The sequence below is a fragment of the Plectropomus leopardus genome, chromosome 18, assembly GCF_026936395.1.
Source record: "Plectropomus leopardus strain MGB_pleo_1.0 chromosome 18, ASM2693639v1, whole genome shotgun sequence".
NCBI classification, from domain to species: domain Eukaryota; kingdom Metazoa; phylum Chordata; class Actinopteri; order Perciformes; family Serranidae; genus Plectropomus; species Plectropomus leopardus.
Window position 1 is genome coordinate 8173701 of NC_142193.1, and position 119372 is coordinate 8293072.

General features: G+C 38.0%; 5 protein-coding genes across 8 annotated transcripts; 3 read left to right on the forward strand and 2 right to left on the reverse strand.

The window, feature by feature from the left end:
• The first annotated feature begins 523 nt into the window (after positions 1-523).
• Positions 524-11331, forward strand: LOC148186431 (uncharacterized). Of its 3 annotated transcripts, none has more exons than XM_088069456.1 (7): positions 524-628; positions 4109-4309; positions 5368-5456; positions 7511-7682; positions 8787-8910; positions 9006-9083; positions 10142-11331. In XM_088069456.1, exons 3-7 carry the CDS (start codon positions 5409-5411, stop codon positions 10503-10505), a joined length of 786 nt encoding a protein of 261 aa, XP_087925582.1. In that variant the 5' UTR covers positions 524-628; positions 4109-4309; positions 5368-5408; the 3' UTR covers positions 10506-11331. The 3 variants fall into 3 exon arrangements, with proteins under 3 accessions (XP_087925582.1, XP_087925581.1, XP_087925583.1); XM_088069455.1 differs by having other exon boundaries at positions 4109-4305; XM_088069457.1 differs by having other exon boundaries at positions 4109-4305; positions 7552-7682.
• A 1801-nt stretch (positions 11332-13132) lies between these two features.
• On the reverse strand, positions 13133-51026 carry radil2a (Ras association and DIL domains 2a). 2 transcript variants are annotated; one of them, XM_042504935.2, is made up of 16 exons: positions 50378-51026; positions 48826-49155; positions 47470-47705; positions 42530-42858; positions 38375-39067; positions 38140-38177; positions 36350-36519; positions 36145-36257; positions 32258-32477; positions 29814-29986; positions 25901-26045; positions 23807-23988; positions 23344-23722; positions 17960-18081; positions 16381-16520; positions 13133-16294 (listed from the first exon to the last, which is right to left on the reverse strand). In XM_042504935.2, the coding sequence occupies exons 1-16, from the start codon at positions 50503-50505 to the stop codon at positions 16192-16194; spliced, it is 3501 nt and encodes a 1166-aa protein (XP_042360869.2). In that variant the 5' UTR covers positions 50506-51026; the 3' UTR covers positions 13133-16191. The 2 variants fall into 2 exon arrangements, with proteins under 2 accessions (XP_042360869.2, XP_087947458.1); XM_088091332.1 differs by having other exon boundaries at positions 38357-39067.
• Positions 51027-57775: 6749 nt separating this feature from the next.
• On the forward strand, positions 57776-71417 carry grap2a (GRB2 related adaptor protein 2a). The gene is made up of 8 exons (XM_042504856.2): positions 57776-58040; positions 64596-64748; positions 64839-64930; positions 65531-65650; positions 67376-67565; positions 69295-69387; positions 70219-70335; positions 70734-71417. The coding sequence occupies exons 2-8, from the start codon at positions 64671-64673 to the stop codon at positions 70911-70913; spliced, it is 870 nt and encodes a 289-aa protein (XP_042360790.1). The 5' UTR covers positions 57776-58040; positions 64596-64670; the 3' UTR covers positions 70914-71417.
• A 156-nt stretch (positions 71418-71573) lies between these two features.
• sack1fa (scaffolding CK1 anchoring protein Fa) lies at positions 71574-91888 on the forward strand. The gene is made up of 5 exons (XM_042504855.2): positions 71574-73089; positions 80996-81163; positions 83594-83715; positions 87496-88286; positions 88845-91888. Exons 1-5 carry the CDS (start codon positions 72616-72618, stop codon positions 88892-88894), a joined length of 1605 nt encoding a protein of 534 aa, XP_042360789.2. The 5' UTR covers positions 71574-72615; the 3' UTR covers positions 88895-91888.
• A 132-nt stretch (positions 91889-92020) lies between these two features.
• LOC121956628 (cytohesin-4-like) lies at positions 92021-102619 on the reverse strand. Its single transcript, XM_042504945.2, has 13 exons — positions 102504-102619; positions 101574-101656; positions 101240-101304; positions 99796-99862; positions 98411-98529; positions 97179-97259; positions 96906-97018; positions 96383-96531; positions 95715-95826; positions 95513-95589; positions 95326-95397; positions 94925-95073; positions 92021-93529 (listed from the first exon to the last, which is right to left on the reverse strand). Exons 1-13 carry the CDS (start codon positions 102541-102543, stop codon positions 93451-93453), a joined length of 1206 nt encoding a protein of 401 aa, XP_042360879.2. The 5' UTR covers positions 102544-102619; the 3' UTR covers positions 92021-93450.
• Positions 102620-119372: the final 16753 nt, after the last annotated feature.

The following is a 119372-nucleotide window of genomic DNA, read 5'->3' on the forward strand; positions in this document are numbered from 1 at the left end:
ACTTCCTCCACAGAGTCATCAAATTTCTCAGTAAATAGAAGCAGGATGCATCAGTTACAGCTATCGTTCTTGTATATATATCATAATATATGATATTATATCAGTCACAGGGGAAATTTGAATGCAGAATGAGTAGTTTTACTTTTGATACTTTGAGTATGTTTGGCTGAAATAAACTTTTACATAAGGAGGATTTAGAATGAAGGACTTTTTTATTGTTTTGTTGTTATTGGTACTTCAGCGTACTGTAAAAAGAGCTAACAGATGTATGGCTGCATAACCTGATTCTAAATCAGCCTGTAATTACTAACAGTGGAATACAAGACATCAATCTTATTTAACTGTCACATGTAATCATAATATCACATCATTATTTTCACTGCAGAGTCGCAACTGCTTTGTTGCAGATGAGCTATAAAACAAAAAAGACGAACGAGCGCTGAATCTAATTGAAACATATCCTTCATTTGATTTCATTCGGTCGGCCTTCCCATAAATCACTGCAAGTGTATGTGAAGGTCCTGTTCCCATGGCAACTGGTCAACACAGTGAGTCAATGGGAAGGAAAAGAGAAACTTCTCAGAAGAGATTTAAAGAAGAAGAAATGGATGGAAGACCAGCATTAAATGTGAGTCACATTATATGCTGATATCTACTCACTGATATTGATTATTGATCATTAGCAGTGGTAGGGGGAGTATTTAGATTTTTTACTATAGTAAAAGAACTATTATGGGCTAAAAAAACAAACAAAAAATTAAGGTCTGCATTCAGTAAAATATCCAAAAGTATTTACATCAAAATATACTTAAAGTATCAAAGGCAAAAGTACTCAGTGTCTCATAGGCTTTAATTATTGATGCATTAATGTGTTCATCACTTGAATATTGCAGCTGTTAAAGGTAGAGCTAATTCTATTATTTTTTTTTCTACAGCTGGGTCATTGAATTATCTAAAATTATAAATAATAACTATAATTAAATAATAATCATGTTTGGTATTATTAAAATTAAAATTAATGCAGTAAAAAGTATAATATTTCCTTCTGAAATGTAGTGGAGTATATGTAGAAAGTAGTACAAAATTGAAAGACCTTGAGTAATGTATTATTATAATAATTATTATTATTTATTATTATTTATTACTTAATGTTACAATGAAGAGTTTTAGCATTTTTATGACAGTGTAAACAACAACCAGAAAAACTAAAATTTTATAACATAAATGTGGGTTTATGACACTAGATGATTTTATAATACATGCTATCGGGTTTTCTTACTTCTTGAATTTGACTTTTTTAAGTTGTAACTCAACATCTGGAGCAATCATTATTGACAGCAAGATCTTTATTTCAGTATTTTATTCAGAAAGGAACCGAGCCTTCCTCTCATCCTCTTTAGTTCTTGTTTTGACCCAGCAGAGGGCGCTGTAACCAAACACAATGTGCTCAACAACAGACGTTTCAATGCAACTCGAAGTTTTACTTGTTCATTTCCCTTTTTCTTAAGCAAAAGTTACTAGCAAAAGTTAAAAATCTTAATAATGTCAATATTACTATATTTAGGAAAATGTGCCTAAAGTATTATGAGTCAACATGGAATAATACTTAATAATACTTAATACTTTTAAGCACTGGGAAGGGAGTTGTGCTTTTTTCATTTTGGTTTAAGGGAGGGACAAGGCTGTCAAGCACCCATATTCTGTGGAGGTGTCATTTGTGAGGAAGATCTGCATTTTGCTTGAGAAACTAGCTGTTTTTTAGTTATAATTAACTACCTCTGTACTGTTCACTCATTGTATTAGTTCGATATCTACATTTAGTGTGAATATTAAAAAAAAAAAAAAAAATTACAGTGGGAGAGGCAGGGTTCCCAACCATTTTAACTAATGAATTTTCAATTTTTTTCCCATAATATTTTACCCCATTTCTATGACTTTATATAGGTAGCTAAAAATGAGTAGGCCTAATAAACAAGCTCTAAACAAACTGGTAGCGGCTGTTATCTTTACTTACAAGTTAAACATTCCTGCTGCATCTGTCAATAGACCAGACCTCACATACATATTCTCAAAATGTCAAAAGCCTCATTTTAAAGAATTAAAAGAAAAAAAAAACAAAAAAAAAACGCTTATCCAATCCATGGTCATGTAGCACAGAATTTAAATACAATGGATTTTGTGTGCTGTTCGACATGTTTTGGGAATTATTTGAGCAACATTTAAACAAAAGTCAAAATAATGCGTATTCAAAACTTTTAAAAAACTTGCTGTTAATTCCAAAGAATTTCAAGGCCAGAAAAACAATATTTCAAATGACATAATTTTTCCAGGAATTTCATGACCTGGGGAACCTTGAGGTAGGGTCATGCATTTTCCCCCAGTCACTCAGAGGTTCAAAAAAAAGTATTTTAGTATGGGAAGGGTATAGATTAAAAATAAATAAATGAATACATTTTAAAAAATGAAGTCACACCACGGCCACCTCCCTCCTCTGATAAAAAAACTTTAAATTAACTCACCTAAAAACAACAAAAACTCCCAAAAACATTTAACCTTTTTACTTTAAGAACATTTTGTTAAAGTGTGCTTGAACAATATGCGCTGAGTGTGCTTTTACTTATGTACAAGTTTATGTTAATACCTAACACTTCTTCTACCACAACTCATTGAGTTTGTTAAGAACATAACAAACTCCTGCATGAGTGACTGTCGGAAGCTGTTCCTAGATTTCATGTTGCATGAGTGCACACTTTGGCACTCGAAGTAAAAAAAAGTGTCCCTGACCCCCCGCTCTGTTCCCACATACCAGGAGCACACCTGTGGTTTGTGTGCGAACCCGAAATACACTTTGAAGTGATCTGCCTGTTGTAGAGGCATAAATATACATGAGGGGAGTTTTTTAAGAGCAAAGATAAAAGACACATTTTTTCTCAAAGGAAGTGTGTCGTGTTTTCTGTCAGAGACTTTTAAAAAGCTCTTTTTTCTGCACAGTTGACTGAGTTCATTCAGCTGTTTCAGAAGTTTCGTTCTGATCCTCAGAAGGATTTCAGCATGTTACAGAGCCTGGAAACACTTCAGGGCAAGTGTGGGCTATAAGTAAGTGTAAGTTTAGAACTGGAAAGTAGCAAAGTAAAGTTTTGGGAGACTACTAAAACATTTTTTTAAATGAAAACATTTCAACAACATTTCACTCTTTCACCCAGGTATATATTGCAGATAAACTTGTATAGTGTCAGTCTTGTTGGATAAAAACTTTGTATTCAGTGGGGCAGGTACACCAATTTTATACTAAAGTATAGTTTTGTGGTACTTGCACCTTATTGGAGAATTTACAGGAGTTACTATATACTTGGTACTAATTAGACAGGTTTAGTTACTGTGCAGTCACTTTTGCAAAACAGGAGACCAGGGGCCAGTTGCAGAAACCCCATACATGTTTCTAGGATTTTTAGGACATTTCTTGCATTTTGGGATGTTTCTGGGATTTTAGGACATTTATCAGATTTTAAGATCAGATTTTGGAAAATTTCTAGAATTTTAGGATGTTTCTTGGATTTTAGGAGGTTTCTAGGACTTTAGGACATTAGCAGCTTAGCTAGGACCTCTGTCTGACCTCCTCTATTTATACATAAAGTGCAAAAACAATCCTCAGTGTGAATCGCTTTATTTTTATTAGAATTTATTTATATTTATACTATTAGAATTTTAATTAGAATATAGTTGAGGGGCCAACTGGCACAATATCAAGGGCCTGCTGGCCATAAATTGAGTATCACTGCCCTGGATTATTCTACCCAAAAGGTATATAGGTTAAAACTACAAAAGTGCACTCACTGCTGAAAAATGCAGGTGCAAACTGTGTAAAACAGTTAAATGACTTAAAAAAAATGTTAATGCTTCCATGCTGCTGTATGAGAGTCTGAGTTTATACTGAAGAGCTGAAGGTTTCAGTTAAAGTGTAAATAATAACAGTTGAAATGGCGGTTACATAAACCATTGGGAAATGAAAGTGTAAACCCTAAAAGCCACTTCCATTTTTAATAAAACAGTATTTTGTATTGTGGTATCACTACCTTTACTTACTGAGTACATCTTTCTCGTCTGTCAGTGAATCAAACTCACCCAGACTCAGGCATCCAGACTGGCACTCCTCCAAGTCAGTCTTTCCTTGTACACCTTCGCATCCAGACGGGACTTCCTGTCTCTGTCTGAGGGAGGGGCTGGATCTCAAGACCCCCCCGGATCCCAGCAGCACTGGTACTGGGATATGCACTGGGACTGGGACTGAGGAAGACAGGAAGAGAAGTGGGTAAACTCACTCTCATTATTGTTTAACTGGTCACCACGACTTTGTTTCCTGCCTTCATTGTCTGAGAAGAGCAGGAAGGATGAGCAATCGCACAACCATCATGGCTATTCTGTCCTTATTTCTCACTCATTTGTCATTTGCTGTGATGAAGCATCTGTTGGGAATAAGCAGGGTCACTTAATCCCATGATAAAACAGGGTGCAGGCCGTAAATTTGTTTGTGGTCCATGTACAGTCAGTTATAGGTTAGAGTAGGTTTAGAAACAGAATACACACAACCTGATAACCAGACATTTACCTTAATCCAGTGATTCCCATGCAGGTCCTCTGCAGTTGCTCGGGGGTACATGTGGAGTCGCTCAATTTCCTGAGAGCTAATGGACAAACAGTTGAAATGGTCAGCCAAAAGAAATCAGCTTAATGCTGTGTGCAAACCTCCTAGCAGTTACCAGATGGCATGTCTAAAAACAGACTTGATTTTCAACCTTTCAACCGATTTAAAGAAAAACAAAAGGCACTAGAGATTCATTGCAAGATCACAATAACAGATTTGACCAATAACTGATCTACAGTTGGGGTATTCTTAACATTTTGTACAAAATAATCACCTTTCACGTTTCAGTGACATCACTGCAGGTCACAGAGTTTTTATGGAAATACTTCGGAGAGTTTTATGCAGTTTTACAACAGAGGTAACGGTTTACCAGAGCAGGGGGACAGGCATAAAATGTATATTTTAAATTCTTAACTTGCATATGATACAGAACATAGACACCCCATGCAATTAGTTTGATAACTGTAAGAGTAAACACAAAAGAAGAATATTTGCCAGTGAAGAAATTAACCTCACGTTCAGCTTTTAAGTGTTCTTAAATTCAGCTTGTGCAGCCCTTCAAAACCTTTGTTATTGATTATATAAAACTGATACTTTGACCTGCAGGTTCATGGAAAAACACAACTTCCAGTGATTCTGCCTCCAGCATAAACAAGTATTTCATCTGCTCCTCCGCAGTGATTACACAGAGTCTGACATCAACCTCATATCTACTGTAAACACAGGGCTGAGTGGTGCTTCCTTCCTTCTCCTGGTTTAGGACAACATGAAGAAGAAAAAGGCCCAAAAACTCACCAAAGCAGAGCACAAAAATGTGGGTATAAGTACGAAGTTGCAGTCAAAGTAACAGAGAAAGAGTATCTAATGTTTCTGGTTTGTTACGTTTAAATAAGGACTAGGTAGTGACCCTTAACACTTAAAATGATATTTTGAGTTTTTTGTGTTTATTCACTTTGTTATTAGGTTGGGTGAGAAGGTGATACCACTCTCATTCCTGCGTGGAAAATTTGAAGCGAGGAAGAGGTTAGCTTATCTTAGCACAAAGACTGGAAACAGAGCAAAACAACTGACCTGTTTTTTTTCTCATGAAATATCTTGACAACTATTGAATGTATTGTCATAAAATTTAGTACACACATTCATGTTGCCCTTAGGATGACCCCCCCCCCCCAACTTGTCAGGACTTTGCAAAACTAATGACATTTTTTATCAGGCTTTTGCGTTTGGTGCAATTCATGCTAACGCATATGGTAAATGCAGTAAACACGACAGGATACCAGCTCACCAGTAAGCGTCGACTCTGTGCATTATCCTTGAGTAATCAGCAAGATGGTCTCTAGTTATATTTGCAGGTTTATTTATGTGTTGTTTGGCTGATATAGAAAACAAATTTTATTTTGTTTTTTACTGCCCTTTTTTACGTGGAACTGTTCAAATTTTTGTTTATTAACATAAAGACAGATATTGACTCTGTATGTACTGTATGGATGATGCACAAAGATGAAGGTGGTTATTTGCATATGAAGAGTAGCTCATTTTCTAGAGAAAGCATGGAAGATGAGAAAACAAGCCTTTTATCAAGATAACCGGTAGATTTGTAAGAAAAAAATAAATTTTTACCGTACAATTCTCTCTTTTTTTGCTAGAAAATTGGTCATATGGCTATTATTTGTATTTTTTTTTATTTTGTACTTTTTTGTTGATACAAAACCAGAAGATGACACATGCTTTTTAATGTGATGGTGTCTTGTGATCCCATGTGGCGGATTAACTATCTATATTTATTTGTGTCTTCTTGTGAGTGTGGGCGAGGGGCTCTATGATAGAAGAATCAAGAGAAACCGAAAGCATCCGGGTGAATTACAACCCCGGAAATACTACTTGAACCGTAAATACTGTTTGAGAAAAGATGGTAAATCGCACAGGCTCGTCACTGAGGAGGCAGAGACGTGTTTCAAAATTAGACCAATTATTTTTATTCACAATAATGAAAATAAGCAAAGTAATAAAACAGGCAGGGACTGAGACTGCTGGAAAACATTAGAGAACGTTTGACAAAAATCTATTGCTCTACTTCTGGCTGCCTGAGGTAAGTGATGAGGGTTTTGGTGTCTCCCTGCATTGGTACGAGCGGTTCTTCTCCGGGATGCCTCACTGTTGGCTGAGTGAACATTAGCTGTACCTGACTGACTTGCTTGGTGTTGGCCCTCTGAGGGTGGCGCCGTCGCCGGTGAGTATTGGTGGCACCCCTGGACACTCAGTGTAGTCCGCCTCTCCACCGGTGGCCTCAGCTTATTTTCTTTGGATTACTTTCATTTGGACTGTGTTATTATAAATACACTATTTTAAGAATTCATGTTAAGGCCTTTCTTTTAAAACCAAAAAACATAACTGTAATAAAGACATAATTTTACACACTTTCAGAGTTCTGAGATTCTTCTCTAACGTTCTCTTTTCTTTCCAGCAGTCTCAGTCCCTCCCTGTTTTATTACTTTGCTTATTTTGATAACTGTGAACAAAAGCAGTCACGAGCTTGTGTGCTTTACCGTCTTTTCTCGAACAGTATTTAAGGTTCAAGTAGTATTTCCGAGGGTGTAATTCCCCCGGTGGTGTTGTTCGGTTTCTCTCGATTCTTCTATCACAGAGCCCCTCACCCACATTAGCATTTAGCTTAACTACTGCACGAAATCTTGACCCTAAATCTATTTACACTACTGACTACTTGATCAGATTTTGAAGGTATTATTGGATTTGTACTTCATGTAAACCTCATCCATAGAGTTTAATTAACTGTACAAAACACATAAAAATTTGCACCTTTACTGATACAAGTATGTGTATGCTATCACGTGATCTGTCATGGTAAAGGTTTCCACGGACAAAACTTCGTGGTCCTTTGGGTCCAGCAGGCCTGAGTTTGAGAGCTTTGTGTCTGAGATGACTCGATGGTTTTCGGACCGCCAGCTGCAGGTGGACAAGCTGTTCAGCCACAATGACGCAGATGGAAGTGGATCAGTTAACCTGAAGGATTTCTACCAGGGTAATCCATCCTTCATCCACAAGTTTCCTGATGCTCTTTTGGAAACAGTTAGACCTGTCGTATTTTTTGTGATTTCATATGTCAGTATCCACTGAGGCTGACACTGAAAACTTCACACCGTAGACTACAGTGTCTTTCCCAGCTCCTTTGAATGTCAGATCATCTTGAAGGAAAAAGAGATTAGAAAGCAATATGAGAGTCAGAATTAAATGCCAGTGTGGTTGTTCTGAAGTATTCGTGGAGGGCACTGTGAGTCATTTCCTTTTATCCCCCTCGCAGATAAGAGCAGCTGGCTCTGGGAAACAAACCCTGAACAATGTTCCTTTTGTCTGAGTAAGCAATACTTTAGTACTGAAGGGTGTTTGAGGAGCTCCAAGACCTGCAGGATAATAACTTTGAGGTACAGACTGGAATTATGGGAATGAACTCTTTTCAAAAAGGCAACAAAACCAACTGACTGATTCACCAACCAACAAAAACCACACAAGATTTTGACTTTGCGACATAAAAAGCCCAACTTATATACAACAGGCCAACATGAAATGAAATTCTCAGGCAATACTCAATCCTTTTTTGAAAGAACAATAAGTAATGACAACAAAAACATGATATCAAGTTGCCACATTAATAGCACAAACACACTGTGTACCATCAGATAAATGAATATTTTAGCATCCCCTTAAAATATGATGAATCTAAAATTTCTCACATCTCTAATTTTTCTAAATATTCAAAGTGGCTTAAAAATCTTCAAGAATACACCCACAGCTTTCATTCTCTGTGACTGACTTCTGAAATTAATGTCTTTGCAAAATGAGGAAACGTGTTTGGTTTTCTACATGTTCTGTTATTGAGAAAATGAAGCACGGACTAAAATTAATCTTGGTGTCAAATGATAGAATAGTTTACCCTTTTTTGCTCTTACATAAGTTACTTTTAAGAGTTTTTAGAGCATTCAGAGAAAAATCCTGACTTGCTCATCAACTCAAGGAATTTGACCACATCACCTGTTGACACATTTCATGAACAGTTTATGAAACCATTGGTATTGACATAAACTTTAAACATAAACATTATTATTGATCCATGTATTTCTGGCTGCAGGTCTCATAAACTTGAGCGTCCCTTGTCAGCAGTTTCAGCTCCGCATGCTGACTCAGCAGCTGAGGACGGACGACAACATGATCAATTATCGAGACCTGAGCACACAAGTGCAGAAGAAACTGAAGTAAATACTATTTCCTTTTTGTTTGAGAATTTTTTGTTTTTTTTGTTTTTTTTGTTTTACTAAAACCTACTTTTTTCTGTTTTGTTTTTTTTAAGACTGAATGAAGTTAAAGAGATCCACACGAAGATATCAAGATGTGATCATCAGCTCTCAAACCCTGAAGACGACAGAAGGTACCTCATGTACATTCCCCCACATGTGAAGATAGCTAACAATATTTACTTGAGTACAGTACTTAAGTACACAGGTTTACACGTCAACTCAACAGCTACATAAACAAAGTAGACCTCAGAATGACCTCCATGCAAGTGTTGCTGCCTTTTTTGACCTGTTGCTATAATTGTTGTGTGTGTGTGTGTATGTGTGTGTGTGTGTGTGTGTGTGTGTGTGTGTTTGTATGGGGGAGGGGACATAAACCACATTTCAGAGGCAAATGTAAAACTTTTTACTTCATTGCATTCATTTGTCAGCTTTAGTTACGGATTTAAATTATTAATACAAAATACAAACCAAAGTACTTGTACTCCCCACAGTGCCAGCAGGAGAAATACCACTGCGTGTATTCAGTGGGCTGCATACCGTGGTAATAGACCTGGAAGGTAGAAAGTTTTTTGCCATGTGCGAGCATTTCCATGGGACTGAAGTGGCACCATCTTTACATTTAGTATCATACATCTATGCTGAAAGGCACTCGGGAACATGCATATCGTCACATCCTTCGGGTTTTCTCTGATAATTCGGCCAACAAAGAAGTCACTCCATAGGGTGCAAGAGGCAACCAAGAAAGAAGGGAAAAGCCTCAGTTTTTAAGTTACGGAGCAACCTGTTCATCCACTGGCAACTAAAAACAGTTACTACTGATAAAAAGTTATACAGAACCTTTTGTTTTGAAAAACTACTACTTTCACAATTACTGCTTTCCACCGCATTGACTTATAGCCAGTCCATCCATGATTGTACTTCACTACATTTCAGAGGGAGATATTGTACTCCTCTTCCTTTACTTCATCACATTCATTTGAAATGTGAAGTGAACTCCAGACAGATATGAAACATGCCAGGTTTTTTAAAGCATGTCAGGTCATGCTCATTTGTGTTACCCATAATTACAGCAACTTTCTCATCGAGCCTCACGTGACTCTTATTGCAAAGCAAAATTGTAAATGCAACCCCCCCAAAAAAAACTTCATATAAAATGGAATCTGGTCTAAAATCAGGTTTTAACCAACAGGTTCATCCGTCTGAGTGTCAGACTGATCCCCTTTGATGCTGCTGCTGCTCATCCAGCAAACTTTGAGGTTGTTTTGTTGAGCAGCTGTAAAGTCTTCAGCCTCATCAGGATGATCCAGGACCGGATCGGGATCCAGACCTCCAGGCTGGAGGTTTTCCGGAGCAGAGTACCCACAGAGGAGGCTCGCCTGCCCCCAGAGAGTCTCCTGGAGGAGTGTGGCCTCAGAGGAGGGCCAAAGGAAACTCCTCCAGAGGACACTGTGTACTACGACTACACACTGCTGTTTCCAGACTGTCCCATCCTGAACTGTGACCACTACTTCAGATCAACGCCAGACTCTCTGAATAAACCCCTTGAAACCTGAGCAAATTTCCTTCAAAAACAAAGAAAGAAGACAATGATCAACCATAGAAGTATGACCCCAAAAATTAGAAAGAAATAAGTGTAGGAAAATTAGTTTTAAAATGAATAAATAAACAAATCAATGAAAGACATTAAAAGACCAAGCAAACAGGAAAATGACCTGGGAAAACCAAGTTGCTCATTACCCATGTTTTTGAAAGAAATTGCACCAATTTGCTCAGGGTTCAAAGTTCAAAATACTCTTGAAAGCCCAAGAAAAGTGATGTCACTCCAGGTTTCAAAGGGTTAATATACTTAACTTAAAAAAATACTCCATACTACGTGACTGTCTAGCTATACATGGTGCTCTTGTTGGTAAGTCCATCATTTTGGCACAGACTGAAATATCTCAACAAATATGTAATCAATTGCGTCAAAATGTTGTACAGACATTACACACAGTCATGTTTCCCTCAGTAATCCAGCACCATCATCAGGTTCAATTTATAGTGTGTCCAATATACAAGCACCTGCTAAACTAATAACTTTTTATTTTTTTTCTGGTAAGATTAATTGATTAGTTAATTCACAGTAGAATAAATAAGAGTTTAACCATGCCTTCTACATGTATTTAGGTTTGACATTATTTTTTGGGCAACTGAAATCAAAACTCCGCCTCCTAGAAACAACAATTATATGGTCCTAATGTGGTTTAGACAACAGGAGGACTGTGGATGAGGTTAGAGAATATGTGGTCACTGTGGATGTTTTCTATATTTAACCAAGTTTTATAGTTATATTAACCAATAGCGAAAAATAAAAAATACATATTTCCTCTTACCTTAAGTGTTCTAGATTGTTTTGGCGTGATCCGCTGAGTGTTGGAGATATCAGCCATAGAGATGTCTGCCCTCTTTGAATATCATGGAATTAGATGATACTCCTCATATATTGCATTGGAATTTAAAAAAACAAAACAAAAACAAAAACCAAAAAAACAAAAAACAAATCAGCAGCAGTGTCTCTTTCCAGAAATCCTGGCCCGGTAACTCAAGACATTGCACAGCCCTTGATGTGAGCAGAGTCTCCGCACAGATGTTTCCATTTAACTTGACTGATTGCTCCTCTGCTCAGGTGTGACAGTGGGAGGAGATATTTTGGATGGAGGTGGAGGAAGTACTCAGATCCTTTTCTTCAATAAAAGCACACAGTAAAATTACTCCACTTCAAGTAGAAGTCCCTCATTAATACCTGAGTAAAACTATACAAGTATTATCAAATGTACTTTATGTGTGAAAAGTAAAAGTACCCGTGCAGTAAAATGCCCCCTGTCAGTGTTTCACTATTTTATGTGATGTTTTTGGATTAATATTACTGCTGCATTCATTGGTATGTCTTATTTTACTGCTGTATATTTTTAAGGTTGTTCACCGTTCAACTGTTTTAATCAATGGCAATGCATCATATTCTATAAGATTATCATATAAGTGTCTGTGTCCTGCGAGAACCACGCGTCTCTAAAAAGTTTCCATGGTGTCAGAACAGGAAGGGGATGAAAAACTGTGATCTGAAAATGAAGTTCCATGAATTTGTACTTGAGTAAGTGAAAACAAGCTGCATGTGAGCCAAATGGCGTTTAACCCCTGAAAAGCTGAGCAAATTGGCCTGATAAGAAATAAAATCTGCAAGTAAATAGTAAAAAGTTACAAGAAAATTGCCTGAAAATTAGCACACAAAAAAAGAAAAAAAGAGAAGGAAATGGCTTGAAAAAGGTGCTAAAATGTTAATGTAATTAACTTTAAATATATAAACATATTTTTATACTTCACCATATTTCCAGTATTATTCTATTTGTCTCTTTTTAAAAAAAAAAAAAAAACTAATTTTCAGTTCATTTTCATGTCAGCTTTTTCTAATTTCTTGAAATTTGCAGAACATCTCTAGCCAAGCACCCATTTTAGCCATGCTTTCCAAAGAAATCAAACCAATTTTGCTCAGTTTGCAAAGGATTAAACGTTTATGAAAGGTGTCTTGACAAAACACAAGAATCTGATGTTGATCCAGGTTTCAAGGGGGTAAAAGCATTTGGAGAGAGCAGTAGATGAAGAAGCTAAGAAGGGAAGATGAAAAGAAATGATGTTACAAAACTGACGTGATGTCCTCTGTACGGATGCATAAATACGAGTGTAAGCATGTATAGTGAGCAGCAGTTCAGGCAGTGTGACCATAAACTCTTAAAGGAGGATGAATGTCAGAAAGCAGCGGGGGAGCCTCACACTCAGCACCTTGTTCACACTTTAATTACACTCTGGGATGTGTTCACATTTAAATTACAGTGTGCAACATGCTGAAAAACATTTAGACTGATATAAAGCGGTGCTTGAATCGAGGCCTCGGGGGGCCACAGAGGCTGGACTGTGCAGGAGCTGGAGTCAGTGGAAAGTGCTTGGCTAGTGGAAACCACAGAGCAGCTATAAACAGCGGCTGGTGGCGACCGCTAAAGCGTGCCGACACACCCAGCAGCTCTCTGCTGCTCCACCCAGCTTTCAGATTCCTGCTGCAGATGGAGTTCTCTGCTGTCTTTGTTAACAAACACACGCTACAGGAGAAGCTTTACGCATGAAGACAGAAGAACCACAACACATCCAGGAGTTTTTCAAAGTCAAAATAATATTTATTACATAGTTTCAAAAATACTGCGCAATATAAATATTACAAAATACTGTGAATAATACTGTGTCAATATACTCGAACTTTACTTAAAAACATTTGGGATTAAAACAGAGATGAGAGACTTGAGATGAGGGCCGTAGCAGTTTGTCGCTCTATGGTGTGTTTAAACACGCTGATGTTTTTCATGTGAAATGATCTCAGATCAGTAACTCAGGGCCCAAACCTCCAGCAGAAAGGCTTTAACCCTTTGACACCTGAGCAGATTGGTTTGATTTCTTTTTAAAAAACATGGGGAGAAGGCAACGCGCAACTTAGCAAGAAATTGTCTGAAAATTATCAGGAAAATACTAAAAAATGTTACAAGAAATTTACCTGAAAATAACCAAAAAAAGAAATGTTAAAAAAGAAAACAAGAAAAATTAACCCCAAAAAGTACTGACAATTATTTTAAAATATATTTGTATTTTTTTCCTGTAAAATAATTTGAAATCTAGAATTATAGTATACATAAATATAGATTTGTTGACATTTTTCTCTATTTTTTTAAATGATTTTCTTACCTCCCCCTCTTTCTGCTAAGTATGAGGTCACTTCCTTATCACTTTTTTTTAATCTCTAGAAATTTTTGGAACATTTCTTGCCACAAATTGGTCATTGCCTTTCCCCCAATATGCTGAGGTTTCAAAGGGTTAAACAGACTGTGAAAGGCGCCTAAACGCAGCAAAGGAAAACTGATGGTGATCCAGGTTTAAATGGTTAAAGGAAAAGTTCAACATTATTTGCCTTCTTTCAGACAGTTAGCTGAGAGGATTGACACCACTCTCATGTCCGTACTGTAAATGTGAAGCTACAACCAACAGCTGGTTAGCAGAGGGGAAACAGACGAAAGCCAGGCTAGCTGTTTCCCTCTGTTTCCAGTCTTTGTGCTAAGCTAAGCTAACCGGCTGCAGGAAGTAGCCTTTTTTTTTTTAAACATAAGAGTGGTATCAATCTCATGTAGCTTCAAATTAAAGAAGCGTTTTTCCCAACATGTTGAACTATTCTTTCAATTCAGTATAACTACTGTACATTTGTATGCGTTCAGATGTGAATGTCGCTCCACTGAAAGATCCCAAAACATGCAAACAACTGAAACAGAGGAAGTTGAACATTTTGACAGACATATTGTGTGTGTACATTTACTTTAGCTCTTGATCTTTTTTTATATGTAGAATTTTGTCTCCAAACAAACTTTGCTCTGAAATTTATGTGACCAAATATTTTTGGCGTCACTTTCCAGAGGATTTTATGAGGATGTTTGGAAGTCAAGGAGTTTGAACCCTAACTTTTGAGCAAACAGTTGCTTATTTAGACACCCAGCATTTACAGAACAATGGTAGATTTTCAGTCAAGTCTTGTTTCCACCTGATAAATGTAAGTCCAGATTGCTCCCTTTTAGCTCTGTTTTTGGTCTCCACCAACTCCTGAGGAAAACATCTGTCTCTTTAGGTGCTAAATGCTCCGCTATGTTCACCAGCTGGTCGCTAACTGTGTCTGACTGCTGTTTGCTGCTAAGCCTGTACTGCACAGTGAGTTTTTGTATATTTTTCACTAAAAATGACACTAGTAGAACGATAAAAGTTAACCAGAACAATAAAGACAGATGGACAGTTAATTAAAACTCACAATTAAGCTCAGTACAGCCGAAGGGAACTGCAGATTCTGTGCAGGTTCATCACTTCCAGTCATTTGAGCCATTGTTATGATAAGAAATATGGATTATGACCACTTTAAAGACGAACATGTAAACCTCCAATTTGTTTAAATGCATCAACAATTGCAGTTTAAAGATGATGACCCTGTCTTAAGATTCTTGCAAGTGAACCTGGAATTTTATCGTTACCCATCATTTGGCCTGCTGATTGTAACACATCAATACATTTCATGAACAGTCTTTAACACTGTATCAAGGTGGAGATTTTAAAGCAGAAAATGAAAATGACGAACTGTTAAAATGCAAAGAAAATGACAGTCTTACATCCAGCTTCAATTTAGTTCTTCCTAAAAAAAAGAAAAAAAATCTCCAAGTAAGGGACTGTACCTTTCCTTAAGCCTCCCTGAGTGGCTGGGGGAAAATGCAAGACCCTCCCTCCACCATAAAAAACACATTGAACAGTTTCTGGCTATGATAAATGGCGTGGTTTTAGAGATTTTTAAAGAAAACATGCCCTTATAACACACTTGTGGGTTTTGAAGATATTCAAAATAAAAACAAAATATTCAGTGTTGAATGTTGCTCCCCTAAGCCAAAAGAAAAAACCTCACTCCCTTTCCAGTGCTTAAAAAATGATCTGAAGTGCCTCCCCCGATTTGCATCACCTTTCATAAATAACGAACAGTTCCTAAACTGAGTTAATTCTGCTGGTTTTCTTGTTTTGGGATTTTTCTAGAAATGTGTTCAGAAAGACAGAATATTAACAAAGAGAGATGAACTGTCAACCTGACCCGATGACAGATCTTAAAGTTCTACGACTCCCTAACAAACGGGTAAAATTGAGTTTGTGCGATGTAAAATACGATGTTTCACATTTTTTGATATAGTCATACTTTCTAAATGAATTTCAGAATAATTCCAGTTGTTTCCAGATGTGAATCTTGATGCCTGCTGCAGCTTCATGAAGCTCCTCAGACAGAATACTGTGTACTCAGACATTCAAATGGAGGTTTCACAACAGCAAATTGCCACAGGCAGCTATTTTCCTCACCGCCAAACCCTCATGGTTTATGAGTGTGGAGTTGAGTTTGTTTATAGGCCAAAGAGAAGCTGTGACAGCAAAATGAGCTTTTATAAACTTGACCGTGCCCACAGTCTCGCGTCAGTCCTGCTGCTTTGGGATGATTGTCTCAATGCACACAAAACAGCTCTAATTTACAACAAGTCTGCCATTTCTGTCATCCTGTGAGAAATACTGACTTTGGATGCAGCAGGAAGGTTGAACTAAACATCCTCTCGTATTCCCAATTGCACTTGATTGTCCACACACACAGCTCTTCCTTCAGCATTTAGCCGCAGCCGAGGTCTTGCTGCTCGTCTTTGAGTCGATCTTGGCCACCAGCAGTCTGAGATTGTCTCCTGATGATCGGATCAGTTCTCGACCACTGCAATGAAAACACAAAGCTGTTGAGAAGCAGCGACAGCACAGGGAGATCAGACTAATATCTGCAGTGTGTACTTTAATACTTACATGTTGTACTCCATACCGACCACGCTGATGCCGTTAACAGCCAGGATGCGATCGCCCGTCCTCAGTTTCTGACACTGAGCAGCAGGAGAGTCGGGAACCACTGACTTTACATAAATGCCGCTCATTCTCAGCTGTGTTTTCTGTATGAACATAAAAAAGGAAAAGTCAAAGATTATTGACGGTGAACGACACAGTTAGAGTGACATACAGCAGCTCGAGTGTGTGCTAAAATATTCCTTTTTATTCAGGCTGCCAACATGACAGTCAGTTTAAGTTTCTTTTAGCGGCATCGTCAGGTCCAAAACTCTGTTTGTCCAATACTTTGGTTAATGAAAACTAATCCCATCAGCCTCAGCTGTTCTACCAACATGCCAACATGCTCAACTAAGAACATTGTAAACATTAGACCTGTTTATCATCAGCATGTTAGCATTGTTGTTATGAGCCTGTTAGCATGCTGATGTTAGCATTGAACAGCCTCATAGAACTCAAAGCAGAAACCAGACAGCAAAGTGGTGAATATAAAAATAATAATTATTAATATTTGTTTATAATTAAATGTCAGTGAGGTAATAACTGATCCTAATTTTAGCAAATATTTATAAATATTTTTTAGTTTTTAAAATACCAGTCAAGCTACTTTACTTTTAATTCACTTAATCACGCATTGCATTGAGAACACATCATGTAAACTGTGATTCAAGTTTACACACAGTATAATTAGTTTTGATCAAACTAATACAAGATATTTACAGTCTCAGGGTTGGTTTGACAATATCTAGTCTCATATCACAATATCGATATGTTTTCAGCATATTGCCCAACCCTAATAAAATGTATAAATTGCCATATTTTCTGACTGTTACTGTGTTAGAAAAAATCCATAAATAATATGTAGAGTGTTTAACAACAAAAATAATGCTCTTTAATAAACATGGAGGTGTTATAATTCTGTATTCATTAAGGCTGCAACTGACAAAAACAAGCAAACATTTGAGAAGCTGCAACCAGTGAAACTATTACATTTAAAACTAATGGATGATAAAAATGTTTTAGTTTGTTTAGTGTTGTTTTGTTGATCGACTAAATGTCTCAGCTCATGGGGAATTTAGAAAGCACAGATGTGTGTTCTCAGTGTGTAAAGCTGCACAGTGTGGTGTCATCCTGAAGCTGCTTTTTTATGATGAATAATGAGCTGTTAAAACATAATGTATCACTGCACCGTATCAGCTGTTGTCCATGAGGCTGGACTGCAAAACTCCCCTCAGTCAGTAAGAACATTTGGTGAGATTAGATTTGTAGTTTGAGTCTGTTGAGTAGAAATCCCTTCAGTTTACAGTCTGATCTCATTAGTCTTCATCAGATCTGAGCGGTTACACAAGGTTTTTCTGTGTCTGGATTAAAGTGTGTGTAAACATGAAGCCCCTGTGGCTGCTGATCTGAAACAATCCAAGTAAAAGCTGCTTCTTCAAATCCATTTTGCACTACTGGATCTGTAAAACGCTTGTTATTAAATCAACGTTATGAAGGAGAGAAGAGGAAGATGTGTGCTGAATAAAGAAGGAAGAAGTAATCATACCGTGCCATCCACAAGCGCCAAGCCGAGACCATGAGGTCCTCTGTGAATCTCCACCGTAAACACTTCCTCTCGGTCCTCTTCTCCTTCTACATTTTCTGTCTTCCTGTCAGCACATCCACTGTCTGAAAACACAAATACAGAAAAAACATGCTCATGTCAAAACAAAGTGTTGGTAGAAATACTCAAATACACAGACAGGTCCTGAGCGTTGCTGCTTGGACTGAATTGATACAGCGACTAAGTGCTTTCCAAAACTTCCAAACCTCATTAATGACTATTAAAATGAATCTCTGGCAAAAGTATTATAAGAAAACTCTTGTTCATCATATTTTTTAATCCCGTTTATGGGTGAAATTCAACTCCCTCGACAATCACTGCCAGGTTTGCTCCACCATTAGTGTCCAGACTAAAGTGACTTTATGACCCTTTAAAACCTGGATGGATCAGTTTTCCCGTGCAGCATTTAAGACACCTTTCACAAACTATTTGACTTAAAAATACTATTCAATGTACTGATACAGTTTATAAGATTACATCAGCACTCTAGCACCGCCATTGTTAACATTTAGCCGAAAGCCTCACAGAGCTGCGAGTCTAGCTGTCGACTCATGTACAAAGTTATTGTGCCAGTGGTGACGGATCAGCACACTAAACACAGCTTTTAACTGGGCTCAACACAACTTATGCTAAGAACAGCTCTGATGCACAACAGATTAAGTTTAAGCAGAACGATTTCTAAGCAGAAAAACTATGGATTGTCTTTCATTTTTTCCATAAGGGGATTTATATTCAGAAAGCCATTGACTAGTCATTTACACTTTTACCTTCACATAAATTATATATATTTAGTTAAACTTTTTACATCCTGATGGGAGGCCTGTGTATGAGCCCACCACGCAGAGCCATACCTTGGCCTCCAGTGTATCTACCTCTGTGGTTTTGGCTAACGGCTAATGTTATTTTGAAAGTTTGGTAATCCTTTAATCTGGCCCCAAGAATTACAGAGAGGTGGTGATGTCAGGAGAGAAAAGAGCAGTGGCCGATCCGTCATGGGAATTTACAGTTGGGTTGGTGCGTGGAATCTTAATCGGTGGTGGCATTGTTCGGGGCAGGTCCTGCGTGGGGGGCAGACAGGCTGCATGTTGGGAAAAGCTGTAGGGAGGGGAGGGGTGGTGGTGGTGGTAGAACAGGAGCTGCAGGGGTGGGAACAGGGTGGGCTTTTTTTTTGGGAAATGCTACTGTTGCCGAGTTGTTGTTGTGACAGGATGAAACAGATGAGGAGGGCAGGAAGTCCCTGTTACAGCACCGCAGCGTGCTAACCTCTCAGGCTAACAGGTCTGACTTCAGGCAGCTCAGCACATCATTAAGAGTTTAAACTATTTTTAATCATTCTGACTATCAAGGGACTGTTAATTATTTTCAACATATACATGTGTGCTAATAATTTTACTGATTATTGGTTGTTTAGTCTGTTTTTTAGTCTGATTATTGGTTGTTTATATCCATCACAGCTCCTGGTGGCATTAACAAATGCTTTTTTTCTGATTACTAGATTATCAAAACAAATACAGATTGATATTGGGTTGCTTAATCAACTAATAGAGTCACCTCTGTGTATAAGTATAAATAGTGCAGCTTGTATTAAACTATCAGATATGCAGCTAATTGAGATGGAGCCAGATGGCTTTGTTTCAGTGTAATCCTCAAACCCTTTAAACAAATTACTTTTACAAACTAACAGATAAAACATAATACAACAAGCAACCACTGAGAGTTAAGACGTCTGATTAGGATCAACAAATCCTTCAGCTTTAAAGCCTTTCACAGCCACAGTGGGAGGTCTGTGAGGGAGCGTATTACCACAGGTTGAACCTCCTAAATACAAACACAATCACATGTGATGAAAAGTGTTTCTGAAAGTCGGGTTCAGATCTGAGGAGAGCTACTGGACCAACTGGCCTTATTAAACACGAGCCTCTACTGAATCCACCACTCAAACAAATGGAAGCTTTTTTTTGTTTGTTTTGACTTGTTTTTGACTTGTCATTAAAAAACAGGGCAAGTTGTATTTATTTTTAATTTTAATTTTACCTCACCTTCTTTTACGACTGAATGACAGCAAAAAAAAAAAAAAGATCTATCATCGATCAATCTACGTAACTGAAGCGGACTTACTGTCAGATACTTTGCCATTTTTCCAACTGAATAACATTAAAAAAGTAACGGCCGCTACTTCTACAGAGTAACGACAACGCACGACAAAAAGTAACTATTATATTGTACTCAGTACATGGTTGGGAAAATAAGTTCCATTAAAGCAATACACACATTATTAGTGCATCAAGAATAGAATTCAATAAAATCTGTTCTGAAATGTGGCATTCTGCTTACTGAGTACTTCTACGTCTGGTACTTTAACAGGGAGTCTAAGGGTATGATATACTTAAATTGAAAAAAACAAAAACACTTTTAAGACCTTTTCAAGATACATTTTTATAAACATTGAAATTTAAGGCTGAGTTTTTGACAAACTATCTTTTTCCTATTCAAGCATTGCAGGTAAGTAATTGTTTCACAGAAGTACTTGTGTTCCTGCGTAGAAGTTTTGTAAATCTAGTATACTGTATAAAGTATATACTTTATGTTTTATATAAAGTATAAAGTAAAAATACATTATTAGGTTTGATGATAAAAGGTAAAAGATGTTTAGCATCAGAAATGTTGCCTTTCACACTAAAGACACTCATTGTTACATAAAGAAATTTAGAGATGGGTTTAAAAAATTGGCTAAAACGTTTGTGGCAATTAAACATCACAAATTAATGATGTATGCTTAACCTAATACTAATAAGTATAAAATTTGATTTAATTTAAGACATGCTAAGACCTTTTACACGACCTGCAGAAACCCTATTGAAGTATATTTTGAAGCTCACATTTTGTACTTTTACATCAGTAAAATTTAGAGTGCAGGAAACTTGTCCTTGTAAAATTATTTCTGCCTTGTTGCTTCTTTTACTTCAGTAAAAAGTCTACTTTAGATCACTTTTTCCACCATCATCCATGCGATAGAGGTCACATTTTACAATGTGTGACGTCACAAAATGTGGTGTCAAAGAGTCAAAAGCTGCAATTTTGAAACTTGAAGTGTTGATATATTTTCCACAGCTTTGTCTGAAATGCTGCAGTTTATTTTTAGTTAATGTCTCATTTTACAAAAAGTGAAGTAGGCGACTCACAGTAACTCCCTTTCACTCCTGCAGATGACCTCATGACAGAGGCGTCCAAAAACAATAGGGGTGGGAGAGGAAACACTCTTTCCTTTACAGAGCGAGCCCACCCTGCGCAGCCTTCCACTTGAAATTCCTGACCTCCAGAGTCAGTAAAAAGATGAAGGGAGGACTGAGAGGGTGCTCCACCTCTTTAATGTCGGGGGCTAGCTTTATGTGGACCTGCACAAATATGCAGCGGGTCCTCAAGGTCAGCTCACTAAATGCTGCCCTTAATAGATTCCGTCAGAGGAGGTGAGCGAGGTTTTAAGAGGTGACCTCATTCCAGACGTTAGTAACAAAGTTTGAAGCGAGGCGGCCGTATTCTCAGTGACAGAGCTGTGTGTCATCTGAATCAGAACCTGCTGTGTGTAAGTGAAGCCATCAATGGGCCTTTTGAGATGCTGTCGCTTTCTCATCACTTATGGTTTCCTCTTTGTTTCTCGGTTTCTTTGTACGCACACTCCGAACTCTCAATTATCATCCTCCGTTATCAGGTTTCACTTAATGTTTTTCAGCTGGCAGCCGTTTTAAAAGACCACTTTATATTATCTGGGAAGTCATCTTTTATTCAATATGTGTTTTCAATACTATACACAAGGGCTGCAACTAACAACTGTTTTCTGATGATTTTTAGCAATGTCGGTTTGTCTGTTGGCCCACTATTTTTAATGATCTCAACAACTACAGGCTTTTTTGGGCAGAACAGTTCTGGGGACTCTGTCAGAGGAACTGCCCACTGTGAAGCTCCCCCGAATATTTCATAACTTGAAGGGCTTTTATTCTGTTTGCACTGCCCACAGGAATGCTGAAGTGACGTACTGTTAGCCAGCCAACAGTTGGTACAGCACCGTCACTTTTGCTTCAGCGAGTCAAAATCACATTGTAGTTCCAGCCTGGACTTCACCATTGGTCCCTTTGTCTGTGTTTTCTTCATATTTTTTCATTATGAGCTGTTGTTTTGTATAGTCTGCTGTTTACAAGGCTAACACGTTTTTAAAAACTGTGGTTGGTGGTGTTGCATTGGCTGTGTTCGACTAATCAACATACACTTTTGACGTCATACCCAAGCGCCGTACACTTTCGTCACTCGTGCTTCTTCTTGTACACATCTACTTCTAGCTTTGCGGAAACATACAGGAAGTCGGGTTTTTAGAACTATGTACAAGTATCTCCAGTCTGAAAACACCTTATGTGTTCGATAGCCATTAAATTTTGTGCATTCATGATCCCCAGTTGATAAATAAATAACTTCAGTGGATCTCTTTATCCCCATCATCGTGGTTTTGAGTGAAATGCCTCTACTGGATGTTTCCTGGAGGATAAATTCTAATGACTTTGGCGATTAACTTGCTTTTCATCAGGTCAAAATTTTAATTTATCCTGATTTAATTTAACATTAAAGGGATCAAATATAGGTTTTATTACTCTTTTTTATTACAGACTTTAGTATGAATATATTTCTTCCCTCTAAGTTAAAGCACTTTGATCTTTGTTTTGCTAATTTCCCTGATGTATGTATAAACACAAATGTCAGCCCACTAATAGCTTTCTATTTCACCATTTAACCCTTTTTGTGCCAAGTAATATATTTTCTTTTCTATTTTCTCTCTTTGAATAATTATGTGATAATTATTACAATATACTAAATCTTTGTGGTATATTAGACAACAGGCGTTTTAACTTGTCACAGTAGGAAAAGTGCAGGTGAAGCATTCACAGTATCAGGGCCTACTCTAAGTGGAATACAACTATCATTAATTTTATTATCTGTAGCTGTGATGTTTACCACTGTGACATGCCAAAATGTCTGAAGTGAAAGAGGCCTATTAATGTAATATGTTTGGATAAACTGTTATTCTATCCCTATTTTCAATAGAGGCATGCTTTGTCCCCCACATAGAGGTATCACACTGTTATCTAGCTCTATTCTGATTGGTCCAGTCTGAGTACACCAACCACGTGAGTGATGGCTGTGTTTGGCATCTATATATCTTATAAAATATGTTTTGACATAAACTTGACAATCTGTGACAAAGATCTTTGATAAAGATAAATTTACTGGATACTACCAATAAAATGTGCAGATCTTTTGTCATCTGCGTGTGCAGTTACCTTTCTTCTGCTGGCGGGCACCCTCCTGCAGATCCGCCTCCAGCTCGTCCAGTTCCATACCCTGTGGGGTGTTGGGTGGCGTCAGCAGGCATGACGGGTCCAGCGCCAGGCTCTTGTGGTAGCCCATGTCGGCCTGTCCTGGGAGGGTGTTCTGCAGCTCCAGGCTCTTCAGCTTCTGGGTCAGGACTGCCTCACAGCTGCTCAGGTCACCGTGAGATCCTCGGGCCTGAGCCAGCTCCGCGGGGGATGTACAGCCCGGATCTGCTTCAGGGGAGGGGCAGGTAACCGGGTCGGACACCTCCTGTTGGGCAGGATCCTGGAAGACCCTGACGGAGGCTGAGGTTGTAGACTGTCTGTCTCTGGTCGTCCCGTTGAGAGCCTGAGGAACATAAAGTCAATCAATAACAGATGGAGAAACATTAAGGTGTCTCATTTCCTGCTCTGAGGTCAGAGAGCTTGTTACCTGTTCCTCCACATCGGGCTCGGCTTGGGTTTCACTGCGGGGGAGTCGGCGTATGAACTCCTGCAGATGACCGAGCTGTTCAAAAAGAGCGGGCTCCACGACAGGTTTACCCAGCTCCAGGTGAAACGAGCTGCTGGGCAGGATGAGCGGCGGGTGACTGTCGAAGCTCTCCAGGATGTTGGCTGCAGGAAGAAAAGAAAGGTCGTCCATCACAAATGACCCAAGCTTCAATTACAGATTTCTAATGAAATTGTATCCTGTTACTTTCAGGTAAAGCTGCTGTATTCAGGTTAACACCGAATTAAAAGCTGTAAATAAAGTAGAGGACTGATGCAACTGTTGCAGTCAGTGGTGTTTTTGACACAGCAGGGTGCAGTCGATGAGAGGATAAGGGGTGAAAACAGGTGAGAGCGAGGCGGCGACTGTTCTACTGAGAGAGGTGGATTTGAGAGGAAGCTGTGGACTGAAGCTGATTGGTGGAGACAGACAGACAGACCGGATTACTCTTAAGGAGTAAAAATGCGTGTGAGTGTCAGTGTCAAGGTCTACTTGAAATAATTATTTAGAATTATATTTGCATGCAATGCATCTTGACTAAAAAGTGACATGAAATAAAATCATCTTTGACAAAGATGCCCAAACTAACTGTATTCAGAAATACTATAAATAATATATTTTTTTCAGTTGTCAGTATTTATTGGTTCATTTTATTCCATTTGATGTTATTATATATTTTATTGTTTGTATATTTATTTTTAATATTTTATGCATGTGAAGATTTTTTTGCATAATACATTTTCTGTAAACACTCTGTACATAGTTGTAATATTATAATAATAATAATATTATAATATTATTATTATTATTAATAATAATAATAATATTATTGTTGTAATATTAACAGAGAATGTCACAATGTAAAAAAGACACAAGACTTGTGAACAAATGAACAGAGACTGTAACAAGTATTAGAAGTTTACAGAATGAAGGAGCACATTAGATTGGGATTGATTTTGCAGTAATAGTGTGCTTTGCTCAAAGCTTCTGAGCAGAGTTCAGCTCAGTTATTACTCGTGTTATTTACCATGAAGTTTTGTGCAGTGAAGCATGAATACAGGCAAGATTGGACATGCAGGCTTCACAATAGATGGTTTTGATTCCTGCTGAAAGTCTTGTTACTGCAGTTTACAGTAAACAAGGTAACACCTATGTTCTGTAGCTACCTTGGTACAGAAACTGAACTGATGACTAATCATTTATTTTCTATACTTATAGTAGTTATCATATTATTCAAACAAGTCCAGGTTTTGTCCTCAAGGAGAGACAGACTAATAAAAATTATTTTAAATATTGTTCCATCTGTGGATTATTTTAACAAATAAACAATCAGCCTTTTCCTCCATACTAAGTCAAAATCTCAGTTTACCAGAGCCCAAAGTCCCATCTTTAAATAGCCAGTTTTGTCCAGCAAAAAGTCAGGGACCTAAAGCTAGTAAATAAACAAAAAACTACACAAAAAAACATAAATAATAAAACATAAATCTCTTCATTTGAGAAGCTAGAACCAGCACAGTTTTAGTTGAAAAGTAACCAATACAAAGATGTGGTTATGAAGATATTTGGTAACTATGTTCTTTCTCTGAACTTATCGAATAAGTGGATGATCTACCGCTATTGACAATAACTGTGACGCTTAGAATATTAACACTGAGATTCATAGTACATAAAAACGTGTAAAATAATCCAGCAACTCTTAAATCATTTCAGTTTCTTTCTGTTCTCACTTTTTCTCCCTCTACCAACCCCATCCGGTTACCTTTTCATTATCCATTAAGTGTAAATGCTCTTTTTGTACTATTTTGCACAGTTTTAGAGAGTCTCTTTCCTCTTCTCAGGAGATGTGTATTTTGAGTATAATTCATTAGCTACAGAGACAAAAAGGATAATAAGCCAAGTGAAAGATGAATTTGACTGATAGCACTATTTTAAATTTCTCTATAGATATAACAATGATATCATTATTGTGGACTCTTCTGACCACAATAATAGTGTAGTGAAAATCTGACATCATACCAGCCTTAGTCTGTCACTCACCCGTCCTGACAGCGTCCTCTGCATCATCTGGTGACGGGGTCCACCCAGCAGGACAGGCTTTCCCAGAGTTGTACTCTCTCAGCATGTGGTGAAGCTGAGCGGCATTCAGGGCAGCAAACTCAGTCCTTAGAGAGGCCCAGGACGCCTGGACGCACATAAAACAAAAAAAACATGAAGTAAACTTATTCTAAAACCCTTCAACAGCTTAAAATGCAGGACTGTAAAAGTGATGCTTTAAACAACCAGCCACAAACGCTCTTTGTAGTCATTGTGAGAATGCCAGGGAGGGACAAACAAGCATTTTCCCATCAAGCTTGTTTCCAAATGAGGAAACAAAGTCATTGCTACTCTCTCATTTGTATGCAGAGTATTTTAAACCAATTATATGATCTAGTAAATGGTTTTTACCCTTGTGGTAACAAAGCTTCCTGGGAAAATATTTCAGGAATACTTCAACTTGTTTCATATCAAAGCAGCTTTTCTTCACAGCTCCATACTTGTGTTTACTCTCTCTCCCACTCTGATAAAAGGTGTGTGTTGTAATGAACACGTCAGTCTTGTTCTGTACAGCGTGAGAAAACTTAAACTTTTTATTATCTCTCAGCTCAGCCTCTCAGGTGTCTTATCATGAAATATAACACACAAGAAAGATAATATTTGATCTTTTAATGACACATGAAAGTAGCTCGCGGATAAGGAAGCAGGTGAGTCACCCGCCAGTGACGTTCATGTGATGATTACAAACATTACATAGTTCATTCAGTCTGTTTCTAGATGAATTGGTGGAAGTCGGCTTTTGCCCAGACATGCCGGGGCCACAACAGAAACCATAAGTTAAATGTTGTTGTGTCCCTGCCCTTCTCTTATAACACAGACGCCACACTGAGCTCATCAGAAGCTGAAGTTTAAATGCTGCTTATAAACTGCAGAAATGCAAAAATGTCTCTGTCTGTTATGTCTGAGATTTAATGTTTAGCAGCTAAAATAACTCCTCAGATGTTGTGTTCTCCATAACTGCTGGCAAATCAAGCAACGCCACATCCCTCTGGGGCAATTTACAACTGTGCCAGTGAGCCACTTCGGTTCTTAAAAGAGCAGAACTCCAGATGGAAAAATCAGTCGAGGGTGTGTGCTCTGTCGCAGCAGCCACAAAGTGACCTCATGCCAGGGTAGCAATACATAAAACCGCAAGCTTCCTAGAAACCGTCCAATCCCACGAGCAGACGAGACACAGCCTTCAACAGCTGTGGCCTGAGGGGGGGGCTCACGCTGCGTTGTGTCCCGGAGATGTTTCAGGCTGGTATTAAGACTGCGAGTCATACAGCAAAAACAGGTGTGTGAAACTAGGCCTCACGCTCCTTCAAATATAGAAGGAAGATCCCACTGACACAGAGCAGGCTTATTTTAAAATCTGTAGTAAGCTCAAATCTCTTAGCTTATCTTCTTGTCTCTTCTCCTCTCTTTTCATATTTGTTCGTATTTGTTATCTTATTGTGATTAACTGCAGAATTTCAATAGTTAGTTGCGATTAATTGCATTTTTTTAATCACGTGTTTTAAATTCCATTATTTTGCATTACAAAATAGTTATGAAGTCCATATTGACAAGGTAAAGCAATTCTTACCAGATTGTCTTGATTAGGAATCAAATGACAGCAAAAAAACTGAATGGGACTAACATAAAGTGGGAATGTCTGTAAAGGGGAGACTCATGGGTATCCATAGAACCCATTTTCATTGGGATATCTTGAAGTCAGAGGTCAAGGGACCCCTGTGAAACGACCATGCCATTTTTCCATTGCCAAAATTTAGCCCAACTTTCCAGTGATTAAAAAAAAAAAAAAACACACACTTTGCAAAAAATTAAAATAAACCACCAAATGGTATTAGAAGTTGGAGTAATCGTAAATTATTTTAAATTAACATATTGCAAATAATTAATGCAAACATTCCCTCCCTGAACTAACCTTTCAATATCTTAAAATTTCGTAACCCATAACTGCAATACTATTACTGCAGCCGAGTCTGCATTTAATTGTGTTTCAATGTCCACCTCACATAGGTTCAGCATTCATGGGTTTTTTTTCACTTGTGCAGTTTCGCAAGTGGGTCAGAAATCTCTGTGCCGTAACTCAATTCTACTTGCAAACTTTTACTTCTACTATACAAACTTTTTCATTTATTAGCTCTACATAGTTGTCCACGTCCTCTAATGCAGTGGTTCTCAGCCAGGGGTCCATGTGAGAGTTCCATGGGGTTCCCAGACATATTGTTTGTTTTCACCATTTATTCACGATAGAAGTCAGCACAATGTGATTAAGAGTCATAAGAGTGACTACTCTGATCATACATTTCACTTCCTCTGTGATTATCTCCTCAGCTGTCAATGACAATTACAGAATTCTGGTCTTACTAATATCTAACAACCACAATCATACTGGAGCAAGGTATGAAAATGTCCTAAGCTGCTGTCGCAGTAAAATCTCTATCTATCTCTAATCTCTAAAATCTCTTCTATCTGTGTGACAAAATCACAGTTTATATAGTTAGCTAAAAGTAAAGGATATGTGTTTGAAATGCTCTCAAAAGATTCAGGTTTCAGGTGACCCATTCACACTATTTATGGGGTGTGTCTCTGTATCTTGCCATGTCTGAGAAAGGGTGATTGCCCGAAACGTGACACGTGTGGAGGTATTTAATAAATCTTTTGGGAGAATATGCTAGTGAGCATTCTTTCCGTTTTTTAATGAGAAATATCACTGCATTTATCTTGTAAAATGGACATAGAATTACAGGCAAGCTTTGATCTAAAAGGAGCTAGAATTTTACTGTATACAGAATTGACGAGATGAATCGGACACTATATACAGTAAATATAAGCTGCGATTTCTATTTATAGCCTTTCTATTTAAAGCACACATGCCATCACAAACCTGTGAATCACAAAAAGGTTTGTACTTTTGAAAGTGTTCATAACCTTTTGTGTGACCTTTTGTTTCCTCATCAGTCATAACTGGCTCATTCTATGGGAGAGTTTCTCTTTATGTGTTTAATAACCAGCCAAGTAAGAGCTCAGCTTCCTTCTGTGGTACAAAGTGTAAACAAGATCTGAATGGGTAACTAGGAGAATGGTGTGCTTAAGGAGGGATTAAATGTTAAGTTGGCAGGCTACCACTGTGCAGCAAAGACTAAACACAAGTATAAAGTTGTTGTTGTAGTGATGACTGATACACTACAGTGTGTTATTCCTGAGCATACACTCAGACAAAGGGTATGAAATGTTTTTAATCTAATGTACTGCTGTGTTTTTGAACATGAAACAGCTACTTGTGCTCTTGGACAAATGTTTCCACTTAATAATTATACAAAGACTTTAAGATGATAATGTATTACATAAATACTCTGGCTAACAGGATTTCATGTCTATATGATTTTAATTGAGAAACGTGGTGTCCAAAATTTACTTGGCACCATGAAGTGATGAGTTTATCATTTTAGTGTATTTACTCTGCTCCTGCAGGTCATTTCCTCATATCTGATCATTTCCTCATATCTGATCAATGTGAACAGCGCTGTCTAAGAGTCTAAGTACAGAGCTGCTATAACCATTAACCATGGACTGTAAAATGACCATTAACCAATAACATGCTTTAACAGACTTTATGGGATCATAAGTAATATATATTACAATATATTGCAACAATATGAAGCTGTAGAAAGTGGGAGTTGTGCTGCAGTGCAAAAGTATAAGTGAAGCAATTTGCACCTATCACATAAACATATATAACTAATGTTTTACTAACACCCCCAAAGACAATGAAAACATTCATGCTGACACAAACATGACTCGACTCTCGAGGCTACACCCGCCAACTGTGAGACAAACAGGAAAGAAGAAATGGATGTCCCCTGACCTGCAGGATGGTTTCTTTGGGTGTGGCCAGCAGATTAACAGCAGCAGAAAGCCTCTGGAAGAACTCGTTGGCAAGGTCGCCCAGACCAATGCTCTGGATCCAGTCCATCAGCAGGTCCAGGTTGGCCCGGATCTGAACACCTCGGGACCACTGGTAGAACCCAGCAACAGATCCTGAAAAACAAATCAATCAAAATCAGACATGATATATGTGCAACATAGGGACACTGTTTTTACATTTAGCAGCTGTTAAGGCATGTAATAAATCTAAATGAACAAATAAATAAATAAATATAATAATAATAATAATAATAATAATAATTATTATTATTATTAGACGGGGGAGTGCTGATAGAGGAGGTCAGAGAGATACAGAGGAGTCTGGCTGTTTGAGGTGGTGAGTAGAATCTTTAAATGCCTGTGTGTCTCTTTGTATCATTCTGCCCCCCCCCCAAATTTTTTTTTTTTTTTTTCATGTCTTTGACAGCCAAAGCTCTCCAAGAGTTCTTTTTTTCCTCTGCAGCTGTTTTTTCACTTGAGAGGTGGATAAGTGTTGTGATGATTCATTCACAGCTGATCAGATCACATGGATAAGAGGAGCAGCTGTTTGTGAAGGAATTCAAACTTATACCCATTAGAAAGATGTTTCAGTTTCACTTCTAATGCATCTGACATTCTGCTACGCTGTCTCAGCCCCAAATGTGCTGTATATAACCCAACAGTATGCATTCCGAAAACACCCCTAATTAACAGTTAGGCTGCAAAAATCGATTTGGGGCGGTAGATGTCTTATTTGTGACAGCCAGCCACAAATAAATAAATGTTTGGAAAGGTAGGTAAGTAAGTATGTAACTGGCAAGTAAGCACGCAGCAGTGTTCTGTACATACTGAAGTTTGTTAAGGACAGCCTTTGTGGTGCTATAGAAGATATTGTTGCAGTAAACTGAATGTTACAAGTGTATGGATGAGTGACTCTGCAGCAGTAGGTGACACAGAGGGTCGGAGGTGGCCAGTGGATGAAGGAGGCTGTTTTGGTAATTTGGTTGACGTAGGGCAGGAAGGACTGGGTGGTGTCAAAAGTAACTCAGAGGTTGCAAACTTGGGTGGAGTGGGTGCACTGTCAAGTGAGAAATCCTGAGCAGGCTGGGTAAGGGAGTCTGGGCCAATGATTAAGATTTCTGACATATCTTAGTTGAGTTTTAGAAAACTCTATTACATCCATGTTGTAATGTCTGTTTGGCGGATGGCGAGGCTGGAGTGAGGGGCAGCAGTGACGGTCTTGGATGAGAGGTAGAGTTGAGTGTCATCTGTGTAGTAGCGAAACTGGAGCATGTAAAGGATGAAAAGAAGGGGGACAAGCACCAAACCCTGGGGGACACTGTGGGTAACAGGAACTAAGGACAATTTGCAGTTGTTGATAAAGATGATTGATGTCTGTCTGGGAGGTCGGACCGAAACCAGGAGAGGGCAGTTCCATTGAGGAATGGTTAATGGTGTCTGAACAGTGCTGATATCAAGAAGGATGTGGATGGTAATGAAAGCGGAGTCAGAGGATTACAGTATGTTGCTGGAGGTCAGGCAGTTTCAGTGCTATGTTTGAGCAGAAACCAGACTGAAAAGGCTCATAAAAGTTATTGAAGTCTTGGTGAGATTTTGAGGTGGTATTTTATAAAAATGTGTAAGAATATTGGTAAACAATATAGTCATATATAAATGCAGTCTAGAATTAAAGATGTCTTTATCAGGAAAGCCTGTTTGACAGTAATATATACTGTTTGACAGTAATATATACTAGGCACTTTGTGTTACTCTTTGTATGAAAAGTGCCATACAAATAAAGATTTGATTGATTGATTGATAGTGCAAATACATAATATACACCAACCTATATGTTAACAATATACACTAAGAATATATGTTAACACCATATATAAATGAAATTCACACTAAATCAACAGAGACATGTCTGATGTTGCAAAGAGTCTGCAGATATGCTAGCAGCTTTGGGAAGAGCTACCTACGCTAAATGAATAGCATGGGAACATGCTCACAATGACAGTCTTAACGTGATGATGTTCAGCTTGTACTAAACAGAAAAAGGCTGATGGAAATATCATTTGTTTATCAGCTTTTTGGTCATAAACCAAAGACAAATGGAAACCTTGACTTGATGATGGTGCTAGATGAAACATTAAGGGACCAATTAAGTTACTGCAGTTTATCATGAATGTCTGTACTTAATTTAATGACAGTTCATCCAATAACTGTTTTAAACAATTCATTTAAACCCACCAGGAAAAGTCAGTTGGAGTCAACCTCTGGGGAGCATACATTTTTGCATAAACTTTCATGGCAATCAACACAATTACTGTTTCAGTCTGAACCTAAGTGGTGGCTTAAACAAAAGTTAAAAAATGTTTCTTAATAAGTGAGCTGAAGTCTGACCTCTCTCCATGAGGGCATTGAACAGCGATGCGTTGATGAAGAAGAACAGATAGGCACACAGTTGTAAAGAGATGTCTGGATGGACCTGGAAAGCTGTGAGAAGCTTAAGCGCCTCCTTCAGCACCTCCAGGATGCCACTAAGTCCATCAGGCACTCGCAGCTGACCGCTCTCCGAGAACGGGTTCCCATCCAGCAAACCAGGCAGCGCTGAATACATACTCTGTGGAGGGAGGGAGGTGGTGACAGTTTATGTCTTTGCTGTAAAGACCAGCTGTATTTTGCTGTGCACGCTATCCAAAGTACTGGATAATCACTGCTAATGCACTGTGGGAGTTAAATGCTGATAAGGCTGATACTGAGTATCACTAAAGCACAAAAATGACAACATGTAAACACAACATTCCTTCTCCTACATATGATTTCTGATTATAAAAAGTACAGTGTAATAAAGTTAGTGGTAAATAATGTTCTTTTTTTGTCTTTTCTTGTTTAGTACAGAAGATAATGAGTCAAAGAGAGGGAGGTAATGTGCAGGAGGCATTGTGGGAGAGCTTGTTTCAAAATATGACAGGGCAGCTCAAGTAAAATAAAAACCCTATCCTACACTTACAATGCAATTTGAGTCATTTAAGACACTAAAAAATACTGTGAAACAAAGATTAAAATAAAGAAAACATATTTTAACATGATTGCTTTAACATTAACAAACCATTGCCATGTCAGTCTTAAGACAGACGTATATTTAAGAATGAACAAAAAAATATTGCTGAGAAGTTTGGCTTTTCCCCTTGCACTTTAAAATGCATCTTAGAAAGGGTAAAACATGAAGTTTCACTCAACCATATATAAATCATGAGGAACAAGTGAGTTCTACAAACACTGCAGAATCATCTTGCAAGCTGTTTTAGTGAACGCAACCTCATTGTCACTCCTCACACAGATCCAGCTCTTATCACTACTCCTGACACAGTTCTTCCATTGTTTAACATGGCATGACATCACCTGTTAGGTACACACACACACACATGCACACACACACACACACACACACACACACACACACACACACACACACACACACACACACACACACTCTCATTCACACACCATGACTAAGATAATGACCTCAGACTCTCTGAAAGAGGCCATAAAGAAAACAATAACCCTGCATGCCTGAGGCAACAGATCAGCTGAGAGTATACAGTAAGCCATTTAGAATTTATAAAGTGTTAATATTGTTTTAACACATCTGGATGCTTAAAAATGTTCTGTACATCTGTAAGGCCTAGTATATGAATGTGAACGCAATATTGCAATTAAAAAGGCGCATAAATATAGATTTATTTTTTCCCACTTCCTTTGTTTTTTCATCTACTCAGCACTCTCTCATGGTGTATCTAACAGCAGCATTATTGAACTTTGGCCTAATTTAATTCATGTTCTATTTTTAAATAGTTAAACTTAGCCAGAGCCAACAGAACAAGCGATGAAATTATGTCTGTAAATTACAAATGTTGAGTCAGATTTCACAGGAAATGAAAAGAAAGCCATTTTCCACCTCCCTTCCTTTCCTCCGCTGGGTGTTTCTCTGATGACAGTCTGTGTTCCTCTGCAGGGAACACATCCTCTTTTTCTAACCACCAGAAAAATAGCTACCACCATACACACACGCTTACAGTATAACACACTGAATAATTACTGTAAGAGACACATTGCAATACATGTTACTGCCAGTGATGTTGTTAGGCCTGGGCATCCAAGGCTTTAGTACCAAATGTTTGAAAAAATGCCCATGAATCTAAATATATGGGCCTAATTTACAAAAAAGTCCCCCACTTAATCTATCATTCTGTTCATATTTGTAGTTGAATAAATATACTTTGTGACATTCCAACACTATTAATATAAATGCAACATTTTTTTCAATTTTACTCAATATTTTTTAATGATCAGTTGTAAGTATTCTGTACTCAATGCTAATTACTAACAACTAGTAATATTTTTTCTCATCACAATTCATAATTAACTTGGAAAGTTTAAAAAAACTAGTTAGAGTCCATTAGAAAAGCATCAAAATCAAGAGCTTATTCATAAAAAAACAAATCCCTGTTAAGAATCCCTCTGACCCCTTCTCCCGAAGTTCAGGCTACGCCTCCAATGTCCTCAAATCCTAGAAATGCCCCTGATTACTGCTGTAAACAATGCTACAACAGCCCTGCATCAAAAATGACAAATAAACATGATAGCAAACTGAAAAACTGCCCCTTGAAAAGCCACATAAAAGAGGGTTTTTTTCAGACTAAAAGGCACAAACTGTACAGTAAAATGTCTCTTTTTTTCTGTACAGGCAGTTGAAATATGACTGAGTATTCAAAACATCGGCACAGACTGTTCCTGCTTCCTTCCCTCCCTTCCTCAAACAGTCACTGTGCAGGGTGGTGGTGTTTCTACAGACTCTGCTGCTGGGATGTCGACTTGATTCTGCATGAACCAGACAGCTTTTAATAAGCATCTTTAACATGGGAAAGTCACATAAATCTAGTATGGGAGTGTCTTGTTGGGCTGCATAACAGAGAGAGAGAGTTCACTGCTGACTGTCACAAAAACAAATCCAGACCCACACTAAGATGCATTTCCAGCCCATATGTAGTTTTAAGGCCTTGGAGTGGTATAAATTACATCAGTAACAAAAATCAACACAAGTTATAAGGTGGTGTACCCCAAGGCTCTGTCTAAGGCCTCATTTTATTGTCCTTAAATATGCTCCCAACTGGGTTTTAAGACAATTCTACATCCTTTATGATTGCTGAATTGATGACATGTGGCTATAATTCCCCTCAAAACCAAACAAAACACATAATTTTCTGTTTCTTTTAGTTGTTTTTAAGATGTCAAATTCTGGATGGTCGACAATTAGCTCCAACTGGATAAGAGTTGAGACAAATGTCCTTATGGTTGGCGAAGAAGATGTCTTCTCCTCTTCAAATCTTTGTACAAATGCTAGACATCTGGCTTGTCATTTTTGATTGTCTGTTTAGATCAATAGTTCAAACATGATGTTTTTTTTCAAGTTCTGACTGGTTTGGCACCAACCTACATCTTTGATCTTGGTCCATATTCTACATCCAGACCCCTCAGATCCTCTGTTTAGTTACTCCCCCCCATTATATGTTCCTAGTCAAAATACAAAGGGGATTGAGATGTTTCCATTGTGGAACAGTTTAGCTTTACTGACACATATTCCCTAATCTATCATCACTATTAAAACAGTGATAAAGGCCCACCTTTACACAATTTGTTTTGCAATTTGATTCCTGCTAATTATCCGTATGACAATAATATCATTTTTATTTTATCTGCTTCAATTATTTACCTATTGGCTTTTATTTTAATCATTTCAATTTCTCTGTAAAGCACTTTGGTCTGTTGTTTTTAAATTGTCTCTATATATAGATTTGACTTGATTTAACTTTAAGCAATTCATTAATGCAACCACAAGACGTCTGATGTTCATATAGTGGTTCTCATCGAATCAGGCACTCTCGTTTTGTTATTCAACAAACCAGTGAAACCTTTTGAGACAAGATTGTCTTTTTGTTTATATACCATTCTGTGGAAACGACACCTCACTCACTATCTCACAGGCCTTTCCTGACTGAGAGTGCCAGACAAAGTTGGTGTTTCCATTCTGTTATTGTGTTTTCTATCTGGAATATGGTCAATGAAAACAGAATGTGGTGTTTACACAGTCCAATATCCTGCTTCACATGTGACCGACACTCAGATTTAAGAGGTCAAAAAGGAAGTGAAAATGCTGATGTCACTATATGAGTGTGTGTACGTGCTATGTGTTAAAGAACCTTGTATATTAATGTGTGCCAGCCTACCTTTGTTAGATAGTAGACAGACTGCTGAAAGGTGAACATGATGACTTCTTCCAGGACTGTCATGGCTTCCTCACAGGCTGTCCGAGTGGAGGAAATCTCAGAGTCCAACAGACCTGACAACACACACATTTTAAAAAAACATAAAACAAACGTTAACAGCCGTGGCACATAATAATAATGCGTGCAATGATGTGTTGTTGCCCACCTCCGTCCTCCTGGTCCTGCCTCCAGGGCAGCAGCTGAGGGACTTCATGCTGGATGAAGTGCAGCAGCTCGATGGAGTTGGCCATCCACAGCACCAGAGGCTGCAGACCTGGTATCAGCTCCTCCATGCTGAGCAGCTGAAGATGCTCCTGCTGCCCATCACCGGAGCTCCTGATGTGAGAAACACAGAGATTAGTGTTGAACCAAGTCTAAAAAAGTTAAAGGTTTGTTATAAAAGCTGTGACTTCATTAACCTTCACCAAGTCTTAATTTTCTGTTTACTCCATCACATCCTTTTCTGTTATCCGATGCTGGTTATTGAACTGTTTTTCAGATCTGACAAAAATGATTTCAGGGATAGAGCATTTACCAATCAAGTTCCCCTTCTTTTGAATAAACTTCTGTGGCATCCGAAGGGCAGGCTTTGCAGAGAATTTCAAATCTGGACTTAAAGCCCACCCTTTTTTCTCCTGATTTTACTGGCTGGATCAACATTCATTAAATTCTACTTTGATAACTAGTTACTTTAGATCTTTTTTTTTAATAACATTCTTACCAGTATGTTTGGGATTGTCTATTTTTCTATTTTTACCTCATAATCACGTGTCAGACGTTATATTTTAACCTGTAAATTGTGTTAAAATGCATGATACATTTGGCAGAATAAAAAAGAAACGTTAATTAGAATGAAAATGTACAAGTTCTAGTGTCTGTAGTTGTTATCATACCTAGAAAAATTAAGGAAAAATACTCTGTGCATTCAATTTAAACACAATACCCCAAGGTCTTACTTGTAACATATTTGTTGTGACAACAAAATTTAGTAAGTCTGATGTCTGTATTAGTCAGAAGTATTTTCTCAGTTTCTTGTGCAAGGGACATAATGTCAACCTGCAATTGTTCAAATAGTGAAATAGCAAAGACACTAAGTTGAACATTTTTAGTTTCATCGAAAAACCCTCACAAAAGGGGACTCCACCTTCCTCCTGTCCCTGTTTTGGACTTCCTCTAATATTTCTGCAAATCAGCAAAAGTTTTATGTGCAGTCAAAAAGAGTTACAACACCTTTCCTTATAAAGCTATTGTTACTGTCATAGCTTTACATAACACTGATCAGCTAATTGACTGAAATTTCATTAACATCAATTCTGATGATCAGTTATTATTTAGCTCATTTATCAAGCAAAAGATAAAAAATAAAAATCAACCATTCTCTGTTTACAGCCTGTAAATGTGTCAACTTGCTGCCTATGTTTGTTTTATGTGATTGTAAACTGAATAACATCAGTTTTTTACTCTTTTTTGGTCAAAAAAAGAGATTTGATGGCTTTTTTTATTCTTTTTTTACTTGCAAGGTTGTAAAGGTACAATTACATTACACTCTAAGTCCGTTCAATATTCTTTCTGTCCCTCTTTTACATCTGGGTTTATTGAGTTTGTTAAACTTTGATAACTTGCTCACTTCTTCAGACATACAAGAGTTAGAGTTATCTGGTGACACATGATAAAGGAAACAAACACTGCGCTCATGAGAAAAACTCTCAGCTGCTTCTTTTTTCTTAGAGACAAGACTGTGGGAAATTCTCTCTTTGCACAACCTGCATTTAGAAAAACCTTCATTGTTTTCCGGAAGAGCAAATAGTTGTAAAATCAGACTTAACTCCTCTTTTATTCAGACAGTAAACCTTGAGGTGTCGTATATCATCACAGGCAGCAGCTGCTGCTCTTCTCTTGGTGGCACCTCATTGTCATGTAATTCTGGGGCAATCTGAATACACTTTGTCTACTCACGTTTCTGGCTGGATCGCTGCAAGTTCCTTTGTCTTCTCCTAAGAAGGAAAGAAAATATCAATTTCATCCATGCATCACCAGCAAACATCAACCCTCTTATGCGCATTAAATACAACCCTGATGGCACATTTGATTACTTTATATTCTTCGTCACACTCAGGGGAATATAGTGCTGAATACACACATTTGAGATTCTGTGGCACAAAAGCTCAATTACCTGACGACTGATCCTTACCCACATAACGAGCTGGATCTGACCGGCTATCCGGAGCAGCAGCTGTCTGAAGTGTGTCAGCTCAAACGTGGAGGCCGAGTGCTGAATGCAAAGGCTCAGCAGAAAGGCAGGCGTAAGCTTTGGCTCATTCCCACTGGGGTCCAACATATCCAAAACCTCCTGCAGGACCCTCTCCTCCTGTTCCAGCTCATAGATCACCAGAGCCTCCGTGCCCTCCAGGTCCCTCCAACGAGGAGGTAAAGGCTTCCTCTGAAACCTTTTTACGGTGACAGAGGAGCCACATGATAAACAGGAGGATGTTTTTGTGTCAGAGTTTGGACAGAGTGTGGTCATCCACGGAGGGGTCTGGAGGGACCCTGATGTGCTGGTGGGGTCCTTAAACATGAACAGGTAGTGTTTCCCCAAGCCCACCAAGTCCCCTGGATTCAGTTCGACCTCGTCTTTGAGGAGGAAACCATTTCTGGTAACGGGAGCACCGTGAAGGGGCTTCAACATTGTCAGTGTCTTTCTGTGTTCCCCCGTGGACGTTTGGATGTTAGAGTCCAGGCGTCTGACACAGCAGTGTTGAGGCAACACATCAGGAGCAAACAGGAGGATGTCGACCTTTAACCTCTCCTCATCTTCTCCGTTACTGTGCTCCCTGCAGCAGCCGAAGATGGTGGTGGTCCCACTCATCAGGTAGATGACAAAATCCTGCAAAGAAAAGTGCTTTGGTTAATTTAGTGTTGCAACTAACTTATTTGTTGGTCTCAAGTAATTATTGATTAATCCATTATCATCTTTTCTAATAAATGTAAGAAACTCGTAAAATGTCACACTGTCACAATGTTTTGTTTAGTCCAATCAGCTGTCAAGAACCCAAGGATATTCAGTTTACTATAATATAAGATGAAGAAAAGCATACAATTCTCACAACTGAGAAACTGGAAGTACTGCAGGTAATTTCCAACACTTGTGTTTTAAAAAAAAATCTTAAATCATTTGGTCTATAAAATGTTAGAATAACCAAATAAACATAGCCTCTTCACATTGCTTTTTTTGTCCAACCAACACTCAAATATCCAGAGATATTTATTTTTCTATAATATAAGAAAATAAAAAGCCACATATTCATATTAGAGAAGCTGGAATCATCAAATGTTGCTTGAAAAATGACTTAACCAATTAATATATTATCAAGATAATTGCTGATTTATTTTCTATTTACCCATCAGCTCTTTATGTAATACCAAACCTATTTTTCAGTGACATTCAACGCTTAGGATGTGACTGATTTTCTTGTGTAACTCTTTGGAAATGAACCAGCAGAGTGCATGTGAACAGCAGCATGATCAGCCTGCACTGGCAGCGTAACGGGAGACAGGAAAAGAACGGCTTATGAGTGAGACGTCGGTGATGTCCATGACCTTGGGGTCACCACATTAAGACTATTAGTCATGAGATGATACGGTATCATCTGTGCTGGTAACAGTCTGAGAGGATTGTGGCAACCAATGTGAAGGTAGAGCTACCAAACAGTCTTCATCATGCAAAAGGTTTTAAAAGTTTTATAGTTTTAAAAACAGACATTAACTGCTATTTGAGGAAAGTCCAGGTGTTTTAAATTCACTCAATGTGTCTAATGCTTATTATTGCTTTTACTGTTACACTCCAGGAAATATATCTTATCTATAATTATTTGAATGTGATTTTTTTGTTGTTGCAAAAAGACAATTTAAATACTCCAGTCTTTTAAATTCAAATTAAGGAGTTCTTAAAATTTGTATAGAATTTAGGGACATTGACATCTTTTATTCCCCTGTTAATCTGCAAATAAACAGTTTGCTATGGTGGCAACTCTGTGAGGCTGTACATAGGCAGTGATACTTTGAGCTAAATACTAATGAAAGCATGCTAACATGCTGATGTTTTTAATCAAATTTCATGACAATCCATTCAATAACCAATGAGTCTCTGCAAAAAGATGAAAAAAGTAGGCCAATCAACCAAATGACAGACAGCCACCTCTAGATACACACTGCTAGCATAGCTAAAAAAAGTTATAATTTTCTAGAATACAAGTACTATTAAGACAAATATAACCTGTTGTAACAGTGTGTTTGTTTAGAGCTGCAACAACTAATTGAATAAAAACGATTAGTTGATTATCTAAAAAGATTACCTTGGGCGGTGGAAATTTTTAACAGCCCCTTTTCACTATTTTAGGACACTTGATAGACAAAAATCAAGAAAATAATGGGCAGATTTATCGATAATAGAATAATCGTTTGATGCAGTCTCTACTGTGTTAAGTTTGTTGTGAGGACCCAGTTTAAATAAACTTTAAAGATCTAAATGACTACTTAAATGCTCTCAGTTCCTGTTATCTGTCCACTGATGTAACACAGACCCCCTGGTTCCTTTGCTTTTGGTTGACCTATTGTTGCTGAGTAAGATTAGTCCCACTGTCGCTCTTAGCCCGCCAAAGTGCTACCAGCATCCTGCACAGTCAGCAGATCTCCACTAGCGGGAATAAACAGCACTGCGAAAAAGAGCATTTTCCTGGGAAACGACTGGGGCTAATAACCACAGCCCTACTCTCTAGTTTACTGTGGAAAAATGAGCTGTGTAAACTCAGTGATTCAAGCTGCATCACAGGTCAACAGAGCCATGCTTTGGCTGTTATTTTTTTTTAAACTGTCAATTAAAAGTCTTGTATTGAGATATTTTTAGAAACAGATATTTGTTTTGGAGTTTTAGAGTTTTAGATCACGAAAATGCCCTCTAAGGTGTGGATTTTGTAAAACTGAAGTTACTTTGTATTCATACCAGTTTGTTTATGTTTGCTTATGACCTCATCGTCTGTTGTCGCTTGAGTCACATTTTGGTTTCACCATAGCTCTTTGCAACGTATAAGATACTAAATGAATAAGCAGCAAAAATGCAGAAGTGACCATTATTTTACTACTGTTTGACTTGTTGATACCTTAAAAGGATAATAGGCTGACCAGTCACTCAGAGTCTTCTTCTCTCTATCACCACATACGGCCTCAGTGAGCATTCGGAGTTGTTTTGCATTCTAATGTGAACAGAAATATTTTGATAACAGTTGGTTGGTCCACAAAACTTTCCCACCTTTTAATGGCCATAGTTTTCGCCCCGAAGGCTGAAATTTGGCGTGGATGTCGAGTTTTGTCTTCTAGAGGGTGTGTGTTTGTGTTCATACCAATTTGCTAAAGGGGATGGGGTTGCAGGTCTAAGACATGGAGTGGCCTATCACAAAAAGGCACACAACTTTCAAATAGATTTAGAGACTTGCCCAAAATTTTGTGGACAGATTGTTCACGAGCCCAAGGACAGCTGATGAGCTGCTCATGCCAATTGGCAAAATTAGGCAACGTGTATAATGCATGTGTGTATGTGCTTGCAGCTATTGTGATTCTTTTTTTAAATTGCAGTGGAAAAATATTTTCAAAAATACCCTTATATGAGTAGAGAGGGCCTAAAACCCTGATCGAGTACACTGGTATGTAAATTATAACACACACAGGTAATGCCTCCCTTGAGTTTGTTTATATCCTCTAAAAATAGCTGCTGTGTACTTTATCCCCCTCTACAGTGTGTCTTTAATCAGGGTTATCTCCTGGTTTTAAACCTCCTGACTGAGCAGGTTTTCTTCTGTATGGTGAACGATGTCCTTTCATTGGGACATGATGACAGACAGCTCGTCCTGTGTGGAGGTCACTTCTGTTCTATCTGAGACTCAAAACACCGCTGGAGCCAAATCCACAGTGTTTCCTTCCTCTCTGGCCTCTTATAACCACCTGACTCTCTGACTCCCGGATTTTCTCCTTGAGGTTCTTAAGCTAAGACGTTCAATCTAACACTCTCCTGTACTTTACACCCTGTTGTCTCTTCTAAGCTTGGGTTTGTCCTCCGCCTGCCAATACACACTGCCAGGAGACTCTGACCTTGTGAGGCGTTCAATGACCTTATTACACTGGCTGTTCGAATTAGGAGCCCTTTCTTCAAACTTTCTACTACACAACAACAATGTAATCTATAGATAGATCAGAGAAACTATCATTTAAACATGCTGGGTATCATCATATCAAAATTCATTAATCATTAGAGTTGTCCTCAAAGAGAGATGAAATAAAAGTCACTATCACTCACCTGTCTGTGACTGTAGCCCTGCAACAGGAGGAAGTATGGGAAGTCAAAGGGCGGGTGAATAGAGTACTGGGTGGTGTTGTCGTCACTGCTCTCCGTCTCCTCCTTCTCCATGCCGAGCCGCAGCACCTCCTTGTCAGCCTCAGCCTCAGGATCCTCTCTGAGCGCGTTCTGCTGAACCCGGCTGGCCTCTTTTCCCATCGCAGACAGATCCATCTCACTCAGACTTCTCCAGATCCCGAGTCCGTCCACATCCTCCCCGCTGCCGTCCACAAACAGCGAGGTCACTCTGGAGCGGCTCTTCTGCAGCTTACGAGCCTGAGCATTGATGCCTGGACCGACAAGAAAGCAAGTTAAAACTTAACCTGTTAAGATTTACAATATGAAAAACAAACTGTTGCACGTTCATGATGAAACAGTGCAAACCTGATATATGGAGAGGGTAGAAACATTTAGAAAAACATTTATAGCCAAAGATGTAAACAAAATATGCATTTTAATAGATTTCTGTGCATTCCCACTTTATTTCCAGTAGTCACCATCATCATTAGGTGTTGATATTACGTTGGACTCAGTTGTGACATCAGATGGCCAAAATTCTATCAATCAAGACAGCACCTAATGCCAATGTCAATTTGACAAAGAGTTTTTAGAATGGATGATGTTGTTTTTCTGTTGGTTTTACTTTGTACTTTGTTAAGTATTTAAAATCCACTATCTTCCATACATCTCATGCCAAAGTCATCTTGACATAGAATAACAACATTTAGTCATGAAGTATGAAGAACAAAACCCAATGTCTGTAAAACATCATAATGGTGACTTCCATAAGATGTGAAAATATAATGTTGTTTGACATTTAAAATATCATCAACCTGATTTACATTCCAACCAAAAATTGAGCATAGCGTTCTAGTGTCAAGCACTGCTACTGTTGATATCACCTGATATCATGCAAGCCTCATCAGCTGACGGCCAGCTGATTCACCTCTAAGCATCTGACTCGCTAACTCACTCGCGCCACCTTTTTTAAGCTGCTCTAGCCCGCCTGCTCCCTTCCCTCTGCATGCTGCTTTTGCGCCCTTCTCCTCCCCGCTTCCTCCTTGTGCTGTTCTGACTTGATCTATGACGTTGTGTCATTGACGCCTGCTCTGTGGGGGTTTTGTTCTTTTCTTTTATTTGCTGCTACATTGCTGCTCTCTCTTCCTCAGGAACATGTGCTGTTCCTATTTTACGTTTCCACGCAAGCACGTGGAAGGGCAAGCGGGTCCCCAGAACGGAGCCATACCGCCAAATACTAATAATTACAATAAGCTAAATCTAAAAGCTGCTAAGAAGTGTTTTTTCTTGACTAAGTGGTCCTGACTGAACTAAATGTCTCTCTGATGTAAAGGCTCTGACACACCAAGCTGATGGTCGGCTGTCGGTAAAATGTAGAGCCTTTGGTGAGCGTCTCTTGCCCTAACCGCTGTGGTATGTCCTGCATCGTTGGCCCTTGTAGACCCTTGTCTACCCTCATCAACTTTTTTCCCGCCAATTCAGCATGCTGAGGTGATGCGACTATCATTCACCAACAGAGGAGACAACCAGTACATGAAATCATTCTGACTGGCAGTTCAGCTCAGCGCACTAGAAGAGAAAAGGAAGCGAGGAAAGTAAACAAACTGCGAAAGTCAAGAGTGAGTGAGATTAAAACAAACTTGTTACATAAGGTAATGTTGTTTTTCTTTAGCCATTGAGCTCTTTAGCAGAAACATTTCCTGATGGTTTGTGTTGTTGTTCCCTGCCGTGCAGCAAATATGCTCTCTTCTTTTAACATGGATTGTGTTGTTAATGTGCTAACTGGCTAACTAGTGTCATGACAGTTTCCCTGTTTCCTTTTTTGAATGACGATTATAGACAAGCACAGTCTGTTGTTATGGAGGGTATTTCCTCTCACAGGTGCAGAATGTTTGTGCTGATTGGCCATCAATTTAGTGTTCATGTGCAATGTTCTGGCTGAGATACAGGGACATGAGGAGTCCAACATGTTACTGTTCTCATATAGAGGTGTGGTGCCACTGGGTTTATTAGTGCATATGTTTTTGTTTTTCTTTTACTTTTTTGCTTTACTGTCAATAGGTCACCATTCAAATTTTAACATATCAAGAAACACAAGATCAAAATTCAAATTTTGAATGTAAAGTTCATTTCTGTCATGACAGAAAAAACTGTGAAAACTGATTGGGGTATAACTTACATGTCAGAAATGTTTCCTCCAAGATCATAAAACATTTCTTTTTGAAGTCATTTATTATAATAAGTGTCATGTATTTAAAAAAGATGCATAGATATCCTTTCTTTGCCTATGCATCTAGGACAGTTTGAGGAATTATCTTTGGAGATCTTATTCATCCCTATGAGAGTAACATAAGATTTATGAATACATTTTAAATTAGCCTCTTGGATTTTGTTACCACTAAAAAAAAATGGACCATGTACCATCACCTAAAGCCATGCCTTGGCCATTTTCCCACAGTTTTAACTAGGAGATAAACAGAAGAGGAGCAAAGTGAAAACCTATTTAGCTAAACACATAACCAAAAAAATTATCAATGACCAAACCCCTCCCTGAAATCATTCTGGTCAATCAGACAGACTCCAACATAACACTTCACTGCACTGGCTCTGATTCAAATGCAGCATAATCAGAAGGAAAGAGAGGAAATGTGCCTGGAAAGTGAGATGGGACCACCTTTATCAGATAGCAGCAGCCGCTCTGTCGGCCTGACGTAACACAAACACTATTCAGCTCATTTGGAGCCATTAAGCACCGAGGAATGTCCACCGAGCCCCGGCTTCACACCCGGCAGCTCTGCAGCTCTTATCAGCTGTGGAAGTGGGTGTTTTCCACATTGTTCAGCACTAGTATGGCAGCACGGGCTCAGAGCCCAAAACACTTACACTGTAGAGGTAAAGGGCAGTTTCCCCAGGTCAGTGAGAAGAGAGGAGGGCAGTTCTAACGTGAGAACCATGAGCACCATGGTTTCACTGATAAAGACCAACAGTGATACTAGAACAGTTTTATGACATAACATGTACATTTTGCAAGAACAGAAATCTTCTGATGGTGGGAAACCATTTCAAACAGCATAAGGTATAATATGCTCATTTGCATGTTTTATGAGAGGAAGTTGTGAGGACTGACAGCACTCACATGTCTGTACAGTTAATATGAAGCTACAGCCAGCAGCCAGTTAGCTTAGCATACAGACAGAAGAGGTCAAAGCTCATGTATACCCCTTTTCCACCAAAATCAGCATGTGTACACCATTTTTTTTTAAACGTCAACCCGCTAAATATGTCTTCTCATTGCCAGTTCAGCAGAGATGTGTACATAGGTTTGCAGCAGACGAGTATGCCTTTCTGTGTGTGGATTTTTTTTTTGTGTGTGTAACATTTGGTGTCGCTGACAGGTGGGAAAACAGGTTAGTAAACAGAAAAGAGTGGTATCAGTGCCTATGAAAACTGGGTTACTTCTTTCTATATGTCTCTTACTTATTTAGTCTTTCTTTGAAACTCGGTTCAGGGTGTTGTATTTCCATCAATGCCAATCGGAGCTGGAGCCAATAAATACCTGTGACTACTGCAGAGGCATTTGAACTGGGTGTGAATGTAAATTTATACTTTTCCTATTACATTAAAAAGCTAGATGTTAGCATGTGTTAGTGTTTTATTGTGCAGTGGGGAGGGGGCTAAATTAACACTTTATATCTCAATATTTTGGCAAGAAATAGCTTGGTACATGTAAGGCCAAGTAAAACACTGACATTGTTGTTTTTATGCTTCTGTTTAAAAGCGTCAAATAATAATGATGTGTTAATTAGTGAGGTGCTGATAGGTGAATTTTGTTACCATTGGACAGAGCCAAGTTAGTTGTTTCCCCCAGTTTTCATTTTTAATACTATTAAGTGAGCTTATAATACTAAGCTCACTGGCTGCTGGCTATAGCTTCATATTTACCACACAGACATGAGACTGGTATCAATCCTCTTCTCTCACACTCAGCAAGAAAGCAATGTTCCTTTAAAATCATCAAATAAACTCAGACTTAATAAACATGAATTTAAGTTGTTTAGGATAAATTAGGGCTTTTGATACTCTATGTCATGTGTTCCACTACTAATAAATTAAATAATGTGTTTGAGGAAAACGAAACCTCATCAGCAGGTAAATCACAGCTATTTAAATACATAAGTAAACCTATAATCACTCTACCCCATGTTTAAATGTAAAATTAACTCTGAAAAGTATAAATTAACAAAGAAAAATATGCAACAGAAATTGGTTTACAAGTTTTTATCTTGATTTTTTTGAAGATGCAATCAGGAGGACTCTCCAACACATCAGTAGTACCAAAAATAACACTGAAGCCAGCATTTTGGACTGATGCTGAGAGAACCACAACAAACTTGTGCCAGAGTCAACAGGACTGCACAGTCCCCAGTGTGCAGGAAGTGAGCTCTGATAGGAAAAACAACACAGCGGTGAGTGGCCACTTTCTGTCAGCTCCAGGCTCAGTGGGAAGAGGTGCCTGCAGCCTCGATGTTTCACAGGGCCCTGATGGGTCCTTGCAATAAAACAAAGATAAGAGTGGGGCCGCACTGACCTCCTCTATCCCTCACTGCAGCTTTTGTTTCCTCCTGACCTCTCTCACATGCCTGCCATCTCCCCTGTTCTAGCTGGTGATAAGAGGGACAATGAAGGCTGTTAGCCTGCAATAAGAGACAAGGATAAAGGCTCCCCATGCCACCACTACACAGACTGAGTGATTGATTACCCAGGCGTACCGATGTTAGGGTCACTGAGTTGTAATGAAAATGGTTAGAGTAGGCACAATCTTTGGTCTCTGAGGAAGACAAGGGACACGCTAAAGTTATGAAGGTGTTAGCTGATGTGCATACCTGCTGTGACTGTGTCTCTGTCCTTTAAGCTTTGCTCTTCAACGCTCGCCCTCAGCTGGATCTCAAAGCGCCTGGAGAAGCCCTCCTTGGGTTTCCAAAGTGACTGCAGCATGAGGGGTTTCTCATTGTCCCCCACCACCCGAAAACACTCCCTCTTCCACTGGTTGTCTGTGCCCGTCTTGCCGATCACATCGCAGAGCACATAGTCATTGGCGTCTTCTTTCTCTAGGCAGTACCTGAACCATAAAGGAAGAATTTAGACAAGAGGACAACAGGGGGTGGTGGATGTTAAACCCTCTGGAACTAAGTTAAACAACTTATTTTAGGCCAGTTTAACAACTGACAATCTGGAGGTCAGAATTTACTGTTTTAACCACGCTAGCAAGCAGCTGATTCACCACTTTGATCCAGTTTGAAACTGATGACTGATGACATATGATAGACATTCATGTTCCCCTCAGGGTCAGTTGTAATAATTTGGTCATTGGTGCAAATATTAGCATGTTTGAATGCTGAACTAAGATGATAAACATGGTAAACATTATACCTGCTTGACGTCAGCATTTTGGCATGTTGGTGTTAGCATTTGGCTCAAATGCAGCTTCACGGAGCTGCTTGAATGGCTAATAGCTCTATAGCTTGATTATCTGATCAGTCGTTTAGTTAACAAAATGTAAGAAAAATTGTGAAAAGGGCCCATCACAGTTTCCAAGCATTCAATTGATGTCTTCAAAATGTCCAAAACCAGAAGAGATTCACTTTACAATAACATAACATGGAGGGAAAAAAAACAGCATATCCTCATATTTAAAGGTGGAATCAACAAATTTAGGTCACATTTTCTACAAAAATGGCTTATAAGATTACTATAATAACACTGCACCCCCATTTTTTTAACCACCACACCTCTGGTACTGTAAATATCTAATATAAAGCATCACAACAAAGTATCAAATCTTCTCAAAAATCCAGTTCTAAATACCTCTCATGCAAGAAACACTTTTTGCAGTTGCACATACATGTTTCATATCATATCTTAAACTTCAGTTAAAAAAGTTGTTTACATGGTTTCGAAGATTTGACAGGTAGTGAATCATATCATGTTTCACAGCTAGTGTTTCTCTGATTGATCCAGTCAATATCTGGACAGGTTAAATTGATCCTCAGAAGAGTTTTCAAGACTTAAATCTCCAAGTACAAAATTTCAAGTTTCAGATTCTATTTGTCACATACTGAACATACTGTATCTTTACATTATGTAGTGAAATACTTATTGCCCCCTTCAGTACTATGCTGAAGTAATAAATAAAAACACAAGACATACTGCAGAGAAAATACAATGATGGAATTCCCTACCTCTCTAAGGCCTCCTTCACCAGTTCCTTTGCACTGGACTGTATGGTGGCCAGCACACTTTTATAATTGGTCCCCTGACAGATGTCACTGCCAAAGATTTTCAGGATGCCGGGGACAGACATTTGACTGGACAGCTCTGCCGGGTCGTCTGCAGCCTGGAGGTCACCGGCCAGGCTCCCGCTGCCTAGTGCCTGTCCGCGGCGTCCACTGTTAGGGCTGTGGTTGAAAACAGTTGAAAGCCTGTTGTTGTGGCGGCGGATTTTACTCTTGGCCGGCTGCCTGACACCAACGCTCTCTGTGGATCGGACGGTGGTGTCCGAGTTGTTGGACCTGAGAAAAAAAAGGACTGTTAAGCAACTGTTAGGCCTAAATATACACAAGTAATCAGATATTCAGCATATGTACCTATCCAGACAGGTCAAACTCATTAACAGTGTGTGACTGTACACAGTGATTTATAGGAACAGAAAGAGCAGAAAGAGAATAAACATAGGTTAAAATACTCCTTTTATATAACTTTTCTGATGTGTATTTATTATACATATCATACACAAGGGGGACACTTTATCTGACCTCTCCAGTATTCAGCGTTAAATAAAATGTTTTTTAACACAATATGTAAGCAGATGATTGTTTAGTAATGTATTTGTCTATGACTATAACTCCCATAAGTGGATCTTGGTGTATAAACACAATATATGATAATAAAGTAAAATACAGAATAGAAACCATAATTTACTTTTGTGGGCAGAGGTGAAATACTTAAGTGTAAAAGTTAGAGTTGCAAAATGTAAGCACTTTCCTTAATTGATTAATCAGTAAAAGTAACAATCATTATTTGAAAAAACATAAAACTTAGCTAATTTTAAACAATACCAAATCTGTTTTATCTTCAGTCAAAGCTCACAGCAACATATTGCATATACTTTGACAGCAATTTGTAGTATTTCGATTAATCGATTAAATTTCACATGTTCGATTAAATTTTTAACGACAGTTTAATCAATCATCAATTAATTGTTATCATCCCAAGTAATAATACTCACAACAAAAAGTCCCGCATTTAAACCCTTCATTAAGGACAAACGTGTTAGCATCAAAATGTACTCATGTACCAAAAGATAAGTACTCATGATGTACAATGGCTCATTTCATGATGATACATCATATTCTGAACTACAATTAGTGAGGCATTAATGTGTTCATAATTTTAATGTTGCATCTGGTATAGATAGGGGTAATTTATGCTGATGGCCTTGATATCTTAATCTATAATAATTTAACACTATGTATTTGTTAATTCATATTTTGAAATAAACGTATTGGAATAGAAATTGGACTTCAGTACATGAATGAATGTAGTTTGTTAAGTTGACATACAGGGCGACTAACAGTGGTTATATAATATAAAGTGTCTTCATTTGATAATTACTGGCAAATACTATAACTTAATTAACACTTTTAGTTATTTGTTGTTGTCTGTGCTAGTGCTTAACATTACACATGCTAAATAAAGGGCTTAAAGTTCCCACTAATGTAATTAAGGACTTACTGGACAGATCCATTGCTGGGTTTCCTCCCCAGTTTGGCCAGTCGCCTCTTCGGAGAGCGGATGAGTAAACCCACTGGGAAGTTCAGGGCTTGTTTATTTACGTGGCTGCTTCTCTCCTCCGAAATCATTATTGTTGTCGATTCACGTAAACACAACAAAACTACTGGGACCGTTTAGATAAGCAGTAAATAGCATTCTTAGCCGCTAGCTAACGTTAGGTGATGAAAACTTATCCGGGACTAGAAACAACAATCCGCTTCCACCTTCCCCAAGAAAAGACGCTCCGAAAAATCAAAACAAGTCGTGGAAATACTCCAACATTGTCTCTGTATCCATAAAATAAAACTTGTGAAAAGCTACCTTGCTGTGAATGTTAGCTTGCCAACTTACATTCCCACACACGTTAAGAACCAAAAGAGCGCCAGTGGGTTCAAACTTCCCAAAAATCTGTTTTCCTGATGATAAAATCCAAACTCGTGAAATTTCAGCAACAGAAGAAAATAAGACATTTTTGCATCCTGTTTCTCCGTTTTTGACTTGAAGCTGTAGGAAAACAAGTCGAGAGACGGCTCCGGTCCATGGTAACAACCGTGAGATCCGTTAGTTGACGGTCAGGGAGTCTGGACCGGAGTGAATGAACGCAGGACCTGCTGCTGCGTGCTGGAGACACGAGCTACTACAGGTGACGTCACCGCAGCGTCATGCGCATGGTCCCTCGAGGGAGGCGGGACAAAAAACACATACACACACATCTATGACCAATAATAGATCCATGCCCAAGACTGGCCCACGCATTTAAGGAGTCCCACTCAGTTTCCTGGTTAAAATATTAGATTAAATGAAAGACTACAATAATGCTTCTACTCCACATCCTCTGAGAAGCAAATATTGTACTTTTTATCCACTATATTTATATAGTAGGGAGTAGGCTTATTAGATCTTTTACTCAAGTGAAAATAGCAATACACCCAAGTGTATGTACTCAATATACAGAATGGCCCATTTGAGAATAACGTTTTTGATATGATTGTATTGTAAATTAGGCATGTAACTCAGTTACTCTGTAGATTCAGATGTTTAATACAAAGTTTAAATCAACCATTAAATCGTGAGGCATTATTAAAAAAAATATGCCACCTAGCTTTATATAATTTAGCTTCACTTTACTAAGCAGCAACACCAATAAACACATGAATGCCTCAGTAGTAGAGTAATGTGGTACTATCATTCTGACATTGTTCATTCAGTATAATGAGTAATTTCACTTTTAGTACTTTAAGTTTATTTTGATGCAACAATTCTTTTACTCTGAATATGACCCTGTCTCCTATTACATAAGATTTTTCATGCAGATTTTATTCTGGGATTTCACTTTGACTTGCAAGTTGTTAGCAAACAGCTGCTTATTTACATCCAGTAGTTAGAGCAACAAGACCATGTATGCCTAAACTTTAGAGATTTTGGTACATTCTCATTGCTATTCCATAGACCACCACCACTGAAAGAAAAATTAATTCCTCTGGGTTTTTTTCAACATTCAGATGAAACATTCCTTAATATTTTCTTTGATTACAATGAAATAATAATTTAGAAAGTTATGAAACAATGGCAGAAATATAACAACATGTTGCATGAGTGATTCCTAGCTTAATTTATTTACTTCTCTGATTATTTTCCTGGGAAGTGATTTTTTAAATTTACATTTTTATCAAAAATGGAATGTATTGCAGGCACTTGGGATCACACAGATCATGGGGAAAATACAGTAACAAATGTTTTTAATGGTATTTAGTTTAGATGTTAATACACTGTATAGTATTCATGTACAAACAACCTTATGAAGTTGTTAACAATCCTGCAATAAGCAATAAACCCTGAAGCTTCAGTCCTCCAGCTGAGGCAAATTTGTGCATCAAGAGCTCTATCTAGTGGCAGTAAAGCTGAACTTTCACACAGCTGCAACACTTCATCTCATTACATTTTACCAGGAACATTGTTTTACTGCAGTGTATGATGCACACTAACTCCTGTGCAGCTATGTCAATTGCTGGCAGTTTTACTGACAGCTATTGTGTAAATAATGTCCTAAAATACAACACTGTGCATATGTCAGAGGTGGTAAGTAACAAAATACCCAAGGAAGAAGGAACACTTTATACATTTATTCTAATATTGCAAAAGGTACTTATTTTTTGCTCCAGATCATTTAATTATGTTGCACTTTTTAATTTAGCTATACTGACTCACTGACACAGTTTACTTTTTTTTTTTTTTTTACAATAAATATATTTAATAGAGCTCTATACAACATTCAAAGGATAAATATAGCTGTAAACCATTATTTCCTTTGTAAAGATATAAAGAAGTAATGAAAGCCTGAGCAGAAAACACTGACCCTGTGTGTGTTGTGTGTTGGCTGCGTGTGCATGTTAGTGCATGTGATACCCAGTGTGTGTATCCCATAGACTAGCTTATTGCTAACAATCTGCACTTTGCTTTAATGGTAGTTACAGCTGATATAGGGACAGCATTGTCACTATGGTCCCCCATCCAGCCCTTGTTTAACACCGTAAGCTCTGTAAGCACTGTTGTCACTGTTAACACTGTCAGCTGCTAGCCTCCAGCTTAGCCACCGCCATGTTGAGAGCCGCGTGCAGACAACTTCTGAATCTGCTTCTTGAATTTACCGTCATCTACTGTGTCCATTCCCATATCATAGCCTAGGAGTGGGGTTATGACAAACTACATAACCCAACACTTTTTGTGTTTCCTTTTCAAGATGGTGAGAGAGACGGAGGTATGACATGCAAAAAACTGTCCTTGACTAGAATCAAATTGGTGACATTGCAGTTATGTGGCATTCAATGTAACCATTTGACCACCAAAATGCTCCAAGTTTGAGTATTTTCTTACACAACTTACTCTTACATATCAGAATATATATGATACGCCACCACTTACACCTGCAGTACCTCTTTACCAATGCTCTCTCTTTCTCTCCTACACACACACACACACACACACACACACACACACTGAGCCTGTGTAGTTTTGTTGTGGTATTGAGTAAGAGGCTAAGAGGCGGATGTGTGTGATCTCCGCCTGCAGCTGCTGTGCACAGCGAGCGGTTTGGAGATGATGTAGATTCAGGTCAGACGCATCTTTTCTGCAAACGGCCTGTTTCTGACTCTGACTGCAACATGCTGGCTGCACTTCAGTATCCATCCATTCAGTCAGTCAGTCAGTTTTGTTCCTGTGCTGAATGTCTGTTTTTTTCCCCATGCACTGTATGGAGGATGTTCTCTCATGTTACACCCTTTTTTGAGAAATAAATAAATCTTACTCATTGAAGAAAAATAAAGAAAAACATACATGAGTAAAGGACAGAGGTGCATGGTGTCTTATTTAACTGAAGGACAGCACAAAAATCCACCGCATATATCAGAGCAGGTATTTTGGTGCGTTAATGAGATGAAAAGAACAATAGGACAACATATTGGACATACCTAAATACAGTTTATATCTATTATTCAGTAATGCTACACCATATTACTCAAATCAAATGATTAACTTCTAAAATTCATACAGATAAAAACCAAAATTTCTACATGTAATAATTAACTTGATCCCACTCAAACCAAACAACATGGTATGAGAGTTACGCAACAGTTTATAATCCAAGTGTGTTGGTGTACAGTATTAACAAAATACATTTTGTTATCAAGCAAATTCTTGCTCACTGATTACATGTCACATTCACGCAGGTGGATTACAGCTGAGTGAAGCCATGTTAATTGCAACTAAATTACCTTTAAAGCAATCAAGCACTCAGGTTATTCAGACTTATGTCACCTAAGAGCACTCCCTCAAGATAATGCTCATTGGTGGCAAAATGTCAACACTGCTGTGTATTATGATAACACTGCTGCAGTTTGACTGTGTGAAAGACATAAAAACAATATCAATCATATGATATCTGCAAGACATTAATATATAATCATGATGTAGACATTTCTTTACACAGAAGACTCTTTCTTTGCAGCATTTATGAAAAGGTTTTCTATAAATGGGACTTGCTCAAGAATTGAACAAATTGTACTTCGCTAACTAAATGTGCCACATGGCAGTGGGGCTGACGACACACATAAATATACATTGCACAGATATGTGACAGGTAAAAATTCAAAACTTAATTGTAACATCCTTGTCACTTTAATTTATGTTTTACATTTGTGGTGCATATAAACTAATGCATTTGCTATTACCATAAAAAAAATATGCCACACAGTGAACCTGGCACCTCAGGGGCCCCTGAAGGTCAAAGCTCGGGACAGTTGCCCACCTGCATCATTTTTTGGTAAATTAACACATGAGGTCTTGCGGGGCCATGAAGTTTTGCGCTATTAAGACCATATAAACTTTTATAGCTATTTTCTCAGAGATTCTGTGAGGAATTTAATTTCTCAAACTGCCCTGGCAGCCTGTGGTTTCTGTCCATTTGAAAACTGAAAGCATGATAAAACAGTGCAGACTATAGAGATTAATACTTGATTGTCATTAAACAATATTATATATATATATATATATATATATATATATATATATATATATATATATTTTTTTTTTTTTACAAGAAATAGAGCAGATATGGATTTCATGTTTTTCTACATACAGGTGTGCAGCTCCTTCTCTGGCCTTGCTGGTATCTTTACTAAATAATGCAGCAACATCCTTTACATTCAGCAAAGATGGCTGAGACACAGAGACATTTGAGTTCTCTCCACAGACTTAATAAAGCTCTTTTTTTTGATAAATAATCAAAGCAGAGCTCTGTTTGTTGTTTTTTGAGAATTAGATGGATTTATTATCTCTCCGAGTGAGTGTCATGCTTTACTGAATAGAGAGAAGTTGATTTTGATGCTACAAGAGAGAATATTTTGCAGTAAAGCTCTTTTAAATCAAAATCAAAAGACGTGACTTTCATGTCAGTGCCTTTGTTTTTAACATTAGTGCCTATTATGAAAAAAAAGAACACAGGCAATTTAAAAAGAGAAATATCAAGTTCACAGAATATAGCTGAACAGTCACAGTAGAAATGAAATAATAGACTGAAGCATGTTAGAGAAACATAAAGTTTCATTTGAGTTTACCTTATTCATTAGCTTTACTGTTGCTTCTGTTTTTTCAAACACTGAGGGGAGAGAAGCACATGGTTCTAAAACTGCTAACTTTAAAGATTTATTCATAAAATTAACTGTATTTATGTGGAACAATAGTCAAGTGTCTCTGGATTTAAGCAGAAAAATATTTTAGGCCTAATCAAAACTTGCACAAGATGACTGGACAAGACAAAAGAATAAATCATTACTAAGAGCATTAAAAACAACTTTAATCATTATCATATTTTATATATGTACTACTTAATATATTTGTGTGTATCTTATTAGTGTTAAATAGCTCAGGTTAAGGTTTGTTTTTTGTGTGTGTGTGTGTGTGTGTTTGTGTGTGTGTGTGTGCTCACGTGCAACTAAACCACAGTTGCAGAACTGCTGAGCACCACTATTTATGACTCTTCACTAATAAGGCGTTCACAGATGAGGAAGGTTATGTGGTGAAATACAAAAGGGGAAGCTGCATCAAGTTAATTGTCAAGAGACAGACAGGAAACGGTGTAGATTTTCTGCAAAATAAAAAGGAAACAGATCAGGTGTCAACCAGAAAGTTATAGGCCAATAGCAATGCCCAAACTGCTTTGTGGGACATTTCACTGTGTGTTTAAATTAAATGTTTTGAGCAACACAAACAAAATTACAGTCACCATCACTATATGGAGTAGTTGGCAGCAGAAACCTAAGAGACTGATAGCAAGCTAAGAACTATCTGCAAGCCGAGATATCATGAGAGGTTAATGAGAAAATCTGTTTTTGCAGGATTTGAGTAATGCGTTTCTGTATCCAGCAAACAAATGTTTTATTTACTGTTTGAAAAGGTGAATGATACATTGCAAAAGGGTACATGACTTTATTAAAATGCAATAGGCCTACATGTAGAATCAAAGAGACAGTCAAGACAGTTGAAACAGAAAGATTTTCTCAATCATAAAGACCACTTCCAGACATTTTTAATACATATAAAAAAACCCACTCTGCTTGCAGTTATAATTTTTGCCTGATTTGGTTCTTCCACCATAATAATTACATAGCTTATTTTTTTGTTTCATTAGCTTAGGCCACAACTTTTCTGCCCTCATTTAAAGGTCCAGGGCATTGAATTAGGTGGCATCTGATGTTGACGTAACAGAACTGAAACTTCTCTTGTGTGACAAACATGTAGGAGAAGCTGATGCAAAAGACACGAATGGTGCTGTAGAGCCAGTGTTTGGTTTGTTACAGCATGGTGGACTTTGTGTAAAAGTCTCTTGCTGTCCAAAAAGCATTTTCCCCTCAGTTGCTATAGTGAAAGTCGTCTGTAAAACTGTTGACAGGACACCTCAAACTGCGAACAAGGTCAATTTTGAATCTTTCTATTAGGATTTTTTATTATCCAAGGTGGTATGTTTGTAAAACTTTCCTGCAGCAAAGAAAAGTGATTTAAAATCCTGTGATGTCATCACATTGTAAGGACAATGAGCACAGTGGGAACTTGTGAGCGGTGCCAGCAGAGGAAACACTCCTGCACAAATTCAATGGGCTGCATACTTTTTTTGGCTTATGTGCCGACTGCAAGCCCTAAGGAAGTGCACCAGGCTCTGATGCAAATTTTACATATTGGCCAAAAGTGAAATTACACCACCCGGGTTGGTCATGTGATGCCCATAGGCTCTGAAAGACTTTTTCCTATTGACTTACACTGGGAAAGAGACATCTGTGTCCTCACAATTGAAGGTCTATAACAGCCGCAAGAAGCAAAGCTCTAAACTAGAAGTTAGTGGCTCAGCTGGCTGAAGTTTACAGCCGCCATAAGTCTCGAGTGTACAAGCCTCATAGGCTGGATCTTACCCAGCATAAGAGCTTTTTTTTGCCTCATGCACCAACGAGCAGCTGTCATAGGAATGAACGGGGCCCTGCCTCCATGGCTGTATCCTGACTTACTTAATACATCCATGGCCAGGTGAGCAACTCTGTTGGAATAAATGGCACCATCTGATCTATGAAGGCTATTACTGTAAATCTATAGGGGGAGGATATTGTTGAAAATATCTGCTTCTTCAAAGGTAATGAAAACACAATTCTTATATCCCATTCATATTTTCAGCTACTAGCATTATAAAAACGTGAAAACATTAAAAACCAAGTGTGCCCCTAAAGCCTACACACACACAAAAAGAAAAAAGTGGAGTTTTATTTTGAAAATGAGGACGGAAGTGACATTGGACTGACAGACCCAGTAGCCGGTGAACAGAGGCGGCTCTCGTCACGCAGCAGCATCAGAGCGGAGGACAACCGCACAGAGCGGAGATACACGGAGCTCAGAAATCATCTTAACTGGACTTCATCTAATCATCAGCGGAAGAGAACGCCTCACACCTAAACCGGGACTTTTATTTGTTTATGTAAACATTTAGTTGAGCCTACAATTATGCTGCTGTGTTCACTCTGCGGAGAGAGAAGAAGCCAGCCTTAGAATAAATTCTCCACACGTTCAACTCCACTGCGGAGGAAAGGTAAGAAGAACAATCTTGATTAAAACTTTATAATGGCTATATATATAATAATAATTAAAAAAAAAAATCAAACACCATACTTCCTTGTAAAAATAATGATTTTTGTGAGAGTTCAGTTCTCTTCCTCTTTCTCTTTCTCTCTCTTTCTCACTTCTCCATCGTCCATTCAAGTTAAAATGAAACAAAATCTTTACTGTAATTTCCACACACCAGCCCATATCCTTGTTTAATTAAATGTAACTCTTATGAGGAAATCTTAGCTGCATATATATAACAACCAGCATTAATCATAATAATTTGGGTTTTTTTATTGCCTAATATATGGACACCAACAGTTGGCTGCACTCAGTTGTAGAACACACTCTATAAACTTCATTTCTGATCACATTTCTTTGTTATCCATGTGTTCATTCATAGGATCCTACTGTGTGATATGGCTTGTTTTTCCCCAGTTGCATGATTTTACTCCCCTGGCTTTGGGGAAGTGGTTTTAAAAGCAATGTTTTGTGTGAGTGAGAGGCTCAATGGAGGTAATAGCTAATCATTCATCGTCTCATTAGTTAGGAAAATATGTATAGTTTTTGTGTAAACCAGTGGAGATCGCTGCGTGCCTGTTGACAAAGATGTCAGACATCGAGGTTAGAGCTCAATGCCCTGTTTGCTCTCTGATGAGAGATAACCAGCATGTTCTCATCTCAACTTAAGACATCCTCCGCTGCAAACACAGTCCACACCCTTCTGCAGTCTGTGGTGGGAGAAAACTTTCTGCTGAAACTAAGTATTATTCTCATTAGCGCTTATCCGCCAAATATTTTCTCAATACTCATAACGTCTGAAAATAGTAAAAAAAAAAAAAAAAAAATGCCTGTGAAGTATATATATATATATTGAACTTACAAAAAATAGAATAAAGCCAATGAGTTGATTGATAGAGAAATAACAGAAATAATAGTTTGTCGGCTTCTCAGATGTGTGAATTTGCTTTTCTTTGTCATTTATCAATGTGTAGTGATTATGTTTAGGATTAAACATAAACTTATGTTTTGGAATTCAAAACATAAGTTTAAGTTAGATAAAACAAGTGCTATGAAAACATCACCTTTGCCCTAAGGAATTGTTGAGTATTTTTTCTCTACTTCATCTTTTTTAAATGTGTTTTATATTTACATTTCATAGTCTAGATGTAAGGCTGGGTGATATTGAGAAAATCAAAAAGATTTATTTATTTATTTATTTTACAAAATAGGTTAATATTGTGACAATACTGTTGGATTGACTGTTATTACTTTCACAAAATATTTACACCATGAGATTTTTGATAAACGGCCATCAGTGATGTGAATATAATTACTATACTGTTGAAGGCAGTTAATAGAGAACAGTCTGGTAAGTTCAGGGAATTACATCATTTTACTGTAATGTAACTTATGATATTAGAATATCCAAAATCTAAGAAAATATCTACTCTCATTTCACAACATTGACATAATAATGATATATTGCCCTGCCCTAACTAGTCTATTAATCAAATATTGGAAAAACTGATTAGTAGATTCATCAATAATGAAAATAACATCTAGTTTCAGCCCAGCAAAAAGAAGTGTATAGTTGTGTCTCAGAAAGACTCTTAGGTAATATGTTGCACTAATACTAATATTATAAGTAACAACAAATTGCTCCACCTTGACCTACCATTATATACTAAAGTACTGCTGACATATTAACATGTCAGCAATCAAATAATACAGTATGTACATTTTGATGTACATAGTATGCTGAATGCCGTGTACTTTTAATTTTGCCGTTTCAAATGCATAATTCCTACAATGCTCATGATTCTCATTTTTTAAGACTGGACTTCAGTTTTGTAATGAAAATAATTTTATATTAGCACTGTTACTTTCTTTAAAGTAAATAATCTGAATACTCCCCCCACTGCTGGTAAAAAGTAACATGTTTTTGAAGTTGGAAAACAACAGTGTGATTGTTACAGATAAAGGAATATAAACCGTTTCAGCAGCTTCTCTTCTTCTCTGATTCAGAATAACTCTTGTGTGTGCAGTCTGCTCACATACTGTGCTTGCAGCTCATGATACAGGTGCCAAATGAGAAAGGAGTACCCCTGTAGTTCAGATAGTGAAACTTAAAAATGCAAAATGCAACACTTCTTATAACTGAAACTATTAATTGCACATTTGTTATCAGTGAAAAAAATGCTGCATGTTCACACAAACTCGTTCAAAATCACCTCAGATTGTCACCAAAACAACTTTATCATCACATCAGTCTGCAACTGTTCAAAATCAGCATGTATAAATTGTTATTCTGATGCCAAAATGCCAAAGCTTTACTGGTTTTAGCTTTGAATATTTGGTGGTTTTATTTGTCGTCCATAATAGTTTATATACTTAATATCTTCATGGTAGGACAAAATGTGACTTTTAAAGACATCAACTTGGACTGGAAAAGAGCATATTTGGCATTTGTTGACAAAACATCATTAGTTGCAACCCTAGGCAAAACAAATGATCACCAAGAACCATTTTTGGCAGAAATTAATTGTTTAAATCAACATTTGTACACGAAAATGCCAAAGTATCATCTCTGGCTCAGTTGTGAAAGTTTGCTGCTGTTCTTAGTCTTCAATGGTTATTAATATTCAATTTGTTTCATATATCTTGGCCTCTGCATCTTTATATGTTTCATAGACTATATATGCTGTCAGCGAATATGCTATATATACATATATATATATATATATATATATATATATATATATATATATATATATATATACATATATATATATATATATATAGACGAATTGCACAAATTATAATTGTGAATATAAAATATGCCTAATGGAAACGTCATCTTCGAAAAAAACTCCTATTTATCGCAAAAAAAGTTTTTATGTTCGCATGAGATGGTATTTCAGGTGATTCAGAAAAGACATATTTTGTAAAACTGCGATGGAAACACTTTTTTGGCTTTTAAAGGTCACAAGATGCTATGGGTATGTGGTTGTCGGTAGGAACTGGCTGCCTGTTACATGATGAAGCAGGCGCTGCAAGAGGTGTTATTGCATCGCTTAACTCTTCAATAGTTCAGCGGAGCATCCGGATGTTTTGGATCCACAATTCCTCTGTGAAATTGTGGACTATCATCTCCTAGAAATCCCTCATTTGTTCCCATGTATAAGGGGCTTGCCTTTCCATAATCGCTTGCATAACACGTCTACATCGCCTTTGATTGAAAATAATGACTGTTCAGTGGCTGCAATAGAAACAAACCTGCTAATGTTTTGAACATCCATCACCATGCTTCTTGGAATGTTATCACATGAAGGAAAGTTGTTTTTGTTTGAAAAAGCATAAATGTGACAGACTCATGTTAAAACAGTTTGGCTTATGTCGGTGAATCCATAATGGCGTCCCGTTCGTTCCAGCTTTGCAACGACTATAAGAGTTCTCTTGTTGCTGTTATCATGTGGGAGCTGAATGTAACTGCAATCATAAAATGTTGACTGAAGCCAGAGAGGCTAAGTTAGTTATTAAAGATGAGATAAGACTGAAAAAAAAAGGCCCCGCAGTCATGCAGGAACCACTGAGTGTACTAAAATTGTACTTAATTTCCCCTTTATGTGTTTCTGCATTTAAACACATAGTCAACAGCTGAGACAGGAGTGAGTTATAAAAGTGTGGAGGGAAGTGCATTAATTTCTTAAATTATACGAACACCTAAAACCCTTGCATATTAAGATAAAGGTGAATTGTGTGTCGTGATAATGGGAAGGTAAAAAAAACTCCATACTCAGAAGTCACGCTCCCTGTGTGTGTGTTGTAAGTTGAGCTTCTTTTTTTGTTGTCGTGGTAGCCATGGAGTCCTGCAGGGGCCTGAATATCAAGACCTGATACTTAACTTGAACCATGATATGCAAAACCACCCACCACCTGCACATATAGATAATAATGATAATAACATTAATAACTATATTTATATAGCATTTTTAAAAACAAATGTTTGCAAAGTGCTTTGACACACAGAGCAAAGGCAGGGACACAGGGAGTAATAAAATAAACATCACTAAACAGAGAAAGGTCTAGAGAAGTCAAACAAAAAGACAGAACAAAAGATGAGAACACAAATGGTCAATGAGAATACAACAAATAAAAGTAGTAAAACAAGCAGATCTCAAAATACGACTAATTAGTTCAGCAACCCGATCCTAAACGCTGACTGCAAATCCTATATTAACCACGCACTGTTCTAATCATTTGGTTTGGCAGCATGTTCAAATTGAATATTTTGGGCCATTTCATGCATGTCAAACTAAGATAATATATTTCAAAATTACAGTAATTTAGGAAATACAGTTTAATTGAATATTTATGCCCGGCAATAGCTATCGCATTATGGCATTATGTTTTGGGTCGCCCTTCGATCCGTCTGTTCATCTGTCCATCCCATTCTTGTGAATGTGATATCTCAAAAACACCTTGTGGGAACATCATTTGGCACAAACATCCACTTGGACTCAACAAAGAGCTGATTAGATTTTGGTGGTCATAGGTCAAAGTTCACTGTGACCTAGTCTGTCTTATTCTTGTGTGTGAAGCTTGCATGTTTTCACAGACATGGATGTTAACTGTAAGTGCAATGTGACTCGCACGCCGAGGCATACAACCGAATCTTCACAGCTAAAATGCCGGTTAGTAGCACACCTAATGAAAGTGGCTCTTGTATTTCAGCTGCCACAGAAGACAGAACCAACACAAAAAGTCAGCAGTCAGAGGACTAAAAAATGTGAAAGACATTACATTTTACATGACTTTTTTTCACATTTTATCATAATTTATTTATCATCCAACACCTGGGACTTAACCTGGAAAAAAATCAGATAAATACCAACCATGGATCACCTTTTTTTGTGTCTTTTATTTGATTTAACAGAAATAGACAGATGACAGTTCATCACATAATTATGCCCACTTTCCCAGACCCATCTAAGCCCACCCTCCACAACTTCCCTCACCCCAAGGCGCAAGCGAGGAAAAAATTAATAATAATTAAAAATATATGTATAATAAAAAATAAATGAATAATAATTAGAATAATAATACATAATTTAATACACAAGTATAAGAGACAAAATAAACACATTAAAGAAAGAAAAAAGAAAGAATAAAAAGCAAGAGAAAAGAAAAGAGAGGGAAAAAAGCTAATCTGTGGATGATATTTTGTCTGTTTTTTTTTTCTCTTTTTCTTCTCTGAGATCAGCTTTTTTGCTGGTCACTCACTGGTCACCTGCAGGTACCAACCTATTGCAGGACGGTCACTTTGTCAGCACTGTTACCGTTGTTAGCACTGTTAGCAGTGATTCAGCTCAGTCTCCTCCATGTTTGCCTGTGACGTCAGGTGAGAGCCGTGTGCAGACAATCCCGGCCCAGACTCTAAATCTTGTATATAGCATCTTAAGGGATGTTTGTTTGCCCCATGTGTAAAGAGCATACTGTGGGTATTTTATCGCAGTATATCTACTCCTAGTGTACCTGAGTTCAAGAATAAAGTTGTAAGTTGCAAAGCACCCTACAGCTGCATGTGTGAGGCGAAAGTACATTCAGTTAACTTCATGATATCTCACCACATCCTTCACTCTACAACCACAAACAGAGTGAAGATTTTAGTCACATCTATGGGAAAATAACCAAAAAGTGACACCCAAGATACACTTGCTGCTGTCATGGGATTCAAATCCCACTTCTGACCCACGTTTAACAAGTTAAACTCTTTTAATCAAAGAATCACATTTCACTCATGATGTGTTGATGTGTGCTCACGTCCTGTTTGTGTATCTGAAGGTAAACAGTTAGCAAATGAAGAAGTGGCTTCTGTGACTCTTCCTAATTTAAAAATAGATTAGAAATAAGTTTTTCCAGTTCCTTTACTCTTTATGTCATTTTGTCCTCATTCATGCCGAGAGCTCGCAATCTGATAGCTGCGCCACATTTGTGTGTCGTTTCCAGGAACTGAACTAATCAATGGTTGAGTGAAATAACACTGAAAAGACACTGCCTGTGTTCGTGTTTAATGTTTATAATCAGTTAACATGCTGTTCCGCTCAACCATATCCCTAAAAACCAAACAGAAGTCTCACAAGTTTAGACTCTTATAAATGTTTAAAATCAACTCTAAATCATCCTTGCATAAGCACTTTAACTTTGTATAATGAGAGTCAAATGCATTTATCAAAAGGCTAGAAATATAATCCTAATCCTCATATAATAAATATATTCACTTTGAACAGTTTTCAACTCATCTTGTGACTTCCTGAAAAAAATCTTGTGACTTTCTTGAAACCACAGCTGTTAAGTATCACTATCTAATCAGCATGTCGACACCTCGGAGAGAGAAAAATGTCTCTGCTCTCACAGATCAGATTTTTTATTTAACATGCACTTTGAAGCACCATGTTTAGAGTAAAAACCATTTTTCTTGAAACTCTGCAGATTTTAGAGGAGAACTGACATTTTAAAATTCTTCCCTCCTACATAGAAACACTTGTCGTGGACTCTCTCTTCGTCCCTTTTGTTTGTTTGCTAAACCTTCTGGACGCTTCAGCCGGACCTGATGGAAGCCAGGGGAAAGTATGATTTCACTGCAACAGCAGACGACGAGCTCAGCTTCAGGAAGGGCGATATACTGAAGGTCAGTGGATGATGAGTTTTCTCTAGACATGGCTTCATAAAGTTTTATCATCATTGTATGACGTGCCTTTTCTTTGCTTTTTCTGATCAGATTTTAAGCCCACAGGATGAGTGGTATAAAGCAGAGATGAACGGACAGGAAGGATTCGTACCACAAAACTACATCGAGATGCAGACTCCGAGGTAAGAGATGTTTAAACCCTTTAACAAGCAGTGAAACTGGAAGGAAGTCTGTTACCTTATTTGGAGTAGCGTCCAGTTTACATTGTTAGAAATTAAATGTGTAAACCACATTAAGATCACAGCAACAACAGATGCTAATTCTGCAACAGGACTGCTGACATAACTCAATAAAATAGGAAATGTATATGTATAGACTAATATTTTAAATAATAAACTTAAAAATGTTTCCTTTCAGAGGAGACCACAAACAGGACTGTATAAAAAAGATATTTATTCTATAGAATAAAAATATGTATTAAAAAAAATAGCAATACTAATAACAATAATAATAATAATTGAATGTAAAATAAAATAAAATGAAATAATAATAATAAAATTATTTTATATAACAAAAGCCAAAAAGTGATAAACCTATAGGTTTGTCCCTTTGGGGCTTGTAGAAAAAAAATGCTATACTTTTTAAGGAGAAATTAAAGCATGTTATTCAACATTGGCTGTAGATGTGTCCGCATGTGGTTTACATCAGATAAGCATTATATCTGCTGTGTGTGTGTGTGTGTGTGTGTGTGTGTGTGTGTGTGTGTGTGTATGCATCTGTAGGTGGTTTCAGGAGAATGCCAGTCGCAGCGCTGCAGAGGAAGTCCTCAGGTACAAAGATGTGGGAGACTTTGTGATCAGAGGATGTCAGAGCTCCCCGGGAGACTTCTCCATCTCTGTCAAGTGAGTGATGAAATGTGTCTCAGAAGTCTCAGAAGCTTGAACTAAAACTCAGAAGTGTTGGTTTTTACTACAAATTCACTGCACCCAAATTCTGTGACGAGACGCTTTTCTGACTTATCAATCAGCAAGATTAATTAGTTCATGTTAAACCCTATTTGCATGGTATCAGTATCACCAGGGTATATCATTACATATGTCATCTGTGATCTTAATCCCCTGTGCCATGCTCAGAATTTGTCAAATAAAAATTCCACCGCAAATTACTTACAATATTTCTCCAAACAAATAAGGCTGTGTGATAATATTAATCCTATGCAAATCAACTTCTTGGTGATTTGGGCTTATGTTTAAGTTTTTTTTTCCTCCCACATCTCTTTTCTGCCTCTTTCCCAGTTGAGAATTGCTATATCACTCACGCCCCCAGGTACCGCTTTAAATCGTGAACAGCAGGCTCCTGGGTAAAAGTCTGGAGGTTATTTGTGATTGGGCTTAGTGTTCTTTAGGACCCAAAAGCAGACTTGAACACAGATGGGTGAATGATGATGGCGGGTTTATTTGGCAAGATAGCTGGGGGAATGTGGGAAGCCAGAGATGGCAGGGGCAGGCAGGTCTGACAGGGAGAAGAGGAGTTGGGACTGGTCGGGGCTGAGAAACGCCGGCAGATGACTGGATGGGCTTGGCAGGGCATGGTGGTTCAGATGGAGGTGGTTAGTTGGCGTGGAGGCGGAAGCTGGAGTTTGGTGGGACAGGACACAATTGTTAAAAAAAAAAAAAAACTGTCTGAAAAGCACACGGAAAACATCCTGGTGTAAAGATATAGAGCAGCCGAGGAGTCAAAACCATACTCATTCTAATGTGGACTGTCTTTCTCTTTTTATTATGACAGTTGAGTGTTAAAAACAACAAAGGAAGTATATCTCAAAGCAAGATTCAGAGAGGAACATTCTGGGAACTTAAAGGAAACTTGATGCTGAAAACATTACTGAAACATTGCATCGTACCATTCTCAGGATGTCGAGCTGGGTTTGCAGTCAAGTTGACAGAACTGATTTCAGGTTGTTTCCTGGCATTTACCGCTACAGTTTGACAACAAACCCACATGTTCACATTATATCCAATTCAGAGCATTATTACTAATCTAGTTGTTTATTTGGTGGTTTTTAACACATTAAAGTGTGACAAGAATGGGTTGAAGATCACTTGATTGAACCCAATTTAACCGTCAGAAACATTAAACCAATGTTCCCCCTCTGCACCCGCCAGTGTGTTTAAAAGATGTAAACTCTGACTCATTGTGTCACCCTCTGAGCTCCTCTAATGTGCTGCAAACTCTGCAAAGACTTCACATATTTACAACCAGGACACAGCTGCAGGAGCGGTGTTCCAGTTAACAGGCCAGAGCTCAGTTAGTTTATGTCAGAGTGTCTGCAGTTATTCAGACAACCAGAGAAAACATTTACATCGCACACAGCTTTCTTTAGTCCTATTTTCTACTCTTAGTTGTTGTATCATTTGTGCTTAGGTTGTGGTTCTGGTCACCAGGATGAGACTCTTTTCTTTAACTTTAAATTTGATGTTGTAGTTTTGTACATCAACCAGCAGAGGACAATCCAGCCGAGCAAACAGCTGAGCCTCTGGAATGGTGGAGTCAGGTTTTCAGTCACTTATTAAGCCTGTAAAAAAAAACATTTTAAAAAATCAACCACACGCTTTGTCTTCCCTCAGACATGAGAGCGACGTTCAGCACTTCAAAGTGATGAGAGACCAGAAAGGCCAGTACTTCCTGTGGTCTGAGAAGTTCACCTCTCTAAACAAGCTGGTGGACTTCTATAAGTCCACCTCCATCTCTAAAACCAGGGAGATCTACCTCAACGACGGCAGCGCAGACAATAAGAGCCCGTCCGGGGTCCAGTCGGTAAGCGACCTCTCTGTTTAGCACAGGCGCTCAGTTTTGATTTGCCCTTAAATAAATCAGTAAACCTGCTTAACCTAGACTTCCTAATGTCTTAAAGAGGCCACACCACGGTGACCTACTTATGTGGGTTTCTTGTCAAACATGCAGTTCAGAATAATGAAAATGGATTTGTACTACTACAGTCTGCAAGTATAAACAAATCTGCTTACAGACAACATGAATCGAAAAGATGCATTGAAGGCCATAATTAACTAATCTGCCAGGTACTCTGTCGCTTAATCAATCAATTATTTGGTTGGTAATATGTCATTAAAAAATGGCAAAAACCCCAAAGTGCAATTTCACAGCATTCAAAATTACTTCTTTGAATGTCTTGTTGTGTTTAACCAACAGTTTATTATCATAGAAGACAAAGAAAACCAGAAAATATGCACAATTAAGGAGCTGTAAACTGACTTTTTGACACTCTTCATAAAAATAATGAATTGATGGTCCAACATGTGTCACAGATTATTTTTCTGATGTGTTATATAGCAAAGGAGCAGCAGATTGTTATTGTGATTAACAGCCAATATGGAAATAACTTGAAGTGTTTTTTATCGTGAGTCAGTTTAATGCAAAACAACTTATTTGGTTATATGCTATTTATAGTTTAATATCAAGTTTTGCCCGCCTATGCCTTGTGCTGTCTTAGGTTGAGTTTTTTTGTATTATTAGACTTGAGTTTTTCACTTGTATGTCGTTTCATAACAAAACAAAATCAAATCAAATTAAATCTAACTAAAAGTAGTCGGTTAATTTAATGGAAGTATTCTTTTTTTATTGAAATGAGCAAAATAAACTTTTCTTGGCTCAAACTAAAAATGATTTAAATCATTTAAAGTAAAACCTCTCTCTTGGGAGTCGAATGTGTTGTTCGATCATCGCCTCTAAATGCAATTTTTTTTAAAGACATTATCTGAATTTGAGCAATTCGTTTGTTACATTTGTATGAAAAATAAAAATCAGAGGCAGAGTGACGGAGTGCTTGTCCTCGAATAATCACGTGAATGAGAAGTGCCAGAAAAGGAAATGAAACCAAAGAAAGGACAGAAGACTTAATGTCTTAATGAGAGTCAAAGTGAGCTGAGGAGTCTGTCCTGTGTAATATAGCTTCACTTTGCTTGATTTGTTCATTAATAATAAAAATAGTTATTTTCTTATTTTTCAGTTATTCTGACTAATTTCTAGTTTTCTTACATGTTTAAAATACTATAATAACCAAAGTTATTCCCTTCAGAGATTTAGAATAAGCTGTAACCAGGAAATGTTACTATGATAAAATGTTTTTTTGTGAAAAGCCTAAATAATTGTTGTCATTGGTTAATTGTTTCTCAATGTATTAATAATATATTAACTTCTCACTTTAGCTCTAAACATTTAAAATATTGGCTATCTTGATTTTTTGCATCATTAATTTGTACTCATGTCAAATTTTCAGTTTTATCAGTTTCAGTATAGGAAGTTACGAAACACTTGTATGTTGGTAAATACATTGTTTACTGTCATATGGGAAGTTAGATAAGAAATTATTGCCTACATGTTTATGTGAATGTTTTGAATATATTTTATATAACTTCCTCTGTAGTTCACTCGACAGATGAAAAACATTTGATTTATGAATATAAAAATGTAAGTGGCTGCTGTAGTTCCTGATGTCACAGCGTGCTGTTATGTTTTCGTCCTTTAGGTGAAGAGAGGAAGTTTGCCTGAACAGCGCAGCACAGCTACAGCTGCCGTTGCTTCCCCGCGGAGAGCTTCAGACCAGCCCAACAACCAGCTGGTACATTTTTTACCAACCACTTCTCAGACTTTATCTGACATCTGCTCCACTTTGACACTCAATTTTATACAAGCAGATATTGTCACAGTAGTTTTCAGTTTGCATTGATGATACCACCTGGAGTGACAGAAGTTGGAACATTTCAACCATTTATCTTCTTATTTTAGCTTGGTAACTATTTATCTGTTCATTTTAGCTGACTATGTCAGTGGTTTAGACTGACAGCCATGGCTATCGGCACTATGTTTTCATGTTATCCATCCGTCCATCCCACTCTCGTGAACGTGATATCTCAAGAGCGCTCCGAGGAAATTTCTTCAAATTTGGGACAAATGTCCACTTGGATTTAAAGCCATTTTTGGTAATATTTGTGAAAATTATCATATTTGTTGTAAACTGTCTCTCACACAGTGGTCGGTCTTGTCAGTTACTCTATGAACTGCTGTCAAACTAGACTGTACTGATATCAACATTCTGTTACTGCATTGCCTATTTCTCACCTTAAATGTTTTCAGAAGCATTTTTAGTTTACTGTTTAGATGTAAAATGAAAATGTTGATCCAGTGGGTGGTGCGCAGTACTCTGTTAAACTGCATCCAACATAGCAGCCGGGTCTCAGACCTCATTTTTTTACAATTTAACAGTACACTGAAATATGTTTCTGAAAACATTTGAGGTGAGAAATATGCAATTCAGTAATATAATCTTGATTTATTCTTGATCAGCGCTGCCTAGTGTGACAGTGCATCATTCTGGTCCATATAATATTTGTATGTTTTAGTTTACAGTCAGCCAAAGCAGAAACTCAAAGTGTTTTTGCATCTTTTTCAGGCTAAGAGAGCTGGTCTAGAGGAGCGTGCACACACCATCGGTCACACAGGAAGAAGCAGCCCCATCACAGCTGCCTATCCGCCCCGTCGCACATCTGAAACCATGCCTCTCCCTCAGGTCAGCTTGCCGTCCTTTCTCCTCTCCTCCACACTTGTGTTGTTAGGACCCTGTGTGTGTGTGAGTGTGTGTGCAGTGCTATTTACACAGCTGCTACAATTAGGTGTATAGGTGTAGAGAACAAATCCGTTTTTTTTCTTCTTTTTTTTTAACAGGCTGTAAACATTTTATTTCTGCTGCTGAATGGACTATGTTTAGAGAGTGGATAAATAAGGAACACAAAGTTGAATTATTTGTAATTTAAGTGCACACATTTCCATATACTGAAATGTGTTTTTTTTTTATCATCATTAACACTTTAACAAGGCTGTTTAAAAAACTCATCTTTAACGGTGACAAATTTGTACTTATTGATCGGTTTGTGAGTTAATAATCATTTTCCTTCCTCTGTCCCGCAGAGGGCGTCCACGATGCAGGTGAAGGCGCTGTACGCCTTCACTGCCGAAGAGGACGACGAACTTGGTTTCAACGCCGGCGACATCATCGAGGTGATGGATCGCTCCGACGCGTCGTGGTGGAAAGGGAGGCTGCGGGGGAAAAGTGGGCTGTTCCCTGCCAACTACACAATACAGCTGTGAGAAAACACCCCAGGCGATGCACATAGTTTGCCTGCACACGATCACAGACTCGCTCTGCAGGTGCATCATTATGTGTTTTTGAACACAAACACTGACTCATCTTATGTCTGCAGCTTGTGTTCATCAAGACGTCGGAGCCGATGGAAGTGTGAGACAGATAGAGTTTTCAGATATTGATAACATATATGCTGCACAAAGGAGCAGAGACACACCTGCAGGGACTTCCGAAAACCTGGTCCATATTCAACTACTGCAGAATGCAGCGAGGAACGTTTGGTCATTTGTATCATGACATATCTGACAGCAAGTATTTATTTGCAAAACCCTCTTGACCAGTCTGTTGATAAATCGCCTTCAATCCAACTGTTTCTGCTCGCATTGTTAGTGGACGCATATTTTATACCATAAAAAAGTTTTGTATGATAAACAATCAGCAGATTTCTCAAGAATGCTTAAAAAAGGTGTGTAACTTCCTCCAATAAAATATATTTTTGTTATCACAGATTTCATATTTAATTGCAATACTTTGAACGATAAGAGCCTTCTGATGAAATTCATTGACCAGAAAGTTATATTTTACTGACTTCCTGAGAGGGTTCATCTTCCTTTATGGCATTTTTTTCCCTTAAAGCTACAGAAAAATATTAATTGTTTTTATTATATCTATGGAAACCTGAAATGTATTTATTAAGATAGAAGATCTGCAGATATTTTCTAAGTATTGACAAGCTGCTGGCAACCACATGCCGCCAAAATAAAGCCATAAATAAATAAAGTTAGCTTTCAAAATGAAACTTGCACCAGAACCCTTGCCCTAATTCATGGACTGGATCCTCTGAAGCAGAAATTCTAACAAATTATTTTCAATTATGCACTCCCTTTGATTTTTTTTCAGTCAAGTACCCCCTGATCAAAAGCAAAACATTTTTAGTTGAGAAAAAAAAAAATGTCAGTGTGTGATCTGCTAAACAATCTTGCAGCTGAAGTAAAAAAAAAAAAAAAAATCAAAAATCAATGCAAACTTTTTGATGAGTTGCACTTACAATTTAGTGATATAATCATTTTAGGAATTATGCATGACTGATATTTTTCAAATTAACATTCAAGAAAAATCTTACATATCCCTGGTAGCACTCCAAAGTCCAAAGAAATGTTAAGGGACCTAGCATCTTATTTACCTCCCAACACCGCCCCCCAAAAAGAAGATATACACCTCATTAAATTTATTACCAAATAGTTGCCCTTACAGGTAGTGGTGTTGCATATATATTTTTAAATACTTCTATTGTCTATACAAATAGCTGAATCAGCCAGTAAACACACTCATATCAGTAACAATATGACGGAAATTTGTCGCCATGTTGCTTTTTGCCCTTTTTCCTCATGTTTTAGGAAAAAAAACTAACTCATTTGTTTAAGTTTCAAGGGTTAAACAGCTTATCAATGGCATTTCAAATCTATACAAGCCAACTGATGACGATCCAGGTTTCAAGGGGTTAACTCCAAATGTGTTTTTTTTTTTTATTCTGAAAGTTTTTAAACAGGAAGCTCTGTAATAACGCGGTGGGCATAAACTGCCACTGACTGCTACTGCTTCAGACAGTTGGTCCCGCCTCCCGTGTCTTACCTGAGAGACTGACCTGAGCACCTGCCGTACCTGTCCGCACAGGTACCGCGGCGTCGCACAGCAGCGGATCGGGAGATGGCGGAGTCTCAGCTGGTGTGCATGGACGATGCGCACGTTAACGAGAAGATCCCGGAGACCAGCCCGGAGTTTTACTACAGCGAGGAGCAGCGCGCGGCCCTGGATCAGCTGCTGAGGAACGGGGACGGCGCCTTCAAGATGCGTCTCAAAGAGGACAACATCAAGGACTTCCTCTGCGCCAGGGAGATCAGGTTCATCCGCAAAACCTTTCAGGAGTATGACACGGACAGTGACTCAGAGTCCGGGGAGCACGAGAAGTCCAAGGAGTCCTCCAGCGCGGACTCTGGGGTCCACTCCACCTACTGGCCCCAGATGTCCGACACAGAGGTTCCGTCTCTGGACATCGGCTGGCCCGGCAGCAGCGGCATGTATAAGGGAGTGACCAGGGTGTCCGTGTACTCCCACCCACCCAAAGAGCCCGGGCCCCACATCAAGGAGGTAGTGAGGAGGCTCATACAGGAGGCACACAAGGTAACTAAAACAAACTTTAAACTCAAACTTTCTTATGGAAATAATTGGATGTATGTAGCATCTATCAAAATAAAGTTACAAAGTGCTTTACATACAAAAATAAAAAAAATGTCTGAACAAAACATATATTACATTTTTTGTTATTTTTCTGAAATGCATTTAAAGCTGCTATATTTTTCAAGCTTTTTTCATCAAAGTAGATTTTTATTATTAGTAGTTCAGAACTGTTATGAACACTTTGGTTGAATTACAGTGTTTTTTCCTATTTTATATCATTTCTTTAATTTTATTTTCCTGCTCTTATAGGAAATGGCAAAACAAAAAAACACAATGAGTTGTAATAACTTGTACATAAAGGTGGAGTTAGGAATTCTGGACAAAGATTGTTGATATTTGAACAGAACATGTAACGGACGGCTTGCAGACTGTGACATATTCACTGAATTTGACAAGAATTACATTCGAAGAAGTGCTTTTTAATGGCAGAATGCACCTTTTATGACTTTATTTATGTGAGAATCACGAGGAAAACGTGGCAACATGAGCAAAACTGATAACTCCATCTAGTAAAAAAACCCAACTTGGCTGCAAGTGCTATGATTTTCATTATCGATTAATCTAAATTTTGATTAATCAGTATAAAGTATCAGAGAAAGTTTTCCCAAGTCAAAGATGATGTCTTAAAATATCTTATTTGTTCAACCAACGATCCCAAACCTGAAGATTATCCAATTCACCAATTAAGTTTTTTCTGGCTTGCATAATACAGAAATTATCATGAAAGTTGCCAATTATAGTCTAAAAACTTCTGCATGCCATAAAATTCAGCCAGAGTGGTATGATTCTGCAAAGAATAAGGGACTGTGTGCTATTTACTCGTGGGGGTGGGTGGGTGCAAAATGGGGGAGGCATGTTAAATACTTTTTTAAGCACTGTGGAGGGAGGCATGCTTTTTGATTCGGCTTAGGAAAGGGACATTCAACTATGAGAGGTTGTGTTTTGTAAATATTTTAAATATCTGCTGAACCCCATATCCAGGTGGTGGCTTTAAAAGGCATGCTTATTTTAATAACCACCCAAACTAAACATTTATATCATAGTCACAGATAAAAACAGAAAATATTGTCGAATGTTGTGTCAAAGTGTTGATGGTTGTGGGACACATCATGCGTGATGTAGGCTTCCGTTTTAAAAAATTACTTACTTTTACGTCTCATATAGGATTTTGCAAAATGAAAGATTTGCACTAACCAGATCCTTTAAAAAACATTAAATGAAAAATGAACTTCAATGAACTTTCAACTATGGCAAAAAATATGGTTACTTGTGGTGGAGTCAATCGGGGAGGCTCAAGAAAAATTCGTTGTAGCTTTGGGGTCAATCAAGAAGATAGATTCTTTGATAAAGTCCAGTCTTTAAGATTACGATTAAGAACAGCTTAAAAAAATGAGTTGGATCTACTAAATTCCAAAGCCAAAGTTAATGTTTTCTATATAAGGATCACTATTTTGAACCTGACGTCTTCAGGTTGCCCTAAAAAACACATTTATGACCATATGAAGATAACCGACAGTGCAGTAAAACGTATCAGTGCCGTCTTCCTCCCTAACCTGACCTACTTGGTCCACAGCAGAACAAAGCCTCTGAAATATTCAAACTGATTGGCTGCAGGTGATCATGTGACCGTCTCCCACAGGTGAATGAGACTAAAGACCCCCAGGCGGAGATTCATTACTGTCACTCCACGTGTGTCCTGTCTTTGTGAATACATGAGACAGCTTGTTTAAAGGTTTTATTTTAATCCAGAGAAGACGCACTTCGATGTTTAATCAGTTAAACGTAGCCTAAACATGCAAAATGTGGATTTAATATATTCAATCGTCATGAAATTATTACAAAGGCTTTAAGCTGTTTTCAAGTCAAAATGTTGGTGTAGTATCAACCTTAGTAAAAATATAGCTTTTTTTGTAGTCAATGTCAACATATTTGTAATGATATCAAAAGTTCCTCTGCAATAAAAATGAGGAATTTACTTTATTTTTATGCTAAGCTAGGCTAACAAGCTGCTGGCTGTAGTCTCATGATAAACCTTTGAAATCTGGAGCGACATCACTTTTCTTGTGCCACTTTCAGGTGTCTTTCACAATTTTAACCCTTTGATTTCTTTGAAAAAACATGGGGAAAAAAGGCAATGAGCAACTAAGAAATATTCCACAAATTGCAAAAAATAAGTAATTTGTTTTTTTAAGCTAGTCCATAGAACTGCATTATAATTATCACGATTAAACATTTATGTTATTTAACCTAATTATTTAAATTTAAAGGTACTTTTATTCAAGGTCATTTTCTAGTTTTATTTTTTCCAGGTACTTTCAGGTCATTTTCTTGTCCTTTTCTACTAATTTCTTGCTTGTTTTTTGGGTCATTTCCTCTTTCCTTAAATTAGCTCAGGTTTCAAAAGGTTAACTGACAAACATGAGAGTGATGTCAGTGTTCTCATCGAACTCAGCAGAAAGCAAATAAATGTGTTTTCCCAAATGTCAAACCACTCCTTAACCATTTGATAAAGAGTTTTGATTCATGTAATCCACTACACATTCATTCATTTGAGCACATTTCTGCATAGATTCACCAGATTGTACTGAATATTGATATCTGACAATTATTCTTTGCATATTGCAGGGACTCTCTGACTCAGCTTCACAGTGCGCCTGATAGTATTCAGACAGGTTTCAACATGTTACGTTTAACCCAATTACCTTTACTTTACAAGGAGGAGAAAATAAAACTGACAGTTAGGAGTTATTATCCAAAACTTAAACTGTCATGGTCTACTGAGTTGCAGCTTGCAGGGGTGACTTGCCATTTGTGAGCTCATGCAGTTAATGTCAGCGTGAGCAGTAAAACGTGATCTTTCTGCATTCAGCTGTGTCCAAAATCACTTGTCGAAGCCAGTAACACAAACGTGTTTTATTGATTTATAATCCTTCACATCCACTCACTGAAAGAAAAATAAACGAGCTTCTCTCGTGATAAAAAAAATCACGTTTTCAGTTCTCACACCACCATTTACAGTAATAAAGGTGGTGGATTTAGCATCAGGAATCAGTGACTTTTTTTCAAGTATGGGCTTCTGATGACAATCTATTTTACCCAGTGAAATGCCAGCTCCTGCAGGTAGATTTGATCAACTCTACGGTAGTTAAATCGTTAATTTTGCTAATATTAGCTAGGATTGCCAAATTTGGGTGCCTGGCTGGAGTGAGATTGTGATGCCATGGGTTCAATCTCATGCATGGAGATTTAGTGTTTTGGTTAGCTTTGAAGCCACACCTTAAGGTTATACAATGTGACTTGAGACTGTGACACACTGAGACAATTGTGACTGATAGAAATACACTGATTTGGATCAGTTCCTGTGTTCAAGTTAATGGGTGTGTTTGGAGCACAAACTAAAGATTACAGTAACTTCACCACAATACACTCTGAACTCGCTGAGTTGGGGGGGGGGGCTGAAGGCTCTACAACTCCTGGTAGTCAAGCAGGCAGATGGTGAAGTGAGTTGAACTGCAGAAGAAGATCTGAGAGTACAGCAGGGCGTGTAGATATGAAGGACTTCATAGAGATAGAAAGGGGCCAAGTTTTTATGGAGCCTTAAAGGTGAAAAGCAGAATCTTGGAATTGATATTATATTTAATAGAAAGCCAGTGAAGTTGCTGTAGCTAAAATCTGGACCAACTGGGGTTTATGAAGACACTTGAGAGGAAGAGGACGGAAATGCTGTTTATGACAAAATCTGTGATAGTTGCTGTGAAGTGTGATTCCTGTAAAATGAGCTTGTCTTTCTTCCGTTGAATTCACACGGCTGTCTTTAGTGAAAATTAACTGTCCATCTGCACACACTTAAAGTCTGGCAGCCCGCTTTTTTCATGTGAAAGTGCTTGTGACTTTATCTAAAGTGGGTCAAAAACACGACAGACGCTGTGTTTAGTTATGTGTTTCCATGCACAAGCGTGTGAGGATGCGTGTATCGGTCAGCAGCTGATGTTGCAACTTACTGAACCAATCAGCCAATATTTTGTGTGAACGTTTATGACTTTTGCATACCATCATTGCAAAAGGCCCTACGGGAAGTCGTCAGGCCCGATATGAGATGAAAAAAGTACCAGTTTTTGTTATCTGACTGTAAGGGAGCCAGGGGGGACATTTCCATCAGGCACAGCAGTGCCATTTGCATTTTAGATTGACTGTGAATAGCTCTGGCCTCACTCCTCTAAATGTACTACTAAAGTCTTTAGAAAGAAAGTATTTTCATTCCACCTGAATTATTATAAATTAAATTGAAATTGTATTTGCTCACGTTTCTCTCAACAGTTTCTCTACGTACTCAAAAACTCAAAATATGTCTTTCCATGAAGCCAGTGTATTGTGGCATAAGAACAAATGTACTAACTAAACATACAAAACATCACTGCACCTGGCTCCGAAGCCAAATTTAGATGTGATGTGTCTTGTTGCCAATTATATGTACTGTACAATAAACTGCACAGTATGTACAATCAGATATAGAAAGTCGGTACAGAAATATCCTCAGGCACTTCTAATCTTCCCTCCTATACCTTAAGTGTGTAGCATTATAACATGACTAATTTAAGTTGCAGTAATTACATAACCGATTTACTTCTTTACATAAACGTAATATATATCTAACACCTATGAAATATGAATATACAGAATCTTATTTTTCACAAGCAGAGTTTTCCGGTAAGATAATTAAAAAAAAAACAGGGAAGGGTTAAGAAAGCCCACGGCACCAATACAAAAATGTGTCTGAAAGGGAGAGTCATATGCAAGTTAAAACAAGCTGAGTCATACGTGGTGCAGACCGAGGCCGAGCAGCTCTAAATGTCAGCTTCACATCAGAACTTGCAGCCATGACATAAAGACTTATTCAGCCTCCTCCAGTATCCTGCAGCCCGGGTGAGGGTTGGTATTTAATAGCGAGCTGTATGTTCCCTCACCCACTCAGAGATTACCACCGCTCCCTCTGATTGGTTGACCTCATTGGTATGCAAACTTAAGCTAAACAGGGGAACGCTCACCTGTGATTTGACTGACGTGTAGCACCAGAGGCTATGGTTGCAGGGTAAGGTGATATGGTTTGTTGTAACTGAAACAAGGAGCACTATTTCAATTTTTTGAGGTGTGGAGGACACTTAATGTATCTGGATAGGACAGTTCGATTAGCTGACGGACCGGTTAGTCGGAGCTCTTTGAAAGATGCTGCACAGCTGTTGCTTATGAATAATTAGACACACTTTGAAACACAAGTTAATCTAAATTATTGTTTGTTTACAGTAGCCATTTCAGAGCTATGACAGCTTAATTAACTGACAGCATGTCGAGATTTCTCCCCTTGAGGTGATATAAATCATTTACTCCTGAAAGCCTGCCAAATGCTTGAGAGAAGAGTACTTATGCATTTCAGCATCTTGAAGTTGAAATTGTCACTCTTACAGAAGGGCACGCACACACATACACACACATACACACACCCTCTGAAAGTAGGAAAAGGCCATAAGAGATTCTTATCTCAGCTCAAGAGATAAAGCACAGCTGTGTAGTTTATGTTACAATGAGCTGGAAGTCTAAATGGTTTTCAGGCCAGGTGGTACACGACAGGTGGAGAATTATATTGTTTCTGGTTAAACTACTAGTAGAAATAAGTGCAGTGTTGTAGAAAATTAATCTATTTTGACGAGTCATTTAAATGCACATACGTCTTAGACTGTATGTACAGACCTGACATTTTGCCTGTCAGGAGAGATAATCCTGTTATGAGTACATTCTTTATCTCTCACTGGCAACTACTGTTTTAGAGCAGTGAAGAAGAATCGATTTTCAGTAAAAAGTGTAAAATTAGCTGTAAGCAAAATTTGGCAATATTTCATACTGGAAAGTCCTGATGGTTTAGGATTTAACCTGAGCCATGCCATACAACAATGACAGTAATCATTTAATATCCAAACAGGGTTAGTAGTTACGACTGTTCATTTATTTTTTAACACAATGGTATCTGACTGGTGCCCTTTATTGGCTGATATGCACTTCTAACAGTGATGCTACAACAATAATCTTATAGAATATGATGCATTGCTGTAAATTGAACTAACATACACACTAACATAGACATTAATGCAGCAGTAATATTAATCCAAAAATATTAGATAGGCCTATGATATTAAAACATAATATAACAAAATAATAACAAAAGTCAAACTATTCCTGTAAGGGATCACCAAAGTTATCAAAGTTCATCCTCTGGGGACCATAAATGTCTGTACAGAATGATTAATGCCATTGTAGTCTGAACATTAAAACAAAAAACACTAAAAACCACAAATGTCAATCTCATGGTGGTACCAGAGGAAAAGTCAGGGGCTCCCCAAAGTCAGTGGGGTTTGTCCTTTGGGGACCATGAATTACCGTACACGATTGAATAGGAATCTGTCAAATAGTTCCTGTGGCATTTTGTTTAACTGTGTCCTTCCTTTGACAAATGTTTATCTCAGTACACAATCTAATTACCAGTTAAGATGAGCAGAATTACATTTGGACTCACGCACAGTTCACTTTCAATGACTGATGTCAATTAAAATTAAACCAATCTTCTGTCACATGATAAGTTGTCTGCCAGGAAAGCTTGTTTTGAGGCCTCTGGATAAGGCCCAAACATGTAGTTACACAAGAGCTGCCATAAGGAAATGGAAAAAAGCCTCACATGATCGCTCTAAATCGCACTCAAGGATGTCAAACACAGTGTGGCTATAAAACACTGCAGATAGTTACTGAGATGCACTAACAATGTACCAAGACAAGAATATACCAAAATGGAAAGTGCATCAATTTTGTGCACTGTAGACTGATTTCTGATTGTGGCACATTATGCACAGTTTCTGTGACAGGATGATTCGTGCCTCAGATCAGACCCTGTACTGTTATGTCAGGTGCCTGAGCACAGAGTCTGCTGGTAAAATCATTAGCTGTGCATGTTAATCATAGTAGTTACTGGACTGTGTCCAAACTGTTTTGAGTAACCATTTAATTACATTGAAAAACAAGTTCCTCTGAAGCATCAACCATTACCGCCTCTGTAAATTCTATTCAAATTCTGTATCATCACACTAATAAAGAGTTAAGTGCCTCAGAGCCACTGAGTTTACCAACAGTGGAAGTGGTGAAAAATTTAAAAATGCTCATGAATCTTAATGTTGGTCATCTGCTGCTCTAAAAGGCAGCAAGACATAAATATCAAACATCCAAAAATCATCAGATGACATTAGTAAGGTACATGCGCGCACTCACACACACACACACACACACACACACACAGCTAAACAACTTAAACAGTAGCTAACAGTAATAAATACACAGTGGAAATAGGAAGCTAAAAGGGGTGGAATAAATTAGTCAGCTAAAAGGGTTAATGGTGACATAGCAAGTTCAGACTCATTGGATAAATGGTTAAAATGGATAGGTTATGTATATAACATTGGCAGCTAAATTAAATGAATGTTTGAAGTAATAGCAGTATTGCGGACAATTCATGATGAAGTTGAAGGGGTGTGTTTGACAAAAATAATCTGGGAACAATGCATGATATTTTAAAAGTTCATTAGATATTTTGTTTTTTTTTTGTGTAAAATATTACTGTGTAAAATCACTACAGCTGTTACATAAACAGCCCAATATCTCCCTCTGAACTGCACTGTTAGTGAGTGATATGCACAAAATAGAAATACTTAGCAGTTCAGGTATTTCAAATTTTGTACTAAATGTACTCAGTTACATTCATCCACTGCTGCTGTGTCTCTGTTCTAAACGTCCCTCTCTCTGTGTTCTTCAGGTGGTGGCCATAGTCATGGACCTCCTGACAGACCTGCAAATCCTCCAGGACCTGCTGGATGCCTCGTCGCGGCGCGGGGTGGCTGTCTACACTGTGCTGGAGGCCAGGGGTGTGCCCCACTTCCTGGATATGTGCACTCGGCTGCAGATTACTGCCGTGCATCTGCGGGTGAGGAGTGAGCTCAGCAAACACTGGACACTGGATGACAGATAAAAGTGCCACAGAGGGAGGAGGCTCACTAATACAATACACAAAGAGCAAAATAAAGATGCAAAGTTTGAAAGAAACACCTCGGTGTGTCACTGCTCTGCCTCCTTAAGTAGACAATGGCAGTGCCTGCGATAATTATTTCCAAAAAAAACAACAAAACTCTGACGGCTGGTTGGTTGGCTGGTTGCTCCACAAATATTTCCCCACCTTTTGGAGCCCACAGTTTTTGCAACAGAGGCTGCCATTTGGCATAGTGATAGTTGCTATGGCGAATTTAGTCTTGTTCTGTGTTGTGATTTTAAAACCTCTGAGTCAATTTTTTAAAATTTTCACACCAGCATTTACTAAAGGGTGTATTGTTTATTTACATTTTTATAATGAAATTATTAAACTTGCAAATAATCAAGTCTATCGCTCTGAGTTTTGCTACTTAGCCACAAAGTTGCCCCGCTGTTAAGTAGGGTCATTTGATTTTAACAGCTGACAGTCATTCACATGATTGTAACTGAAGTGTGAATGTTGAGTAAAACCGCTTTTAATTTGACGATATCTGTTTTTCCAAGCTAAAATAATGGAAACGCATCAGATGTAAATAGTCAGTCTGTGCAAAACAATTTAAATGAGAAGGGGAGTTGAAATGTGGTGCAGTTATTCCTAGGTGGCTTCATTTGAAAAAAAAAGATGATTTGACTGAAACTAACCCACAGACACCCGAACACCACATTTTAAGGGTGAATCAAAACTGCTGTGAGCACAATAGTTAAAAAAGGGAGCTAAAAGTGATTGATGGTTGAAATAAATGTCAGTGTGAATACTTGAAGAATAAGACATCTTTTATTAATCCCAGAGGGGAAATGACATTTTTCTCACTGTTGTTAGTACATGTTACACACACACACATGCACAAACAGGAACTTAGCTGCTAGACGGCTGCCCATGGACAGGCAGTTGGGGGTTTGGTGCTTTGCTCAAGGAGCACCTCAGCAGTGCTAAGGAGCCTGAACTGGCACCTCTCCAGCTACCTGTCCACACTCAGTGTTTGATCCGTACGGGGACTTGACCTTCCGGTTCCCAAGCCAAGTCCCTATGGAATTATTGATTCATCTGACAGAACTGGAGAGCAACATCTGACCAAAAAGGGAATAATTGGTACACATGATACTGTATGTCCCCAAAAGTAACTAACAAGTGGAATCAGTCCCTGTAGATTTACATAACAAATGTATGCATGTGGTCTAATTCAGTGGTTTCCAACTGGTGGGTTGGGGTCCAAAAGTGGGTCCATTCTGAATGGACCGCAAGTGACTCATGGACATTTCAAGTCTGTAAAAAAACATAGTGTTTTGAAGTACATTGAATTTTCGACAGAGCTTAAATACAGAGATATACACAGAGTGTTTATTCTTCCATTAAAATCAATTTCTTTGTATTTTAAGTCAACATGTTTACATTTTGTGAAATAAAATTGACTATGTGGTAATTTATATAATGTGCAGATCTTGAACTAATGACTAAGGAGAAATCTGGACCCCATGTCTGGACCAGTTTGGAACTACTTGTCTAATTGAACCACTTATTGAAAATGTATATTAAAAAAAATGAAAGACTTTCTTAAAAGGTAAAAGAATACAAATTTTCACCAGTAAGTATGAAACAATATTTTTTAGGAATACCTGGAATATAAAATGCTGAAATATTAGTGCCTTGTGATTCACCTGAAATTTAGTGTTAAATTAAGTCATCTTACTTTTATGAATTAACTTTTAATGCTGTTCTAAGTGTTCCAGGACCTGCGAAATGACAGCGAGTGCTGATCTAGATTCAGAGTGAACAGCAGTTCACTGAGGCAGGCTGTCATCCTATCTCCACAGGGACACAATACCCTGCCTTATCTGCTGTGCACAGAGTTTTGTAGCTCCAGTCTCGTTGAACTGGAGCAGCGGACTACCTGGTTATCGTGGTGTCAGTTGATAGGCTGTGAAAGGCCTTTTCAGAGCACTTGGCTCTGTTACTCTTACTTCTTACAAATGCACATTCATAGATCCTGAGAGCAGATCCAAAGACTGTAACACGATGCTTCGGCAGAGAAAAGCCTCCTCCCAGTGTGTATATTCAGTATTTACGTCTCCTTTTCTTTTTGTTTCCTTTCTCTTCCCTTTAAGTAAACACATGTGGCTCAGGGGTTGGAGTTTTGCCCTTTATTTTCTCGAGAAAGTTGACTTTATGTGGCAAGGTGTGACAGCGCAGTTTGACTTGGCATGTTTTTAGATCAGTCATGCGAGATACAGCAGGGGCCGTTTGATAGCTGCGGCTGAGTGAGTTTACCCAGGCTCACCTGTGTGATGCTAAGCCAGCTGGAGTGTGTAATCAAGTGGGTGTATTTTGCAGAATCTCCGTGTGCGGATGGTGCGAGGTTCAGGGCTGGCCCTGTCGTTTGGAAAGCTGCCCGGGTCCCTGTGCTCCAAATACATGCTGGTGGATGGAGAGAAGGTCATGTTTGGCTCGTACAGGTGAGCATAGATTTCAATGCTTCTAACTCACACATTCAGCCTTTCACAGCTCAGACAGGACTGTGCAGTCATGGTTTAACACCAGAAATGATCACATACGAACATGAACTATTGTGTGAATGAGTTTTTTAAATATACCGTAAAACTTCAATTGATAGCCCGGGCTATCATTTGCCTCAATCACTCAACAGGCTTATTTTTGGGTCAGGCATCTTTATGGGATGGGCTCTAATTTCTTTCACACAAATATGTTGCTCAGCAAAAATGAAAATAGAATCAAACTATTTATTTGCCCTTTTACCCGGGCAAATTGGTTTTATTTATTCATTTTTTTAAAAATGGGAAGATGATAATGGACAACAAAAGAAGAAATGACCCAGAGGTTTGCAGGAAATTAAAGTAAAACAAAAAACAAACAAAAAGCAAGAAATGACAGGGGAAGAAAAGCATAAAAATGATAATATTTCTGTAAAATAAATATAAATATATGATTATGAATATAGCTCACTGAACTTTTTTGTGTGTTTCTTGTTAACTATGCTGATAATGCTGTCTTCTTTGTTGCTCAGGGTGTCAGTAAAATAAACTGAATGATTAAATTGTAGATAATCAAGCTAACATTGAATGTAGCATGTCCATATTGACAAAAGTTTAAACATATATACATATTGTTTGTGTGATCTAATCAGCTAACTGACATTATCTCCAACAGGGAGCCAACAATCTGGTGTTCTACATCCAAAGACCTTCTATAAAAATGAACTGCATGGTGACCAGACCAGATCTTTCTAATTGAGACAGGCCTATATTTGTCAAAAACTGTCACCACACCCAGCTAGTAAAAGAGATTTAATTGGGACTTTAATTGGGAGTAGGCTTTCATTTGAAGTTTTACAGTATGTATTTTTGGCAACTTTTCAGTGTGGAGAAAAAGAAAAAAATTGCAAACCATGTCAGTGTACTGAAGAGAAAAACAATGCAAGAAAGGTTTAAAAAAAAATACATTTTTAAAGCTAATTTCTAACACAGGCTGAGTATGCAGTCAGACAGGGACAGGCGGGGAAATCATTCCCTGACACAGACCTGTAATTCCAGGTGTCATTCTCTGCCACAAATTTTAATTTAATAATTCTCTTCCACATATCTGGAAACTCTTTTGGTTTTAATATTTCTTATGTCATTCCAAGCATCTGAAAACATGGTGTATTCATTCGAAAAGGGTGTGCCGAAAGTATGGAACCAATTGCGTCCCATCATAAATCAGAGGGACAGCGCATTTATTTTTCCATATGGGATGATAACGGTAAGGTTTGGGATGGATGGAAACCTGCTCTGCTCCTCTGTGGAGGTATGGACGTGTACTGTTGGTTAGAGAAAGAATCCTTTTTGTTCTGGCTGCATGTTTAACACTGCAGCTGAACCCAAAATTTAGCTTAGTTTGGTTGCTAGTAGCATTACAGACACAAAAAGTGCAACAGGTCCAAGAATACTGCAAGGATGTGATATAAAATACTAATTTATCATTTGTTAAATATCTGTTTAAAAAAACAAAGCAGTATTTGCTAAACTGAGGGCAAAATACTTTATAAAAGTATTCATTAGAAATATTACTTAATAGTTCAAAACATGTATTGCTCCATTTTATTAGCTACAGTTCACTTAAAAATATAGAATATTTATTATTTATTATCTTGCAAGTTCAGTTTATTATTCGGCCCTGGTAATGAAATTTCCTCCAAATGATCCAAACATTTAGAGGATTTAATTATAAAAACATCTTTCTCTAAAAGCTGCAGCCTACAAAACACTAATCACTGTAAGCAGAACACTAATAACTCCTTAAAGACTTTCTGAAGCATATTAAACATGCACAATGACTGGAATGCTTTCTGCAGCACTCTCTCCTTGTCTCCCATTGGTCCTGCTCATAAATCTATTGTTGTAGATCAGCTAGTTGTCTGTTGTGACTGCTAATTGAGGCTGATGCGTAAAACCTGCCTGAGATTATTACGAGGAGGCAAAAAGCTTTGTATGCGTCACCTGAGTGCTTATTTAAAATGATGAACTAGCTTCTGAGAAATAATTACACAGCCTAGATTTGATAACCTCACATATACAGTAAAAACAGGTGACAAGTGTTCTTTGTATTGTGCAAGAAAAAATCCACAGGGCACCTTAAAAGTGTTGTGAATTCATGGCTGTTGCTAAGACTATTTGCTGTTGTATACACACACTGTGTTTAATGTGAGTTAAAACGTAAAAACTGTTTAATTTTGGTTTCTGTTCTCATATCTGAATAGTGTTGGGTGACAATAGATATAATTGAATAACATATTATTGGGATCACAATTACTACTATCATATAGTTGTTTTAAATTGAAAGAAAATAACATTACACAGCTGTGTAAGGATCTTGCTAAGCTAATATTCAATAAAAAATATCTCTGTATTTTGAATCATACTGAAATCTTTGTGACAAAAAGAAAACTCTGTCTTCACTTGAAACTGACAAATACCTGAACTAGAGTCCATGTTAAAATAAGCTGCTTTAAATGTTTTGGGTACAACATAAAGAGTTAATCTGCTGTATACAGTATCCTTTGTCTGATACAGATGATGCATATTTCTGCACGTCATGTGTCTCACATCAGCCGGCTCTGGTCAAACCACATCAGTGATGAAGGTGAACTTTAAGTGAGCAGGTTATGCTCTGACTCACGTGATGCCTCATTATGACTGGAAGTTTACGCAAAGAAATTAGGGAATGTGGGACTTTGGGTCCAGTTTTTTAAAGCTTTTCCAAAAAACTTCCTCATGTGAACCATCACGTCACACTTCAGTTGTCTTTTTCAGAAAATGATCATCAATGTGGAATAAGCTTGTTTAGAAAAAACAATAGGTTGTACTGCATATTTTTTTTAAAGAATACTTCAAATTTTAGGGAAATACATTTATTTGCTGTCTTTCTGAATGTAAGATGAGAAGATTGGTGTCTGAGAGGGATGCTAATCTCTAACTTTCGACTAAGTCTTGGCAACATTATTACACACACTCGAACTGCTGAACCAAGCTTTAAAAAAATATAATTAAAATTATTTCCTACTTTCATTGAGTTTATATTTTAATCAGCATCAGTCCGAATCATGAATATCAAATATTCATTGATTTTCAGAATTTTAACCCTTTAAAAGACAGCTTTTGGTCATGATGCCACTATGTTTTTTAGATGATGATAAACACATGAAAAACAATTTTCAATATACTACATGCTAAGAAAATATTTTTACAAATCACAGCCTTGGATATGTCAAAGATCTGCAGCATCACTGATTGTGACCGTAAACCAGGTTTCATTTCCTGAAACCTGGAAATGAATGTATGTTCTCCCTGTGCCAAATATGGTTTAAAAAAAAAAAAAAGAAAAAGAGCATCATTAGGTAGAAAATGGTGAAAATGACAAATGCATGCATACACAATGCATATTTTTATGTTTTGATGGCTGTGGGATCAAAAATTGCAGATTGAGTGGGTTTCATTGGTGCATTTTTTGCACTGAACAATATGAATTTACTGATTCTGTTTACATAGTGTATTTTAGACTTATTGCAGGAGCTGAGCTGAAAAGATTAAACAAAAATTACACAATCTTGCCAAAATACATGCCATAAACACATCCAAAATTTTCAAAAAAATGAAGAATAGAAAGCGCATAAAATGTGCCAAACAGTCTCTAAGTGTTAACTTTTGCTGATTAGTTTAAATCTGTCTTTTCTCCTCCAGCTTCACGTGGAGTTCCTCTCGGATTGACAGGAACACGATCACCGTGATGTCGGGTCAAATCGTGGACACGTTCGACAATGACTTCAGGGAGTTGTACGCCGTGTCTGAATTGGTGGATCTCTACAAAGAGTTCAACATCACCAAGCCACCCATTGCTACGCCCATCAGGAAGCCAAAGGTGGAGAAAAAGAACCAGCCTCTGCCCATCTCCACGTCCCGCTTTCAGGTTTCTGTCGGGGACTCAAGACAGGTCGACCTAAAGGTACCTGCACACAAGTACCACAATCCTAAGTACTCTTTAGTTTTTGGGAACAGTACAGGCCTCACAGGTTCCCTTCAAGACCTGTCGACCCCGAGGGACTCGCTGATTGGCGGGCTGAGTCACAGGAACGGCCTGTACAACAGTACCCTTAATGTCAGCAGGGACACAGTGGACCGAGTCCCCGCACAGAGTCCTGGTTCTCCTGCAGAGGAGGAGGATGAGGATGGAAAGGGAGGCTTGAAGAAGAACCAGCTCTTCGGAGCGAAAAAACAGCGCAGCTCTTTCAGACACTTCCTGAAAGGCAGAGCCAATCAGGGCACAGAGACTATAGAGGAAGGTGTGGTCACTCCTCAGAGCCCCGCCCCCACCTATAAGGTGTCAGAGACCAATGGTAACGCAGGAAATGAGGTGGAGGACTCATTTGAGATCATTGAGAAACCCGGTCCACTGAAATCCAAAACCAAGAAGCCCTCAAAGATCATTCAGAGAAGTATGTCCCTGCAGACCATCAACACTGGAGACGAAGACGGTATGTCCTCACACAGGCTATTACAGCGTTGTTTGTTTCAGTATGGTTGGAATCAGGGGTTATGAATACATGTATTAGCAATTAACATGGAGATTATTACTGGGTGTAGAAAGTGTCACAAAACAATGAAAATGCGTACTGCAGCTTTCCAAAGATGACATTTCTAAATGTCCAACTAAAAATCTAAAATGCCAAATTATTTACAGCATTGTAAAATAGAGAAATCCTCACATCTGAGAAGCTAAAAACAGACAGTAGTTGGCATTTTTGCTTAATAAATTACTCAAATTATTTTTATAAAAAAAAATCAGAGATTATTTCCAACTAACTGATTACTTCATATTCAAGGTCTAGCCCAAATAAAATATCTGAGTTTCGGTACCAACACCAATATGAATGACTGGTGACTTTTTGTTTCATTCATAAAGGTGACCAAATTCTCTCACATAGACCATCATCCTCCCTGTCTTGTGCCTTTAGTCTATCCTAAGGGACTAAGACATTACAAGTTTTGATTGTTGTTATTTCATAACTAATCTGTCCTCCTTTCCCCAACAGGACCTAAAAGCCGGCGGCGGCATCAAAAGAAGAACTGCATCCAGTCATGAGATCAAACACAAGAGGACGGTCTGTCATAGAGACACCACAGGACCTCCTGGTTAAACATGCTGAGTCACAGTATCACCTTACTGTAACCAGGCGTCATGACTTCAGACAGTGCCTCCCGCCTGTTACACCTCAGGTGAAAGTCCTTACAGGAATGACCACTGATGAGATGTTGTAGTTTAACTGATCATGTGAGGACAAAGAGAATCTCAACATTGAAGCCAAAGTGCTGATGGAGGGAGATTTTATGGCCATTATTTTAGCTTTTCTGTTTTTTTGTACTAAATTAATTCAGTTTTTTATATCTTAACCCTAACACCATGAGCTGTGACCCATAGTGTGGGTGGATTACATCACACCTGGTCGCTATGGAGATCAGTGATCAGTTGTGCTTGTTGTCCCTGAGAGCCGCCTTACAGAGGACCCTTGGTAACAGAATAAGTGTTTGTCAGAGTGTGTTTTACAGGCTGTGAATAATGCACGCCGCAGCGAATGCTGCCGTGTTGACACAGTCCTGCTTTGTTTCTGCTCCGCCGTGTGACGACTCTGTTTGTTTGCACTTCGGGTTTATTCAGGTGGAGCTGGCAGAGATTAAAATGTGAATCCTTGAGAACCACTTGAGATGCAAATATTCTTAATTTTGTAGCAGAAATTAAATAAAAGACATGAAAACAGCAACTAAAAAAGTGGTTTGTGGGATTAAATGTAAACTGAAACTCAGTGTTAAGAAATATGTGGAGCTGAGCACAAACACCTTTTCCAGGAGGCCAAATATCTAATCAAAAAGCCCACTGAGGTCATTAATTTTGTATTTCAGTCAAATTTATGTTTTATTGCTCTTATGATGAGTGCTTTTATTTTTAGTAAAATATCCTAATTTATGAGAAGTTTGTCTTGTTGATTTCTTGACACATGTACCATTAACCCATTACTATTAATTTGTCCCTTTTGGTAACTTTACGGTTTAAAGAAATGACTAAGAAAAAGATTGAGCATATTTAGGGTTGATGATTAAATAGTTCACATTTATTTAAGGGGTTCATTAATCCTGTTTGGAGTCTTGGAGAAGATAATTCTTGACATGTAATTCGAAAACAGGGGTACCCAAATGCAGGTGACAGCAGACAACTGGGACTCAAATAGTTAACTCTTTATTCCACATTGGAACAGGGAAAAAGCTAACCAAAACTCATACGACCGAAACAAGGATCAAACAGAGACAGCACTGAAAAGCAGGGCTAAATACAAACTAGACTAACGAGGAGATGAAGTGCAGGTGGAGAAAAAACGCTCAGGTGAGGAGAATAAGGTGATGAGGCAGGAGAACAGGCAGAGAGCTGATTGGCTGAGAGAAACTGAGGATCAGGAAGAACTAACAAGGCTGATGCAGGACAGCTGTGCAGATGGTAAATGAGGGAAAGGCAGCACAGCAACACAGGAGGAAAAACACAGTAAACAAAACACAATATTCTTAATAAGCAGACCAAAGACAGACTAACCAATGAAGGCAACTTAGACGAGTTTTACACAGACACTTAATCCAAACTTCTCCAAAGTCTGAACCAATCAGGACACAGCGGACTGTGACACACATTTAACATTGTTTATTACTTTACCTACTTTTGTGAGAATTGCTTTAAATCATTTCTCAGAAGTCTGTGTGCAATCATGCATCATGTATCCAAACATGTTTAAACCCATTGGTGAAGGAAGTATCCAGATCCTTCGCTTAAGTAAAAGTACTAATACCACGTTGTAAAAATATTCTGTTACAAGTAAAAGTCCTGCACTGAACATATAAGTTAAGTAAAAGTATAAGGAACATGTACTTGAATTAGAATTAATTAATGAAAGGATCGGGTATTCAGAAAGCTGAAAAAAAACAACTCAAAATTTTAGAATAAATAAGTAATTGACTGAAATGTTATTCAAAAAAAATGTTTTTCCGATACATTTTCTGTCCATTGGCTAATTGATTTATCAACTACTTGTTTAAGCTTTGCGTGAATTAACTGTTTGGTAATTTAATTTAGAATAAAATATCACTTGTCTCACACTTCTTTTACTTTTTTCAATGAAGAAAATCTTAATATGTAAAGTTTCTCGTACCTAATGCTATAAAAAAAAAAGTATTAAAGTAAAAAGTACAGTATTTCCCTTGAAATGTAGTGGAGAAGCAGTGTAAAGTGGCATGAAAATAACATACTCAAGTGAAGTACAAGTATCTTAAATTTGTACTAAGCCACATTCCACCACTGTTTCATACTGTTTCAAGTCTCTAAAGTCTAAACTAATCACACATATAGAGAAGAGAAAAATACAAGGTTTCTGTTTGATAATAATTTTTTAGATTATTGTTCATAAGAGGTCTAACAGGAAGTACGGCTTCTCTGTGATCTAACCTTTAACAGGAACGTCATTCTGCCGGATAACTTGCTGTAAGTCTATTTGTCTGTGAATGACACTGAAGATAAGCTTCTTAATCTAGCACAAAATATCTCCTTTATGGTGTAATAAAAATAATTTATTGTAATTTCAGCTGTCACCCTCTTTAAATGTCCAGTTTATGGCAACAGGAGGAGTTGCCACTGAAATACTTTTCTACATATTGGATTTTAATCACAAAAAACAAAAACATAAATTAAAAAAAAAAGTTAATTTTGCAGTGATGTGAGGAAGTATTGCTGGTGTCAACAAAACAGAAGGGCTGAGTGAAGCTTTCAAAAAGAGGTCTGAATATATTTATTTTTAAAGGCCAGTCAATAGGATCAGACCCTCCCATGTTTGACAAATACATTGTGAGGAAATGCATGTGCAAAAAGCAAATATGTTTTTTTTTTGTTTGGTTCTTGTTGGTGTGTACCTGCTCCCAGGAAACCACAACTCTATCTCGGCATCACACACTCACGACAGGAACTACACAGGAAAAGTCTTGACGCGTCACATATCCTCTTAATCTGATAACACTGGATTTCTTAGTAGCTGAACTCATTATTTCACATCATCATCATTGTAATAAGGAAATAAAAAATAGTCAGTGTGGCGCAATAAAAGTTAATTTTTGATCATAAGCAGTGGATAAAAGTGATGATGGAGCTCCATCTGCTGGACAAACAGCCACAAACACATTTATAATAAATCACTTTAATGCACAATTTGATTATTCCATCAATATAACATCGTTAAATTATACAAACAGCAATAAAAAAAACATTGTAATGAAAAATATACAAGCTGAATAAAATATACTGTACAATTTCAATAGTCATAAATTAATTTTAGCTTCATTTTAACCTGTTTTTCTTAAACTTTATTTACAACTATTCATCAGTAATTAAGAACTGCATTGCCAAAGCTAATATTTGTAAAGAGAAAAAGGACTTAATTTACATTATGCAATGAGAATATGAAATTAAATAAGAACTGCTTTTTAAAAAAGATTTTGTCTGAGGTCTCCAGCAAAACCACCCAGAACAGGTTTAACAAAGTGCTTTTCCAACTGATCCAATCAGCGGTTTTACATGACTCATATCATTTTGCATCCATTTTCTGTTATAACGTGTCACTGTTGTTATTTGTTCATCTTGAGTCCCTCTTCAGTCATTTCGTATCTTTTTGCGTTTGTTTTCCCAACTGTTTTTAATCATTTTGTGTCATTATGTGGTCCTTTTGGGTTACTTTTGTGTTCCTTCTAAAAAAATGTTTGCCTTTCTCTATTGTCTCTAAAAAGATTTTTTGTGTTTGTGGTAATTTGTCATTCCTGTCCATCATTTTTCTTCACTTTGGGGTTTTTTTGTATCTCTTTGTAGTTTTTTTTCACCCATGTCAGCTAAGTCACTTTGTATCTGATCATTTTGCATCCCTTTTTAGATGTTTTCCTGTCTCTTTGTGGTCATTTTCTTGTCTGTGGCAATGTTACATCCCATTTTAGGCGTTTTGCATCTGTTCTGGGTTAATTTTGTGTCGCCTTCTATTTTTATTTTTGTTTTATTTATGGTTTGAGAGATTTTGTCTCTTTAGTCATTTTGCATCCCCCTTTAGACGTGTTGAGTCTCTTTGTGGTTGTTGTGCATGTTTTTGGGATCAGTCACTTGATACAGAGGTCCAGTTGCAGGGGCCCAGAACCTGCACCCAGTAGGCATGTTCAGAAACCCATCCATGATTCAAACAAGAATTTCACTTCCAATCACCTTCTGACTCTGACAGGGCACCAGAAGTAGCCAAAGATTCAAGCAGAGCCAGTGCCACCTCTCTGGGCCTCGCCTCTGTAGCAGGTGTTTGTCAGTAGAATTTTCAGCCCCTTGAAGTTGCTGCATTGGTGCCTTCAGTTTGCAAAATTAATATGAGGACTTGACATAGCAAGTCACTTGTTCACTATTCCTATTCCTACTATTCGTTCCCTTATTTGTACATTTCTGTAAAAAATCCAATTCAGTTTTGGTTTTATGTTTCTGGTTTTTATCACAGTCTCTGCGATAAAAATCACATGATGAGTCATCCATAAAAACCTGTCATCCGGGAGCCAATGTTGTTTCCTCTGATGTCCAGTGTTACAGTCCTATGAGGAAGTGTTGCTAATGATTTTCCTCTTTCGTAGAGACACCAGGTCATAAAAAGGGTCTTTGGTGATGCTCGCCCTAAAAGAGAAGATTAAAAATCAGTTTGAAACTGAGCTCATGCTTTAGTCGTAGCAGTTTTGCTGTATGCCACCTAAGTGAAGAGTTTCCCTGTATTGCGGTCATTAGCCCTTTGTATACAGAAATCATGCTATAAGGCTGCTGCTTAGTCCCTTCTTTATCTTTCCTTGGCACGTTTACTACGAACCAAACGACGTAGGCATCATGCTGCTCCAGTGTGTGATTTTATTAAATAGCATGCCGGCATCATGGAAGGAAAACAGGCGTGAAGGTTTAACACATTGGTAGCTGCATTTATATGCACACTTTTTCTCAATCTGATTGAAGATTTTAGGTCAACTGTTTCCATGGGATGTTCTCTAATACAATTTAGCGTTTGCATGCACTGACGCATGTAAATGAAGCAGCTTTATGATGTGCAAAAAGGATGAAAAACTTAAAAGGACTCTTACATTGACCATGAGACACTTTTCACACACTCTTCACCACAAGTACATTTGCTCGCTGTGAAAAATTAATGACAGATAACTTCTGACAACAGCAAAGTGCTCTCTCCCTCTCCTTTGTAAACAGGCAGGAATGAGTGAGTTACTGTAGTTTCACGGCCGCTTGAGCCACTTGTCAAACTAATGGCTAAAATGAATATTTGTCATCTGTTCAGTGCATTATTTGCTATTGTTTTCATGCTCTTAATGAAGCAAAAGCATGATACCAACTCCACTCCTACTGGAGGCAATGAAGAGGAGAAGAAGTAAGGACAAAACCAGTGCAGAAAGAACACAACTAGAGATGAATCAGCTTCATCGTGTACGTGATACAAATTTTCTTTTGATTGGTTTGGTTTACAAATTACAGCAATAATTTGGGGGAAATATGCTTATTTGCTTCATGGCAGAGTATTAAATGAGAGGATTGATGTCACTATCACATCTGTTTCTTCACTGAGGCTCCAGTCAGCACGCAGTTAGCTTAGCTTAGCATAAAGAATGGACACAAGGGAAAAGAGCTAGCCTGGCTCCATCCAAAAATAGCCAAATCTGCCCATCAACACCTCTAAAACTCACTGATTAACATATTACAAGGCGTTTGTTTAATATTTACAAAACCCTTAGTGTGAAAATGACAACTTGCCATTAATGCATCTGACTGTTTCTTGGCTCTGAGCTGTTGCCTGGCAACCAGCCAAAAAACACTATGGTGCATACTGTAAAACTCAGCTGCTGTTTTAGATTTAAGTTTACAAGCTTGATTTGGAGGTCAGATGATTTTATCCTCAGCGTCTTTGTTGCTTGCTTTAACCCTCTGTGATGCATGTCACATCTTAAACTTAACAAACCCGACTCACTGAAGACACATGGCTTCCCACGTGCTCTCCACAGCATCAACCGCTCTCACCTGATTGCGTCTATCCAGTCGTCCCGTTCATCTGCGCTGGCTGCACTGAGCTTATAGGACTGATGTTTACCCTGCACCACTCTGCCTTTGTTCTCCGTCTTGCAGGCCTTGATCTTTTGTCCTTTGGGGTTATATAACTCCAGACAATACTGTTCAAACACACACACACAGACACACACGGACACATGTGGCGGTGTTACTGTGTGCATATGCCTTCTGTTTATTTTATTAGTCTTCTGATAGCCTCGTGACTCACTGTTTGAGCATTTGTGTTAGATATTCATTTAGAAGCTGCTGTATGATTCATTAAGTTCTGTGGCAGCAGATTGTGTGTGTGTGTGTGAGAGGAAGCTAAACACTCTTTCATACACTGTGATAGGAAAAGTAAAAATTTGCTCTACCGATTTGCTTGTGTCCTGTAGCTTCCTGACACACAGGTTCTCCAGGGGAATAATTCCGATTGGGTCTTTATCCTGCAGGAAGAGACAGAAATTAAATACAGATTTAACCTTTCGTCCACCAGTAGGACTTTTGACATTTACATGTTTTGTTGATGTTATGTTTTGCAGCAGCAAAAAGATGACTTACTGTGGTGTATTCAAAGTAGTACAAGCAGCTGTCTGTCAAAATGAACCACCTCCTCTTCCAGGTTTTGACTCGCCCACCTTTAACAGAGAAAACAGGCATTTAGTTGAAAAATTGTTCATTGTTATCTCCTCTGAAAAACCTCCTAAAAGAGCTCATTTAGACAGCTCAGATTATTTTCTTTGTGGTGCAAACATTATCTCACCCATTTTAAGCAGCCAGCCTTCTCTGTCTGGATTAAAAAATGTTAGCGTGAGGTCGTTCCCATCATCCTCTGGTATCTTGAAGGGCTCACTGCGGATGCTTGTGTACAATTTCTGGAAGAGAAACATCAAATTTTCAAATTTTGGGTTTGTTTTTTTCTTGGAATTGATTTATTCAGTAGTGGATGAAGGAATAAAGTCATTTTTTTCACAGTGGAACTTCAATGGAAAAGCACCAGTGTTCATTGCCAGAATGTAAAAACCCAGAGGATGAGTGATAATGAAAGAATAAAAAAAACCCAAAAGTGAAGATAAATGAAGTGGAATTTCCTAAATTAGAACAAATTTAATATTGTGATAATGCAAATAAGTTATATATATATAATAATTATGCCAATTGACCAACCAATATAAAATTTTGGGGTATTCAGCATTTCCGTGTTCAAAATAGGCCCTATAGCCTGGCAGATAGACTATTAGCATTCATCTCAAAGTACAGCACAGCCTCTGAGTACACAGTTAGTTATCTGTCTAAGGAGTAAAGCTTTGAATATATTCTCCAAACACGTGTGCAGTACTTGAGTGATTATTTAGTCTATTTTAACAAATGTGGGCAGGATATTGTTACTAGGACTATATTAAGACACTGGTTTTGTTATTGGCAGCAGACCGTTAGCAGCTCGGTTGACAGGTCCTCCCCGTTGTTGATTCCTCTGTTCATGGAAACGAATCGCTGCAGACTAGGTTTGTCTTTCACGTTGGGGTTGTGGAGACTCGTGTTGAGCATGATGATGGCAAAAGACAGGATGTAGCATGTGTCTGTTCCACACAACACAAAGACACACACACGCACACAGAGAGAGAGAGAGAGATTGCAGAAAACCACAGTTTTCAGCTGTGCCTCGTTATCACTGCTTCAGCAGTATAAACTGCATCCATTAAAAATAATAGGTTTCTGTGAATGCTGCCAGAACTAAAACACTTATACTGAACAATCTATTGACTCTGATCAGCGAGGGATGTTACTGCGGCTTCACTCATGTTTTGTTGAAAGAAAAATGGCTTCCTCTTTACGGCAGATAACTTGTCTTTTAGAGGGTTTTTATGAAATTAATGAATCAGTGATGAAACTTTTTAATTGGGCTGTCTGAGAGCGTGAGTCAGGCGAGACACAGTGTCTTTGTTGTTAGTACCTGCAGATTGGAAGACCCCTGGGTTGCAGTCGCAGTAGCGAGTTGCAAACGCCTCCATCATCCTGTCAATCTTCTGAGCTTCTCCTGGGAGACGAAAGCTCCACAGAAACTGCCTGCAAGATGGCGGAGGTGTCAAAAAACACACACACAATGTCAAACACATGCTGGTAAGGAGGAGGAGGAGGATTTCTACATCATCAGAAAAACAAGACTAAAGGTAAAAAGTGCTGCAACATTTCATGCTGGCTTTCAAAGTTATTTTGTGACACAGACCTCAGCGCCTGCACCAGATTCAGGTCAGAGAATTCATGCAGGCCCACAAATGCTTTCAGTGTCTGCAGATGCATTTCCTCCCTGTGTGTGATTCAAGAAAATAACAATTACCAAAATGAAAATGCACAATATAAAGTGAAGGGATATGTATAAACTCTCTCAGAACAGAAGCGTCCCCCAGGCAGTCTGAAAGCAATGAAACGGATAAAATAAAGGTTAAGGTAAGGCTCTAGTCTCCTCTTAGATAATAACACAATGCCACATCCTTTCATTTGTCAGACCTAATGAAAAGCTGACACTTATGTGATCTTGACGATTTTCACTAAACAGTGATATTTTACTCTTTCATGTTGACCAAAAGGTAAAAATGGAGTTAAAAAAAGGTCAACATTTCCCACTGAAACATAAAGGAAATGTAGAGTAAACATGTACCGAAATTAAATCTCTGAGTAAAGTAGTTACCAGAACCAGAATCCAGTCTGACTTTTTGTTAATTATTTTGTCTGGCACATTCCTGCACAAAACTGTACAGTTTTTTTTAGTTTTAAACAGAAATAATGACATTATAGAAACACCATTCCTGGGTTGCAATATCAATACTACTATACTATATAGTATATCAAAAAAAAAGGATTTAGTATGTCCCAAAACAAAGTATATCAAATGCAGAAAGCCAAAAATGTTCTACTACACCTGGTCAGACTGTGCAGTATATAAGCATGCACTGTAAAATCTGACAAGCTGATTTTTCTTCAAAAAAAGAAAAAAAATCTAGGAAATATATTCTCTTGTAAAACTTGCTAACATTGTTAAAAACAATAAATGTAGTTTTAGTTTAGTTTAGTTTAGTGGTTTGTAGTTTTAACATTTATATTTAAATTTAAAGGGTCAATTTGACACCTAACAGGGGAGATGCATTTTAATTGATTAGCATGCCCCCATAATAGAACCTACTTCAAAATTGTAGAAAAAAACTAAGAATCTTTTGAAACAATGTGGTGTCTATTTTGTCTATTGTCTATTTTTTACTATTTTCAGACGGTTTAACAGGCACTGAGTCAGTTTGAACATTACTGCTGTACCTTAACGCCAAACATAACCTGTGTACCAGTGAATACTTCGGCTTTATCCTGCCTTGTAGCTTTGTGTTGGCATCAGAGTATATTTCAGCCTTGACTTTCCTTTGAGTTCATATGCACATGTTTTCCCTGATCACTGTGTGCGTATTGTACCTTTCTCCCAGGAAGTTTCCTATGGCGGTCTTGTTCAGTCCTTCTTCTTTGTAAAGAAACTCAGCCACCGACTCTGCTCGCCATTCCAACAGGTCATTTTCAACCAGATAATGGACACCCTGAAAATTGGGCAGACAGATTTATATTAAAAGTTTTTGGAGCTAGTAGCATGAAGTGTGTCACTGTCCATGTTTACACACAGTAATCTATATTTTATGTGGTGTTAAGGTTGTTTAAGGTGCATTTTGTATCATTTGACTCTCTAAAGTTTAGTTATTAATACATTTATTGAAGGGTTTTATATGTTTCATTGTTTGTGTGTTTTGAGTCACAGGACAGGAAGTAAGAGCCACGTCATGACAGCTTTCATGTGAAATGTTGGTCAAAGTTTGGGTTTAATTCTTATCAGTGCTGTTTACTCTGTAGACTCTGTAGAAAGTTTTCTTTCTCTCCTTTTGAGTCACTGCCGTAATTAATTAGCAGAGGAAGAAGATGAGAAAGGTTGAATGAATACTGAACAATGTTAATCTCTGCATCTCAAAGGTTGTGAAGAGCCAAAGCCGAAGGTGTACTCCTGCTGAGTAGTTCTTCAGATCAGTTGTACTTGACACCTTTAACCCTAAGAAGTCTTCCCTAAGAAAACTTCTCATCCTCCCACTCATACATGACCCCAGGTCTGAGCGCAGAGCGGTCACAGGCTAAGAGTTTTTAACCGAGGATGCAGAGAGGAAGCAACGAAAAAGACGGAGGTTGCTGTGGTAAAGTTGCATCTCTGCGCCACTTCAGGGAACAGGATGCGGTTTTTCTCTATTTCTCGCTATTTGGTCGTCTGAGCGTAGTTTGCATTTCTGCACATCATACACACACACACACACACACACACACACACACACACACACACACACGCACACACACATATCACTCAAATCTACATTGCTTTGTGTGATGTTATACTGGGCGTCATCTGACTGTTGACCTTTACATCGCGAAGAGCTGAAGTAAATGAAAGTATGATTTCACATACCGTACCTTTACTGCGACTCAAAGCAACATTATGTTCCACTTAAAGTCTGTATCAAACGGCATGTGGCATGTCAGCACCAAATACACACGTAGAATATCTCTTTGGAAGCACTGTGTGTTCAGGTATACAGATGACCAAAATAAATCGTTGTTTGTTGCTCATGAAAAAGTGCACAAATACTGTATAAAGCACATCATACTGAATTCAGCTAAAATATCAAAATTTAAAAAATGCCCCGCCCCATAGAGCTTTAACACTCCCACAACAGCTAACACATTCAGAGCAAGAAATCAACTGGATCGTGAACCATTAAATCCTCTTTTTTTCAATTAATACACACAAAAATACAACATAAACTCACCCTTTTGGGGTCCATGTTGAATTTCTTTTTTCCTCGTAAGAACCTTCTGTTCCTTACAACATTTTTACTGCAACAAATGATAATAAGTTTCATTATAAATAAATATATAGACCTTTTAAAGAACCTTTACAGAACAGAGAAAATTGGACTATGTATTTGACTGTGTATTTGCTTAATGGTAAAATTGGTGGGCTATTCTTTACGTAGGTTGTATATATTTGCAAATGCACTCTGAGATTGGATGCTACAGCATAACTTATTGCAGATTAGGTATTTTTATATGCTTGACATACAATAACAAAAACATGTCAAAGTCAAAACCATCGCAAGTTTTTGGGGCTGAAAAGTATATCATCAGATTAATTATTCAACCTGTCTAACAGTTTAAAATACAAATATTTCAATTTGCTAATGTTATAAAAAGAAGAAAAAGAGCTAATTTTCACATTTAAGAGGTTTGGTAGTTATTTGATATTTTGACTTGTTTAAGATGGCTTAACTATCAACAATTTCAAATGATCATTTTCAATCAATCAATAAGATAGTGAAATAAACTCTTGGGAGCATTTTCTCCATGGTTCACAAGGGTGTATTTTATTGAGCCGTGGGTGTTGGGGGTTTGGGTTGAAGGTAACAGTACTGAGAAACCATGGCTAACATGCAAGAGATGCAGTGTCATACCACTGACATATTATTATCACCTTCGCAAAGCGGTGACAAAAGCAACAGGAAGTCCAAATATGCAGTTTGAAAGCCACATGCACACATCCTCAAAATGGCACAAGACTTTCTCTTCATGTTCTGTTACAGTGCTCAGTAACTGTGTTATAATGCACAGAGCTGCTGCAATACATGTCAGCACAACCACACTTTATCCTCCATAGGCTAGATCAGGACATTAGTGATGTCCCTGTCAGTTGAAATGTTTTCCTCTGCAACAGTCTGTCACTGTTATATATATATATATATATAACAGTGTCAGACTGTTATATATGTTATATATAACAGTCTGTTATATAGCAAAACCAAATAGGTAAATGATAAAAATTGTCGGCTAAAAGTGGTGAATGGTTGAAATCAGGTTGAAATAGTTACTTCAAAGTAGTCTAATGATTAAGTTGTTGAATTATATGGTGGCATGAAAGGGGTGATTGAATGAATCTGACAGGGCTGTGCTGGGAGCCACATGTGAAGAGTTTTCATGAAACTAGGTAAAAACATGAGGTTGAAAGGTTCGAGTATCAGGTTTAAAGAGTAAACTGTAGAGGCAGCATCTAATGGAAAACTACTTTGACTTCTGACTCAAATACAAAAATCACAATAAAGCTGCTTGTATGACTTTGTCAAACTGAGCAATTCGTGGAGTGGGAGTCTGCTGGTGTCACTGAAGTAAGAGGAAGAGGTCATGCTGACTCATAAAGTCTAAAGATTTGCTCATACTCACTTCTGCTCTCTCAGTTCAGGGCTGTGGATTTCTGGCATGATGTGACTGATCTCCAACCTCAGCTTCTGAAAGAGGGAGTCGAGAAAGAGAGCAGAGATGTTAGACTGGTACCGAGGTTTGTCATCACATCACATACACCACAAGATGCGATGACGCAGGGCCCCGCAATTATAAAATAACCTTCAAATCCTTCATAACTCAATTAAAAGTTGCTGAATAAAACACTTATGTGTGCTGTGAAAAGCTGTGCAGAGGCTGCCAGGTGTGGGTGCTCAGAGAAGAATAATGAGGGATTTTAATGCAAGACCTTGGGGGGATAGATTCACCATAGTACCTGGATGTCATCCAGCAGCTCAGACTTGTGAATCTTAATGGTGCCACCCTGCCTCTTCTCTCCGGGGGGGAGTTTCGGTGGAGCTGAGGGACCACAAAAAAAAATCATCAGCACTGAGACAAATGCAGTTCAGGATGGTGGCACATACTTGATGAAGCAGTCAGCAGACATGCAGCACCGTGGACTGTCTTGACAGCCTCACTCACGCCTACACTGCTCACACAGACCAGCATACATCACAACTTTATCCTCCACTTGTTAGAGAAGTGGTCAATGAATGAGAGAAGAGCTGAAAATAGCTGCTTTTGTTCCTCTTTTTATTGAAATGGGTTGATTTTGAGTACATTGTGGTTATTATAGTACAATTCATCTTAATGTGGGTGTATTTGTCCAGGACTTTGCACCCTATAGCCTACTTCTACTTCTTCTTCTGCACAACTGTACAATTTCTTCATTGCACCTTTTGTACGTACAGCACATTTTGTGTTTTTATATTCTATTTTTCATTTTATATTTTGATATTGCTTCTATATTTTTTTCTTATATCTTATTCTATTTAAAGTTGTTATTTTAACTCTTCCTCTATGTTTATTGTTTTGTACCTAATGTAATGTACTTGGCAATGAAACATATTTCTGATTCATATTATAGCAAGCTCTGTTTCAATTATCATGTATCACAGTATCACACATTTACAAAACTGTCAAATATCTGTAGTAAAAAGAAAAAGAAAAAAAATCCACATATAAGCAAAACACACGACACTTAAACCAACATGACTGAAAAGTATGTAACCCACAAAATGCAAATTAGCAGCATCTGAGGTGACTAATAGTCTACTTTAAATCATCTCTCAAAATTGTGATATTTTTATTTGAGAAACAGTTTTCTGTAATGATATATAGTTATGATTAAAAGGAATAATAATACCTTTCCCCCAGAGGAAGCTGTCTTTTCTGCGTATAGCCATGTTGTTGTTGATGGTGCTCAGCGACTGACTGACTGTACAGGAAACGGCTGTGTGTCAGAATGAAAAAAGGGCCGGCGCTGCCATTCTGTGACACTGAAGAGACTCCGAGTTCACTCAACAGTCTCTTGCAACATTTCTGGTGACGTGCACGACAAAATGTTGACATGCAGTCAGTGTATGTGTGTGTAGACATTTCACTGAGAAACAGAGATGTCATTCATTCAGCTACGCAACACCACTACTTTTAATATCACACGTGTATTAGTACAAATTCTAGCTCTTCAAAACAAACAAATAATATTGTCATACTTTTACTACAAATATCATGAGATGCATTTCTGAAGAAAACAACAAATATCACAAATGAAAAGGCACCAAATTTAACTTTACTGTAGAATTTTAATGGTAGGCCTATTTTCCCAATATTCTTGTGATTTATCCCAGTGTGCTGGTAATGTGGTTACTGCAGTCATGACAGTACATCTGTACTGATAAAATGATAGAGACCAAACTACCATGTCATTTGTTTAGAAAGAAATGGTGTCGAACATGTAGACATGCAGGAAGGAAGCAAAACTTGAAATGGGGGTTTCTTTTCATTTCTAAATATAAAGCCCCATCTAGTGGGGCCTCATACTTTTTAACACCCAAGAGAATGTTGATAAAAGGCAGTCATACTCAATTTACGGCCGGGGGCCAAATCTGGCACCCATTAGGGTGCTGGGTAGCCCCCCAACCATTTTCTAATTCACAATCAAAATAAAGTGATTCACACTGTGAATAGTTTTTGTGCTTTTAGTATAAATGAGTGCATAAAAAAGCATCCAGATAGAGCTTGTTTAACAAAAATGTCCTACTGGAGGATCCCCCACACCCCCCCACAGAAGTCCTAGCTAAGCACTTTACATGTCCTACAATCCTTGAAGCATCCTAAAATCAGTGAAGCGTCCTAAAATCCTGGAAGCCTCATAAAATCCTTAAAAATGTCCTGAAATCAGAAACCTCCTAAAATCCTACAGAAAACATCCTAGAGTCCTAGAAAGGTCCTAAAATCATAGAAACAGCCTAAAATCCAACAAATGTCCTAAATCCTAGAGATGTCCTGAAATCTGAGAAATTCCCAGAAACATGAATATGACTGCTGCTGCTGGCTACTGGTATAAGGCCTGAGTTTTCAACCTGTCACAGTCCACTGTATTCTGAATCTTTCAGACTTTTGGGAAGACTGGAGTCTGTGTAAGACTCATGATGAAGTTGCCTTCGTTAGTAAATCGTTCTTTGTTTGCACTATGTTGGCTTTCTATAAAGAAAATAGTGTTTTCTTGGTTTTTGGGTTTCTGTTTACTGTGTTTTTCCCCTTCTGTGTTCCTGTGCTGCCTCTCCCTCATGTACCACCTCCACAGCTGTCCTGCATCAGCCTTGTTAGTCCTTCCTGCTCCTGAGCTTTTGCCAAATAATCGGCTCCCTGCCTGTTGTACTGCCTCATCACCGTATTCCCCTCATCTGAGCTTCTCTGCCCTTTTCTCCATCTGAACTTCACCCCCTCGTTGGTATAGTTTCTGCATTTGGGTCCATCTGCTCTGAATCTCATAATCTTTGTTTTCTTTTTCTGAAATTAAAATGTGACCGAAAATACATCCAAAACCTGTTACATTTAAAGTAGCCAGCATTAATATATTGTTTATTTCGACATTATTTTAAACATCATGAGTCATGACTCAAGATTACTGTGTATTTTAAGCAAGATGTGCGTATATTGTGTGCCTGTTTGATGCTGACTTTCCAGTTAAATCAGAGGTCACTCACTGTAAGTGTGAACAGTTGATTAAAGAAAGAATTGTCCATTTTTAAAGGGGCCACAACTTTATATAATAAAATATAACACTTCTTACATGAATTTGTAAGAAATTATATCCTGAGCTCTTGATATAAATCACATCCTAAAAATAACATAACAACTCATGAAATAAATTGAAATTTATTTTGTTTACAAAGGAGACCCACAACTTATCACACGTATATTAAATTGTGTAAATATTTAGTGGGGACTTCAATTCAGTGGTTGGGAATAATGCTATCCAAGTGTTAGGAGAAAACAGGTTGTGTCATGCATCATGTCAACTCCAGCTGTGTTGGCTACAGCACAGACTGGGACAAAATGTGAAAAAATTGTGACAAAATGGTACTGAAAAACAATTTCAATGCAGACATGATTATGCCCACCACAACAAGTATGACTGACAATGCATTTGCAGTCATTGTATTCGCTTGTTCATGAGGAATGCTTTGTTCACAGAATTTTATATTTAGAAGGACAGTGTACTAAGATAACATTGCTAGAAAATTGACCATGAATGAATTATTGAACTGAAATACTGGGAATAGGCCCAGGGGTCAAGGGGATCAGAGAGCTCTGCGCCAGAGCCTCTGTTTGAAGTGACTGTTAACATTTCCTGTGGGATAGTCAATAAAACAGCAACAACAAGACTAAAAATAACTATTGAGGAAAAATAATAATATATAATGATACATAATTAACCAAAGACATACAATACGGCTATAAAGAGACGCAAAATGACCATAAAGAGGTGCAACTCAACGGCAAAAAGAAAGGAATTGACTGCAAAGAGGCAAAACACACCACAAAGAGAAACCAAATGACCATTAAGAGATGCAAATTGACGGCAAAGAGACATACATTAACTGCAAAAAGACAAAGCATGGCCGAGAAGAAAGGCAAAACTATTATTAAGAGATGCAAATCATCTACAAAGACACCAGCTGAATAACGAGACTCAAAACAACAAGATGAGACACAATTCAGCCAAAAAGACACCACTTGACAGCAAAGAGCACAGAGACAAAAATGACCATAAAGAGACTCAAAATGACTAAACAAAGACACATGTCAACATCGAAGAGACAAAACAATGACCATAATAAGAAGCGAAACAACCACAAAGAAACTTAAAATGACTGCAAAGTGACTATGAACCATAGATCCACTGCAAAGAAACATTAATTGTTTGCAAAGACACAAAACCTTAAAGAAAGGCAAAATAACCACTAAGAGATGCAAATCATCTTTAAAGGCACAAAGTGACCAAAAGAGACTGAAAATGACAGCAAAGTAAAAAAATTGACTGCAAAGCGACAACATGTAACCACAAATATAGAAAGCGACGACTAACACACACAAATCAAAGAGACGCCATCGACTTCAAAGAGCAAAAAACATGACCATAAAGAAACGTGAAATATACATTAAGAGAAATGCAAATCATCTGCAAAAACACAAAATGACCACTAGAGCAACAGCAACAAGGAGCTCGAAATGACAGCAAAGAGACATCAGAGACGAACAAATTGACCCTGAAGAGACAAAACTAAATAAATAGACTCAAAACGGCTATAAAAAGTCACAAATTAACATCAAAGAGACAAAAAGTGACCACAATGACAAACAAAGGACGTCACGAAACTTGAAATGACCACTAAGACACCCAAATTGATTGCAAATCGAGATAAATAGAGTATACAGAGACACAAATCAGTCAAAAAGCCACAACAATTAACTGGGAAGACACAAAACGTGGCCATACAGAAACACAAAATGAACACAAAGAAATGCATATCATGTGTAAAGACAAAAAAAGGGACCACAAGAGCAACAACAAGAGACTCAAAAAGGACTGCAAGGGACACAAATCGCCCAAAGACAGAAAACTTTCCTGTAAAGAGATAAAAGCATTCACAAAGAGACAGAGATATAAATCAACATCAAAAAGACAAAAAAGTGATTAGACAACAAAGAGACTCAAGATGGCCAAAAGTGTCACAAAAGAGTCACTAAGACACACAAATTGTATACTAAGTGTCAAAATTAATTGCATAAAGCCATACATTTACTCCAAAAAGACTACATGTAACCAGAGGCAAAACTATCACTAAGACATGCAAACTGACATCAAGGGTGACACGTTGACTGCAAAGAAATTTAAATTGACTGTAAAGAGAAAATACATAACCATAAAGAAATTACAAAGGACTACTAAGAGATACAAGTCCATATGAATCACAGTATTGGTGGCACCTTTAACACATCCGTGCCCAGTTCTCATAATCTGCCCCTCACATCAATCATCTACACTCAGTGGCCACTTTATTAGGAACACCTGCAAATCTGAAGCTCAGCCATGAATTCTACTTTCATAAAAAAAAAAAGAGCCATTGATTTAGCTACACATTTATTATGAGGTTGTAATAAGCCATGGTGTCTAAGTGGACTTCATTAAATTGAGTGTTTCTTTTTTTTGCAAGCTACATTTACAACGTGAGGGGGAAGCATATTGGAAACACATTTCATTATATAGCAAAACACCATCCCAAACTACAACCTCAGACATAACATACAGTTGTATTAAGTTCATAAAAAAAACTAAAAGGTTTCAACCTTTGTAAAGGTAGAATATGTGATGCAGCTGTTGTTCCCGATTGCATTTAAATGTACAGGCATAGGTGTCATAGTGGCCGAGGAGTGTACATAAAGCAAGTAGCTTGAGGTCTATGGAAGTGTTGGTAGCATTTGACAGAGACGTTTAAAACACTTGCACTGGTTAGTATACAGCTCCACTCTCCATATCAGTCAAAACAGAACGTAATTGTCTCCAAAGTGGGTTTCAGCAGCTGTTGTGTTGACAGTCAGCAGCGAGTCACAAATAGTAAGTGTTAATGGTGCACTCGCTGCATAAATCGCAGGTGCACGAAGTGAGACGGAGGAGAGGGAAAATTGTCCTTGATATTGGTAATCATTGAGGTGCCATCCATCCCAATTTGGGGCATTTAGAATCACTCCGCTTGCACAAACAAGTGTACCTAGTGTTGTTATCAGGCTCCGACAACCTGCCTTGACACTTTCTCTTCTCAACACCTGATCCATTTGTGAAGCTTTGGTTTTTAAGTCTCCTCTTTAATGTATCATTCAAGGTGCTGGTGTATTATTCAGTTGCCACAGTAACCTGGTTGTCATGATATAAATGCTAAAAGACCTTCAGGTAACATACAGATCTATTTACAGCATGTAGGCAGCGTACAGTGGAGACAGGATTCATGTTTCAATATGTTGTGGTCATACATTATGTACCATTACCTGATTCAGTCTTTAGTGCTGAAAAGTACAGCAAGTCACAGAAAACGTATTACAGAAAGACTTCCAAAAACCTTCACTCAGACCTTCCATTGACACAAGATTTTTTTCATGCTGCTCACTCTGGGTACTGCCTCTGCAGACCTCCCTACTCTATTTTCATATTGTTCTGTTTGAAGGTTAAAAATTTTGATGGAAAGCAAACTGTAATTTTTAGCTCTTGCATTGTCACTTAGTCCACCCCTTTGGACTGAAATATCTCAAAAATAATTGGATGGGCGGTCATGGAATTTTGCTCACACATTCATGATCCCCTCAGGATAGATTACAATTAGTTTGGTGATGCTCTGATCATTCAGCTAGTGCCACCACTGAGTCAAAATTGTATTTTTGTCCACTTTTATTTATGACCAACCTCCTGCAAAACCACAAACTGTATAAAATAATGGATGTAGCTACTGTGAGGTCATTCAGTGGTTTTTGGAATCCCATTTTGAAGCCTCAAATTTGGCATTTTGGATTTCATCATCTTGTTTTTTGGTGCCAAAAGTGACCATGTTACGATGAGAAGCTGGAGCTGTGGAAAAGCGAGGGGTGGATCTGACTCAGAGACACATATCAACACCTTGCAGACAGCCTGTGACTCATATCAATCAAATCAAATCTTTATTTGTATGGCACTTTTCATACAAAGAGTAACACAAAGTGCCTCACAGAGATTAAAAACAATAACAGAAATGAAAAACATCAATGAAAATCAAGAAAAATACAGACAGCCTGACCCTCCCACCCCACATAAGCGTGCAACACACACACACAATCATGTAGATATTCCCACACATATTCGCAAAGGCACCCGAACATCCACCCTTACCACCCACACACACGCACACATACACCAACACACACCAATTGTTACTAAAGAGACATGGCTAGGCACTGAGACCTGAGGCGAGGGAGAAGCTACCTTTGGGGCCAACCTCACTGAGAGAGGTCACGGTCCAGTACTGGGCGCCATGAGACCATCCCAACCAGGCGGACAGGAGTGCCCGCACCAAGATGCCGAACCCTCTAGCCACCCGGGCCGAAACATTCCACGGTACAGCACCCCAATGGTGGGACCAAGAGACCACTCCCAGTCCGGTGAGCCCGATGAGGAAACACGGGAGCTAAAAACTAACACAATAAAATAAGGTAAAGAACATAAAAGCTAAGAACGTAAGGGACTGAAACAGTAAAATAAGACAAAGAATACAAGTGCACAGTAAAATAGTTTAAAGGTTATAACCGCTAATAATTAGATAAATAAATAAATGGGAGACTAAAACAGTGGGATAAGATAAAATAAAAAAGTAGAATAAATAAATAAATAGTTAGTTAGTTAGTTAAAAGCCTGATTGAAAAGATGGGTCTTGAGCCTCTTTTTAAACACCTCAACACTGTCTGTGATCCTGAGGTTCTCGGGAGGCTGTTCCACAGGCAGGGGCCATAGTAACTGAAAGCCGCCTCCCCATTTCTTTTTAGAGCTAACTTGTGGTATGGTTAAAAGGCCAGTGCCGGAGGACCTCAGGGTCCGCGAGGGTTGATAAGGTAAAGCAGCTCAGTTAGGTAAGAAGGCCCAAGACCTTTGAGACACTTAAAACAAGTAAAAAGAACCTTAAAATCAATCCTGAAAGCACCGAGCCAATGAAGCGATTTTAAAACCCGGTGTAATGTGCTCCCCGCCCTCTGGTCCTCGTCCTTTTCAAATGTCGGAGTTCTGCAATAGTTGTAAATTGGAAATGCTCTTTTTGGGAAGACCAGAGCAGGGGCATTACAATAATCTAGGCGACAAGAGATAAAAAGCATGCATCAGTACCTCCGTGCTGGCCTGAGAGAGAAAGCAGGCGGACTCTGGCTATGTTCTTTAGATGATAAAAACCAATTTTTGTTGTGTTTTTGATGTGTGGGATAAAAGTAAGCTCAGAGTCAAAAATCACACCCAGATTTGTTACAGATTGTGATGTTCTAAAAGCCTGTAACTTTGGTAAAAGTCTCTCTTTCTGGCCTTCAGGACCGATGAACTAAAACCTCTGTTTTGTCCTGGTTGAGCTGTAGGAAATTTGCTGCCATCCATGAATTTATGTGTGAAATGCAGTTAAAAAGGGCATCAATAGGCCCTGTGTCATCAGGAGACACAGCGATGTACAGTTGAGTATCGTCAGCATAACTATGAAAGCTGATGCCGTGACTCTGATGACGTCCCCAAGGGAAGCATGTACAGATTAAAAGAGTTGGGCCTAAAATTGACCCTTGGGGAACCCCACACTTTATCTCATGGATTCCTGAGGAACATGTATCCATACTTACAAAGAAGTGTCGATCTGTGAGGTAGAGTCAAACCAGTTCAGAACAGTACCAGAGGCCCGACCAGGTTCCTCAGTCTATTTAATAAAATGTGATGGTCTACTGTATCGAAGGCGGCGGTTAGATCCAGTAGTACCAAGACAGTGAGTTTATGGTTATCTAAGTTGAGACTGATGTCATTTAAAATCTTTACAAGGGCCGTTTCGGTACTGTGATTCATCCTAAAACCAGACTGACACCTCTCTAAAATGTTATTTGTGGTTAAAAAGTCATTTGCCACTTGGTTAAACACAAGTTTTCCAAGATTTTACTTAAGAATGGTAAGTTCGATACAGGCCGATAATTATTAAAAATGTTGGGATCTAAATTGCTCTTCTTCAGAAGGGTTTCACCACCGCCGTTTAAAGGAGGTGGGGAAGACACCGTCTGAAGAGAGCAGTCACCATGTATAACAATTGTTCCTCAAAGAATGCATGAAACGTTTTAAAAAATGGAGTGGGAATTGGGTCTAAGAGGCAGGTTGTGGGCTTTACTTGGGAGAAAACTCGACCAAGTGTCCTCGCATCTACCGGGGCAAAACTCTCCAGTGTTTCCTCCGGTAAAATCAATGATTCGGGTGAGTAAACACTTAAAATCTGATGCGGTAAAAGACTCGATCTGATGTCATTGATTTTACTTCTGAAGTGGTCTGCAAAATCCTCACAAAGGGCGTCACTTGGTATCTTGGAGGGTCTATTAAAATTTGTGTTTGTTAAAAGGTCGATTGTGGAGAAGAGGAATTTTGGGTTGGTTTTATGGTCGTTGATTAATTTTTGAAAGTGAGAAATTCTTGCCTGTTTGACAGTGTTATTGTAGGTTTTGAGGTGTTCACGGAATATTTCGTAGTGAACTGTTAACTTTGACTTTCGCCATCTCCTCTCAGCACTCCTGCAGTTTCTCTTCAGCTTTTTGATGTTCATATTTCTCCAGGGCGGTGTAGGTTTTGTTTTAACAGTCTTCAATTGAAGTGGGGCCACTGAGTCCAGTGTTGTCTTTAATTTATTGTTAAAACTGTCAACAATGAAATCACATGGTGCTGGTAAAATATCTGCTGGAGTGCTCTGTAAAATCCGGATAAACTTTGCAGCCACTTCAGAAGTTAGGTAGCGTTTCCTCACTGATCTCACCGGGGCCTCCCGTTGATTAAAATATGGCCTTGCCCTCAGTTATGTGTAACTTTAAGACTTAACAAGACGTAAATATTCACCAACGGAACAATTGTCGTGAATGTTGAAACTAGCTATAGAAACCAAAACCTGTGTTATACCAGGCTGTAAACATGTTCATGTTTTTTTGGTGTAAACTTGGTTATTTTAACATGGGGGTAAATGGAGATTACCCTGTTTTGGAGCCAGCCTCGAGTGGTCATTTAAGGAACTGCAGTTTTTGGCACTCAGGAGGCTGCCACTTGTACAAAACTAATGAGCCTCATTTTTTTGTGTGCTTTGGTGCCTATTAGACAATTGTTAAGATCAGACAATATAAGATAGTATAAAAAGTTGGAAGAATAATAGTGTTGCCGTCTTAGTCTCTGCTTCAGGGCGAGAAGCCCTGTGTTTATCAGTCAGTTAACAGTTAGTTTGCTAGCACAACTGTTAGCTCAGCTGTTAAGGGCAAGATGCAAAATATCCCTAAAAGGTCCAGTGGCTGTGAACATGACACAAAAGTTGCACTGCATTTGGTGTGAACACACTTCACTCAAACAATTGCTCTCTCTTCATTTCACTATCCTAACCAGGCTTAATTAATACTCAGCAGTCAATAGAGATGTAAACAGGTGAACACAGGTAATGGACTGAAGTGATGCCTGGTTACCTCCTAGGGGGAATACTAGCAAAAACATCATCTCATTCCTTGTGGGTTGTTTGTGTCTGCTGCAAGGTGATGAGTACCATGGGGGGATAGTGGCTTGCGAGAGGAAAATTTTTCCTTAAAAAGTCCCCTCTAGTGATTTATCATGTGGAGTGATGAAGACATTCACAGTGTATTTTTGTTCACAGAAGCATTTTACAAGCTTCCCATGTTGTGAAAATGACCATATTTTGCTGCATGATTATATAGAACTGGATATATTTTGGCAAATATGCAACTGAAATAGGTATAATTGGAAAATAATTAAGGTAATCAAAGCCCACACCTGCAAACAGAGCAGAAACAGAGCACTGACACAGCACCTGGGAATCACAGTGTGTAAAAAGATATTTTGGACATGGGATTTTCACTCCCTGGCAGTAAAATTAAAATTTGGACAAAGAGAAGAAAACAGCTGAGATCAGATGACAAGCTGCAACTACAAAGGCTGATTACAGAAGACCCTGCCAACTATGAGCTGCCATCAGGCTGTCACTGTGTCAACTAAGTCTCTGTGGTCTACCATCAGCTGGAGTTGGCAGTAGATGGCCTTTAGCAGTGACCACTCAGGAGATTAAGCGCTCTCTGTGTTAAGTTTATGCCCCAGTAGCATTAAATATTCATGACAAAATAAACAACACTCAAAGTTAAATTGGGGGAAAATAGCTTTAAGTTATTATTTATTAGAAGTTTAGCATTTAAAAACTCAACTGATCTTTTTATGCAGACTGTGAGGTTGTGGTTTAATGCTGCATTCACGTGCTCCTCAAATATTCCCATTTCCCAGGTTGATAAATTGTTTTTGTTTAACATCCAGGGGAATTTGGTCCTATCCTCCCTGGTAAATCACATAAACCAATAAAAATTCATAAAAATAAACATATATTTTTAATATTATTGCTTATGCTTGTTATTTTCTTTTTTCAAATGTGTGTTAGGTTAATGGTTTGGCTGTCGATAAGAAATGTTGCAGTTGTGCATCTCCATGTACAATTAATCAAGACAAAGACAATGCTTTTAATCCCCACTGACTGCTTATGCAAGCCAAAAAAGTAGTTGTGAATGCGCACTTCTATCCCGTATTCTACAACATTAATGTCAACAAGCAGATCTCCTCTGTGTCTTTTTTACATAAATATACCAGAAATGCTCTTTGTTATGTATGATACATATAATCAAGATTCCACACTGGAAATGTTCACGGTTGGATTTGAGCGTCACCACGTCAGAGTTCTGTGTAGCTAATGTATGTCAACATCAGTGTAATCATGGTGGTGACCGCAGACATATATCAGAGCTGAATGATTCTGCAAAATTGGATTTTCCAGAATAAATTATTATTATTTTTTTATATTATTAATTAGTTATTGTTTTTTCAATCAGTTTGAGCAATCTGTATGAGCAGTCAGCTACTGTAACCTGGTAAGCTACCAGTATGGATGAGTTTTACAATGCTATAATTGATGTTTTCACCAGGAAAGATGGATGGATCAATGTTATCTGAAAGTTGCCTTGATCTACAGATTGGTGAGTCCACCCTATTCTCATTCCCAAGTCCTCAAATACCGCTAATTTCACAGTGCTTTCGGCATACAATCCCAACGCCAAAGTTTGTGATATGTCCCTGGATGGCATCAGCTGAGATGCAGCTGGACAGAACCGGTTGCATTGTTACTTTACACGACCAGATGGCTGGAGGGCACCTGCTGTGTCAGCCTTATACACTGACAGGCGGCATCACTTGACAATGTTTCTGAATGGAACCTGTCATGTTTGCATGATGTGTCTCAGAACGATGTCAGGTTGAAATGCTGCCAGTAACGACGTCATATAAGCAGCGTGAGGGTGCCTATAGAGTGTGCGGGAGTGGCAGTGGATGGGTCCAACAAACCACAGACTTTCTGTTGTTCACTTTCCATGTGAATGTGATGGGGCTTTTTCTACACTTTACTATGTGCCTTGTTTGCCTCATTCTAATGAGCCGGGCCGGCATGTGTTTGTTGACATCCTGGCATTGGTTGTCATGTGCTTTTATTGTCTAAACATAAACATATGCAGCATCTTCCCACTATGTGCTTGTGTTGACATCACAGTAGCGGCATCCTGGAATGTAAACAGCAGAAACATACCTACAGCATAATATGTGGATTTGGAAGTCCATAGCAAAGTGGCAATATATGACAATTTGGAATGAAAATTTGTTGGTCAGCATCAATGTTATGGTGGTGGCTGTGGATATCTCAGTGCCAAACGATTTTGAAAAATTAGAATTTTAAAGCCAAAACAAAATTATATTGTGAAGGTGGTAAACCTCAGCCTGAACCAACCTACACCAACAAAAGAGAAAGAAAATTGGTTTTGTAAATTGACTTGTAGAAGGAAAAGATTGGCTATACTGTATGTGGCTGTGCTAACTGTACTGGCAACCTGTCCTCATGGACAAGTTTTGCACAGTATAATTGATGTTTTCACCAGGAGAAAGGGATGGATGATCTTATATACTGGTAGCTTAGATCGACAGATTGGTGAGTCAGAGTACATTTATGTCTGGCTTCATATGGATGTGTTTTATTAATAGTACCTGAATGCAAAACAGACATAATTGCTCACTGTGCTATAATAGAGGATGTGGTCACATTCTGATATTGAACATACTGGTGCTGAGTAGTTACATTTCACAATCAGTTATTGTGTATGCCACTCTTGTACAGTCATTGAGTCATCACTGATGAGAACCTATTTTATATTGCTCATGCCTGTTTCATTGTATCTTTATAGTTTATTAAAATGGCAACGTAAAAACGTCAATAACAAAATATCAGTGTCCGTGGCCCTGCCTACTGATATTCTTATCTATAGAACAGTTCTTCCCCATCTTAGAAATGCTTTTAGCACAGCAAAAGTGGTCATCCAGTCTTCAAGGTTGGATGACAAAGTGTCAAACAAAAGAACTGATGTACCACAGTGATAGCCAGGGACACATCCATCTTCAGAGGCAGTTTGAAGTGAATGTTGTTCAGAAGAGATCCTGAAGGTTTCAATGCACTTGGAAATAAACTTGCCAGGTTACTGCTCTCTGGTTCTCATGGTCTCTTTACAATCACTATTCAGCTTCTGCTCTGTGAGAGTCTATCAAATACTGATTTCCAGAGGGGACTGTTGAATGCCCCAAAACAGCTCGTCAATTAGGACTGTTTGCTGAATCACTGAGTGTTATTCATGCAGAATGAAGACTGTTTCAAAACCATGTGATGATTATTTTGGGCTTGCTGAAAGCCTCTGGAAAGTTTTGTTGGCGGAAGAGTACCTGTGTTGCTTTTGTTAGGTCTAAAATGTAAATGAGCTAACAATTTCTATATAAATATAATAAACAAGTTACGATACAACTATACAACCGACCATACAAGTTAAAAAATTTCCAACACAATTAGGAGGGTATACTTTGAAAGTATTGCTACTCAACAATGAGGATAAAATGGTTTTTTTGTCTCTTAATAGTGACATTTAAGATCTGTCCTTCACATTGCACAGTTTGACAATTTCAGTTTACCAGTCCTGGTGTCACAGAGGTAGCTGGGCTCAGCCTCATTAACTCTGTGGATCTCAGAATTACATATTAGTTCTTTGCAGACGATGTGGTTCTGTTGGCTTGTTTGCACCATGACCTTCAGCATGCACTGGGGTGGTTTGGAGCCAGGTTTGAAGTGGCAGGGATGCAACTCAGCCACAGTCACCACTATGTCAGATCCACTTCCCGCTCCTCCACAGCTCCAAAAAACGAAGATGGCAAAGGCTGAAATGTTGAAAGCATGGGTAAGGCCAGCAACTACATCCGTTATTTCCACACTCTATGAATATGACCAGCTCTGCGGAAATATTTAAAAATAACTTGATTTGCCAGGGTGTTTCCATATAGGCCTACACAGTTTTCTGTCATGGCTTTAAGTCCTAAGTGAAGTGGATTATGTCTCCAAATCTTGAGGAAAAGTTTGATGCTCTGAAGATCTCACAATATGTCCTCAGGAAACAGCAGTATTGTTTTTTGTTTTTTTCAAATCTTATTTTTAACGCAAGTATCCTAGAGGGACAGTTGTGTCTGTATTCATTTTGCCTTTGATTGTGGTTGTGACTGTGTTCAAATGCATCTGTTTTTTCCGTAATAAAACAGTCAGTGTTTGTCCATAATGGCACAGCTGTTGCTGAATGAATGACTGTGGGGACAGCCATGGAAGTTCAGCAAGTTCATTCATTTATACGCATTCACACGATGTTCTCATCTTGTTCATACTTCAAAGGCCAAAACACTGTTAGACATTATTAGATTCATGTATTCCTTTTTTTGTTCACTACTAAAATGTCACTGTGGTCTGCTCAGAAAATGAAGGAAAAAAATAAAGGACCTTTGAGTGTATTGAAATAGCACATATATATGTATGTATATATATATATATATATATATATATATATATATATATATATATAGTTGCTCTTCTTCTTTGTTGTTGTTCTTCCCCTTCTGTGCTGTTGTTGTTCTTCGTTGTTCTTCCTCAGTGCTGTTTTTATTCTTTGTCTTTATTGTGGTTTTCTTACTCTTTGTTGTCCCTTTTAGTCCACTAAATTTATTTCATAGTGTTAATGATTCAGATTATTAATACAAAATATAAATATATATTTATACTTCTTTATATTCATAAATATCTATATATAAATATATCAACAAAGAAATTATGATGTACCCAATTGTTATAGATTAAGATTATAGATAGATAGATTATGTTAACCCCAGTATACATATATCATATAAAGCTATGCACATGTTAATACAACGATAGCTTTTATCCAGTAATACAAAGTTTATAATTCTGAAATGATACATTCTGCATTATGAATACTTTTAAAGTTGATACTTAAAGTAAACAACTTAATCTAATACTTAAGGAGGCCTATACAGGACTTTTACCAGCAAGTATATTTACACTGCGGTATTTTACTTCAGAGAAAAATCTTAGCACCTCTTCTACTATGGGTGATTCTCAAAAAATGTCCCCTTTTCATAAATTTATAAATCGGAGAGTCAACAGCAGCTCTCACAAAAACGAGGTTTATACATTTCAGCACTAGTTTCATCATAGAGCTGTGGAGGTTTGAGCTTGTATGTGACTTGTTGCCTTTTCTTTGAAGTGTTGGATGTGATTGAAATACAAGAGGTTTTACTGCACGTGCGGAAAATTGTACGACCATTTCACTATATTACTTTCAGTGGGTTAAAACATGCAAAGCAAAGGGACTTTGTCTGCGTTGTAAGGCAGAGGAGGCCAATTATATTACCTTTGCATTGCTGATGAAGTCATGACAACCAGCAGCACAACAGCAGGAGTATAAAAGGAAGAATGCTGACACTTTCTCATTGAGACTGACAGTTCAGGTCAAAGAGATTGTGATGCAATCCTCACGGTGCTTTGTCGAATGACAGAGAGAGAAACATATTATCAACTGTGCATCAAAGGAAAAGCTCATCTTGACTACAACTGGACATAACTAATGTACAGGGCTGGCTGTAAACACACTCAAGATTGAACAAAAAGGGTCGGGAGTCCACTGAGAGTTTCTCGCTTCCTATCCGAGCAAAACATGCAGCATGAATGTAGTGTTGCTCATTATAAAGCAAATTTACACAAAAACTGTTTCAACTGTGCAAAGAGATACATTGCTGACTCAAAGCATGTAGCAAGATTGTTTCAATTATTAAATAAGTAAACTGTGATCATATTTTAAAACCTACACACATAGAGAATATTGATTAATGGGAGTCTGTGAAGTCATGATCATAAGGGAATGTTAACTGTAAACATAAGAAATGTAGCATAGCATTCATATTGGCTTTCATGCTATAAGTAAACATACACAACATACCAGTGGTGAAACATAATATGGTACTTTTACTCAAGGACTTTACATAAAAGGATACTTTTCTTATTTTTTTTAACATTTTCTGTCATAACAATGTGGGTAATATGTATGATTGAACTGTTGTAAACTTACCTCCTTCTTACCTCCAGATATCCCTGCTTAGGCCTTTCTCATAGATCATACATTTTCCTACAAAAAATAATGCAGCCAAATTCATACACATCCAATGTAAATGTGGTATTTAATGATGGACTTTTGCATTTTTATATTGCTGCTACAGACACACAGAGTATCGAAGCAGATCGAGAGAAAGACCTGTCCCTATTTCTCTCAAAGTCAGTCCAAACTCTGATAAAGCAGTAAAACTAGTGAGTGCTGACTGAATATAAAGTAAATGTATAGTGTCACTGCACTGCCGGTTTGTTGCCCATTTAACTATAATAGCGAGAGTCTGTGAACAATAATTAAGGACTGTTCTATTTCCATTATGACATGCAGCCAAACTTGATTTGCATCACCTACTGACGGGAGCTTTTATTGGTGTGATTCAGCGTGGTGCATTCTGGTTGTTGTAGGCTTTCTACCTCTTTAGCAAAAATGAATGTCACAGTCTTTTTTCTCTGTTTTCTCTGGTGATATAGCAGCAATTTCGTCTTTCCACTGCATACACAACCTGGTTTAATGAAAAGACCATCTTTCCAGCTATGAAATACATTCATTAGTATAAATTTGAGGCACTTGTACCCATCTTGTCCAGTGAAAACGGTTTATCTCCAGGTGTGTTGATGTTGAATTTTTGTGATAAATTGGTTTTGAATGCAGGACTATTAATTCTAGGGGTGTATTTTCACAGTGTGGTCTCTACTTTTACTGAGGCAAAGGATCTGAATATCTCTTCCACCACTACTAAATACATATAGGCCTACTAAGATATGGAGACACATACCGAGATTCTATTATTAGATATGAAATTAATTAATTTATCATCTTGATGATGCTTTTCTCTGTTGAACTCCATTTGTGTTTTTGACATTTTGAACAATGTAAGTAACCAAAAGAGCACAAAGGGTCTGCATGGAATCAGATGAAACTAAGAAAAGGTGCTGTGAAGGTAACAGCCTAAAAGAGCACTTATCTAATCAGAGTAGTGGCCGATTCCTGCCAAAGCGGATAAAAGGAGTATGAGAAAACTGCTTTACTTTTTCATTTCAAGGAGCGAGTGATAAGCACTCACCCTGAGCCGCTACCACACCTGAATACACAAATATTAAGCTTTTATTTCCATGTTGAAGAGTAAAGGAGGAGCTGTGGTTTTTGCAATGACTGACAACTGAGGAAAAAATGTAACTAAAAATAGTTTTCATGTTAAATATAACTGCATTCATCAATGAGTAGGTCATATTGGACTAACTAAATTCAATCTCTGGGACCTTTCTCACCTCCACACAGCCAGCCAATCAGTGTGTGAATGTAGGATTATCAGTTTCAGAAAATTATAGAAATTATTAGACACAGCTCCCACAATTTTGACATTTAA

Bases quoted from the DNA above. Each gene is read 5' to 3' on its own strand.
- LOC148186431 (XM_088069456.1), top strand. From the start codon at position 5,409: ATGAAGAAGAAAAAGGCCCAAAAACTCACCAAAGCAGAGCACAAAAAT. The intron at 7,683-8,786 runs GTAATCCATCCT...TTCTGGCTGCAG, and splicing joins CCTGAAGGATTTCTACCAGG to GTCTCATAAACTTGAGCGTC. The intron at 9,084-10,141 runs GTACCTCATGTA...TTTAACCAACAG, and splicing joins AACCCTGAAGACGACAGAAG to GTTCATCCGTCTGAGTGTCA.
- grap2a (XM_042504856.2), top strand. From the start codon at position 64,671: ATGGAAGCCAGGGGAAAGTATGATTTCACTGCAACAGCAGACGACGAG. The intron at 64,749-64,838 runs GTCAGTGGATGA...TTTTCTGATCAG, and splicing joins GGAAGGGCGATATACTGAAG to ATTTTAAGCCCACAGGATGA. The intron at 65,651-67,375 runs GTGAGTGATGAA...GTCTTCCCTCAG, and splicing joins GACTTCTCCATCTCTGTCAA to ACATGAGAGCGACGTTCAGC.
- LOC121956628 (XM_042504945.2), bottom strand. From the start codon at position 102,543: ATGGCTATACGCAGAAAAGACAGCTTCCTCTGGGGGAAAG. The intron at 95,590-95,714 runs GTGAGATAATGT...TCTCTGTTAAAG, and splicing joins AGGCTGGCTGCTTAAAATGG to GTGGGCGAGTCAAAACCTGG. The intron at 93,530-94,924 runs GTGAGAGCGGTT...CTTCTCTTTTAG, and splicing joins GACTGGATAGACGCAATCAG to GGCGAGCATCACCAAAGACC.
- radil2a (XM_088091332.1), bottom strand. From the start codon at position 50,505: ATGATTTCGGAGGAGAGAAGCAGCCACGTAAATAAACAAGCCCTGAAC. The intron at 38,178-38,356 runs GTAATTGAGCTT...TTTCCTTCTTAG, and splicing joins GGGTAAGGATCAGTCGTCAG to GAGAAGACAAAGGAACTTGC. The intron at 18,082-23,343 runs GTAACTGCACAC...TTGTGTTTTCAG, and splicing joins TGCCCGCCAGCAGAAGAAAG to ACAGTGGATGTGCTGACAGG.
- sack1fa (XM_042504855.2), top strand. From the start codon at position 72,616: ATGGCGGAGTCTCAGCTGGTGTGCATGGACGATGCGCACGTTAACGAG. The intron at 81,164-83,593 runs GTGAGGAGTGAG...TGTATTTTGCAG, and splicing joins TTACTGCCGTGCATCTGCGG to AATCTCCGTGTGCGGATGGT. The intron at 88,287-88,844 runs GTATGTCCTCAC...TTTCCCCAACAG, and splicing joins CAACACTGGAGACGAAGACG to GACCTAAAAGCCGGCGGCGG.